The sequence below is a fragment of the Orbicella franksi genome, chromosome 1, assembly GCF_964199315.1.
Source record: "Orbicella franksi chromosome 1, jaOrbFran1.1, whole genome shotgun sequence".
NCBI lineage: Eukaryota > Metazoa > Cnidaria > Anthozoa > Scleractinia > Merulinidae > Orbicella > Orbicella franksi.
Genome location: NC_138145.1, coordinates 4,046,942 through 4,189,441, shown reverse-complemented (window position 1 = coordinate 4,189,441; position 142,500 = coordinate 4,046,942). Strand labels below are relative to the sequence as shown.

General features: G+C 38.6%; 11 protein-coding genes and 3 pseudogenes across 17 annotated transcripts in view; 9 read left to right on the top strand and 5 right to left on the bottom strand.

Moving 5' to 3' along the window:
• LOC145486253 (uncharacterized) overlaps window positions 1-80 on the bottom strand; it is a 3,803-nt gene extending 3,723 nt beyond the window's left edge. The window contains exon 1 of the mRNA XM_081464881.1: window positions 1-80. This exon is cut by the window's left edge and continues 316 nt beyond it. The gene's annotated coding sequence lies outside the window, so the exon portion shown is untranslated.
• A 4,278-nt stretch (window positions 81-4,358) lies between these two features.
• Window positions 4,359-12,208, top strand: LOC145486226 (uncharacterized). The gene is made up of 3 exons (XM_081464848.1): window positions 4,359-4,701; window positions 5,377-6,552; window positions 7,524-12,208. The coding sequence occupies exons 1-3, from the start codon at window positions 4,602-4,604 to the stop codon at window positions 8,042-8,044; spliced, it is 1,797 nt and encodes a 598-aa protein (XP_081320974.1). The 5' UTR covers window positions 4,359-4,601; the 3' UTR covers window positions 8,045-12,208.
• Window positions 12,209-12,296: 88 nt separating this feature from the next.
• LOC145486235 (uncharacterized) lies at window positions 12,297-18,221 on the bottom strand. Its single transcript, XM_081464860.1, has 2 exons — window positions 18,099-18,221; window positions 12,297-14,679 (listed from the first exon to the last, which is right to left on the bottom strand). The coding sequence occupies exons 1-2, from the start codon at window positions 18,124-18,126 to the stop codon at window positions 13,547-13,549; spliced, it is 1,161 nt and encodes a 386-aa protein (XP_081320986.1). The 5' UTR covers window positions 18,127-18,221; the 3' UTR covers window positions 12,297-13,546.
• A 50-nt stretch (window positions 18,222-18,271) lies between these two features.
• On the top strand, window positions 18,272-28,209 carry LOC145486217 (uncharacterized). The gene is made up of 3 exons (XM_081464836.1): window positions 18,272-18,392; window positions 23,013-24,200; window positions 25,462-28,209. Exons 1-3 carry the CDS (start codon window positions 18,353-18,355, stop codon window positions 26,031-26,033), a joined length of 1,800 nt encoding a protein of 599 aa, XP_081320962.1. The 5' UTR covers window positions 18,272-18,352; the 3' UTR covers window positions 26,034-28,209.
• Window positions 28,210-29,816: 1,607 nt separating this feature from the next.
• LOC145486263 (D-inositol 3-phosphate glycosyltransferase-like) lies at window positions 29,817-62,890 on the top strand. Of its 3 annotated transcripts, none has more exons than XM_081464903.1 (5): window positions 29,817-31,096; window positions 32,458-32,508; window positions 32,871-34,004; window positions 36,560-40,680; window positions 60,895-62,890. In XM_081464903.1, the coding sequence occupies exons 1-4, from the start codon at window positions 31,081-31,083 to the stop codon at window positions 37,054-37,056; spliced, it is 1,698 nt and encodes a 565-aa protein (XP_081321029.1). In that variant the 5' UTR covers window positions 29,817-31,080; the 3' UTR covers window positions 37,057-40,680; window positions 60,895-62,890. The 3 variants fall into 3 exon arrangements, with proteins under 3 accessions (XP_081321029.1, XP_081321020.1, XP_081321037.1); XM_081464894.1 differs by having other exon boundaries at window positions 36,560-39,105; window positions 59,334-62,888; XM_081464911.1 differs by lacking the exon at window positions 32,458-32,508 and having other exon boundaries at window positions 36,560-39,105; window positions 59,334-62,888.
• LOC145486288 (uncharacterized) lies at window positions 40,674-45,275 on the bottom strand. Its single transcript, XM_081464929.1, has 3 exons — window positions 44,877-45,275; window positions 43,003-43,483; window positions 40,674-41,872 (listed from the first exon to the last, which is right to left on the bottom strand). The coding sequence occupies exons 2-3, from the start codon at window positions 43,459-43,461 to the stop codon at window positions 41,000-41,002; spliced, it is 1,332 nt and encodes a 443-aa protein (XP_081321055.1). The 5' UTR covers window positions 43,462-43,483; window positions 44,877-45,275; the 3' UTR covers window positions 40,674-40,999.
• Window positions 46,285-93,593, top strand: LOC145486297 (uncharacterized). The gene is made up of 3 exons (XM_081464937.1): window positions 46,285-46,345; window positions 86,444-87,090; window positions 93,001-93,593. The coding sequence occupies exons 2-3, from the start codon at window positions 86,448-86,450 to the stop codon at window positions 93,423-93,425; spliced, it is 1,068 nt and encodes a 355-aa protein (XP_081321063.1). The 5' UTR covers window positions 46,285-46,345; window positions 86,444-86,447; the 3' UTR covers window positions 93,426-93,593.
• LOC145486278 (uncharacterized) lies at window positions 49,737-58,344 on the top strand. Its single transcript, XM_081464922.1, has 3 exons — window positions 49,737-50,394; window positions 54,122-54,316; window positions 57,190-58,344. Exons 1-3 carry the CDS (start codon window positions 49,752-49,754, stop codon window positions 57,684-57,686), a joined length of 1,335 nt encoding a protein of 444 aa, XP_081321048.1. The 5' UTR covers window positions 49,737-49,751; the 3' UTR covers window positions 57,687-58,344.
• On the bottom strand, window positions 63,291-77,045 carry LOC145486208 (uncharacterized). Its single transcript, XM_081464824.1, has 3 exons — window positions 76,081-77,045; window positions 71,867-72,347; window positions 63,291-64,213 (listed from the first exon to the last, which is right to left on the bottom strand). Exons 2-3 carry the CDS (start codon window positions 72,323-72,325, stop codon window positions 63,386-63,388), a joined length of 1,287 nt encoding a protein of 428 aa, XP_081320950.1. The 5' UTR covers window positions 72,326-72,347; window positions 76,081-77,045; the 3' UTR covers window positions 63,291-63,385.
• LOC145486192 (uncharacterized) lies at window positions 81,542-82,582 on the bottom strand (annotated as a pseudogene).
• LOC145460112 (uncharacterized) lies at window positions 83,146-84,652 on the top strand (annotated as a pseudogene).
• Window positions 93,594-98,208: 4,615 nt separating the features above from the next.
• LOC145482707 (uncharacterized) lies at window positions 98,209-100,500 on the top strand. The gene is made up of 2 exons (XM_081461350.1): window positions 98,209-98,447; window positions 99,053-100,500. Exons 1-2 carry the CDS (start codon window positions 98,381-98,383, stop codon window positions 99,286-99,288), a joined length of 303 nt encoding a protein of 100 aa, XP_081317476.1. The 5' UTR covers window positions 98,209-98,380; the 3' UTR covers window positions 99,289-100,500.
• A 33,206-nt stretch (window positions 100,501-133,706) lies between these two features.
• Window positions 133,707-134,834, top strand: LOC145482690 (integrase/recombinase xerD homolog; annotated as a pseudogene).
• Window positions 134,835-136,407: 1,573 nt separating this feature from the next.
• Window positions 136,408-142,500, top strand: part of LOC145486084 (uncharacterized) — a 13,999-nt gene continuing 7,906 nt past the window's right edge. For 2 of the 5 annotated variants that reach the window (XM_081464815.1, XM_081464796.1), the window contains exons 1-5: window positions 136,408-137,944; window positions 140,118-140,291; window positions 140,541-140,714; window positions 140,966-141,139; window positions 141,390-141,563. In XM_081464815.1, coding sequence (XP_081320941.1) covers window positions 137,212-137,944; window positions 140,118-140,291; window positions 140,541-140,714; window positions 140,966-141,139; window positions 141,390-141,563 — 1,429 coding nt within the window. In that variant the 5' untranslated portion in view covers window positions 136,408-137,211. The remainder of the gene's footprint in view (window positions 137,945-140,117; window positions 140,292-140,540; window positions 140,715-140,965; window positions 141,140-141,389; window positions 141,564-142,500) is intronic. The other 3 variants (XM_081464801.1, XM_081464809.1, XM_081464817.1) reach the window with 3 other exon arrangements.

The following is a 142,500-nucleotide window of genomic DNA, read 5'->3' as shown; positions in this document are numbered from 1 at the left end:
ACTCACCCGGACGATCACACTATACAAACTACTGATACTCCTGGGTTCAAACCATTTACTGTGTTGCGCACTATTGGAGGTAAAATGGTGTTTTTTGTTTCATTTGGCCTACGATGCAGGCAGTCTTATGTTTTATCAGTTTTAACAATATGTGTTGCAAGTAAAAATGGTTAAACATAAAAACGTTCTCTGGCTTAAAGTATATAAAAAACACAAGCTTTCGTCTGTCTTAATATTTTACCATGATTCATCCTGGCTGCGGCCCTTCTGTGTTTTCACATGTTAAAATATTATTTTGGATACATCTTTTCTCCTAAAATATAGTCGGGACCTTTCTTTGTCGATAAATCAACGCATAGATGTTCATTTTCTTCAAAATAATGACTTCAAGCCAAATTTGTGTGCCAAATCTGTGTTGTTTTATATATTACCGGACTGCCTACCGGACAAACATTGGAGAGTTGTAAGCGGTCCGGCCGACACACACTGTGTGGCTTTGGAACTGAGCCCGGATGAACGCGCCAGCTATCATCAGTCTACAATACGTAGACGCTCACGAGCAAGGAACAAAATACATGTATTGTACAGTTCAGACATCATGGATTGACCGTGAAGGCCTGGGAAAAAGAAGCACAGCCCTAGTATCGAACATATTTCAGGAGTCTGAGGCCCGGTTTAAACGTCACATTTTACATGCGCCGAATCAAATACTAATTTTAGTCGACTCGAATGAACAAGTTCGGCTGATTTGATTTAAACGTCGCATTTTTTTGCCGAATAAAATTGCTGAGCGCGAGCGACGTGTTCATTCCCAGCTGACACCGCTCCAAGTTTCCCACCTGAATGCGGCTGACAATGATAAGGAGCACATTTTGCGTTAAGATCATTCACACCTTTCAAGGCCATTCAAGCAAACAGAATGGGGCGATTTATAATGCAGATGGCAGTGCATTACCTCTTAAACTCTGATTGTTGTTTCACTCTCCTGATCAAATTCAAGTTCACAGATTTCGTTCTCCATCTTCTACATAGCTTTGCCGAGGAGGAGTAAGAACCACCGCACACACTACTAGCGGTTTTTTTCTTGAAGGCCGAAACTTAAGCTTAATTGGTTTTGCATAACTACATTACACGATCGGAGCGAAGCAAGAACCACACATGCTGGTGTCTTCAACAGCCTTCCTTCTACATGATACATGCTGCAACTGCCGCCAAAAATTCCCTTCAGCTTGTTGTGCGCATGCCGTGCAGCACAAAACTGTGGAGTTATGGGTAAAATATAATTTAACATAATTTATGAATTAGATTCGGCACACATAAAATGCGGCGTTTCAATCAACTGTCGAACCTCAGTAGTATATTCGACTGGATCAGTCGAATATTCGACTGAACTCGGGTTTAATTGAAATATGTCGCATTTAATTGATTTAAACGTCGCATTTTACATGCAGTTAATACAGCAATTAGATTTAATTTGCGACACTCTTTGCTAGCATGAAAACGAGGTTGTATATTAAAATGTTGTAAAATATCCTTATAATCGGTTACCACTTGTTTAAGAACATTAGAAATAATCATTCGGGTACTATATTTATTTCACAATGATTTAATAGTAATTATGATGTAATCACCTGACAATCACATCCCGAGATTTTTGTTTTCTCGCACATACTGAATACATAACAAGAATGTCATTGCAGAATGGAGCAAACTAAGAAAAGCACACACATCCCGTGTTTATATTTATATCGTAAACTGCAAGTCGTACTACGAAAATATAATTTATGACAAGCTCGAAAGAAATCAAATCACGGAGATGTGTCGGGGGGGGGGGGCGTCTGAGGTTACCAGCTATCAAGAAAACTTTGAAAACTGACTGGTAACACGGAATTGGAACACATTCTGTTCAGATCAGGTTAATGTTAATTATAGTTGCATTCTCCTGAACACTGACATAACCCTGTGCAAGAGAGATTAGCTTTGATACATTTGCATCCGCCAGCACATTGTTGTTTGCAACCACATTTAAGGAGTTCTAGACAGGCTTTGGCCGCTTCAGGAAGGGTCATCCAGACAGGTTTCCACGTGCCATCCATGTCACACCAACCCCATCCCTCGGGTGAAGGAACCATCTGAACGGCCTGCAGGCTTGTGTACCAGATGCTACTTTGGTAAACTGCTCTTAAAGCGTGCTGTAATAGCGAGTCCTACATAAGCAAAATTAGAATTCAGCTTTGCTACTTTTGTCCCTGTCGTTATACATTTATTACTATAGAAACACGGCATGAAATAAATAAGAACAGTAGAATAAGTCGAAAGCCTGAATTTCATTCCTTACAACTCAATTTACCTGTGGGTGGGGGGGGGGGGATGTTCTCTAGGGTCCTGTTCTTTTTGGTGAAAATTTCTTTGCGGGCGTCATTTACATTGATCACATTGCTGGCCTTGTCGTAGAGAACTACTGTAAATCGCCCAAGAAGTTTGAAGATGAATCATCCTTGTCCAGCTGGTAATAACGGTGATCTTGCAGGAACTTAAATGTCTCTGCCACGTCAGGGAATGACTTCCATGCGTCCCAGGCAGACTTCTTACCCTTGCCAAAGAAACAGGAGGTCTTGTCGCATCCAGTGAATGAATGAAACATAGGGAGTGCCCGAGACGTTTCAGGGCCAAGAAATGCGCAGGTGGCATTCACACTGATGTATTGGACATATTTCCCCATGCCCAAACCAATCCAGATGGCTGCACACGGATACAAAGCGATCGAGTCATGGAAAATCCCTATCATTATGACAAGAACATCCGTATCCACTGTGCGGACAAAAACCTGACTGCATCCTTTGTTCAGCGCGTGTTGAACATGTAAACCAATTCTTGTGTCGGCTTCCTCGTGGTCACATCTCTGTTTATCAGTAGAACCTCTGCTTGAGACTACAGATTCGTCTGAGGTGATGTTTACTTCCTTATTCTCGGGAAACTGGAAGTTTGAAACTCTGCTTGTCAGGAGGGCAAAGAGTTCTTTCTTTTTGGTATTGTCTTGAAGAAATGCTTTCCAGTTTGGAAGAATCTTGGTGTCACCCGTTATCTTTCTTTTCTGACCCTTACCTCCCTTCTCTCTTGTTGAATCCTTGACAATGTTCGCCTTATACGTATCCCAAACAATGTCCACTCGTTTACTTGATTGGAGACGATTCAGAATGAATGGGAAAAAGACGTTTTCAGTATAGCTATCAAAGGTGGAAACAGTTGTGGATGGAAGGGCGTGAACAACAGCTGCTCCACCAAAGATCTTCCAATCGTAGAGCGGAGGTGGATCCGGCTGCTTTGCACTGGCAGGCTTAACATATGTCAAGAGGTATAACTTCTCAGTCCCGAATCTTAGCTTTCCAAACTCGGAGAGATGGTGGGTAGGGCTGGTTTTCGTGCATAAAACATTCGTCTAGGTCTCCGCTTCGATGCTGGGTGGCAATGTACAAACGGCTGAAAAGGTTGCAATCGCTTCTCAGTGCACTTACTTGCTGCTTTGTCTTTGTTTTTGGCGTGGGCTTTTGTTATTTAAACAGCGGCAGAGAATTTTTCTTGATGGTATCATGAATCGATACAGTTCTATCTTCGATCACTGTCTTACAAAATTCTTGTACTGATTCTGGCCCACACTCAATTAAATAACTATCTACCCAAAGTAATTAAGAAACCAAGCATTCTTGTCAATATAAATAGAAAGTTGGCCTGTTAAAATTAATCCATTTCGCCGGCCATCTCAAGCTTAAATTGCATCGTCAGGTAATCAAATATTCTGTTTGTCTTACCTCGTGTTGCCTAAACGAAGTTAGCCCATGATTAAAGGTTGTTTACAGATCACACTCTCGACATAAAACCAAAACTGGTCCTCAACTGAATTCCTGGACTCGCGTTTCCCGTATTTGGCGCCTTTTGCATATTTTCCCGCGCTTGGCACCGGTTGTATATTATCCTTTGCATCAGAAGCATATGTTTGCATACGTGGCAGCGATTGTACATTTTTCCATTTCCTCAGTTTCTCATTCGCTTCATGAAAAACCAAAGTAAAACTATATTAAAAAAAAAAAAACCATTTCAAGCTCAACTGCATGCTATGAAGTCAGATCATTCAACATGAGCGAAAAAGCAAGAAACATGCTATTTTCACTTGACATAAACACGTTAAGGCTATCTAAACGAACCACACAACCTAATTTACAAGCTGTTGACGTATTTTGGTTTAATTTGGTGATCAAAAGCAAAAAAGCTATGGATTGATTTATCAGCCTCGTTTTCATGATAGTGAGGCTTATCGAGAATTGAATTGAAATGACGTGTCTCCCCCCCCCCTCCCCGCCCCGATCATCGAATCACGTGGCACCCAGGCTAAATTTGTTTCTTATACCAACAAGATTCTTTGTGCCAAATTTCATGCTTTCTTCCACTCTGTAACGATCTACCCTTAAAATCACCCTAAGCCACCGCACTACTCCTCCCAATCCCAATCTACGTCTGCTCGAGTATCGTCTTCCCCGCCGCCCCCATCCCTCCTTTGCCTTCCCCTCCTAGCGGCAGACGCACCGTGGGGGGCGAGGTTAAAAATGGCGGCGCGTTTTCCCGAAGATGGTGAAAGCGAAAGTTCAGGGAAACTTGGCCTCAAATCACAGTCAAGGGTAGGCGAAAATGAGAAAGACTCCAATGGTAAGTTATTGATTTGAACTCAAAACGCTATTTAGCTCAGATCTTCTCTTGAGCTCGGATTATAGTGTCTGAATTTTACTTACAATCAGCCTGGTGCTTACTTAGCTTATTTTGTTCGTTGCCCTGTGCTTTCGTTGAGTTACTGGTCATTCACTTCATAAATACTTTGCGGCAAATGCGAAAAACTACCAGTATAAAACAATATCAAGGAAGACTGAAGTATCGATAATAATCATATATTTTACACATCGAGTGCATGCGGAAGTGCGTACATTGTAGAGAGAAAGAACTTCATCGCTGCTTCGTAGTAACATTTTCTCGTTGTTTTTAGATTTAGATTCATTTTAGTCCTGGGTTATGATGTCAATGCATATGATAGTGCATTTATAAGTAATCTTACACACCAAGTATCCAAATAAGAGTTGTAAATGAGCCCTAAATGAGCATAATTTAAGGAGCAATTTGAGGTATGATACCCTTTAGGATGGCTGTCAAAATTGATCATTAAATATTCTTAACACCAACTTAGGCTCAGTTAGAAAAATGCCAGCTCTTCATGGCCAAGTTTGAAGTAAACACCAGGAGCAAGTTTATATCTAAAGGAAACATGACTCATATAATTGATAAACTGTAAAATACTCAACTTGATGTTAATGGATTTGCTGATCTTTTCAGGATCACTGTCACAGTGTTCAGCAATATTGAATGTTACACTGGCGTCTGATGCTGATGGCTGGAACAAGGCAGTGAACGGGCAGTTACTGACTAAACTTGCTGAGGACAGCAGAGTCAAACTGGTTGGATTTGTTCCTAAGTACACCACACAGCAGAAAGAACATGCAAGGAATTTGAACATTGAACTTGTTGATGCAAAAGAAATCTCTGGTTACTCACCAGTTGAACTTCTGGCTTATCCACCTGATGCTCTTGATATTGATATTCTCATAATACATGCTTATGGACGTGACCTTGGTCGACAAGCACAAATCATTCGAGAGACCAAGAAATGTAAGTGGGTTCATGTTGTTCACACAATTAGTGAAGAACTTGAGAAATTTCTAGAGAGATCAGCCTCAAGTATGGTTGTCCAAGAATCTGAACATGAACTTCAGACGACATTGTGTGAAAGAGCTGATCTTGTCATTGCAGTTGGTCCTAAAGTAGCAGAAGCTTACAAATCTGCCCTGCGTTTCTGTGGCAAAGATAAGAATGTGATTGACTTGACACCAGCAATCACTGAAGAATTTCTTGGTGTGCGTCAGATGAAAGGAGGTGCAGGTGAAAAGTTCCGTGTGTTGATCAGTGGATCAACTAAGTATTTCAAAGTCAAAGGATGTGATATTGCTGCAAAAGCTATCAAACTGGTGCAGGATACATCTTACCTTCTTCTGTTTGTTGGACAGCCAAAGGATAATGCAGCTCAGCTAAAGCAAGACTTACTCAAAGAGGGAATCAATTTGAATCAACTGACCATGAGAACCAGCTCTGGCGACACTGAATATTGGCGCAGGTTGCTTTGTGAAGTAGATCTTTTGATCAAGCCTTCAAGGACAGAAGGTTTTGGAATAAGTGGTCTCCGTGCCATTTCTGCTGACCTACCTGTTCTTGTCAGTGGAAATTGTGGACTTGGTATGGTCTTGAAGAAGTTACCCTCTGGTAAAGAACACGTTGTGGAGTCTGACGACCCTCAAGTCTGGGCTGACAAGATAAAGGAGGTCAGAGCCAAGGACCCTAAAGCACGCAAGTTGCAATCTGAAAAACTCAGATATGAGTACAGGAATCATTTCAGCTGGGAAACCCAGTGTGACCAATTGGTGGAGACAATGTTTAGAATGGTTCCAGCCAAATCTGGTATGTTTAAATCCATTTCATGTTTTATAATTATTGTAGTTATTTCTTATTAAATTTAACAAATTGAAGTCAGTTTTTTATACATCTGTCCTGTTAGTGATCATGAATTTTGTCATAACATTATCAAAGTAAACTATGGATCCAGGAGGCGATAGCCAAGTGGAGCTGCAGACTACTTTGACAATGTTATGATAAAATTCTTTGATAATAACTGGACAGATGCATGAAAAACTAACATTGATTTGGTTTTTACAATAACAAATTGTCAAATTGTTTGCTCTTACTACATCACATTAATTATAAATTCATGTGTCTGTCCATTTACTGACAATGAAAACTAGCCAATGAGCATACAATAATTTCTGCAGTTATTGTAAAAACTGTTCTTCTTCATTAATTTTTCTATCAGTGAATTTAGCACTGTTGTTGAATTGCATGAAACAAATTAATTTTAAAGAATCTTATCTGGTCTGAGGATAAAGTTACCACCCTGGACAAAGCCATTGAAACAGTTTTCTCAAATGAATGTTTTATTTGCACATGATACTATGATGTATCAAACCACATCCAAATTGCCCCCTCCCTCGCCCCCGTTCAATGTTGTGTTGGTCTGAAATCAGTGTACACATTCAATAATTCTTGTGTTACCCAAAACTTAATTGCTGGAGGGGACTGGGGGGATAACCACTGTTTTTTGATTTTGTACATGTAGTATTGCATGAAAATGTACATGTACTAACCAGGTTATTTGCGCATTGCAGTGGAGGAGTTAAACCTAAATGATTACATCACTAGCTAGACAAGCTAATGGGTGAATGAACGATTAGAAAAAAAGAATTCCTGCCGAGATTTAAAATTCACTTGTAGTGTTTACACCAGTCAGATGTACCACCAATCCCAGCTAATTGATCATCCATTTGAAACAGTCACGAAAGGTACATCTGTGAACAGCAATCTTTTTTGTGCTGTAGAGTACAGAAAGGAAGCTGTGGAGTTGGAATCTGACATTGATGAAGCTGAAAACAGAGTTCAGTCTATGAACCTAAATCCTGATAATGTGGATGGAAGATCTACTGGAAGACATCTTGAAGACCTCAAGACAGGTATTGAAGAAACTAGCTTGTATCCCATTGGAGGTGATGTGGTGGACCGGGGTGCAACACAAAACAGCAGGCAAGTGAACAGAAGGCTTTCAACTATGCTAGCAAAGTTACCGCTGAAATTGCATGCCCAATTGTGCATGATGTTGAATGTCAAGCGAGATTTGAAATTTGATGACTTCAGAATGCTGGCAGAGAAAGTTGGATTCGACAGAGATTTTATACGTGCCATTGAACAGGTGACAAATCCCACTGATGTCATCTTGCAAAACTGGTCTTCATCGAGTGAAGCAACAGTAGGAAACCTGATTGAATTGTTAAAGGGTGAGGATCTGGGGAGAATGGATGTGGTAGCAATTCTTGAAGACTGGGTCAATGGGAGTTCAGACTGAACATAAAGGGTCAGACTGAAATACCCTAGATGTAATAGCTACATGATCAGTGCATACAGTACCGATCGGAAGAAACCTAACAGGGTATGCTTGACCGAACGCTTTCTGTTTCCGTTCCACACTCATTCCCGTTCCCGTTCTGTATCCGTTCTGTTCCCGTTCTCATACCTGTTCTGTATCCATTCCGTTCCCGTTCACAAACGCATTTCCTGTTAGGTTTCTTCTGATCGGTACTGTACTTGTAAGTTTCACTGCTTGGTACTTGTACACTGGTATTATGATTGCAAAAGGTTGTCAAAGAAAAAGTGAAAATTCTAACATGATACAATCCTGACCATTGGTTTGCGATGAAATCATGAGCTATGTAGTACTTAGTTCTATTTTAGAGAGCAAGTATGTGCATGCCATGTCAAACAATATTCAATATTGATCATCTGTGCATGCACACTTATTCAGGCTTGTGATAATTCCACAAGCTCATATTGCTTATGGTAACCATAGCTACTTAGAGGCATTGGCCATACTTGCTATACCTGTCATCAATCGGACTGGCTATGAGCCTGAGTTTTTCATTGAGCAAATAGTCTTGAATAAGGCAAGTGTAGGTTTTTGTTGAGGGTCGAGGGTCAAGGGTAAAATGTCAAGGGTCAAGGGAAAAAATGTTGAGGGTCGGGGGTAAAATGTTAAGGCTCCAGGTAATGTATTTGATAAAGTTAATATTACTAATATTACTAATGGTTTTAATATTAAAAAAAACATAACAACATATAATGCTAAATTGTGCAGTTCCTCTCTTCAGCATTGTGTCTAGATACCAACACCTGGTAAATGTCTCCAAAACACTAGATACCCAGCCGGTAAGCGCAAGATGGACTACTTGTAGTCTAACATGTTGCCGATTAAATAGTGTGTGAATCTTCCTAGAGTGAAGAAATTGTCAAACTAAAAGGGGCAAATCATCTTTCAACTGTTCAGTAATTGCAAATTATTGTGTACCATCCCATGCTACAGAGCGATTAGTTATGTGATGTAACTGTACATATAAGCTGAAATATATTCTATGTCTAGAAACTGTAGATGTCGTTGGTAAGACTTCCATCACTTTCAAAAATCCTTTAAGTGGGTTGAGTTTGTGTTGGTTCTCTTCTCTGCTTTGACGGTTTTTCTCCGGGTTCTCCGGTTTTCCCCCCTCAGCAAAAACCAACATACAGCTGATTCCAGCTGGCTGTAAGCTGTGCTCCAAGGTCACACATGGACCGTATAGTGGCTGCCAGAGGCGCCAATGTATGTATGCTTTCGGTTCGACCTTGTTGAGCTGCGTCGTTGCTGTACTTTGCAACGGCAATTAGCTGCGACAATTATTATTATTATTATTATTATTAATTATTATTATTATTATTTCCCAACATACACAAGGCGAGAAAGAGCTGAAGAAAGGAACCACGAGAACTAGCATTATATATCTATTTAATACTAAAAACATTAAAAACATTATTTAGTAACATCAACTTTTTAAATATTGCTTGGACCCTCAACATTTTCCCCTCAACCCTCGACATTTTACCCTTGACCATCAAACCTCAACAAAAACCTGCACTCAAATGAGGCCTAGCAGAGTTAAGGAGTGCAAATACTCTGATGGATTAATGTCAAAAACCAAGGATTTATTATCTAAAGTTTCCTATTCAAGAGCATGGGTATACAGTAATGCTCTGTCAGCAAATAGATTTATGGTAGAACCAATCAGATTCCAAGATTTCCAATACAACGTACTGAGTGTTATCTAAATAATATTATACTGTGTAAATATGAGTTATTATCAAAATGTGCTTAATAGAGTAAGTGATGTGGGTGACCTTCGGCATGTAATGAATCAGCCTTAATTGGTGACAAGGAAAACCTTTGGCCAAATTTGAAATATAAAGTTTGTGTCCAAAATTTGCTATGGGGTGAGCTCAAGCCAACAATTAAAGTACAGCAACATGAAAAAGGAAGTTTTTTGCCAAAGAGACGGGTCATCCTGAGGATGCTTGTGGGTGTCGATCTGGCTTAAAGCGTGGATAGGTCGTAATATGTGAATGCAACGTTTAAGTTACTGGTATGTGTAAGTGTAAAGACTAAAATCAGATCCAGTGTGGGAAACAATCATGATTTGGATTGTAGAATGTCTTGTTTAAACAAAAGAACTACACTTAGTTGAAGCATCGCTTAATAAATTAGATAAAATATAGCTCTTTGTTCGCTGCATATACAATGCAAGATGGTGGCAAATTTGGTACACACATATCAGATTTCTGTAAGCTTGATAACTGAACAATTTGGACTTGTACATAAGATCAATTCAGGGACTGCATATTAAATTTTTTTTACCAGCTTTACATTTCGCACTGTTGTCTAACATTGTTCAAAGCAAGCTCAACCTCACAGTACCTTATGGACGAAACAGATGAATATCATTTGTACATGTTTGAGTGTACCTGATAAGCCACACATTTTATCCAGTGTTCTGTATTACTAGTTTCTTTATTTTTAATCAATAAATGGTGGTCATCCAAGTAGTTTAGCCTCATAGTTATTTTGGGTGACCTGCTGTGAAATGTATTATTAATTAATATTGTATAATTAATTGCTTTTAATTAGTTTTTTTACAGCACAAATAAACCTTGTTGTTGCTCTTGAACAACTAAGTCTAGACTAGCCCAGGTCTGCCCTTGAGACTTGTCAACTAAGACTGAGTCTGGTTATGAGAATCTGGAACAGGCTTTTAGGAAGCCTAACCCTTAAAAGAGTGGGTTTTATTTTTGTTTATTTCTTGTGGTAGAACCAATGGACAAAGGGTAACCAAAGGATACCTGCGTTACTTAATACTGTATGTTTAACTAGTAAGTTCAGTGGTGGTCCCCCACCCCCAGGAAATTCCAATCCCTTCTGTGGGGACAGTATGAATGTTTTCTGGAACTGCACATTGCAAAATTTAGTTGTGTTAATCTCAATTTATTCATTATTGATTTTGTTGATCTTATAATTATTATGCAATCATCACAATTTAACATTGCAAAATATAGCTGTGTTAATGTCATTGTCTTCAATTAATGCAAGCAGTAATAGGTTTGTTGTACCTCCCAACTTAACTGCATTTTCTGATTGTAGGAGAACATGTCATGTGTCATGGGTTAAAGCTCACTAACTCACTATGGAAGCAATAACTTGAACTTTCGACTCACACGTGATCAGGTCATACACCTTGAAACCGTGGCAAATTTGTGTGCCAGCTGGCATGAAGCAAATGTTTTGTGGTTTGTTCTAGTTTTGAGTTGGGAGGTATAGCAAACCACTGAATGACTGTTCCCACAGGAAACAGTGAGTTTCATTTCCCCAACACCCTCAATGAACAAACCAAAACTCACTGTTTCCCTTGGGGTCAGTCATTAAGTGCTTGGTAACTCCTAAGAGTATAACAGAGAGAATAATGGATAATACAAGGCACTGTAATAAGCAGCCAGTTAATGCAGATGTGTTAATTCTGACTTGTAGAAGTATAATTTTAAAAATAGATGGCACAGTAAATGCCTTGAGTATACAATTATAATTCTCACGAAAATTGGTACTCTAATAATAGAACTAGTTATAAACAAGTGGTTGGAAGTTCTTTTTATCAAGGTGCTCCACAATGGAAATTGTAAGCTTGAGCATATTTATTTCATTTAAAATTTTGTTGCTTAGTAACAAAGATCCAGATTAGAGAAAATCTCTTGTTCATAGTATTAGTCATTTTTCTCCTGTATTTTCAAAAGTTTGAATTGTAAGCTACGTAAAATTAAAGTAAAATAAGTTAATAGAAATGCTGCTGAATCATGTAAAATGTCGCTTTTTACAATAAATTCTTTATGTAAACCAGTATTACATGAAGTCCATCCCGGCTTGTAGTTTAATCTCCTCGGCAGTTATCAAGGGATGGAAACTCTTGGTAGTATTGAAATCTGAACATCCCTACCCAGCTGTCTGAGATGCACAGGGATATTTTGAAAACCTCTTTACATTTTAGTAGTCATGCAAAAAGTTTAAATTGGGTCAGGTTAGTCAGAAACAAAATCAAAGTGACTGCGATTGTACACAAAGTGTAAGCCAGTTCACTGTACACACCTCCCCTTCCCTTCCCCTTCCTCTACAAGGCTCAGAGTCTGTGCTCATTTGGTCAGCCCTCCCACTCTCAAACACTTCCTGGGCTCTGGGTCATAAGCAAATAACTCAATTAAACACAAAAAGTTTTATTGTCATGTAGCACTTCAATCTGCAAGCAGCTTTGCTCATGTAGTTCAGTCAACAGATTCAAGAAAAAATATTTCAATGTAAGAATAAACTAAATTTATTATTAAATTGACTAATGCTAGGAGGCATTCAGACAATCAGGACAAAAGGAAAATGAGTAAAGAGAGAAGTTGCTTTTGTCATGTCTATCAATATTTATTATCCCCATCCAAGAGTGATATCTGATTGGCTGATATAAATTGTTATCAGTTAAAGCAATGATTCATTCATACATAAAATCATACATAATGAGAATCAAGATGGCTTTTAGCCAAACTCTGAGAGATGCATTAACCTGAAAATAACTTGATGTTACTTATTCCCATTGAGCTACAAACATTCGACCTTAAATTTTCACTGACCACAAAAATGATATAATGGCTACTTACATCTACAGAGGGGCTGAAGGGAGGGCACAGCACTTAGTGAGTGTGCTAGCCTCTCCACCATGTCACATGAATCCTGGATCCAGCTTGGTTTCCTCCCTCCATAAAAACCCAACAATTCTAAGTTCGAAATCAATCAAGAATCCAATGTTCACAATACAGTGTGTTTTACAGTCAAAAAAATGTAACATATACTACATGTACCTTTGTTTAAAAAATTGGATTTTAAAAGATCAATCCTATTAAATTAAGATTCACAGACAAGAATAATAATAACTGTGCTGACTGGAAACGATTTCCTTTACTAAAAGCGACAAGTGAATTCCACAGGATGTGCCTTTGGTTTGTTTATGCAGACATTTCTGTAATACGTGTTCATTTCATCCCCAGTGGAGGTGGCATTATAAATTTGATTTAAAAATGTCACATGGATGCAGATGCAACTCTATTGAGATCCACATAGTGTCCTTTATAAGTTGTATTTCCACACAAATGTTCATGCACGCCAAACAACAACCACAGGTTGGCTCTCATCCATAGAACTATCTAGAACACATACAATACGGAATGTTGGGGACGGTCTAAGAAATATTATACTTCTCTCCAACTTATAGATATTCAAAGCATAGCTGCACTAATATTAATTTTCACAACATGGTACTTTTGAAATCTGCACATCTATCTCTCAAACCATGACAAGCACTACTTATGTAACATTTTTCAAAGAAAACACAGCAAAATAATAACAATGCTTTTTTGCTACTAAAGTCTGCTTTGATCACATGTTAATATACATGTACATCCCAAGTTATTTCGGAATCATAGTAAACATTTTGTCAACTAGCTTATCACACTGATCCTTCCAGTTAAATTGGCCATTGTATTCCTTTCTCAGTGCCACAGCTTCTAAACTGCGTGCTACAGGGTCCTTTGCTCTGACCTCCTTCATTTTGTCGGCCCAAACCTGAGGGTCATCAGATTCCACGACATAGTTTGCTCCAGAGGGCAGCTTCTTCAGGGCAACACCAAGACCAATGTTCCCACTGACAAGAACAGGAAGATCTGCAGAAATGGCACGGAGACCACTTATTCCAAAACCCTCTGTCCTGGATGGCTTAATGGCAAGGTCTGCCTCACAAAGCAGCTTGGTCCAATCTTCACTGCTCCCTGACACTTTCACAGTGAGTTGGTCAGGATCAATGCCCTCGCCAAGTAAGGCTTGGGTTATCTCTGCAGCATTTTCAGTAGGCTTCACAACAAACACGAGGTGGAAGGATGGCGTACTCAGTAACTTGATTGCTTTTGCGGCGATATCACATCCCTTGATTTTGAAATATTTCGATGATCCACTGATTAGCACACGAAATGTTTCTCCATCCACTGGTGGTGGCTGCACACCAATGAAGTTGTGAAAAATTCCAGGTGTTAGGTCAATGACGTCTTTCTGCTTTCCACTGGAGCGGAGAGCAGATTGGTAAGCTTCTGCCACTTTGGGTCCAATTGCAATCACAATATCAGCCTTCTGGCACAATGCCAGCTGCACTTCATGCTCAGACTCGTACTCAGCTGCAAATTTCACAAGTTCTTCACTTACAGTGTGCAGAACATGAAGCCATTTGCACTTCTTTGTCTCCTTGATAACTTGTGCTTGTCGCCCCACATCTCGGCCATAAGAGTGTATCATCAGGACATCAATGTTAAGACTGTCAGGTGGATATGCCAGCAGATCTGATGAAGAGTGACCAGGGAGTTCCTTTGCATCGACAAGCTCTATACCTAACTTCTTAGCATCTTCTCTCTGTTGTTGAGTGCTTTTTGGTACAAATCCACTCACTTTCACTCTTGAATTGCTGGCAAATTCAAGAAGCAACTGTCCATTCACAGCCTTGTCCCAGCCCTCATTACTTGAAGCCAAAGTGAGATTCAATTTCTGGCCATCTGCTGAGAATAAATTTGATGTGATTTAAGGAAAACAGATCAAACCCAGATAGAAAATTGTATATGTGCTGTCAATCCACTGTTTCACACAGTCAAGACTGCATGTATCTTGATAAGATTAATTTTTGACATGATTTGTAATGACCAATCAAACTTCATTCAATGGGGAAGATACATACTAGTTATGCAATGCTTCCAAGTGGTATACCATGCGATATCCCACAAGTCACCTGTATTTTCTTGGTGTAAACATGAGCCTTTAGGCAAGGGTGTATACCAAGAAAATATAAGTGATGAGTAAGATATTTTGTGGTATACCACAAGAGAGCATTTCATTCATCTATTTTATACCATGCCATAGAAAATACAGTGGCAAACACAATCAATGTAACATGTGTGGGGCATGATGGGAAGGTTGGATGTACATGTAATACTGTAGAATATACAATAGCTGCAGCATAAATTGCATTATAAAAGACTCAAGGACTCCACCACGGACTTCCAAAGATGATTGATCACAATGTTGCATCTTCAGCCTATCATCCATGTGGAAGGGATATTTTCCTGCTCTAGTTTTTGCAGTTAAATTTGGCAGAAGGTGTGATTTAGTCTTTTCAGTAGAAAAAGCAGGCATTTGGACTACAAACCTATCCACGGGAGACATTCATTTTGAATTCTACTAAAGAAGCTACATTTTGCCAGCGGAATAATCATCGCTTGGATCATGGATCATATGTTGTCCATTTTATATGTCAGCAATTCTGATTGGCCCATTTAGCAAAGAAAGCGACTGCATTGCACCACTGGGCAATTCTTTGAGATTGAACAATGGTGCCAGTCCCCGAACATCTAAGGAACACCTTGAACTTCGATTGTTTACGAAGGTTGTTGGAGGTTTTCAAGGTCTTTTCAAAGCCAAATCATCTTGAAACAACGAGTAGATGTAGCATTTTTCCAGGTAAAGCGTTTGACTAATGGTTTATTTTGTTAAAATTGTGTGATTTGTTGTGAATTATGCGACTGATTTTTCATGAATTGTGTGATCAAGGTGATTTGAGGTCGATTGTGCGAAATCCCACCATCGCGTAATACCAGAAGGCCTGTTAACACAGAGACGTCTGTCCTCTGTCTCATGCGAATGCCCCACTGACGGAGAGAAATCATAGCAGAAAGAAGAGACACCCTGGGAATGAGATCAACCCCTTCACTGGATAAAACCTTAAGGTTACACAATACCTTAAAGAGTACTACTTCTATTGAATTTTCCTTTTAAAACAAAAAAGAAAGGTTGCTATAAAATCTAACATTTCCCAAAAAAATGGAAGTAAAACCTTGAAATGCCAGAGAGTTATTCAGAAACTAGGTTTCTCAGTAAAAGTTAATAAAACAGTTAGATGCCACAATCCTAGCTCGTAGTGCATCGACTTTTTGCATGAAACAGCTTCATCCTGGAGTTCTTATTACAAGGGCCTCATTAGCATTTCTTTGTTTAGACACAATTTCGCAGTTTTGGTTTTCAAATCAATTATTTTGTTCTTCCATCCTTTCTATCACTCCTTATTGAGGTCATGAAATGTACTAAAAAAGAAGAGAAAAGTCCTTGGACAGCGAAAAAATCAAAGCCAGGACGAAAGAAGAAGAAGACAAAAGTGGAATTTCTCAAAGGAAAGAAGAAAACTTTGGCCGACAGTGAAAAGGGATTGTGTGTACTTGTACCCATAACTCTGACTTGCCCCTCTTATTTCTCTTGGTTTTCCCTATTTCTCACAAGGGGTCAAGACTGCTCTATAAACACACACTGAAGTTCAACAAGGAGAACATGACTATTACACCATTACTGCCTTCAAATTCCTGAGAAAATTACTCGCTGTGAACGCCAGAGGTACCATCATTTCATTGGCTGCAGGCAGCATATTCTGTTGATATACATCTGAGTAAAGGCATGACAATTGTTTACAACTCTTCAAATGGCAAAAACTCGCAATAGTTTTTTGCAAGAATATCATCTCTTTAAATGAATTAATGGAGTATGTAGAATTGGTAAATTTTCATGAAATTTGACCAGAACACATCAAGGAACAAAACAGACTTGAGGATTTTTTATATTGTGGATATTTCTCTTGTGACAGCCACAAACACAGCACAGTCGATAAATTTTTCAATACTGTAACTTTACGGGACAGTCTATAGAAAGATAACCAATAAGAATACGGAAAAACGCTGACATGGTTTGAAACATTGATCCTGCTGATTAACCCTTTAAACATTACTTCTTGCCTTTCATACCTGATTAATTTAGCCGAATGACAATAATGGTTGTTTTCCATTTCCAGGTTTCTTTCCTCTCAAGAAAGACACAGCCAAAACAGCAGATATTTTTTCTGAATTCTACAGTTCAAAGTCTTTCTATTGATAATAATAGTTTTGTGGTAGTTTATTTTCTTTAAAAACAATAAAGGACACCCGCAAAGGTATTGTGTAATCTTGGGGAATTTAAGAAATGGGGGGGAGGTTGGCCACCAATATCACATTGAGTACAAAGTTTGGGACATCAGTTAATATCCGGTAGTGGTGTCCTGATGGAAACGATTTGCAACTAAGTGTGTTTTAGGGGGGCGAGGGATAATTCAATTAATTAATTAATTTTTTATAAGCTTATGCTTAACATATATGTAGTTGAAAATAATGTCTTGCAACTGTAACACCTGGCACATGGAATCGGTTTTCATAGTATCCCCTACCCCTCTCCGAAGGAGTTGAATTCCTTGTACACTGTACACGCAAATCGAAATACATGTAGCCTGCGAACGCAGACATATTTCCAGCTGTCACTTGGTTCCGTTGAAAAATAACGTCTGCGAACCCGAGCCAGAAAACGATTTCTGTGACATAGGAATGCTAAGCCAATCACAGTTTAGCTCAAATAACCCCAGAACTACTGCACAAGGTATTCGCTGCGAGGAGCACTTGAGTTTCATTATATCATGGAATCTGATTGGCCAAGGAGAAGCAAAAGTCATTACAGCACAGAAATAGTTTCCTGGCTCTGGTTCGCAGACGTTATTTTTCGGCGGAATCAAGTGACAGCCGGAAATACGTCTGCGTTCGCAGGTTAAAATCGAAAGTGCTGACGAATCAAATTTCGCGGGACGCGCGTACAGCCCCATTACTCGCAAGTTCCTTTTTGAATTTTAATTCAAGCTTGTGGAAGGACAGTCGTAATATGAAATGTTTGGATTCATACAAATAAGAGAGATGATGATATCACTTTGCGCAAAGAACAAACATATCATTCAGAACAGAACATTTCGTAGCTACGGTTTGGGGAGCTACATGTATTAAATTCTCCGTCAATCGAACTAGGGTGCGTTTGCTGATAGAGAGCAAGTTCTACGACTAGAACGGAAATCATTTCATCTCACCTTTAACTCCTTGCTTGCCTGGTTCCATTTTATGTCGCTGGGTAATAGTTGACGTGAAAAGAGACGAAGAACTTGAAGTTTAATCTCTCATTAACGACGTGTGTGCAAACACTCCCGAGCGTCTAGAGCTTGTACCGTTAGGACACTGGCACTAGCCATGCCAATAACTTCCTTGTTTTCTCCGAAAGAATCCGGATGATTCCGGGGGTTGACGTACGTGCATGCAGACCTGAGATGGTGAGAGCGAGAGAGAAATGGAAAGCAAAAAAGAAAAGTTATTTGCAGGAGAGGAAGGTGAGTTTAATAAGTGGACAAATGTGTTCATCTAGCTTGTGCTTCTTCGTTCAATTTTTATATCTAAAGCGTGCATCATCATATCTCTGATGATTCGATCAGTTGGAAATCACGATCGATCTGAAACGGAAAGGTCACTCGTTTACTTTTCAGATCTGTTTACAGTATGATAAGTAATAGTGATAGTGATAGTAATAGTTTATTTAAAGTCGAAAACGTGGGAAGAGCATTATAACACGCTGAATTTGTATTAGACCCGGGTCGCACGAGAGCCAATTTTGTTTGTATAATAATTAACAATTGTTCACCGAAGTCGAGGTAAATATCCATCACTTTCACCGACACTGAGGTGAATAATTGTTTTAGTATATACCACACAAACTGAATAATTAGCGGACCAAAACGTTATTTTATTTGTGACAAGCGGTCGGAAATTTTAAAATCTCTCGTGCCAGCTGCTCAGAGGTGAATACATGAAGTACTTGCTAATCACCTCCGAGTTAACCAATCAGAGTGTGCGAAAAGCACTATTCACTTGTGTGTGGTATATACTAAAGTAATTTATTATACATTAAACTCACTATCTCTTTTCTGATTGGTCGAAAGCACACAGTGAATTTTTGAAATCAGTGTCTGTGACGTCATCTCTGCAGATTATAGAATAATCATGTCAAGGGCACTCAAGGTCACAGGTAATCATGTCAAGTTCGTGCAATTTGTGTTGCTTGCCATCAGTGAAGAAGCAAAAACATGACATCCATTTTTTTCGTTCAATGCATGATAAAACAATTATTAGATTCGGTCGGTGTGATATCCAGAATAAACAAGGTCTCGGTAGGGGTTATCAGCCTCAGCCTTCGGTTTCGGCTGATGACCCCGACCTTGACCTTGATTATTCTGGATATCACAAATACCTCATCCAATAATTGTTTATAATTGAGAAATATAGATCTTGTGATGTATATTTCAATCAGTAACATGTTGGCTCCAACACGTTGGTCTAATGCAACCACTGCCAAAATCTGGATCTTGCAAAAATTTTTCCAATTTTTTTCCTCGCCAAAAATTGGAAATACTTGAATTCACTCTACAACAAGTCACGGGGACAAGTCCCATTGTGTGTGCTGACCATATTAGTTATGATTATAAGGATGTGTTGTTTACAAATTTTCCTGTTACGTAAAAGGGCATTGAATTGAAATGGAGATTTTAGCTTGTTATCCATTCATAAGTTTTGTTTGAATTTTACTTAAGGTATTAATATTTCAGGTTTTAAGATCTGTAGCAATCAAATATACTGAACTTCAAGTTTAAAGCCATCTTTAGCTTTGGGTGCACTTGTACTGTAGTGTCCCGGGATAGTCAATCGATAAAATTGACAATCAATAATATTAATATTCGACACCAATCGATAAAACTTAGTCAATGATATCCAAAATCAATAAAAATCGATAACAGCGTTTACTGTGAGTAATCGATAATTATCGATTTTTCACTTAGCATTAAGCCATCCTCTTTTTTTCTCCATTTAGTGTCGCCCGACCAACCGGTATTTTTGGCATTTTCAAAAAAAGGTTATGACATAGTTAAACCTTTTTTCACTTTAAATAGTTCTTTTAATCTGAAAAATGCGCATAGTAATAGCATTACTAGAGAAAAACAGGGACAGAAACAGGAACATTTTTTACTGTATATTGTGCATTTTGTTAATCTGTGAGAATAAAGGTAAAGACAGCAAGAGCGGCACAGACTCCCCATGTGGCTTTTGTGGTCGTGTTGCATCATCGCCTTCAAATTATATTTTTGCTCTCACAAGCGTGTCTTTGAGGGATTTTCCCTTTTTCTAAGAGATGATCAGAGGTTTTGAAAATTTTGTTTTCAGCAAAGGCTGATTATGTATCAAACTCCAAATGTTTCATAAAGTATTTGTTTTAAATTTTTTACTAGTACAGGATGGTACATTGTGACAAATTAAAAGGCAATATCTGCTCATGGCCTTTTTTTTTTTGTTTTTGTGTGAGTGCTGATTGTCTAGAGGCAAAGTTGACCCCTGACAGGCCAGGGACCTTTCTATGATGTTTCCCTCTTGCTATGAGGCGTTGTTTGAATTTCGATAGGCTCTGACTTCAAATGTTTTTTTCGAGTAGTTAGTTCTAAGCAATCTTATTGCTTCGCCTTAAATGATGCCTGGTGCCGGTGGGTGGCACAAGGTGAAGTGTGTGAATTGGAAGGTCTCGGTCAGCTTGTTTTGATGTCCAAGATGGAATCTTTTGTGAATCTTTCCCCTTTACACACTGTAGTATCATGGAAATTAATTTGGTTCTTCGATATTTCGGCTGTGAATTTGATAGTAGGGTGGAAATAGTTAGCTTGTTTAATAAAGCAATCTACATCTTTTCTGTCGCAATCCCAAAGGGAGAACACGTCATCAATGTGATGTTTCCATTCTCTTGGCTTGGTATTGCTTTGTTGGATTAATTTCGTTTCAATTTCTGCATAAAAATATTTGGAAAATTAATAATTTGTTTGCTCCACAGCAATGATGCTGGGGTACCAGGCCTCCTATTCAGAGACTTCTTGTGATTCTTTTTTTTAGGTTTTTTCTTTTTCAATCTGACTGACCAACCCAATATCAGGACATGCATTTGACGCTAAACGGAAAAAAAAGGGGGGGATGGCCTTATCGATTTTATCAGTACAATCAAGTTTATCGATTCTAGCTTATCTCGCAATTTATCAAAACAAAACCAACAAAAGATATAAACAAACTGGCAAAACCACTAATAACTTCCTTAAACCGCCCATTGTTAATCAATAAAATCTGCCACAACTTTTCATAAGACTCATAAGAAATGATAGTTAACATAAATAATTATAAAAATTCAATATACACAGAATGGTAATGATATTTACTATCATCTCGTTCATACAGTGGAATCCCAATTTTTCGAACCTCCTAGGGAAACAAGAATTGGTTTGAAAAATCAGCAAATTCAAGAAATCACTGGGGTAAAATTAATGTCTGATTGAGTGGAGGAAAATGATATTTGGTCCTAAGAATTCATGAGCTTCAAAAAATCAAGTATTTGAAAAGTTGCAATTTCACTTTCCTCTCGTAAATGTACTTTCCCCCTTAAATGAGTGTCAACTCCTGGACTTGAATCTGTAGAACTAGCTGTGACTCCGAAATTTACTGATCGATCTTTATTTCATTTTAGTGTACGTCCACAAAATCCACCTTTAAAAAGTCCCAATCAAACAGGTCAACGAATACAGCTTCAATTTTAAAGCTTTTTAAACTAGCAAACAAATTAAGTCAATCAAATAAATGCGATGAAATCAATAAAATCTAACTTTGCAGGGCTGTGCTCTAAAGACGCCTGGGGGCTACTAGTCTCCTTCGCAGCCATTATTAGGGTCGTCACGCACTAGTGGGGAGGAGCGTTGCGTGATGACCCTAATAACGGCTGCGAAGGAGACTAGGGGGCTGCAGGCACCTAACTTTTGCCTTTGGGCAACTAGAAAATCTTAGTACTTTTTTCATATAAGTTTTAGTGCTGGGCACCCAGGATTTTATGGTTAGGAACCTTTGGGCTCCTCATAATTTGTCTTAGACCACAGCCTTGCTTTGAAACTTCGCCAGCGTGTGAGTATCGAGTTTTATCGATTGACCAACAACATCTATAACACTTAAATTGAGTTTATCAATTGATAACGATTTATTGAGTAGTTTTTTGATATCAAGTTTTATTGATTGACTACCCTGGGTTTATGTTCATGTGTTGGAATTTGGGGATCGAGAAATGCATTCTGCTTGAAGGTCTTGAGGTTGTTTTGCAAGTTTGGTGCATATTGGATTTGGGAAATTTGAAAGTTGGATCTGGATTTAAATTGTACATTTCTTGCATGGCCAAATGTGTACAATGGGACTCAGCTAATACAGTTCAGACAGCAAAGGGGCATGACAACATGCTTAAGTGTCCAGGTATTTTATTGGGACCAAGGTTATCTGAGAAAATATGAGTGTTTCATTGGGACAGGCAGTACTGTTCATGATGAGCGAGTGTCCGTTTTAAGCCCATCAAGATCCCATAAAAAAAGAGATTGATCGCTCACTTGGGAACAAGGGAGAAAATGCAAAGTTTTTAAGGGATCAAGGAAAAATGCTTGACTTGTATTTTCTCCTACCCCTGAGAGGCTCTCTTGTCATGATCAGTTACTGTTGGTACATGATATGGCCCATTTACCTGACTGTAAAACTCTGTGGACCCTTATACATACCTCCAAACACAAATTTCAAGGAATTCAACAGAGTTCCATGAAATTCTAAGAGTAAGGGGTAATATTTTATATGAGACCTACAATTAGCTTGGCTGAGGAAAGTGAATCAACATGTATATGTCTACATGGATGAATCCTGTACTTATCAGATGATTGTGCAGATATGCATTACACTTGAATTTATTTTTCCTAGTTATTTACAATAGTTACCTGAAATACATGTAAACTATGTTGTTTGAGAATTTTATTTACTTATTGTCTATATTTAATGTGTAGTATTTTTTAAGGATTAATTAACTCACAATATAATATTTATATATGTTTACATTATACTTTAAGGCTTTTCTTCAATGAAAGATGAACACAGATTGAACATAACACTGGCTACAAATGCTGAGGGTTGGAACACAACAGTGAATGGCCAACTAGTTATTGAACTTGCCAAGGATCCAAGAGTGAAGGTCAGTGGACTGGTGCCAAACAGCTCTCAAGAGCAGAAAGAACAAGCCAAACAGTTAAATATTGAGCTTGTCGATGCTAAAAAGCGAATTGGTTTTTCGCCAGAGGAGCTGTTGTCTTTTCCACCTGAAAGTCTTGATATTGATATTTTGATTATCCACTCTTATGGACGTGACCTCGGTAAGCAGGCACAGGTTGTTAAGGAGTCCAAGAAGTGCAAGTGGCTTCATGTTCTACACACAGTCAGTGAAGAACTGGAGAAGTACATGGACAAAGAAAGAGCTGGCCCATCATCAAGTGTAACAGACTCTGAACATCAGCTGCAACTAGAATTATGTAAAGAAGCGGACATTCTGATTGCAGTTGGTCCTAAAGTAGCTGATGCTTTCAAATGGGCACTGTGCCATTGTGGAAAGCATATGGATATCATTACTGTAACCCCTAGTGTTATCCAGGAATTAATTGATGTTCGCCCACATCATGAATCTGGAGAAGTATTCCGCATATTGATCAGTGGGACATATCCAGCCAAGTATTTCAAAGTGAAAGGATGTGACATTGCTGCTAAAGCAGTCTCATTGTTGCAAGACACTTCATACTCGCTCATGTTTATCGTCACACCCAGGGATGATGCACAAGACCTCCAAAACCGTCTCGTCAAGGAAGGTATCAAGTTAAACCAGTTCACTGTCCGACGTTTCCACAGTAGCACGGAAAACTGGAGAAAGCTACTGTGCGAAGTGAACCTTGTCATCATGCCCTCAAGAACTGAGGGCTTTGGAACAAGTAGTCTCCGTGCTATTTCAGCTGACCTGCCTGTTCTTGTCAGTGGGAATTCTGGGCTTGGCATGACACTGAAGAAGTTGCCCGCTGGAAAAAACCATGTTGTGGAGTCAGATGATCCCCAGGAGTGGGCTGACAGGATAGCACAGGTTAGAGCAATGGATGCCAGGAATCAGTCTGCAGAGGCAAAGCAGCTACGCTCAGAATACATGGAGCGATTCAGCTGGAAGGACCAATGTAGCAATCTTGTGGACAAAATGATGATGATGTTCCCAAACAAACAAGGTAAGTATTCTCGAGAGTGACAAATTGCTATAAGGTAATGGAAATTGTTGGTAACAACATGGATGGTGTTGAGCCCATGAACTAAATGAAAGAAAAGCCAAGCTGGTTAGGGTGAAGTTCTATAGAAGGTGACAAAAAGTGTTCTTGTTAAGTCTCCAAACAGTTGGCAGTTACTTGAAAGTTTGTTGGGGATCATCAGATGGTACTCAACACTCTTCCAGTTATCAGCTGGAGACCATTTCTAAGAGGTTAAAGTTAACTGAAATGTGCCAAAATTATCTGATAGCTAAGAAATTAAATGGCCCACATTATATTAACGGATGACTGAAAATCAACCCAGATACAGACCTTCTGTGAGAACAGACCCAAATGTGGTTGGGGGTGGGGGAGGCATAATACATGTTCTTAGGTACAATGCTGCTGTTCCTTGCACTCTGCACTGCTCTTTGAGTCTTTTATTATGTCAAGTGTCAACGTAATATTCAAGTTGGCACTAGATATATATTAAGTGAATATTTTATTATAGTGCAATACAGTTATTATTGGGAGACGCAGTGGCCTCATGGTTAGTGCGCACATCTCCAGATCGAACGGTCTGAGTTTGAGCCCTGGCCGGGGACATTATGTTGTGTACTTGGGCAAGATACTTTACTCTCACAGTGCCTCTCTCCACCCAGGTATATCAATGGATACCAACAAACTTAATGCTGGGGGTAACCCTGCACTGGACTAGCATCCCAACCAGGGGGGAGTTAATAAGCTCTGACTTGATAGTCCACTTGGTTCTTATATACAGCCTTTACTACTACTTTACAGTTATTACATAATAATTTATATTTTTATCATTTTTAACTATTTTTAATTATATTAAATGATAGAGTACATTGTGTATCAACTGAAAAGAAAACTTGGAAAAACTCAGAGATTTCATTGACATTTTCAGCAGGAGGGTGACTGGCTTTCACAGGCAGGCAAAATGTTTGAAGTGAACCTCTTCCAAAGAAAAACTTTCCTCTAGATGGCAAACCAGGAGGGAAAAATCATCCTCACAGAAAGCCAGTTTGCCCAGTGCCCACCCTTTAATGAAACCCCTGAACTTTGAAACTGATCACGAGTCCTATTTTTTCCCGAGTTTTCAGTTGATTCTATTTCTGTCATGCAATTATTTCTTATATTATTATTATTTAATATTTATATGATTTTACAGACATCTTGTAATAATGCTCACTGTTGGAACTTTTCATTTTCATCTGTTTTATAGAGGGCATTAAGAAATGCGTTGAGCACACTGAGGAAAGTGAACAAGGGAAGAACCTAGAGCCAAAAATCACAAGCTTTGAAACTGAGAGAGTGGTATATGAGGAAAATTTCAACTTCATCACACGAGGGACGAAAAAGTTAGGCCTTGCAGATATGAATCTCAGCAAAGCAGGAAAGAGTGAATTTGACCAGGTGGACAGTCCAAGAGTCCCACTAGCTTATGTTGCAGATAAGAGATCAAGTGTAGATCAGCTAAAAAGCAATCGGCCCTCAACCAAAGTCATAGACATTCCTTATGCTATTCTAGGTAAGGTTTGCTTAAAACTAAATGCAAAAGATTCTATGTTTTATAAAGATTATCGTTTGCTTGGAGAAATGATGGGATATAGTAAAGATGTGACACGAGATTTGGAACGCAAAGATAATCCTACTGATGCACTGCTTCAACTGTGGTCCATAAAGCCTGAGGCAACTGTGCAAAATCTCATTGCATTACTGAGAGACAGTGATCTTGAGCGAGTGGATGTTGCAACAATTCTGGAGGACTGGGTAGAAAGGAAGGGTTCAAAATGAGCAAACAAAAACACTAGTATTTGAGGAATACACCCTACAACCAGGTTCTCTTCACTGAATGCAAGTTGTTAATGTTTGTTAACTTCCTATGCCAGAAAAAGGCCCTGTTCAATCCTTGTGGCCCATCTGGCCAATGCTTATTTTTGGTTTCGTAGCACAGAACAACAGGAACATTTCTATCTCCGGGTACTCCGGTTTCCCCCTCTCCTCAAAAACCAACATTTCTAAATTCCAATTCGATCTGGATTAGTGCCGGGCACTATATCATGAGCCTCTGGCTCGGGTGATCGCGCAAGCACTCCCTGTGTTTGACATTAAATTTGTATTTACATTTTGCATTTATTTACCTGCGAACCTCCAAGAGTGACAAATCTGGCTTCATGTGCGGCCATTTTTTGCTTGTCTAATGCAAGAACGCACAATGACATGAAGGCAAGGCAGTGTTAATCGTGGATTTTTTATATTCAAATAAACTTTTAGAACAGTCATATAATTTTCTCCTGTCTATATTTTTTGTGGAAAAGCAGAAGACTCCCAGCCAAACCAGGAGACCAAAACCAATCAGGCTGAAGAGGCTACAATATGGCCATCAGCTTTCTCGTTTTTCCATAGTTTTCGAGGAACATTTAGAAACAAATAAATATAAATTAAATTCCTAAGAAGACTAAAAGGAAGACATTAAAAGTGTGTAGACATTAAATATTAATCTCAAAATTGTTGAAAAACTGATGCGAACATATGCAATTGTAAATTTCAAGCGACCACTCAGTCCATCCAATCTGTCTTAAGCTAGAAGTTTAAATACTAGAGGTCATACCGTGTAGAGACATTGGAAATTTCAGTTAGAATTCTACTAAAACAATTACATTATGAGCTTGAGATTTCTATGAGGAATAAAGTTTAGTTCTGGCCTCATCAACTATCACCTCATAGAAATCATGAGCTATAACTATTATTAATTATAAGTCATAAGAAAATTGCTGTAACAGCTATGACTATAAAATAATGTAAAATTATTGAATAATTATTGAATCAAGTGGAAATGCATGGCAGAAAAAAAAACATAAAAAGGTAGTAGGTGTATAAAATAATTAGACTTATCACAAGTCGACCTCATTAGTTTCTGGGTAGAATAGCCACGGAGCGGAGCGACATAAAGCACGCGAACTTGACATGATTACCCTTAGAAATCATGCACCGCGGTCATATATGACATAACTACCCGTGACCTTGAGTGTCCTTGACATGATTATTGTATAATCTGCAGCTAGATGACGTCACAGGTGCTGATTTCGAAAATGCAATGTACGCTTTCGGCCAATCAGAAAAGAGATAGTGAGTTCAATGGACAATAATTTTAGTTAACAAGTGCGGATCAGTGGTATACACAGGATTTTAGATTTGGTTAGACGGAAGTTTTCAGTACGTAGCACGTTTTTTGTAAATGTCTCAATAGATTTTGAGCTGATTGTGTTAATCCCTTTATTTACTTTATTCATAGTTAGGAATTTTGTAAATTTTAATAATATATTTTTTTTATTTATTGTTTATTTATTGTTTATAGTTGTAATTTAAGTTTCTCAGCCACGACTGTAGAGTGTTTCCATCGATAAATAAAATTATTATTATCATTGTTAGAGTATTACTACAGAGCATTGTTTGTAGCAGGTGTAAAACATACTGTTTAATATCTCATTATTCTTCTAAGAAGCCGTTATTAGGGTTGTCACGTGACAGTGCAAATATACTGCTACAATAGAATCCCGATTTTTCGAATCTCCAAGGGAAACGGAAATTGGTTCGATAAATCGGAGAGTTCGAGAAATCGGGGGTAAAAATACAGTGTTCGACTGAGGAGAGGGAACGGCTTTTGGTTCGAGTTATCGGGAGGCTCGAAAAACTGAGGGTTCGGGAAATTGGGATTCCACTGTATTTCATCTACTCAGGAATGCCTCTATATTTCTCCGCGGTATATTGTACCATCTCTGTATCCCTTTATAGACTTAGTAGGCTAAAAGGGTCCTATTTCTTTTAGAACATTCTGCGACGTAAAAAAAGAGAACATCTTGTTTACATTGATCATCAAAATGTAAACTCTCTTTGCTCGTGCCATCATAACGTCAACAGCTTGTGCTTGTAAAAGTTCTGTGTTTCTATAGAGTTTTAGGAAAGATTTAGCGTTCTATCACGAATGCAGATCTCTGATTGGCTACAGTATGCTACTCACTACTCTGTTGTTAATAGTGAGTGGCCTAGCTGTACCTGTGCGCTGAGGCTGCTGCTTTGCGTATTCGAAGTGTCTAACTGAAGAGAGTTTATATTAAAGTTTTGAACGACCACTAGATATACACCAAAACAATTAGATTACTCGCTGTTGATTTCTATGCGTGATAGTCGGCTTGGGCTGCGCCCTCGTCAACTATCACGCGGTAGAAATCTCGAGCTCATATATAAGCTTAGTCTAATTGTTAAATAGTAACACGTTTTTAAACTAATCAGTGGGCGTATTTTGGGGGGGCTATTTTCTAAAACTCGGTAGAAACACAGTACATTTTGGCTTCCTTCCGCGCTCGACGTCCGTGATTTAGCTGAGTTAGTGGCACATGATACACCAGCGAAAATAATTAGCAGCTGATGTAAAGAAGATCACTGCACGAAGAGCAAAAGGAGATAAAGAAGAATCTACTCACATCGAGAAAACCCACAGTTTTGACAGTTACGACGAGACGGCCAAAAATACTACCATTTTTGCGTGTAAAAACACACACCAACCAGGTAGCCCCTTGTAATTTCTGTGACATATAGCATAGCTGTAACCTACAGCTGTAACTTGTTCCGGGATCCATTATGTTTGTAGGAGGAAAAAATAATCTTGCATTATAATACCACAGGTCGCCCAAGCTCATGTATGTTTGCGTCATTATCACTTTACGAGACATACAGTGTACATTTTTGGATAAGGGTAGTTAATATTAGTCATGCACGACCGTCAATGTAAGAGATCGTATGGAAAATATTCCTGTTGCTGTTAAGTGTACAAGATTGGCAATAACATTTTGGTTAAAAAAAGTGGTTTTGGTAGCTCTTAGCGTGTTAAGCCTCAAAACTCCACAAAGGCAGCTTTTGCAGGACCTTTTAGGGCACTGAGCAGAAAAACTTATGAGAGGAGAAATGTGTTGTTTTAGTGGTGAACAAAAATTTAAGCCACGTCCACAAAACAGGATCTTGGTACCATTTAAGGGGGTCTTAAACCTTAAAATTATTATTTTTATATAAAACAACTCTGTCGGACAGTTTTGTTTGTAGCCTGACTTCATAAATGAGCTTTTCCAGGTCACATACCACAAAACTAAATGGACAACTAGCCCCTAAGTGTTAAAATGTGGTGTTCAGCATTCACACAATAACGTCATAATGAATGATTCGTGAAGCATGAAATTAGGTTCATCCTGTCCATAAGCAAGTTGTCCAGGGAGCAAACCTCAGAAAACCGGCAGTGTTTTTAGGGTTTTTTCCTCTTGAAATGGCAAAAAGTTTCCTAATGTTAACTAATATTAACTAATATTAACTATATTAACTTAATAACAAGGAAGCGTTTTGGAAATTGTAAATTTTAGAGGTTTACAACCTAGATAGTTGTATCCTTTACCAATCGTGAAAATTGGACAACATTCGGTTGAAACCCAACGGAGAAATCCTATACGAGATATCGGTGATCCGTCTATTTGGTCATTTTGGCCTCCGAGAGCCCAAATTAGCCCTGTGATCAAGGGTGGGGGGCGGGAAGGGGAATACCCCAATACACATACACTGGTCATAGAAATGTTAACCAAGTATAAGCACAGGTGTCCCAAACTCACGGATTCGAGGAATCGATCAAATATTAAAGATTTATGTACGCGTATCGAGTGAGATGTGACTGCCTTAAGGTCATTCCCCAGTATTGCATTGCGCATCCTTACTGCGCGTAATTTATGGCGGCATTAGCGCGCGCTCGTGCACGCGCATATTGAAAACTTGACGGATTTGACTTGATATTGAGCTCTGTCAGTTGAAAAATGGCTCTAGCTCACCAACGAGCACGGGCACCCCAATTTTTATCCCAGTCATTGTGATCAACTAATCATAAGCTTTGCGTGAAAAAAGACTGATCTAATTTCTGATGCTGAAAATTGAATAAATAAGAAAGTAGCAGATACACTGTGGTCTTTTCTACTTTGCAGTCGATAACCACGTCAAGAAATTTGGTTTAAATTTTTAATCGAGGATTTAGCTTCTGTCTGAATCAAACTTAAAATGTTTATTTGTGTCCGACACAATGTATTGACTGTAGTTTAATGCGTATTCTTATGAGTCTGGGCTCACAAAGATTTTACAATTACTGGGAATGCGTTCTTGAAATAAGCATTAAATAATGCCAAAATGGGACATTTTTGATGCCTCACCGCTCCTTAATGAGCATTGGCACCCCCCTTTTTTATTTCAAAATTGAAGTTATCATATGACAAATATTCAGTGGACAAAGTTTGAACAAAAATCTATTGCAACTTTTATTTCAGAGGAATTACCTTAAGTGCGCGGTGTTATGAATAAAACAGCTATGTAATCATAAAGATTTGAGATTTTGCTACGGCTTTCCGGGTGCGAAAACTTTTCGGGAGCTTCGAGAAACGGACCCCAGGACTCTACCCGTACCCCAGGAATTGAAGGAAAAGGCAAAAATCCCAAGGAATGGGGCTGAGTTTTGGTTTCTTCTTTCTTACAGCCGACCGAGTCCACCCAAGGCGAACCTTGCGTTCAATCACCAGCCGCTGTTTGGGAAAGGAGCCCGCGCTCCTACCCTGGACGCAGACCAGACACGAGAGAGCGGCGGAAATCGAGCCTATGAACCGGTTCCTAAATTGCTGGTCATGAAGCGACCAGAGCTATTAAACAGAGAGCGTGTTCACAGGTTAACTTTCTTTCAGATGACGATGCTCTTTGCTGCAGTTTACAAGGGATGTGAAATTGTTGTTTCATACGTGGGTTGAATAGATCACAACTTCGCATGGCGACAGTCAGAGGTGAGTAAGCTTAAACAGCGAAACCAGCCAACAGAAGGCGGGTTTGATGCTCGGAAACAAGATAAGCTTATGTTAAAGAAGTTTAACTGTTTTGAAAAATGCAAGCAGCTTGTAATTTGATGTGGAAACCTCTCCAGAGTTTTTCACGTTAAAAATGGCTGCCATTTGATACCTGAGTTTGGATTCGAATTCGATTTGTTCTAGTTCGACTACGAGCCCAAATTTCCTACTTAAGAATTAGATTACGAGCACGAGATTTCTATCGCGTGATAGTTGACGAGGGCACAGCCCGAGTTAACTAAACTATCACGCATAGAAATCTTGAGCTCAATCTAATTGTTTTGGTATAAATCTACTATTCGCTCAAAACTTTACCTACATGTAAATCTTCTTTACAGACACTTTGAAAACGCCAAGAAGCAGCCGTCATTTTGTTAACAAGGGCACACTGCTATGCTATCTCACTATCTCTGGTTTTAACTGATTCTTTCTTGCTACTCTTAGTGCTTAATAAGCTGTTGCTTGTCATGTTGTCACAAACTCATGGTTATGATCAGTTCCTTTAATTCTTTAAATTTTGCAGAAGTGTCGGACTGCCGGTCATTTGTAAACCTTGACCAGTAGTCGACCTTAATACAAATCGAAGTGACGACAACGCAACGGTCTCTGAACCCAACATAAACTCAGTGTTTGAATATTGAGAAGCTCATTGATACAGAGATGATGTCTGCTATATTTCAAATCTGTAGCTCTAATACTCAAGCTGCGAACAGTGGAAAAAAATCATTTGTTGAATTACAGAGCATTTATGGGAACGCTATGACAGAGAAAGTATGGGCACATTCACATAACTGTGAATTTCTCGGCTAATTACCAGTCATATAGGAATACTTTTCACCAAACATCAGAAGAAGAGGTGTAAAACCAGAGCTATACAAATTATTTGATTATCTAATTTTATTTATTGTATATCTTGTTGGTATAATTATTTAAATCAATAATTATTCTAGGGCATTCAATTTAAATGGAGCCCTGATACAACATAAATTTGACAACATAAATTTGAATCAGAGAACATTTGAAAATACATTTGATGATGAATATTAAAAGAATAAAACCACAAAGTTTCGAAGTCATCTTGACTCCATTATCAAGTAGAGGTGTTAGCTGTAGTTACGAGATTAAATACAAATAAAGTTGATAGAGTACAGTAGAATAATAAGAGTTTCGTTGTCATTGGTGTTTGACATGACAGTGCATGCGGTATATGTTTAAATAAATACTTTTGCACGTATTGAGTCTGACTGCTTGTTTAACTTCGGTTTCTGTTCACGAACTGGAACCTCAATGTACATGTGTAGGATGTTGGCCTAACAGTCACTGTGTTGGACTTGAGCATTCCAGGACTAAAGGTATGCTGCCTTCAGAGTCGTGGAGTTGGGTTCTTAGACAGGGAACTTTAATTTCTTTTTCAGTGACTCTTAAAGAAGTATGAATGGGTACCCTGCATTGGGCTAGCATGCCATGCAGCAGTTGTGACAATACGCTCCTCGTCTTACTTCGGAAACCAAATATTAGTGTGAGCACTGATAAGCCATCTGGCTCTGGTCTCTGATTCCTAGAAATTATTGAAATAGTTTGAACATTTTGTCTTAATGAGATATTACAGTAGCTGACAAAGGTATACTTAAGGAGTACACTTCAAAATTAGAATGATTTAAAGTATAATGTAGTATGTGTAATTTTCTGCATATTTTATCTATGAATGTTGCAGGTTCAAAGTCAAGAAATGAAACCAAATTGAACATAACTCTGGCCTCAGATGATGAGGGTTGGAACAGAACTGTGAATGGGCAACTAGTAATTGAATTAGGCAGGAATACCAGATTGAACGTGACAGGATTTGTACCTAAAAACACCCATCAACAGAGAGAACATGCCAGGAGTTTAAATATTGAGCTTGTTGATGCAAAGGATCACACAGGATTTTCCTCATCAGAGCTGCTCTCTTTCCCCCCTGAGAGTCTTGAAATTGACATTCTATTGATTCATGCTCATGGGCAAGACCTTGGGCGGCAGGCGCAAAGTATAAAGGAAGCCAAGAAATGTAAGTGGGTGCAGGTTGTACACACAGACAGTCATTGGGAAGAACTTTATGAAGGACAACCTAGACTTCAGACATTGTGTGAAAAGGCTGATTTTATAATTACAGTTGGTCCAAAAGTTGCAGACACTTGCAAACGTGCTCTGCGCTCCTCTGAAAAGCATGTCTTTGACTTAACACCGGGTGTTTTTGAAGACCTAAGTGGTGTTCGTCAGTTGTATGGAGATTTGAGTACATTTCATGTTTTGTTGAGTGGCTCATCAAAATATTTTAAACTCAAAGGATGTGACATTGCCGCTAAAGCAATAAAGTTACTAAATACACCATCAGCATCTTATCACCTTACAGTTAATGTGAAGCCCTGCGACAATCCAGAAGAGGTAAGAAAGGCCTTACTCGGTGAGGGCCTTGACTCTCGTCAACTCACTGTAAGAGTGTCTGATAGCCATGACGATTGGCGCAAAATGCTCTGTGAAGCAGATCTTGCTATTAAGCCATCAAGAAATGAAGGTTTTGGAATCAGTGGTCTTCTTGCTATTTCAGCAAACTTACCTGTTCTCATAAGTGAATACAGCGGACTTGGTATTGTCCTTAAGAATATACCACTTGGAAATAGCAGTGTTGTGGCTTCTGATGACCCTAAGGTGTGGGCTGACAGGATAAAGCAGATCAGAGCAAAGACCTCAGAAATCCGCCATGCAGAAGCTGTGAAACTGAGAGAAGCATACATGCAGCGGTTCAATTGGAAGGATCAGTGTGACAAACTGGTGGAGGAATTGTTCAGGATAATCCCACAAGAGTGTGGTATGTACATGTTCTGAGTTCAATGTGTAAGACCTGATGGTAAGGTTGTCAATACCAACTGTAATATTGTAGGTGGTGTCAGGAATTTCACATGTCGATAGATATATTTTGGCAGTGTAGACTGTTCACAGCCCTCTGTTTTTATTCAATCATTGAACGTGCAGATAGAATCACAAGAGATCTGGACGCCAGTGCAAAACAGAAGACTTGACTGGGTAGGGGTGGGGACTGACATATATAGAGAGACTGTAGACATCTTTGCAAAAAGTGAATTCCCCGTTTCTCCAGAAACAAAAAATTCCCATTGGTTGAAAGGCAACAATAGTGTCATCACCTTGACAATGGCTGATCATGATTGGGTCCAGACTGTTGTTGCGGCTTGCAACAATAATTATTGTCATCACTGACACATGCCATGATTTGTATTGAAGCGGTTATTTTTAAAATAGAATACTGTTAATAGAAATTTCAACATTTCTTCGCTCAAAGGTGAACAGAAAGAGGCTGCTGTTCATCTTCTTCAGTCAAAAGACATTGTTGCAATTTTGCTGACCAGCTTGAAGAAAGTCTGATGTATCAACTCTGCGCAACAGCAAAAGAAATGCAAATGGTGTGAATATTGTTGTTCTCATTGTTTTGCCACTCAAAAGCATCATGAAAGATCAAATAGAATAGATGGAAGAGCTTAGGATTCCTTACATCGTTTTTGTCAACTAAGGACAACTGCTTCTGTTGATTGGAGAAGCGAAATACAAGCTTGTTTTCGGAAAACAGCTGAAGAGATTTTGTATGCAACATTTTAAAACATGTTATAGAACAGAGATTCTCTGCTCATTGTAGTTGATGAGTGCCACACCATGTAACATCTTTGGAATAAATTTCCCGCAGATATGTAAGATGTCTGGCCAAGATCCCCAAGCGAATAGCAAAAGAATAAGTGCATATTCTACAAAAATCGGAAGGACCACTTGATTTTGGCTTTCTCCTCCTTTTAGCTGTTTTTTTTTTTGGGGGGGGGGGGGGGAGATGAAGAAGTTGTCAGAGATGACATGCTCACCAGAATGCACGTACGTGTCATTGTTGGTTAACTGGTACTTGTAATCGATTAAACAAGCAATTTACCGCCAAAATTTAATTGGTCAAGAGGCAGAGCTGTCAGTAACAAGGCGATAACAGGGGAAGTAGCCTAAGAAGTCCACTTTTTTCCAAAGATGTCTACAGTCTCTCTATTCTTCTCGCTCACTTCGCTTGCTAACCTCACCCCCAACCTCCATCTTGCACTATTGATAGATTAATTTCACTCTGACTTTCACAACTTCTGTAACTTGGATTCCTTAAATTAAGTTTTCCCAAAAAACTTGACTTGCCATTTGGGCAAGCAAAGGATATAATCCAGTAGTCTGACTGATAAATTGACCAGCCCTAGGCTATCAGACACAACTCTCTTTGCACGCTTGTGTACCTGTGTTCCTACAACCGATTTCAAATTTTTCAAGGAACATGCATTGGGTATTTTTTATTCATCCCTAAAATGAACAGCAAGCTGAACATATGTAATTAATGTTGCATCACAGGGTTTAGGAGAAAACAAGAGGGTAGGGGTCTCAACTTTGTGCTCTATGCAAGGTTAAGTACGTGTATTTTATGTGACTGATATGGCTTTAAATTAAATAGATCAAATAAACAAGTCTTCAGTTTAGTTTTATTAAATTGATTTTTTTTTTTTAGTTTATTAATTAGGATTTTATTAAAAGTTTAGTTTTTTTTTCAAATTGGGATAAAATTGTGTCTCAGAGTGTTTCATAGTTCTTAAATGGTGTTAGGAGATGATTAGGTTTTGAAAATTAATATAATTTTGTGTTTTTTTTGTGGGGGAGGTAGGGAGAAGGATGTCCCCAGACCACCCTACACAAAAGCTGCCATGCAGCCCCTCTGCATACAAGTTATGGTATATACCATTTAACTTGCATTTAAAAGCAAGCAGTAGGTCTGGGTAATTTGGATGCTTCATCTTCAAAAAATAGCAGCCTCATATCATTTCTGGTATCCATGCATTTCTACGTAGATGTATATATTTGCACAGCGGGGTGGCCTTAATTGTCAATGTGTTGGAGATCTAACAGCCTGACTTCAGGACTTGCTGTGGTCACTGTATAATGTACTTTGACAAGATAGTTCACTCTCATAACGCTTCTCTCTATGCACTTCTCTCCATACATTACCTAAAATTTGTTTATCATTAATATAATGTGTCCCAGCATATTGTCATAGATTGTTGGGTCAACCTGGCAAGTTGCTGGCAAGTATAAACCTGTGATAGACTAGTGTCCCATTCAGGGATAGTCCTGGCCTCAGCTCTACTTGTCACAGGAATCAGACAAAGTACTGGACTTACAAGAAACCATGCTCAAAAGTTTTGTACATGTATGCCATTACTGGATAAATTAAATGTTTGGTGGGTTAGCCCCTTGTACAAGAAAATGTAAAACTAAACTTGTAATTTTATTTAATTCAGATTGGGTAGTTTTAATCTTCATTTTTGTTCTCTTTTCAAGGGGACTCAGGGGGACATGATGTTACCTCTAAGTCTTGTGCACAAACTCTAAACTATGAAGAGGCTGTAGAAAACATCCAGAGTAGAATGAAAGATGCAAGCTTATCAGAAGGAAATTCCACCAGCGAGAGCAGAGAAAAGATGGCAGATGATATGGTGGATGCAGGAGGGAATCAGAATGGCAGTCAGGTAAATGCTCGGCTTTCAACTAGCATTAAAGGAATACCGCTGAGTGTGCATGGAAGAATCTGCATGATGTTGAATGTCAAAAGAGATGTGAAATTTGATGACTTCAGGATGCTCGCAGAGAAGGTTGGACTAGACAAAGATGAGACAAACTTTATAGGGCAGTTGAAAAACCCTACAGATGAAATTCTGAAAATATGGTCAAAGAAACTTGAGGCTACAGTTGGGAAACTGATTGAGATCTTGAAGGGGAAGGATCTTGAGAGAATGGATGTAGTTAAGGTTCTTGAAGACTGGGTTAATGAAAAATAACCAAGTGAACTAGACCTAAATGTGTTTATTTTTTAGCTTTCGAACGCATGGGTATATGTAAATTTTTACAGGACACACACAAAAAATATGTGTTCTGTAGACTCTAGCTGCAGCAATTATTTACAAATTACAAAGCCATAACCATGCTTTGTTTTTACAAATGGGTGTTTAAAAAAAGACTTGAAGCATGGTGAAACTATTTTTTTGTTTTATGATATAGAGATCTATACAGGCGAAGATTTAGTTGAAATTAAAAAAAAAGAAAGAAAAATACAGCTTCTCCACGTAGGACGATAACAAGACTGTGCTTCATGTACAGTTAATGTTTTGTAGTGTAGCTAACACCATTTATGCTGACGTTTGGCTAACATCCATCCAGTGAAAATGACAATACTTGTGAATACAGTTAACAGGCTTGTATGAGAACCTACATTTTTATAGCTCAGTCTGAATAGGCTCCTATACATCTGTTGTTTAATGGGAAATCATGCTGTTTAGGTCCTTATTTTATTCAGGGTTTTTTTTAGCCTGTTCCATGCTCTCGGTCAGTGGGGACGATAGAAAAAGCGGGCAGGCGACGAGCAGGGTCTGGTAGAGAAAAAGGAGAGGTCCTACCCTCTCCTTTTCTCTCCCGGATCTCACTCGTCGTTAATCCCGCTCGTCGCCCACCCTCTTTTTCGATCGTCCCCACTGACCAAGAGCGTGGAACAGGCTGGGGTTTTTTAAACCCCTGAATAAAAACTGTTTGTGGGTTTTTGAAATAAGTGTATTCTAGTTCGCTTTGTGTATTCTAAGTGTTTATTATATGACTTGCGTTTGTAGCCGATATGACGCGCGCTCTGATTGGCTACTACTAGGGCATTATTCTCCCGTAATGCCCACGGGCTGATTACGGGCCTACAAAAACCAAGCAAAAAGCCATATAATAAACTACTTATTAACCTCGAATGTTCGGTCTTTACGGGAAAATCTCATACCTCAGCATTGCCGTATTGACCTCGCTATCGTTCAGTCAATACAGCAAGGTCTCGGTCTGAGATTTTCCCGTAAGGACCTTACTCTCGGTTAATAAATAGTTGATATTACACTGTAAGTGTGTTCTACTTGATGAGGTCATTTTGAAATAGAGGATCCTATTGAAAATTAAGTATTGGAATTTGTATAATCCAACAATAGACAGGCAACTCTATAAAGCGTGCTCCAATTGTTAAAGGTTGAATAACGCTTTCCACCTGATAAGTTGCTGTCCAGTAGATAAAGTAGGTTGTTTTGCCAACACTTATCGACTGGATAGTGATTTAACCGGTGGATATATAGCACTATCTACTCTTTGAACAACTGGGGTCGGGTATGTGCAGTGTTTTATTAGTCGTAAAGTGCATTCTACTCAGACAATGGAGTTATGATTGATCTGCGATGCAATGATTAATTGCACTTCAAGTATATGACCTTTCATTTATTCACTTGTGTTACTCATACAATGTCTGCTTTTTGAGTGAACTAAATTGACCTGATTTTACAAAGAAAAACCTATTTAATTTTAAATTTTATGCTGAATGGGTTTTTATATAATGGGGGTCTGTTTCGTGTAATAAGGGAGCAGAGTCAACTAGATATGCTGCTACCTAGATATATAATTTTTAATCCACTTTAATTTTCACTTCACTTTAGAACTCAAGGAGTATCTATCAGATATGTAAAATACCTCAGCAGTTGGTCTTAAAACTCCAGGTGTTAGCTTTTTTAAAATAATCCAAGAGGCTCCATTAGAAGTGTCTGAGTATCTCACATCCCGTTAATGTTTGGCCTAAATATCGCGTATCTTGTCAATTCCAAATGAAAAAATTCCGAAGATTAAAGATTTTCCTCCTGAATTTCCCGTTTTACGTGATCTAAATATCCCATATTCCATTTATTCTTCTGGTCACTGTGAAACGCAGACTGCGGACGGGGCGTAGACGGTTAAATTATATATCGTGATGTTTCAATTATCGAGTGCTAACCTTAAGCAGGGTTACTCAGGTCTGTCGGAGTTAAGTCTGCACTCTGGTTAGCCTGGATATTACTCAGGTTAACCTGAACATCACTCAGGTTAGCCTGAATAACGCTCCTGTTAGCCTGTTTACGGTTGGCTCAATGATGGAAATGGTATCATGATTCTAGGGATTCAGTTGAAAAGTGTGCAGTCTGCATTTTACCCTCAGTCTCCATTTCACCCCAGGTTGGCTGTCTGCAGTCCGCAGTCTGCGTTTGACACTGACCGGTAAGTTTCCCTTAAATATCCTGTATGCCATTAATTTTCTACCTAGATATCTCTAGCCTCAGTTAAGCATGAAGTGTAGGTGCCTGGGTGTATTTTGTATTCCTAAGTTGTGCTCCGAGAGAACAACTGTTGTAACAGATGTTTAATGCAATTAAAATGACAGATTTCAAGTCCGTAAGCTTGTTTTTACTTCTGCAGCAGCTAATTTACCTTCCAAAATAATTGCGCGTTCCTTTGTGGATAGACCGACATTCATTTTTTGAGCGTAGTAATCGAGTGGCGTTTTCTAGCCATTAAAGCGGTCTTAGCGCGAAGTGTTGCCCTTCTTAGCCAATCATGCTCCAATTTGGGGAGTCCAAAAATGAAAATAGACGGTTGGTTTATAACGTTGGTGTTCCCATGTTCTGAGCGACTTGACCAGACTAAAACCCAAAAGCAAATGTTCGATTGTAGTTGATGGCGTCACTGCTGCAGCAGTTGGGATGGTCTTGGCGTTTTTATACATTGCCTTAGGATTCATGTGCACAAGGTGAATTTCTGTTTATTTTGCAAAAATGTCTGTGAACAAATCCATTTACCACGTGCGCGCACTTGTGTATTTTACTCCTACCAAATTTTGTTAGCCATCATCCTTCCACAGAGCAGGACAAACTTTTTTGCGTGTCAAAATTGGCAGATCTGTCAATTAATTTGCTACTTACAGGAAGCGTTCAATTTCTAGTGAAAGATGTTCAATGTCAAAAGGAGACTTTGTGGTTTTGCAAAAAAACTTGTTGATGTTTAGTGGAAAAGACTAAACATTTGTTGTGATTTTTTGGAGAGCCCAACAGATTCTGTTCGCCTATTGCGATGGGCCCCTACCCTCCCTTTCCACAAGGTAACGGATTAGCAACCCCATGGCGAGGATTGAATCGTTTTCTGTGGCGGTTTTGTACCCACGTGATTGTAACGGCTTACGTGTTTTGCGCTATTCTACATCGTAGTGTTTTCGCACCCAGAGGAAGAAATGTTTAACATTGACCCACCAAATAAGTCGACCTGTATCGTTTCCCAACAATTTGAATGAGGGATTTACATACAAAGGTGCGATTAAAGTTATTTTTATTAGGTTTTTAAGTGCTCTTAGCTTACATGTAGTACCTTGACTCCGATTCATGGAGACGCGTTTACCAAAGGGTTAGCTCAGTCGCAGTAGCATTAGTAGTAAACTCTATTTAAGCTGGGATTGAAGAGTAGCACGTACGTGCTAGTATCTCCGAGAAAACCAAAGGATATAAAAAAAAAAGAAAATATAAGCATGTTATCTACTATAATATATAATTATCTATTATATTCAAGTACCGGTCGCTGGGCCACGTGAGGTTATCTGCCATCGCACCAGTATCCCATTCAGGGATGCTGCTATTGAAATCCAGGTTAAACTGTTGCCTTGTGAGCCAGTTGAGCTCCCAGATCCATGTTACTACTATCTTATTGTGATACCGAATAAAAATGTTTGAGACATTGTCAATAGTAAAGAAACAAAATAACGCACAAACTCGAGAGAAAGTTGCGGAAAATTCAACAGTATATTTCTCCCAAGCCGCAGACTACAATTAACACTTTGTTCTATTTTTTTCAGTGTTTTCATCAAGCGATGTAGACGGGAATGGGAATAGATCCTTTGATCATTTACGTAACTCAAGTTAGAGGGGTATTTTCCTCTCCCGTTACCTGGGTTGCCTTGTCGGATTTGTCTGCTTTATCCCCTTCTCTAATTTTAGCCAGCATCCAGGACACAAATGCAGTAGTAACGTATAAAAGGGTTGTCTTTACTGCATCATTTGCAGTTTCTCTTCCAAAAAATGACTGTCCTGCTAATAGCATTACAGCAACAAGTGAAAATATGGAACGCAAACTTGCTCCGCAAACAGCTAGGTTACGTTTACAGCTCGACTGGGGATCGTAAAAAGAAATATATTGGTAGACTACAAAGACAATGGCAGCAATAACAACGCAAATTACAAGTAGAACAGTAAAAACCCATAACGGGTTAACCATAATTCCGATTACAAGCCAGCAAAAATAATACAAAGTCAGGTTGGTCCACAGAAAAATAACAACTTTTCCCAGAAGTTCATTTTGTGGCAAGAACCGAAAGTATTTCTTTCTTAAAGCTGGTCCCATTACTACGCCTTCAACAGTTATTAACAATACGATTACGTAAGTATCAGAAGGAGCGTTCCCTTGCGCTGAACATACAATGATCGCAATTAGAAGTGCAATCTCTACGGCTAATAAAAAGTATGAAGTATATTTCACAGCCTTACATAAATTTTGATTTTTCTCTCTGTGTTGTGTTTTATCATTTCTAGCCATGTCAAAGCCTATAAAAATAATTAAGGCTGTCAGTGGGCCAAACAGGGCTGTAAAAGTAAACGAGCACCATAAGATTGCTCTGATGTAAGCGCTGCGTCCTGTAGCAGATATGTCTGGCTCATGACCCTGTATTACACACTCAGCTGTGTTCAGCGTTGGATCCTCTATTTTTGGACTCACGGCCAGATCTTGAAGCTGTCAAAAAACCAAAGCTCTAAAAATTAATGTCCGTTAAATCTTTGAAAGAAATTCGACAGAGTGGAGAAGGAACTCTAATCTGACAATTTCGCGGTGACCTGTCATTGGGGGGGGGGGGGGGGGGGGTCTCCTGTGAACAGAAGCCAGACTCTTTCTGGCTATGTATTTACAGAAGAACTCCGTAATACGGTCACTAACGGACCATAAAAAAATTTGGCCCTATTAACGGGGTGGCTGTATTAACGGTGTAGGGTCACATCTCATGACTGGGTCCAAAGCGACGTCTTAACAAATTTATCATAACTGCAGATCTAATTAAAATAACTATTCTTTGATAAGACTCTTTCTGGCTATGTGTGTACAGTAGAACCCCGTTAATACGGTCACCAACGGGCCATAAAAATTTGGCCGTATTAACGGGGTGGGGTCAAATCTCATGACTGGGTCCAATTTGAGTGACATCTTAACAAATATATCATAATTGCAAATCTAAGCAACAACTATTCCTTTATAAGCATCCGGAATGCAGATATAATTTTAAAAAATGACATTTCAATCAGTACGGACAATATGGGTACAATGTTAAAGATGGAAAGACGAACATACACTCGGGGTCACTCGTGATCAGTCGTGATCATTCATGATCATTCGTGGTCATTCGTGGTCACTCGTGGTCATTCGTGGTCATTCGTGGTCACTCGTGAGTACTTTTAGACCCTTTACCAAATTGACGTCAGCTTTTTTATGATAAATTGCGTCATAACATTGTCAAAGTGGCTGTGTGACCACGAGCCGCAAAGATAAGTGAATTTTATTCAAAATGACGCGAGCATCGTCAATAGCTTTTCTCGCCTTTTGATTGGCTACTTAAAAAAGTCCATAAAATCTCATTGGTTAAAAAGTTGACAGTTTGACAGCTGAAAGTTGAACTTGAAAGCTTGCATAAATTGAAATTTTGTCCGTCTGTACTCTTATTGATGATAAAAATACGCCAATCAGCGCGCGAGAAATTAGACAGTTATTGTAAAAATCGTTATCGAAGGGCGCAGTAATGATTTGACCGTAAAAGACTTGAAAATAATTATAACTTCAAGTAGAGATATAAATTAACGGTACTTATAGCTTACCTCAGCCAGTACTCTGTCGATCATTATAAAGCGGTCATCTTCAGAGACATTAGAACAGAACGGTGCAATTGTGATATTTAATTCTCGCTTTCGAGATGTGACTAGGATCGAACCAAGAGACAATAACTCAAGAACCTCGGCAGGGAAAGCAGCGTATAGACACGACATGCTCCATGTGTACGGAACTGGTGAGGATTTTCCCGTTTGGTTGAATGTATGCAAATTGACATGAACAAGAACAGATGAAGGCTTCCTTGCAGGGTACAGAGCTAGAGCAATGTTGAAGTAGTTCTTCGGCGATGCCAAGGCACTGTAGACATCTGCGTAGGTTTCAATACAAGCGGTATAATTTACGCATTCTTTGAGCACATTGGCTTTGGTGTGCTGAGCAAAATTCGTCACCATGACTTGGATCAGCAAAAGCAGAAAGAAGAACTTCTGTAAAGTGGCCAGGAACATTATGGAGGTCTTCACCACAGTTCTGTTTTAAGAAAGCAGATAAAGATTTCGTCTCTTGCTGTTGAATTATTAACTTTACCTTCAGCTTGGCAACATATGCGTCCAGGGTGAGAGCTACTCCTTTATATTGGCTATATAGGTATGTGTGGTCCCAAAGGGTATGGTTTTTCGGTCATTTTGGTCATAGATAGGGTGTCGATTTTGGCTATTTTGGTCATCAATAGGGTATTGTTTTGGCACTCCTAGTCTTGAACTCGGTATGTTTTTTAGAAGAAGCTACTTTTTAGAGTCATAAATAGGGTAGGGAAAATCGCAGATTTTGGTCATAAATAGAGTCATAAATAAGGGTTTTGGGAAGCGATCCGCATACCCCCACCCAATTATTTTTCTGGGGGTACCCCCACGTCGGGCACATGTGTAACATACTACATGTAATTTCAAGCAAAAATAAATGATTTTTTTTTGGTGGGGGGGGGGGGGGGGGGACTTAAGAGAGAAAAAGGGTGTTCAAAAGAAACAAGATAGAACTAGTCTAGTGTGGCCCGGGTAGAGTGACGTCAATTTTTCAGTCATGACTCGATGAGGTAGAGCTTGGGCTCGCAGATGTTCTTTGAGTTCATCAAGCAAATTTCTTGCCCGACGTGCGCGACGAACGTTCCCGAAGGAGGAAATATTGCGTGACGAGCCCTAAATTGAGAGCGTCTGCATGGGAGGCTACTACGCAAACAATATGTAAAGAACTTCCGGAAAGATGTCATTATCAAAGTTCAGCCGCGTGAAAAAATTCACTCGCTCAAGAGAGCGCGACAGTTTCATAAATAATACGACTTGAAACTCAATACATGTACATGCAACCTCGTAACAGAGGGGCACGGCGATTTTCTAAAAGGAAATTCAATTTCCTTGACTCTTAAATTGTTCTCGGTAGTTTTAAGCATAACTACAACGACTTGTTATGGCTGCTGCTTTACTTGTACGTTTTCATTAAAATTGCGCGACTCAGAAGGTTGCCATGATGTGTTGTATTGCCAAGGTGCAATTTACCTTGCTTGTTACTCTCAGAACGATCAACATTTCAGAGCGTTGGTGTCAGACAAACGCATTCGACGACGAACAGCCGTTTTGAGTCACTGACTGCAATCGGTAGTCAAATAATTCCCTCTTTGGTGCGTAGTAAAGAAAGTTTATCAACAACGTCAAGTAATCAATGCTAAAACGAGAGTTTTTCAACTTAAAACAGGGACTGAAAGAACATCAACTCCCGGTTTTCGCCCGGGATTTCGCCCGCGGCTCAAAAACGTCCTTACTTTACTGCGCTGCCGTGAACTGAAACGCAACGGAAGTAATTCTTGTGTCTGCTTATACAGACCCTCTCTTTGAAACCCGAAAACTGTGAATTAAAAACAATCTCTTACCTGACTATAAATACCTAAATCAAAGGGGAATGTAGCTGTATGTGATTGCGGGGGCAGAATTCGACACAACGGAAGCTACCGTATGGAGTCGGCCTCACAGGCATCCCAAAGTTCAGTAAAGCACAGGTAGCCCATAAATGAACCTGTGGTTCCTAGGGCCTACGGGGTGCTTACCATTTGGCAAAAATATTCGCAAATTTCGGTTGTAAGTCAAATGGAACAGTAATTTTGCGGAAAATCCGTTCGGAAATTGTAGACTACTTCCAGAGATAGTCCTCTTTTTCCGTTCGGAACGGAAGGGCGGAAATTTTCTTACCATTTGCTAAATTTTCCAGTTTCCAGTCTCCCGTCAGTCGAAAACAATTACGGGAAATCTTGTTGCAAATGGTAAGCGCCATCTCGCTTACCATTCATTTCTTCGTCACGTGATAGAGTTTTTATTTACAGCTTCCGGCTACTGTTGCAGATCACGCATCTCATTTATTAGTGCTGTTTAGGCTCGATTTCCGCCGCTTTCTCGAGTCCGGTCTACGTTCCTCCCCAAGAAGAGACGGCTGGACGCGTGAGCGGCAAAGCATGTCTGTGACGTAAATTCATAATTTAATTCTTGCGGCGCTTCAGGTGGTCGGAAATGTCATCTGATGACAATCATAGGCAGGCCCAGATGACGCCTACGGCTCGTAAAATTTGTTGCGTTTTCGCCACTTCTTTTAATTTTGGCCCTCCAACCTATTCTGTTTCACATTATTGTTGCGGAAGGGCATTACATACTGTGTTCCATAGCAGAGGTATTTAGAAGAAAAAGTAGAGCAGAGCTGTTTGACTATGGTGTAGCAACTGTCATGTCAAAGGTCACACATACGTCGTATGGTGTGCATGGTGTTGACACCATGTTTATGTTTTGCTAGTTCGGTTTGCTTTGGCTCATTTAAAAATTTAATTTTGCTTGGCTTTGCCAGAGACTGTAGTCGCTTCCCGTCAAGAAGACTACCGTACACATCAATTTGACTGAGTGTTTTGTTTCTTGAAATCGATGTTTGCGTTTATCCCTCTCTTTGTTGACTTTTTCGTTATCTGACATTCTGGCACCACATGATTCAAATATAGATTCTAACGCATAAAAGTCTATTGACTATTTTGCGTGTTGTATATGCCACTATGGTTTAGATCAGGCAAGATTTTATCAGTTGACGGTATTTGGTTTAATGTCCCACTAATGCGATCGCACTTCATACCGCACAACTTCTTTGCTACTGCGAGAAAGCTAATTTATGCAGCCTGCTCGATTCAGGCAGGCAGATTTCTTATTGGTTGAAATTAACAATGCCAAGTCCACGAGTCCTCCAGCCGTGAGTTCGGGGAAGGAGCGCGGGCTCCTTTCCCGAACAGCGGCTGGTAATCGAGCTTAAGTGCTGTTTGGAGTTTTCGGAATTTGAGTACTAGCAACTGTTGTTTAAGACAATTCAGAGGTTTGTATTGATGCTAGTGGTGTAAGTTTTCAATAATTATTTACGGTTGTTATGGTTCTCGGACGCACCAGCCGCTGTTTAGGAACTTGGAGCCCGCGCTAGTAGCGCGGACAGATCAGAGTGGCTTTCTTAGTATTATTTCTTTGAGTGCACCCTAAAAGATACTTTGACAGCTTCAAATAATGGCGTTTCATCATGAACACCCTAAGTAAATCAGAATCCTTTAGCTGATTAGTCTGCAGTTCCCTCTCGGTAGCTGGGGAGAAAACAGGGCGAGCGACCGTGAACCTGCAGGAACCGATTTACACTGGTCTGTATTAAAGCGAGACGATGAGTATCGCTGTCCTGTTTATATGGGTGTTTCACTCATGCTTGCTTGCGGTTAGCTTTCATTTGGTGGAAAGGACAGCGTTTAATATTGTATTTAGACCCTTTCCAACAAATAATTTTAATTTAGCTAACCGCAAGCAAACATGAATGAAACTAACAAGAAAACAGTGCATTTAACTGTTCAGGAAAATACCCCTGGCATAGTCAACTGAACCAATCGAAATGAAAGTTTCAGATGATGTATATACATTTTACTAAGATCTGAGTTACCATGGCAACATAATGATGTCATATCCCATTTTACATTATACTGAATACCTTATCATTAAGGGAGAACCTTGGAAATACGACATTGATCAGAAACTTTGACCTGACAAAGCTGTCTTGAGGAATATGGCAACATGGTTTCAAAAACTCTTAGAGCGTTTTGAGAAAACTGCAGGTGAAGTTTCGAGGTGTCAAAATATATCAAAGACAAGTGTTTTTAAGTGTTACTTAAAACATTGCCCAAAATTATTGACTAATGGTACTTTGGTCTTAAATGAATCTTACAACCTTTAATTACCTTAAGTGAAAGAAATCTCAGAGAAATTAACTCTGAATGATTGTGTTGTTCCAGAGAATGTCCATACCCCTCCCACAGAAAGTTTTTTAGCTTGAACCCCCCCCCCCCCACCCCTCTGGAAATTCCATTTTTGTGTCATACTTTCCATTAAAAAATTGGGCTTTTGAAACCCCCGTCACCCTTGGAATTTCCAATAACCTTCCTTGGGGTGGGTAAGGATATTTTCTGGAAATGCACATTTTCAGAAACATTGGTTTGAATATCAACTGGTTTCGGTTGTTACTTTCATGCTTTTTCAATAAACAAACTGATCCTACAATTATAAGCTTGGTCAGGAATTAATGAAACACGTGTTACTGCTATCTGATGAGATCAATCAACGTTCAATGCAATCACTGAGTTTCAAATTTATTGAAAAATACTAAGACTGCTAATTTTCAGCTGCAACTCAGGAAAATGTCGTGTCTTATTTTCTCGCTTGTGTTCTCTTGTCCTCGTTATGATTTTCTATATTTTCTTGAATTACAATGCCATTCTTCATTTCTGAATATCATGAATTCATAAAGTATTTGATTTGCTTTTTGACAATTTTCCAGGAGCCTGCTAAAATCTGGGGCTCGAACCCGGACCCGCTCGCTCCGGAATCAAGCGCACTAACCATGAGGCCACCATGCCTCCACACTGGCCGGGGACATTGTGTTGTGTTCTTGGGCAAGGCACTTAACTCTCACAGTGCCTCTCTCCACCCTGGAGTATAAATGGGTACAGGTGAATTGTTGGGGAAACCTAACAAATTGCAGGGGAGTGACCTGCGATGGACTAGCATCCTGTCCAGGGGGAGTAGAAATACTCCTAGCCGCTTTATGCTACAGAAACTGAGATAAGCTCTGGCAGCTATGAGCCAGTCAGCTCCAAGACCTCACTTATGCTAAAATCTGCCAAGCTAGCATTACAATTACAGTGAATTATTTATTCACACTTTCACTCATCTTGTGCTAACCCGGCCATGCTGAGGGTAGGCAGTAAGCACAAGCAGAAAAATTGCTGTGCTTAACTTAAAGAGGACAAAGAGGGCATCCAGTAGAGTGATTTTCTGCTTATCAAAATGCTTACTGCTTTAACCTCAGTATGGTCACATCACTGCTATCTGATTACAACTCAGTTCTTGGTAAAATGTACATATACTTCATTTGAAACTTCCATTCTTTAGTACACCAGTACATGTAATGTTTGATTTTCTTTTGATTTGACTTTGTGATTCTGCTCTTGGTAAAATGTACTTCATCTGAAACTTCCATTCTTTAGTATACCAGTAATGTTTGATTTTCTTTTTAATTGATTTTTGTGATCGATCTGCTCTTAAGTGGCTCAAAGTAAAATTAAAGAATCTGATCAAGGCTACCTTTAGGGATTGCACTGTGTAAAAAAAAAAATTGAGTAAGACATGGCTTATTGGAAAAAAATAGCTATATGCTTGTCCAAAAGGGACAAAATATCAAGATTTATGTATTTAACAGGGAACATAATCTGATGTTAGTCTGGCCTGTAGAGCTATTTTTTAACTTGAAATTGGTAAAGGTAATGATTAACTCTGTTGCAGGATATGTAATGCTGACATTTTCAGCATTAGCCCTTTTCAACCCTTTTCTAGAGCTTCAAAGCTCTTCGCTCTGACAAAGGGCTCATGCTCAAAACATCAATTTGGCATACTCATTACAGTCTAGTGAAGTCACCTTTATGAACTTTAATAAACAGGTAAGTGTTTCACTTGCTTACTGATGCAGCCCTGCAGTTTCTTTAGAAAAGAACAACTTTGTTCATTAGCCTGATCTGTGACCAATGTGAGTTATTTCATCACCCACCAAAGATAAGATCTATTACTCAGACAATTAGTTAGAGATGAAATTTAATATGGTTATGTACAAACATTATGATAAATCATTTCCTCTTCAGACTATAATTTGATACATCTTGTTTCTAATACAACGGGAGAAGTTTTGATAATTAAGTTGGCTGAAGGAGACAAGAAAAGATGGTTAGGTGATGAACTGAATCAAATTGGATCATGTGTACTAAAGGAATCTGCGGTCAAGTGTCCATCGATACTCTTGATCGATACCCTTAATCGACATGTCAATTGATACTTAATCGCATCTCGATTGATACTCGGTCGACACTCGATCAACACTTGAGTCTTGCTCAACAGCTGGTCGATAGCTGGCCAAGTGTCCAACTCATAATTATTGCATCAATTGAAAATTAGTCAACTCCCAACCAACTGTCGACCGAGATGTCGATCGAGTGTCGATGGAGTGTCAATGGAGTGTCATTTGAGTGTTGATTGGGTGTTGATCGAGTGTCAATTGAGGGTATCAAGCAAGGGTATCGATCGACACTCGAACACGGATGTCTTTAGTACACATGGTCTGACAAATTTATGAAGTAAAAATGAAAAAATAAAAATGTTATCTGACAAATTTATGATACCTCTTTAATTCCAATTGCAGCTGAATGAGTCGGATTTTTAGAGCCCTGCTTGCATCACATAGGGAAGATGAAGAATGGAAAGCTATCTGTCAAATAAAAGAGGATGGTAACAAAATTGTTGGCCTTGGATGTTTGGTTTATGACCCACAGATAAATAACGCTGAGCTGAGCAAGTACTGTATCATTTCAAGTAGCAAAGTCATTCTACATGAGAATTTACCTGAATATCATATCCTCTTTGAAAGGGTATCAAACTCTGAAAATCCACGTGATATTCTACTGAATGACATTATCAAGAAAGATTTCATTCTTGGTTCTGGGTTGGTCTTGATATTCATCGATGGGGCCACATCCCCACAAGTTCATCATCGTGGAGGTATTTTGCAAAGAGAATGCAGTGTTTTGAAACATGTCCCTGAGATATCCTCGCCTCATGAAGGAAGGGAAAAGTTCTATTTTATTGGAAGACATCGCCACAAATATGATGAAACAAGTGGTATTGATTCTCCTGAGAAAGTAGGATCTGTTGATAATGGTTGTGTTCTTTTTGAAAGAGATCCAGAGAGTAAGAAGTTAAATGTAGTTGGCGTAATCAATTGCTTTAATAGTGGACGGGAGGATATTTCTCCTCTTTGGCTGACATCATCAAGTTTAGAAGAAATCATAGGTGAGTTCTTAGTTGTAGAATGCATGATGACACAAGGAAATTACTAGAGATGATTTACATTTCCAGGCTTTACGGTGTAGTTGTTTTCTAATGATTAGTCTTCAATGTGATTGAGATAAACTTTTGTGAATAGTCCCACACAGGTTCTTTGTAGATGTCAATTCTATATTCAGGTATAACTTGCTGAAACACCCTTAATTTAAGCCTTTACTGCTAAATTGTAACCAAAAATATCCACATAGACCCCAATTTTTTTATTTTTTATTTTGATTAGTGGGATAAGATGCAACAGTTACTTTTGACAAAGTTTAAAAACATTCTGTTCATGGGGTCCAGATTTAAGGGGGCTCTAAAGCTAAAAGTTAATTAAAAGCTAAAATAAAGGGTGTTTTAGCAAGTCATACTGTTGTTATGGTATGAGATGTGTTCACCAATGATAGCAAAGTGTTGACCAAGAATCAAATGATGACATTAGAGCAATGAAATGAAAATATGAGAGCGGTTAAAAGTCTTGGAAAGTGCTGGAAACTTATTTTAAGCCACCTTGACCTGTGTACATATGCCTGTTCTTCTCAAGAAATGCATAATCAGGAAATGCACGATGGTGTTCCTTGCATTGATCAATTATCCAGTAATGCATTAAAACAATTTCAAAGTCACTACATCTTACAGGGGCGGGGGGACATTAGGGGGTTCTGAACAGCACAATATTGTAAAAAATTTCGGCAAAAGCTGCAATACTTCAATACCGAATTGAAACTATTTTTTACCATATCAGAGCTAACCGTCATTGGGAATGTCCAGTCGGAAACTTGAAAAGGCTTGGAAAATGTTGGAGGACTTCAGGGTAATGATTTCCAATTTCGTCCAAAATGCTAAAAAAGTGCAATCCCGCAGGTTCATAGAGTATCGCAATTTAGCGCATAATTTCGAAATTAGAATTATCAAAATATGCAAGAAAAATTGTACAATACAGCTGTAATAACACAAACCCCAATGTCCCCCTCTTAACATGACCCACGGAGACAACAATAATTTGACAGAAAATTGCTCTCTACATGTGATCTTTGCATGAGACAGTTAATGGCCTTTGCTAAGTTCGTAGATAAAAAAGAATTCACCCGCCACAGAATAATAATTTTGTGGCCATAAATTCTCCATTGATTTGACTTTTAAACTTTACAAACTTTTAAACTTTTACAACCATTTCACTTTATCAAACTGCGAACGATGATGAACCAATCAGATCGTATTCCACACATTCCTGGAAAATTGTGAATGTGGCCTGCTTCAACACCATTATAAACGGTTAAACACAGGCATCCCTTGATCTCTCTGGTTTTTCTTTAAGGAGAGTGGGTGAATGAGCCAATCAGCATGCAAGAAATCAGACAGTTATTGTAAAAAATCAAAGGGGCTGGGTGATGCAAATTTAGGCAATTTTAGCAGTGACCAGTGGGTCATAGCATTTACCGAGAAGTGAAATTTTAAAATAATGACTTTAACTACGGTAAAAGAACTAAAAAGAAGCACAAAAGAGCGAAAAAGAGCATGGATGGGCAAAATTGGAGAAGATTAACACAGATTGCATTTGGGTAAACTTGAAAAACATCATGCAACCATTCATTTTTCAAGCTTATCTCAGTCTGGATGAAAGTGCTTTGACTGCCCAGCAGTTCTTGACTGCTTTCTGCTAACCAAATTGGTATCTTCTCTGTGATATCATTAATATTAATAGTCTTCGTCATCTAATAGAGAACAGTTCATTTTCCAGACACCAGGGTCTTAATGATATAATTTGGTAGAATCATTTAACAAGCTCCAGAGAAATTACAGCATTATCTGTTTTTATGGTTAGAATGCATCTGTTGTAGTTTTAGTTAGATCACATAAGGTATTTGAAATCAGCCAGTAATCCAAATGTCAAAAAATCGTTGGAAAATTTTGGCTCCATGTAAAACTTTTTTTTCGAGGTTCTTTCAAGACTCTCCACATATCAACAAGATCAAGCTCTTCTTGTAGATTATTAATTGAGGTTGCAACAGGTTTTCTCGGATTTTTCATCAAAGTTATTTTTTCACAGTGTCGTAAGTAGGTTAACAATATTCCTGTCTTTGTTGGGAGCATAAATATTGATCAAAACATACATTTCACATGTATCTTTATCTCTGCTTTTAGTATATTGACATACTGTTCCAAGGGGTCTAGAATTTTGGAATGGATTGTACAATCAACACCCTTGTTAACAAGGATTGCCACCCCACATGAATTGGAGCTGCCATGGGTCATAATAAACCCACTTCCCCATTCATTTTTCCAACACGTTTCTGAGTCTTTTTGAGTGAGTTTTTTGGGAAAAAAAAAATATATGTTTTCTGTTTTTGACACCAAGTAAATTTTGTTTTCCTTTTCTTGAAGTTGCCATTTGGGTAAATTTGAAAAACATCAACCCATCATTTTTCAAGCTTATCTCCATTAGATAAAAGCTTCTTAACAGTTAGGAGTCATCCTTGTTTATTCGGCTTATCTGTGACTGTGATTTTGCCAATAAAAGACTGTTGCTCTGTCAGTTTGAAGTTTAGAGCTTGTAATTAATGAAAATAAACAGAATTACCTGGTATAGTATACACTGACCTGTATCTAGCCCTTTTAAAGTTGAAAACTAATTGCTTTGCAGCAAATATCTTGGAGGTTGAACACATATATCTAAATGGAATTGAATGTGTAACTGACATAGTCATGACACTTGCTCTCTTCTTCCCTCTGAAATAGAAATCTTCATAGCTAGCAAACATTGCTTGATAGTATTAACGTGAAACAAACTAAGATAGTTTGTGGGTTGCACTCATATCGATAACCAAGAGAAACAAAGACTGATGGGTCTTCACCAATTAAATAATTATACAGTCTTACAGCAAGTCAGTTAAAGATAAAGGAAGAGGCAGCGTGGCCGAGTGGGTTGAAGCCCCTGACTTGAAATTCAAAGGTCGCAGTTCAAGTCGTGCTCTAACCACTATTAGTAGGATTCTACTAGTATACTAATGCAAATGCTGTAATCTGATTGGCTGAGCCATTGAACACTATCAGCCATTAGTGTGCAGTGGCTGGAGGTTGTCTAGGAAATGACAACGTTTTTTTTTTTTGTTTTATTTTCCTATTAATCTTTTTCACACAGCCCCATAAACTATATCAGCTATAAAATCTACTGTGTTTAGATAAAAGATGTTGTTGTTGTTGTTGTTGTTGTTGTTGTTGTTGGGACAGAACCCTAACCTTGGGAGCATTGTGAAATCAACAGTTTGCTCCATCATATGAGTCAAATGAGCATCTCTGTGGTCATGAAATCTACATTTAACTGTCTCTTAAGTGAAAAAAGCGTCTTTAAGATCGCCTGTTGACCTGAAATCCACATTTTATTTCCGTCTTTTGAAGTGAAGACAAGATTATTGCTTTCAAAACTTGAAGTGAGACAAAGGTTTTTTGCTTTGTTGTGGAGCAGATACTTGTTTTGAGCTTTTTTTCTGGCAATTCAGAGTGAAAAAAGCAAAGTATAACCTAAAATTTGACACAAGGCTGAGATGCATACAGCCCTTCAAATAGGCCATTACATAACTTTAAACTGTCCTCTGATTTTTAAAACCTAACTAGATAATTGCAGCAATACATGTTGATGCTAACAGAATAATTGTTTGCTTAGATTATGAATGCCTTAATTCTTACTTTGCAGAAGAAGACAGGAAGAAGGAGGAGGAAGATAGGAAAAGGAAAGAAGAACAAGACAGGAAGAAAGAGGAGGAAGACAGGAAAAGGAAAGAAGAGCAAGACAGGAAGAAAGAGGAGGAAGATAGGAAGAGGAAAGAAGAACAAGACAGGAAGAAAGAGGAAGATAGAAAGAAGGAGCAGGAGACAGATGGGCCCCCAGGTAAGTCTTTTGGTCTAAAGTAATTACAAATTCTCTTCAACATTTGTCAGAGTATGCTCTAGCCCTTGTTCTTTTTTAATTCGCAAACTCATATATTTATCAAGGTTAATCAAAGTAGTATAGCGTGCCCCCAAGAGTGCTTAGTGCACCACTTAATTCAAGGTGGCTGCCAATAAAACTTCAAGAAAAAGGTAGAAAACGTGTGAAGTACTATTAAAAGGTTAACCTGCAGAAGTATTCTGGGAAGTGGTATTAGGAAAGAGGCTAAATAGCCTCTAGGGAGAGGATAAAAAGCCTCACAGCAGAAGTCAAATAACCTTGCAGAAGAGACAAAACAAAGATGACTACATGCTTTTTTGTGTGCAAATCTCAAGTTGGATCAAGACGAATTAAATTAATTATAAATTATCTAAATTCTTAAACATTTGTTAAAGAATACTCCCGTTCTTGTTTAATTTGCTAACTCATTTTTCATCAAGGTTAAGCAAAGTTGTATAGCATGTCCCAAAAGGTGCCAAGTGTACCATCTCAACCTGATTTGCCAAAAATGGCATCTAATAAAACATTGGAAAAAAAGTTAGAATTTATGTGTGAAGCACTAATAAAAGGTTCATCATTCAAAAATTTTCACAAGTATTCTGGGAAGTGGGATTGGAGAAGAGGCTGAATAGCCCCTTGGGAGAGGATAAATAGTCTCACAGCAGAGGCTAATTAGCCTTGCAGATCAATCAGAAGAGACAGAACAACTGAATGACTACACACTTTTTTGTTGGCAAATTTCAAGTTGGAGCTATTCATACATATTTTAGGAGTCTACCATTTAGCTTAAAGATTATTTCTATTACACTGTACTCCTATCACTAGATTCAAATTTTTCAAGAAATATTGGGTAGTTTTATACTGATCCCTAAAATGAAGGGCAAGCTGAACCCAAGTGTTGTGTCACAGGGTTTGGAAAAAACAAGAGGGTAGGGTTCTCAACTTTTTGCACTATGTAAGGTTAAGTACGTGTATTATATAGGACTGATATGGCTTTAAATTAAATAGAACAAATAATCAAGTCTTTACTTTAGTTTTGTTAAATTTAGTTTTTCTAGTTTTATTAAATTTTATTTAAGTTTAATTCTATTTATGTCTTCTTCCCTTGTTTCCGAAATTATAACTATGAAGCTGTACCTATGTCAAATTTTCTAGGTCAACAGTCGAGCTTTGTTTGCTAGAGCGCTTAAAGAAATCAAAACCAGACAAGTCGTTGTTGGGATAAATTTTGGCCACGCAGAATGGCCGATTTATTGATTAAAACTAATATGAAATACAATATAACGAATTATTATTTGTTAAGCTCTTGCAAAGGTGAGGGCACAAGAAAAAAGGCCACAAGCCTCCAGAATGGAGGCCCGCCCCACCCGAAGACTGTTGACCTGAAAAGAGACCGGTGTTTAAGTGAGAAACATGCCACGTCTTATACCGATCGCTGAAAGCGAGGCTGAGTTATTTTTCAGTGAAACCCGTGACTATTACCAATGAATTCGCCATTGTTATCAAAGTCATAAGATTGTCTTGTGATGGTCTTGTGATTATTGCTTGATCAAGTTTGTACTTGGTGATCCCGTCCCCATTTAGTTCGACCCTTCAGGACTCCCAGCCTTTCCTCATTATCTTAAACTCCTGGTTGAAAATTAACACTGTGTTTACAGTAATGCCAGGAGTGTGGGTAGAAGCCATAAATACTTTTATTTGGTGGCAAAATAATTTTTTTTTTCAATTGGTATGAAATTGTGTTTTAGAGTGTTTTATTAATAAAAAAAAAAAAAAGAAGCCTAAGCCGTGTATTACACTGTGATAAAACACGACACACTCGCCTGCGGCTCATGTTTTCTACATTTCTCGATTGTTCTCAAATGTCTGGAGTGTTTTATCACAGTGTAAACATGGCTTAGGCTTCTTCATTTGCTTTATGATATAGAGGTAATGTGGCGAAAAACAATAAAACACGCTTTTTCTTTGTTTTATACTGTGATAAAACATGGGGTTTTGACCAATCAGAGCATGCACAGGGTCCTATCTATATTATAAAGTTCCTTAAATGGTGTTGGGATGCCCTTAGACCACCTTACACAAAAGCTGCCTTTCAACCCTCTGCATACAGGTTACAATATAGCATTGAAAAGCATGTAGTAGGTCTGGGTAATTTGGATGCTTCATCTTCAAAAACTAGCAGCCTCATATCATTTCTGGTATTCATGCAATTTAATTTAGATGTATATATTTGCATGGTGAGTGGCCTTAATTGTCAATGTGTTCAAGATCTAACAGCCTGACTTCAACACCTGCCTGTGGTCTCTGTATAGTGTACTTTGACAAGATAGTTCACTCTCATAACACTTCTCTTCATGCAGTAGTATACATTACTTACAATGTGTTATGAATCATTATATTAATTTAAATTGTCCCAGCATACTGTCACAGATTGTTGGGGTAACCTGGCAAGATGCTGGCAAGTATAAACCTGTGATAGATTGGTGTCCCATTCAGGGATAGTCCTGGCCTCTACTTGTGACAGGAATCGGACAAAGTGTTGGGACGTACAAGAAACTACATGTACGCTCAAAAGTTATGTGTAAATCCACCAGCCCTAGGCTATCAGACACAACTTTCCCAGCGCACTGTTGTACATGTGCTCCTACAACTAATTTCAAATTTTTCAAGGAATATGCGTATTTTTATTGATCCCTAAAATGAAGGATGCAATTTTTGCATAAATCAAATGTTTGGTGGGTTAGCCCTATGTACAAGAAAATGTAAACTAAACTTGTGATCTTATTTAATTCAAATTGGGTAGTTTTAATCTTCATTTTTGTTCTCTTTTCAAGGGTACTTAGGGGGACATGATGTTACCTCTAAGTCTTGTGCACAAACCCTAAACTATGAAGAGGCTGTAGAAACCATCCAGAGTAGAATGCAAGATGCAAGTTTATCAGAGGGAACTTCTACCAGGGAGAGCAGAGGAAAGATGACAGATGATATGGTGGATGCAGGAGTGAAGCAGAATGCGGGCAGTCAGGTAAATGCTCGGCTTTCAACCAGTGTTCGAGAGTTACCATACCTTGTGCTCAGTCGAATCTGCTTGATGCTGAATGTCAAAAGAGTGACTTATGATGACTTTCGGATGCTCGCAGAGAAGGTTGGTCTTGACAAAATTCAGACAAACTTTATAGCGCAGAGGGAAAACCCTACTGAGGAAATTCTGAAAACGTGGTCAAAGCAACTTGAGGCTACAGTTGGGAAACTGATTGAAATCTTGAAGGAGAAGGATCTTGAGAGAATGGATGTAGTTAAAGTTCTTGAAGACTGGGTTAATGAAAAATAACCAAGTGAACTAAGCCTAAATGTATTCATTTTTTAGCTTTCGAACACATAGGTACATGTATATGTAAATTTGTACAGGACACAGACAAAAGATGTGTTCTGTAGACTGTAGCAGCAATTATTTACAAATTACAAAGCCATAACTATGCTTTGTTCTTACAAATGAGTGTTTAAAAAAAGACTTGAAGAATGATGATAGTATTTTTTTGTTTTACGATATAGAGATCTATACAAGCAAAGATTTAGTTGAAAATTTAAAAAAAAACAGCTTTTGCACGTAGGATGACAAGACTGTGTTTCATGTACAGTTAATGTTTTATAGTGTACCTAACACCATTCATGCTGACTTTTAGCTCACATCCATCCAGTGAAAATGACAATTCTTGTGAATACAGTTAACAGGCGTGTATGAGAACCTACATTTTCATAGTTCAGCCCGAACTGGTTGTTATACATCTGTTGTTTAGTGGGAAATCAGGCTGTTCAGTTGCAGGCCTGTCACAACATTTTAATTTTTATATTCCAGTTCGTTTTGTGTATTCTAAGTCTGTTTTAAGTGTATATTTAAAAGTGTATTCTACTTCGTGAGGTCATTTTAAAATACAGGATCCTAATACAAAAATAAGTTTTGGAATTTGTATAATCCGACAATAGACAGGCAACTCTATAAAGCATGCTCCAATTGTTAAAGGTTGAATAACGCTTTCCACCTGATAAGTTGCTACCCAGTAGATAAAGTAGTTTGTTTTGCCAACACTTATCCGCTGGATAGTGATTTATCCGGTGGATATGTAGCACTCTCTACTCTTTGAACAACTGGGGCCGGGTATGTGCAGTGTTGTATTAGTCGTAAAGTTCTTTCTACTCAGACAATTGAGTTATGATTGATCTGCGATGCAATGATCAATCATATCTTCATATCTTTCTCCGATGTTCAAATATATGATCTTTCATTTATTCACTTGTACTACTCATACAATTTCTACTTTTGGAATTAACTAAATTGACCGGATTTTACAAAGAAAAACCTATTTAATTTTAAATTTTATGCTGAATGGGTTTTTATATAATGAGGGGCTAATTTCCAAATTTCATCTGCTAGGTTCTTAATCTGCTAGGTTCCTATACACTGGTGTTTCGTGTAATACAGAGAGCAGAGTCAACTAGATATGCTGCTACCTAGATATAATTTAATTTTTACTCCACTTTAATTTTCACTTCACTTTAGAACTCAAGGAGTATCTATCAGATATGTAAAATACCTAAGCAGTTGGTCTTAAAACTCCAGGTGTTAGCTTTTTTAAAACAATTCAAGAGGCTCCATTAGAAGTGTCTGAGTATCTCACATCCCATTAATGTTTGGCGTAACTATCGCGTATCTTGTCAATTCCAAGTGAAAAAATTCAGAACACTAAAGATTTTCCTCCTCAATTTCCCGTTTTACGTAATCTAAATATCCCATATTCCATTTATTTTTTTGGTCACTGTGAAACGCAGACTGCGGACCGCGGGTAGACGTTTAAAGTTTATATCGTGATGTTTCAATTATCGAGTGCTAACCTTAAGCAAGGTTATTCAGGTCTGTCGGAGTTACGTCTGCACTCTGGGTAGCCTGGATATTACTCAGGTTATCCTGAACATCGCTCAGGTTAGCCTGAATAACGCTCCGGTTAGCCTGTTTACGGTTAGCGGAGCTAAATGATGGAAATGGTATCATGATTCTAGGGATTCAGTTAAAAAGTCTGCAGTCTGCATTTTACCCTCAGTCTCCATTTCACCCCAGGTCGGCCGTCTGCAGTCCGCAGTCTGCACTTGACACTGACCGTTAATTTTCCCTTAAATATCCTGTATGCCGTTAATTTTCTACCTAGCTATCCCTAGCCTCAGGTGCCTGCGTGTATTTTGTATTCCTAAGTTGTGCTCCGAGAGGACAACTGTTGTAACAAATGTTTAATGCAATTAAAATGACAGATTTCAAGTCGGTAAGCTTGTTTTTACTTCTGCAGCAGTTAATTTACCTTCCAAAATAATTACGCGTTCCTTTGTGGATAGACCGACATTCATTTTTTGAGCTCAGTAATCTAGTGGCGTTTTCTAGCCCATTAAAGCGGTCTTAGCGCGAAGTATTGCCCTTCTTAGCCAATCATGCTACCATTTGGGGAGTCCAGAAATTAAATTAGACGGTTTGTTTATAACGTTGGTGTTCCCATGTTCTGAGCGACTTGACCAGACTGGTAACACACTAATCGGCTTGTTTTTTCCTCTTTTCTTCAACAGCATAAAACAATCTTAAAACGCTAAAGCAAATGTTCGATTGTAGTCGATGGCGTCACTGCTGCAGCAGTTGGGATGGTCTTAGCGTTTTTATACATTGTCTTAGGATTCATGTGCACAAGGTGAATTTCTGTTTATTTTGCAAAAATGTCTGTCGACAAATTCATTTAACACGTGCGCGCACTTGTGTATTTTACTCCTACCAAATTTTGTTAGCCATCATCCTTCCACAGAGCAGGACAAACTTTTTGGCGTGTCAAAATTGACAGATCTGTCAATTAATTTGCTACTTACAGGAGGCGTTCAATTTCTAGTGAAAGATGTTCACTGTGAAAAGGAGACTTTGTGGTTTGCAAAAGATTTGCTGATGTTTAGTGGAAAAGACTAAACATTTGTTGTGATTTTTGGGAGAGCCCAACAGATTCTGTTGCTTATTGCGGATGGGCCCCTACTCTCGATTTCCATAAGGTAACGGCTTAGCAACCCCATGGCGAGGATTGAATCGTTTTCTGTGGCGGTTTTGTACCCACGTGATGGTAACGGCTTACGTGTTTGCGCTATTTTACATCGTAGTGTTTTCGCACCCTGAGGAAGAAATGTTTAACATTGACCCGCCAAATAAGTCGACGTGTATCGTTTCCCAACAATTTGAATGAAGATTTACATACAAAGGTGCGATTAAAGTTATTTTTATTAGGTTTTTGAGTGCTCTTAGCTTACATGTAGTACCTTGACTCCGATTCATGGAGAGGCGGTTGCAAAAGGGTTAGCTCAGTCGCAGTAGCAGTAGTAATAAACTATTTAAGCTGGGATTGAAGAGTAGCACGTATGTGCTAGTATCTCCGAGAAAAACAAAGGATACAAAAAAAAATATTAGCATGTTATTTACTATAATATATATAAATATCCAACTACCGGTCGCTGGGCCACGTGAGGTTATCTGCCATCGCACTGGTATATATCCCACTCAGGGATGCTGCTATTGAAATCCAGGTTAAACTGCTGCCTTGTGAGCCAGTTGAGCTCTGAGATCCATGTTACTACCATCTTATTGTGATACCGAATAAAAAATGTCTGAGACATTGTCAATAGTAAAGAAACAAAATGACGCACAAACTCGAGAGAAAGTTGCGGAAAACTCAAAAGTTTATTTCTCCCAAGCTGCAGACTACAATTTACACTCTTCCTATTTTTTTTCAGTGTTTTGATCAAGCGATGTAGACGGGAATGGGAATAGATCATTTGATCATTTACGTAACTTCAGCTTTATCCCTTTCCTTAATTTTAGCCAACATCCAGGTCACAAATGCAGTAGTAACGTATAAAAGGGTTGTCTTTACTGCATCATTTGCAGTTTCTCTTCCAAAAAATGACTGTCCAGCTAATAGCATTACAGCAACAAGTGAAAATATGGAACACAAACCTGCTCCGCAAACAGCTAGGTTACGTTTACAGCTCGACTGGGGATCGTAAAAAGAAATAAATTGGTAGACTACAAAGACAGTGGCAGCAATAACAACGCAAATTACAAGTAGAACAGTAAAACCCCATAACGGGTTAACCATAATTCCGATTACAAGCCAGCAAAAATAATACAAAGTCAGGTTGGTCCACAGAAAGATACCAACTTTTCCCAGAGTTTCATTTTCTGGCAAGAAACGAAAGTATTTTTTTCCTACAGCTAGTCCCATTACTAAGCCTTCAACAGTTATTAACAATACGATTACGTAAGTATCAGGAGGAGCGTTCCCTTGCACTGAACATACACTGATCGCAATTAGAAGTCCAATCTCTACGGCTAATAAAATGTATGAAGTACATTTCATAGCCTTACCTAAATTTTGTTTTTTTTCTTTGTGTTGTGTTTCATCTTTTTTAGCTATGTCAAAGCCCACAAAAAAAATTAAGGCTGTCAGTGGGCCAAACAGGGCTGTAAAAGTAAACGAGCACCATAAGATTGCTCTGATGTAAGCGCTGCGTCCTGTAGCAGATATGTCTGGCTCATGACCCTGTATTAGGCACTCAGCTGTGTTCAGCGTTGGATCCTCTAGTCTTGGACTCACGGCCAGATCTTGAAGCTGTCAAAAACACATAGCACTAAATAAATGTCCGTTAAAACTATGAAATGAAATAACTGCGCTCGACAGAATGAAAAAAGCATTCTAATTTCGTGGTTACATGTCATCTGTTGGGGGTCCTGTGAACGCAAGCCAGACTCTTTCGGGCTATGTATGTACAGTAGTCACCAACGGGTCATGAAACTTTGGCCGTATTAATGGGGTGCCGGTCAAATCTCATGACTGGTCTAATTTGAGCGACGTCTTAAGAATGGCTGACTGTTAGGATCGAGAGACGCCGGTCAACGACCCATTTGGCAAATCGCTCATATTTTGCCCAAAGATACCCTTAGGTGACCTAATTCTAAAAATCATATTATAAGGTTCCAGCGAATTTTTATTTTTCAGAAATTCGCGAAAATTTGAAAGCGCGGTCAAAGTGCGGTTTTTCGTGTAATAAAATGACCGAAATAAGGTGCGAGGACGAAGCGCTGCTAAAGTCTTAAAATAAATTAAATTGACTTCAAACTTCCCACAAATGTGGAACAACCACTCTAATTTATTCCTCGTTTTAAACTAATCTCAGATATGTTGATATAGTGGTTTTCCAAACCATTTTAAAAACACCTATGAAGCGTGTGAAAAATAACGGCAAAATATAGGTCATGTTTAACAGCATAAAAATGCACCTGGTACCTCACTTTCCGATTATTTTACTTTACAGCCTTAAAATATCATTATTAGACATATACCATGCCAAGTTTCATGTTCGAACTCGTAGTATTTCCCTTTGAGAAAAACGAAAATCTATGTCAATGTGTTGGGCGCAAATGACACAACAATTATACACAAACAAGAGACAAATCAATTTCAATAGCGAAAGTAAAAGGCTATCATTAATCAATTCAATCAATTAAGCAATTCACTGCTATCAGTAGAAATATAATGTCCTCATAATGTCCAATACATAAAAACTGTTTTTAGACGTGTTTTAGACATGTTATTTACTATAATATATATAAATATCCAACTACCGGTCGCTGGGCCACGTGAGGTTATCTGCCATCGCACTGGTATATATCCCACTCAGGGATGCTGCTATTGAAATCCAGGTTAAACTGCTGCCTTGTGAGCCAGTTGAGCTCTGAGATCCATGTTACTACCATCTTATTGTGATACCGCATAAAAAATGTCTGAGACATTGTCAATAGTAAAGAAACAAAATGACGCACAAACTCGAGAGAAAGTTGCGGAAAACTCAAAAGTTTATTTCTCCCAAGCTGCAGACTACAATTTACACTCTTCCTATTTTTTTTCAGTGTTTTGATCAAGCGATGTAGACGGGAATGGGAATAGATCATTTGATCATTTACGTAACTTCAGCTTTATCCCTTTCCTTAATTTTAGCCAACATCCAGGTCACAAATGCAGTAGTAACGTATAAAAGGGTTGTCTTTACTGCATCATTTGCAGTTTCTCTTCCAAAAAATGACTGTCCAGCTAATAGCATTACAGCAACAAGTGAAAATATGGAACACAAACCTGCTCCGCAAACAGCTAGGTTACGTTTACAGCTCGACTGGGGATCGTAAAAAGAAATAAATTGGTAGACTACAAAGACAGTGGCAGCAATAACAACGCAAATTACAAGTAGAACAGTAAAACCCCATAACGGGTTAACCATAATTCCGATTACAAGCCAGCAAAAATAATACAAAGTCAGGTTGGTCCACAGAAAGATACCAACTTTTCCCAGAGTTTCATTTTCTGGCAAGAAACGAAAGTATTTTTTTCCTACAGCTAGTCCCATTACTAAGCCTTCAACAGTTATTAACAATACGATTACGTAAGTATCAGGAGGAGCGTTCCCTTGCACTGAACATACACTGATCGCAATTAGAAGTCCAATCTCTACGGCTAATAAAATGTATGAAGTACATTTCATAGCCTTACCTAAATTTTGTTTTTTTTCTTTGTGTTGTGTTTCATCTTTTTTAGCTATGTCAAAGCCCACAAAAAAAATTAAGGCTGTCAGTGGGCCAAACAGGGCTGTAAAAGTAAACGAGCACCATAAGATTGCTCTGATGTAAGCGCTGCGTCCTGTAGCAGATATGTCTGGCTCATGACCCTGTATTAGGCACTCAGCTGTGTTCAGCGTTGGATCCTCTAGTCTTGGACTCACGGCCAGATCTTGAAGCTGTCAAAAACACATAGCACTAAATAAATGTCCGTTAAAACTATGAAATGAAATAACTGCGCTCGACAGAATGAAAAAAGCATTCTAATTTCGTGGTTACATGTCATCTGTTGGGGGTCCTGTGAACGCAAGCCAGACTCTTTCGGGCTATGTATGTACAGTAGTCACCAACGGGTCATGAAACTTTGGCCGTATTAATGGGGTGCCGGTCAAATCTCATGACTGGTCTAATTTGAGCGACGTCTTAAGAATGGCTGACTGTTAGGATCGAGAGACGCCGGTCAACGACCCATTTGGCAAATCGCTCATATTTTGCCCAAAGATACCCTTAGGTGACCTAATTCTAAAAATCATATTATAAGGTTCCAGCGAATTTTTATTTTTCAGAAATTCGCGAAAATTTGAAAGCGCGGTCAAAGTGCGGTTTTTCGTGTAATAAAATGACCGAAATAAGGTGCGAGGACGAAGCGCTGCTAAAGTCTTAAAATAAATTAAATTGACTTCAAACTTCCCACAAATGTGGAACAACCACTCTAATTTATTCCTCGTTTTAAACTAATCTCAGATATGTTGATATAGTGGTTTTCCAAACCATTTTAAAAACACCTATGAAGCGTGTGAAAAATAACGGCAAAATATAGGTCATGTTTAACAGCATAAAAATGCACCTGGTACCTCACTTTCCGATTATTTTACTTTACAGCCTTAAAATATCATTATTAGACATATACCATGCCAAGTTTCATGTTCGAACTCGTAGTATTTCCCTTTGAGAAAAACGAAAATCTATGTCAATGTGTTGGGCGCAAATGACACAACAATTATACACAAACAAGAGACAAATCAATTTCAATAGCGAAAGTAAAAGGCTATCATTAATCAATTCAATCAATTAAGCAATTCACTGCTATCAGTAGAAATATAATGTCCTCATAATGTCCAATACATAAAAACTGTTTTTAGACGTTTTCGATCTTTGTTTAATTTCCTGTCCGCCGTCATGTCTAGTTTGTCATCGCGTGTATTTCCTCAATGTCAACAACACTGTGAATGGTTCTCATAACAAACGCACAGAGGTTTCCTGGAACCTCGATGTTTTCGATTCACCAAAACGCTTTAAGTTCGTTAACACAAAATAATGGGTCAACTTGGAATGCTGTTTAGCATTAAGGACGTTAAAGGACTGTAAATTAATCGAGTTGAAATATCTTGAAGCAAATCAAAATCGCGCTCTTGTTCTAATTGCTAAACAGCCGATCTCCGTTCAAGTTCAAGAAGTCGAGAGGTTAATTCGGCAATGTATCACCGGTACAACAACAAAATCAAACCGAGGTCATCAAAAGTGTAAGTTTAAAAGTGTAGTGGAAGTTCGAAGTAAATTTCGCCTATATGAATTGGAAACAAGAAGTGAAACGGTCTGACCCGAAACAAATAAACGAAATATTAATACGACTAATTTAATCGGAAAATGTTGCAGAAAACATACCTAAAAGCCGTCGATTCCCCTCAATACCACTCCACATTGCCTTAAAGAGGCCAAGCTTTCTGCTGTAAGAATCAGGGGCCTCATGAATCTGTTTTTATTATATCGGCAACCATGCTGCGTGGCTGATATTCGAGACTCAGTAAAACTTGTCACACAACCGTACGAGCAGCCCAGTCACGCTTTCACTGCTTTCGCGAAAATGTTCAACATTTCGCAATTACAAGTTTAAAGTAGTGACAGTAGATTGAAATGCGCTTTTTAAAGCTGTCCTATCCAGGAACAATTATTTCTTGTTCTTGAATGGCTTTTAGTTATAGCTACAGTCGGGGAGGGGGGGGGGGGGAGGTACTCCCGGAAATTTCGAATATCTGTATGCCGTGGAAGATTAAGTGGTCTCTAGCTCTTAACGCCAACACGGAAACACCACATGATTCTCGAAGTATCACAGGGATCACTAAGCAAAATAATTTTGAGTTTAGCTCCGCTGAGTCAGATACCTGTTGGCGCGCATATTGCATTGACCGTGGACAGGTGGAAAAACAGTTAAACCGGAAAAGCCTGTTGCACATTGTAATTCAGCGTTGTCCAACACGCAATCGGTCTGGTTGTAATGCTAATCGTATTTGATAGAATCTCAAGTTTTCTTTCGACACATACTCACGTACTGGGGTGGTGACATACCACTAGATGAGCGTGACCGGGAGCCACGAGTCAAGTCAGTCAACTCGCAAAGCTCAACCGAGAAGAGTGATAGTGAACCACTGGTGGAAGGACTGCAGATTGTCCCTACGCCTTACCCTAATAGGCCTCTGTGTTATTCTAATGAACTGATGCTGTTACAATGATACTATTTAGCTTTATGAACATGCTAATGGTAAAGGTTTTCTTTTGCAATATAAAAAAATCATTAAGTAGTTCTTTGTGAAAAACTATTTTAAGGAAAGTAAGCTGTTCGCGAGATCTATGTTTTCAGATGTTCTAGAGTGATTAGTTTGTTAGGGCTCTGTTGCGCTGCGCTTGCGCGCAGTGTCGGAAAAAGTACGTTAGATCATCTGTTTCTAAGTTGAAAAAGGCAAATTAATCGCTGCAGCGAATTTGGAAAGGGTGACGATTCCAACCTCGTTCCCAGAGTCTCTCATCTTACCACCCTCTTGTTCCCAAATTCGCTGGGAACGAGGTTGAGACGATTCGGCCGTTAGTTTTTCCTCTAAAGGATCTCCCTCCTCTACTCCCACTCCCTCTCTACAAAAATTTGACGATCCTCCCCCCCCCCGGCAAGAGATGTTTGCTCAATACCGAAGAAGTCAAACATCGACAGTTCCTAAGAATACTTCCGGCAAGTGCAGTTGTTAGTAAAATACTTCACAAGCGCTGAGTATGGAGCTATTCCGCGCACGAATGGGAGAGGTATATCTAATCCCATGTCTTCGCACCCGCACCGTAGCATAGGCAGTTTCAGGTTCTTTAGGCCACCCTCCATCGCCAAGGCACAGGGGTCTTGCTGGTCGTATACCAAAGGATGCTGGAGCTGAACTATTTCTACAACTTCCTTTACCTGACTAAAATTGCCCTCCTCTTCAGATACCTGAACATGCATCTCATCAGGATCACTTTGGCGCAGAGCGTCACTTTGTGAGACAAAAACTAGCACCTGAAAAAGACGAATATTATAAGGGTCCCGGGCTCTGCGCATCTCTCGCGCCACCATTTCGGCGTCAAGCTTTCGGCCTGTCGTTTGACCAACGCGGGATTTTGCCATGAGATACGATTGCTGTTTGTCATTGACTGCCGTGAGAGCCCAACCCCCTTTTAAAGCAACAAGGACTTTTTGGTGACGTACTGTGGCTTTGAGTTAAGCGCCAACGCTTGCTCCAAGCAGGGTTTGTAGCACATTTTGGCTAAGTCCATAAGGGAATGTCTCTCCAGAGACTAAGTACATTTCTCCAGTGACAAGTGCCTCTCTAAAGTAGACAGCCTATGAAAGATACGAATGCAGCTGCCTTGAAGGCATTAATACACCCTGTCGTGCATGGTTACTATCCATGGAAACATCAGCAGACGCTTCCTCGGTCACACCCGTTGATACTGGCACTGATGTTAAGGTCGCAGTGTTCGTACCTCTTTACAAAATGACCTGAAGTCTCCTTCAGAGAACGAGGCTTCCAGCAGAAATAAACAAAGAGCGATGTCTGACTAAATTGCAAAAGAAACCCCTGTCCATTAGCATGTTCATAAAGCTAAATAGTATCATTGTAACAGCATCAGTTCATTAGAATAACACAGAGGCCTATTAGGGTAAGGCGTAGGGACAATCTGCAGTCCTTCCACCAGTGGTTCACTATCACTCTTCTCGGTTGAGCTTTGCGAGTTGACTGACTTGACTCGTGGCTCCCGGTCACGCTCATCTAGTGGTATGTCACCACCCCAGTACGTGAGTATGTGTCGAAAGAAAACTTGAGATTCTATCAAATACGATTAGCATTACAACCAGACCGATTGCGTGTTGGACAACGCTGAATTACAATGTGCAACAGGCTTTTCCGGTTTAACTGTTTTTCCACCTGTCCACGGTCAATGCAATATGCGCGCCAACAGGTATCTGACTCAGCGGAGCTAAACTCAAAATTATTTTGCTTAGTGATCCCTGTGATACTTCGAGAATCATGTGGTGTTTCAGTGTTGGCGTTAAGAGCTAGAGACCACTTAATCTTCCACGGCATACAGATATTCGAAATTTCCGGGAGTACCCCCCCCCCCCTCCCCGACTGTAGCTACAACTAAAAGCCATTCAAGAACAAGAAATAATTGCTCCTGGATAGGACAGCTTTAAAAAGCGCATTTCAATCTACTGTCACTACTTTAAACTTGTAATTGCGAAATGTTGAACATTTTCGCGAAAGCAGTGAAAGCGTGACTGGGCTGCTCGTACGGTTGTGTGACAAGTTTTACTGAGTCTCGAATATCAGCCACGCAGCATGGTTGCCGATATAATAAAAACAGATTCATGCGGCCCCTGATTCTTACGGCAGAAAGCTTGGCCTCTTTAAGGTAATGTGGAGTGGTATTGAGGGGAATCGACGGCTTTTAGGTATGTTTTCTGCAACATTTTCGGATTAAATTAGTCGTATTAATATTTCGTTTATTTGTTTCGGGTCAGACCGTTTCACTTCTTGTTTCCAATTTATATTGGCGAAATTTACTTCGAACTTGCCACTACACTTTTAAACTTACACTTTTGATGACCTCGGTTTGATTTTGTTGTTGTACCGGTGATACATTGCCGAATTAACCTCTCGACTTCTTGAACTTGAACGGAGATCGGCTGTTTAGCGATTAGAATAAGGGCGCGATTTTGATTTGCCTCAAGATATTTCAACTCGATTAATTTACAGTCCTTTAACGTCCTTAATGCTAAACAGCATTCCAAGTTGACCCATTATTGTGTCTTAACGAACTTAAAGCGTTTTGGTGAATCGAAAACATCGAGGTTCCAGGAAACCTCTGCGCGTTTGTTATGAGAACCATTCGCAGTGTTGTTTACATTAAGAAATACACGCGATGACAAACTAGACATGACGGCGGACAGTAAATTAAGCAAAGTTAACGCGCTATGTTTTGATCGAAAACGTCTAAAAACAGTTTTTATGTATTGGACATTATGAGGACATTATGTTTCTACTGATAGCAGTGAATTGCTTAATTGATTGAATTGATTGATTAATGATAGCCTTTTACTTTCGCTTTTGAAATTGATTTGTCTATTGTTCGTGTATAATTGTTGTGTTATTTGCGCCCAACACATAGACATAGATTTTCGTTTTTCTCAAAGGGAAATCCTGCGAGTTCGAGCATGAAACTTGGCATAGTATATGTTTAATAATGATATTTTAAGGCTGTAAAGTAAAATAATCGGAAAGTGAGGTACCAGGTGCATTTTTATGCTGTTAAACATGACCAATATTTTGCCGTTATTTTGCACACGCTTCATAGGTGTTTTTAAAATGGTTTGGAAAACCACTATATCAACATATCTGAGATTAGTTTAAAACGAGGAATAAATTAGAGTGGTTGTTCCACATTTGTGGGAAGTTTGAAGTCAATTTAATTTATTTTAAGACTTTAGCAGCGCTTCGTCCTCGCACCTTATTTCGGTCATTTTATTACACGAAAAACCGCACTTTGACCGCGCTTTCAAATTTTCGCGAATTTCTGAAAAATAAAAATTCGCTGGAACCTTATAATATGATTTTTAGAATTAGGTCACCTAAGGGTATCTTTGGGCAAAATATGAGCGATTTGCCAAATGGGTCGTTGACCGGCGTTTCTCGATCCTAACAGTCAGCCATTCTTAACAAATATATAATAATTGCAGTTCCACACAACTGTTCTTTTTAAGCTTACTGTAACTCTTCAATGGCCGATTATGTCCAAAATTAGTTTTTACACCAAATCCAAGACTTTTATTTTATATCAATTTTCCCCCAAAATAAAATATTAAAAACTTAAAAAGCGAACAAGTGACCCACAAAAATGTAAATTAAAAAACAAGTGAAAGAACCACAAACTGTGATAAGCCAACCGCAATTGTCAATCGCTGGCTCAAAACGAAGTAATCGGTAAATAAACAATGGCCACCATTTGGCCGAAAATTTGCTAGGATATTTGTCCGCGGACATTATCTGTTCCGAGAAGCGAGCAGTTCAGGCCAAGAACGAAAAACTGTGAGCTTCAAGGAACAGGCAACGTCCAAGGAGAAATATCGGAGCAAATTTTTAAAGTCAAATGGAGGCTATCGTGTTTATTATCCGCAACAAGCAGGATTTGAAAACTGGAGAATATCGCTCGTATATTCTCCAGTTTTAGCTGGGCATAGTCAGTCATGTGTCGCGTTTAGACCAATCGCGTGCGAGCGAAAATATTTGATGGATTATAATCTCGAAAATTCTCGTATCTCTCGGTTTTTTTGTTTCATTAACCTTTTTGACAATAAAGTTGACAGTTACTTGTGATAATACATTGTTCGTGGCTAGTCTTACGCAGTTCGTTTCTTCCCGGTCAAGGGACTCATGAGAGACCTTTCTGCTTGACAAACTCGTTGGGCATCGCACCCAAAGTCCCGTTCTCTAACAAAATGATGACAGCAATCTCGCCTTATATCGCATAAGGATTCCCGACCGCACAAATTCACGAGTGAAAATTGACAATAAAGTTGACAGTTACTTGCGATAATACATTGTTCGTGGCTAGTCTTACGCAGCTCGTTTCGAAACGAGCTGCGTAAGACTAGCCACGAACAATGTATTAATCTTTTTGCTCGATTAATGGTAACCTGATCTTCGATTAATCGAATTCCTGATCCAATTCTCCTATGAAAGTTTCCATTCTCGACCTGTGATTAAATTTTCAAATCTCGCATTCTTGTATAATCGTTTCCATTTCTCGTAGAGTGATTTGCTAACCTCAGACACCGATTAATGAGACTCGATGGGTGATTTTGAACTAAGTTAATTAAATCCACTTTTGTCACGTTTGGCTTGATTGACACAAGCCAAAAACGTAGTCGTTAGTTTTGAACTTCAGCACTTCAGAGTTCACGTGCTATCAAAGAGTGCACTTATGGTTTGACCGTAAAAGACTTTAAAATGATTACAACTTCAAGTAGAGATATACACTCTTTTTTTTTTATAAGAATATGTTTCATAGATATATCGAGGCTGAAATTTTCGAAATTTTAAGAATATTTTAAGAATAAACCTGAGGCTGTGATTTTGAAAAGAATATAATTTTTTGCGTTGAAAATTTGCAAATATAATACAATTATATGTTTTTAATTAACCCGTATAAAATTCTTCCTTTCTCTAAACGGCAAAACTAGCCAAAAACAACAAAAACGACTCCAGCCGTACGTATGTTTAATGCTAATAACATTTTTGCAAGAAGTTATTTGTGTGATATCAGGCTTCAATGCCTGCAGCGTGGCTCCAAAATTACTTTAACGCCATCCAAACACCAAATACATTCGAAAACAGAAATGTTATACTTTATGATATAAATATATTTACAAGAATATTTTCAGTCTAAAATTGGCAGAAAAATAAAAGAATATTCAACCTCGGCTTGAAAAACGATATTCTTATAAAAAGGAGTGTAATTACTTATCAGCTTACCTCAGCCAGTGCTCTGTCGATGACTATTTGGCGTTCTTCTTCAGATACTTTACAACAGAACGGCTCAATGGTAATATTTAATTTTCGCTTGCGAGGTGTGATTATAATCGAGCCAAGAGACAATAACTCAAGAACCTTGGCAGGGAAAGCAGCATATAGACATGACATGCTCCATGTGTATGGAACTGGTGAAGATTTTCCCGTTTGATTGAATGTATGCAAATTGACATGAACAAGAACAGATGAAGGCTTCCTTGCAGGGTACAGAGCCAGAGCAATGTTGAAGTAGTTCTTCGGCGATGCCAAAGCACTGTAGACATCTGCGTAGGTTTCAATACAGGTGGTATAGTTCACACATTCTTTGAGCACATTGGCTTTGGTGTGCTGAGCAAAATTCGTCACAATGACTTGGATCAGCAAAAGCGGAGAGAAGAACTTCTGTAAAGTGGCCAGGAACATTATGGAGGTCTCTGCAACGGTTCTGTTTTAAAGAAAGTAAATTGAGATTTCGTCTCTTCCTCTTGAATTAAGACCTCTACTTTCAGTTTGACAACACATGCAGAATGTTTAAGGCTCCATTTAATCCACTATTCTTTAGCGTACAGCCTAGTACAAGCCACCAGAATGTAACTCTAACCTAGTCTAGTTAATCATCAATAGTAATCAAGTACATATTGTAACATCCTCCCTTTTAACAAAAATGAAAAATGATAAAGTGCCAATGTCATTTGAATTCGGAATCAGTGGGTCCATAAGACAAATCTATCAGTAAGTGACTTCAAGATAAGATGATCAATAAACTATGACACTAATCACTATGACAATGGCAAGGAGAAATGTAAAGTCATGAGTTAAGTCATAAACGTAGTCCTTGAGGTATGTTGGGCTCTTTCTGACTCGTTCCGACCTCCGACACTGTTCCGGGGCGGTCACCAATCCAGGGTGTGACTGATGGGCGATATTGCTCTGGTAGGGGGTAATCGTTGTAGTTCTAGTCGCGTCCTCGCCTGCGCTTGTTATATTCGGTTCTGGTTCTGTGATGATCGGTTCAGCCGGCGGTTCAGACGTTTTTTGCAGATGCTACCAATTTGTGCGCGGGAGACTGCTCCATCGTCCGTCTCAACGGCGTACGACCGCTCGTCAAGCCATGCAGTAATTTGGGCTTTGCGACTTATCGCCAAGCTTGAATGGCTTCATTCTCACGACGTCACCTTCAGAGAGGCTGGGTAGGTTCTTTGCTAACCTGTTGTAGTGTTTGGCCTGGGCACGTTGGCGTTGTCGCAGCTCTTTCTTCTCACTTTCCAGGTTTATGGTCCTGGGCATTAGTAGGCCCTGAGTTGTAGGAAGGTGTGTGTTGGTTCTTCAAATTCCTTTTGAAGACCAGCCCATCTTGTACGGTCAGCTCGTCGCTCATGCTGAAGTAGGGGTGCGTCAATGCCGGCGCATCTTTCTTGTCTTCAGGCCATCCTAAGAGAATATTCTTTGATAACTCTCTCAGAGACTGGTCCTTCCGCGTTTTTGGTCTTATTCTGTCTAAACGCTGTTCAAATATGGCCAGATAACGGACCATGCTGACTGATTCTAAGTCGTCTACTTCTTTGCCTTTGTAGGGCAGGTAAACCCGTGGTAACATTTCGGCCAAGTGCATGTTCTTGCCATGCTCATAGTAAGAAGAAATCATATTTTTGGAGGCGTCGAGCTGCTCAAGCGCGTGGTTTCAGCGGAATCGCTTCCAGTGGCATGTGGTCACTTTCGATGTGCATATTTCGACCATATGTGTACTGGTTGAAACGTTCAAGGGCGAAGACCATCGCCGACATCTCCTTCTCTATTTGATCGTACCGGGTTTCCGTATCGGTGAGGGCACGACTCGCGTACTGTATGGGCTTATCGTTCTGAAGTATCGCTGCGCCAAGGCCACTAATGATCTGGCTCGCGTCACATTGCATGGTGAGGTCCTGTGAAGGGTCATAGTAACACACAACAGGTGCCTCTGTTATTAGCCGCTGCACATTTGCGAATGCCTGGTCTTGTTCACAGGATATCCTTCCGAGTCAGGCGACGAATCGGGCGCATGACTTCAGGCAGCTTTGGAAGGAACTTGGAGAGATAATTGACAAATTCGTTGACGCGCTGAATGCCCTCGACGTTTTGTGGCTTAGGCATCTTCGTGATTGCCTCTACTTTAGCCAGATCGGGTTTCAAGCCCTTGTTCGTCAGAAGATGTCCCATGAAATTTACTTCGCTCATCCTCAGCTTCATCTTGACTGGGTTAAGGACAATGCCGCGATCCTTGCACCTTTGAAGGAGATCTTGTAGACTCCTGTCATGGTTTGCGGTTGCTTCTTCATCGGTCTCTCCAGTGTCACAGGCGAGGATGTCGTCCGCGGTGCACAGAACACCAGATAGGTTTTTTGGCGCGTGAGTCAGGCGCTTCTGGGATATCTCGGATGAGGTGGAGAGACCGAAGGGCAAACGAATCCATCTGTACCTTCCATAGGGGGTTGGAAAAGTCGCGAGTACGTTCGGTTCAGGGGCGAGGACACAGTGCAAGTATCCCAACTTGAGGTGAACTGTCAACAATACTCTTGCTTTTGAAAGTTCCTGGAGCATGTCCTCTAGTACATGGAGCTCATACCTTTCTCTCTTCAGGGGGCCTCTTCAGGGCGGTGTTAAGCGGCCTAGGATTGATAGAGATTCCCAGCACTCCGGATTTCTTCACAGCCACAGCAAGACTACCAACCCATGGAGTGGGCTCATTGATTAGAGCAATGACCTCCAACTGCTGTGGTCTATCCAACTCTTCCTTTAGTTTACTTTTGAGTGACACTGGGACACTAACTCCCTTTAAAACACTTCTTGGTAGCTTGCTACTATATCATGTGGTTCAGGTGGTTCTGTGATCTTGAAGTTTTGTGTGTTGATAGTAATTTGAGCCATCTGTTGAACCGCTTTTGGTTTTACTAGTGGCGTCAGTTGTCTGTCGACGACAAGGAATTCCATAGAGAATTTTTCTCTTTGGATTGTGGAGAATAAATCGATAGGAACCCAGTGGCTTTTGTGCTGTTTCATTCCACATTTCAAGCGTCTTCGTGGTGGGCGCGATCTTCGTGTCAGCTACAAACTTGACGGCAATGACATTCACCGAGGGGCCGCTGTCTACTTGAAACTTTACTGCTTTCCTGTCAACAACAATTCCAGCGTAGATTACTTTTGGGTAAATGTTCTTGCGTGACGGCGTGTATCATTTATGCTTGTAATGTACTCTACTCATCCCTCAGGCTGTAAACGTTTCTAGTCGGTGCTGTGCAGGTTGTTCTGAAATGATTTCTGCCACCGAACTTTGTACATTTTAAATGAAGAAGCCTTCTCAAGTCTAATTACTCAGAAAATAAATTTTCTAAGTTCCCCAACGGAGTCGAACCCATGACCTTCCAGAATACCTTTTTGGACGCTCTAACCTCTGAGCTATGGAGGACTCATGGCGAGTACGGTCGTAAACTAGATTCTTATATTTTTCTCCCCACGCTGGGCACTTTCCTTTTTCGAAAGGATGTACTTTGCCACAGAATTTGCATGTTTTCAGTTTCCCCGCGCGGCGTGTTCTTTGACTTCTCGTAGCGGCGGATTGATGGCGGATGTTTATCTTTCTTAGTTCTGGGCGCCAGAGATCCTTTTCAATTGCAAATTCGTCGTTTCAGATCTCTTGCAAAGATCGATACACTTCGACAGAGTAAGATTCCGTTTTTGTAGAAGCCATTTGCGTACGCAGGGATCTTGGACGCCGAGAACGATCCTGTCACGAATGATCGAATCACGCATGCAGTCACAAAAATTAGATGTTTTCGCCAGTGTGCGAAGGACGGTGACATACACATCAATGCTTTCGTTTTCCTGTTGATTTCTGGAGTTGAAAGTGTACCTTTCGAAGGTTTCGTTCAGCTCTGCTATGGGGAATTCCTCGAAATTTTGTATTGTCTTCGTCAGGTCATTTTTGTCGTCTGGACTGCCGAGTTGAAAGCGGTTGTAGATCTTCAACGCATCGACACCGATCCAGTAGAGAAACAATACGACTCCCGGTTTTCGCCCGTGGCTCAAAAACGTCCTAACTTTACTGTACTGCCGTGAAAACGCAACAGAGGTAATTCTTGTATCTGCTTATACAGACCCTCTCTTTGACACCCGAAAACTGTGAATTAAAAACAATCTCTTACCTGACTATAAATGCCTAAATCAAGGGGGAAATGTTGCTGTATGTGATTGCGGTACCAGGAATTCGACACAACGGAAGCCACAGACGGAGTCGGCCTCACAGCCATCCCAAAGTTCAGTGAAGCACAGGTGGCCCATAAATGATGTGCGTTCTTGTGAAAAAAATCTACTTTTAAATTCAAAACAAACGAGATGACACCTAAATCACTTCCTTGGTTTGTCTTTCTGGCTCGTAAAGGTGATTTATCCTGATTTGAACCCAACGATAAACCCTTCACTGTGAAGCTAAGTGAGGCCTACTGGGTCCAATGTTTTTGCGAGTACACAGAAAGTTATGTACGGGGAGGTTCCCCCGAAGTCCAACCACTCATCCTTTGGGTGTCAAAATTGTGGTCGTATTTAAAAAAAAAGGGGTTTGTCGGGTTCTTCACAAATGACCGGCAAAGCGATTTCTTCGGGCCAAAAACGAGGTGGTGGTAGGGTGAGTTCCTATTGTATCTCTGCTTGAAAATGGCATCGGGTGAGTTTATCCGGGTGGGGTCTGGTGAGGAAAGATTAGAGGAATAAAATTAAGACTGAAACAGAGTTCTTGTACTCAAGCTGCCAAAAGTAAATAAGCTTACCTAACATCAAGGTAAAGGATATTGCTTTTCACTGTTGTGGGGCCGGAGAGATGAATGCTTGAGTTTATTCGCGACATCGATGTTATGCAACATGGGTCAGATCTCGAGTGACTGAAGCTAACCGGCCAGCGGGTGCGAGAAATATTGCGTTAACATGTGACGTTATCATTTTCCAAAATAAAAAATTACCGATCCTTTTGAAGTTCTAGTTTCATCACATGTAAGACCCTCTAATAACTTGACGTTTTGCAACGTTTAAGCCCTACAGGGTTCCTCATTTTGTAATAGAGCACGTTTGAATTTCTAAGTCTATGCGTTGCCTCATGAATGGAGGCCCGACAAAGCTCTCGAATAGGTCAAAAGATGAGTTATTGCCCAAGTTTTTGCTAAATTAACAGTTCTTGCTCAAGAATTAATTTTACTGATTTTTAAGTATTAATTTTAATTTGTCAGAGCTCTAGAGTCATAACTTTCCGTTTCGATGGCACAACTCAAGATGAAGATGTTTCTGTTGTGCGCCTCGGAAGGGCACCAACATGGCGTCCCCATACAAAGCTCGAATGAATAACCGCACAGACCTAGATCTTGGCGAGGTTGTTTATATATCAATCATCCTTCATATCCCAGCTTCTTGACCTAATTTGTTGACTGGTTACGATTTTTACTGAAATTTCAGCCCAGAAAAATTGCGTCTAGGGGAAAAACTTAATATTTTTTTAGTATAACACCACCTGTGATTTTTCTCACGCTGATTTTGACCTTAACGAGTATAGAGGTGGTATTTCTACTGGCTGGCTTATACTGTTTATACAGGCGGTGTTTATGATCTCTTTGTAGCAGTGCATTTCGCTACTTTTAATCTGTCTTCCTGTTGAATAAAATGTCGGATTCAAAGCAGGAGTCCATAAATTGCTCAAACAGGAAGAAGACTGACTAATCAGTGCAAACTGGTGAAGCACAATAATCAGCGGTAAGCTTCCGTCGATCTCGTCTCTTTCACTAGCAGAATAGGCCATTTCCGAGTGGCTTTTGCGCGCCTCCGTGTCAAAACGAGTCCTCGTGTGAAATCCTTTATATGAAAATCTGCTTCCCCGACAGGTTTTTTTTTTTCATGGAAATTAAACTCACTTTCCATGAAAGGTTTTAGACGACGAATCGTTTTGAAACAGAGGCACAGAGTAACTCTAAAATGGCCTTACCCGTATATTCGTATTCTAGGTATTGACCTGGAACTAACTCACAAGGGAGGCTAATGCGGTGAAATATAACCGGTCGTGACGAGCGTTGGCCTTTGTTCCACTTCTCACGTCAATACCTTTGAACAAAATTGGCATCGCTTATACTCAAGTTCTGCAGGAGGAAAAGATCTTTTCAGTGATACCCAGATTAGAGTGATTGGGTCAATCGAGCCTGAAATACGCACGAAAATGCTTAAAATTAGTATGAAAATCTGGGAGCCGGTCAACAACTGCAGCAAAAAGATAAGAAAAGGCGAAAAAGGAAAGGGGAAAAAAAATTCAAAATTTTAATTTGTGCGCATAATATCCCCGAGCAAACAATGTGTGTGTGTTTTTCCCAAAATGCGCCAGTTGTCAACGGGTTTTCATTTGCATTTGAAAGAATTCCCACATTAGCCTCATTTGCAAACCAGTTCCTGTCCAATTACTGAGAATACAAGTGTTTTCTTCATCACATGATAGAGTTTGATTTACAAAACTAAGAGTTAATCCCAACCCACCACTGTTGCCGAACACTTTCTTTCTCATCCTCATCACTGTTACACTGACATGCATGTAATCCCTCTCGAACTTATCCACTCCTCACGTGATTCAATCAGAAAAGCCATAGAGTCCTCTTTAATAGATTTAGCGGTGTCATTGAAACCCCACGGTATGAATAGACGTTATCAATCGTAACCTAAGTAAACCCGTTTTATCTTACTCTATTTAGTTTGTTTTGTTCGTCATTTCCGCCACTCCTTTTAGTTTCGACATACGTGTTACGACAGCTACCACCATATAATATTGTAATTTCATTTTTATAATTTAGTATCATCTAAACCTGAAGAAGGCTGATCTGTTCAGCCGAAATATAGTTTTAAATACACCAGGTTGTGTCAGCCTTGCAATAGTCTTGGACTTGTCATCGTTTTACTTTTCAAGTTTGGCTGATTAGATCTCCTGTGAGATTCAACGTTCAATCAAGCAGGATCTTCGTTCACGGCTTTGCAGTTTGTTTAGTTTGATTTACAGCTTCTGGCTACTTTCGCGGATTCTGCATTTAGCGCTGTCTGGAGTTTTCGAAATTTGAAGCAACTGGCAACTCGAAGGTTGTACTGATGTTAGTGTAAGTTTTTAATAATTATTTTTGGTTGTTATCGTTTTGGAGATCGAGCCTAAAAACGGAAAGACGATTACTTTTTTAGTATTATTTCCTTGAGTACGCCCTAAAAGATACTTTGACGCTTAAAATAATGGCGTTTCATCATGAACACCCCAAGTAAATCAGAATCCTTCAGCTTATTAGTCTGCAGTTCCCTCTCGGTAGTTGGGGAGAAAACAGGGCGAGCGACCGAGAGCCTGGAACAGGTTATCAGTAAGCAAGACGTTGAGTATCCATGCCCGATTTATATGGGAGCCCTCCCGGAGGGTTTCACTCATGTTTGGTTGCGGTTAGCATTCATTTGTTGGAAAGGACAGCGTTTAATATTGTATCTGGCCTTTCCAAAAAATAATTTAATTACGCTAATCGCAAGTAAACATGAATGGAACTAACTACCATAAGCATTTAGCGTTCAGGAAAATACCCCTGGCACCGACATAATCAATTGAACCCAATCAAACTGAAAGTTTCAAAAGTTTCAGATGATGTACATACATTTTACCAAAATCTGAGTTACCATCGCAACTTAATGATGTCATACCCCATTTTACATGAGACTGAATACGACAATGATTGACAAATATGGAAACATGTTTTCAAAAACTTTGAGAGCGTTTCGAGAAAATTGCAGGTGACGTTTCGAGGTATCAAAATATATCAAAAACAAAAGTATTTTAAAATGATACTGAAAACATTGCCCACTATACTTGACTGAATGACCTAAGTGAATCTTAAAACCTCTAATTACCTTGAATGAAATCCGACTGATTTTCAGAAACATTGGTTTGAATATCAACTGATTCGGGGTGTTATTTTCTTGCTTTTTAAATTAAAAAACTGTCCCTACAATTATAAACTTGGTAGGAAATAAATAAAACACGTGTTACTGCTAATTTCTCATGAGATCAATCAATATTCAATGCAATCACTGAGCAAGGGCGTAGCTAGAGGGGGGTTCCTTGGGTGCACGTGACCCCCCCTTTTGTGAGCCTTTTTTGGGCAAACAACCTACAACAGGTGGCGAGAACGCCATGAAGTCGACATGGCAATCTGGTGAGTACCCTCACTTTGACACAGTGTGACCTCCCTTTGAAAAATCCTGCCTACGCCCCTGCTGAGTTTCAAATTTATTGAAAATATTAAGACAGCTAATTTTCAGCTGGTCTCCTCCACAGCCGTGTTTTGGGATGTCACGTAACGCTTCCCCCAAAGAAACTGCTGCTCACATCCGAACCACATTCTTTTCCTTTTGTGTTTGTGGTTTGTTTGCGCTCTGTTGAACAGACCAATCACATAATAGCAAAGTGTGAATGACGTAAGCTTTAGCGCGAAAAGGTCTGCGGCGCGAGGGATTTCTGGCTTTTCTTTAACGCCGCACGTCGCCAAAAGTAGGCGTTGTTCGCAGGCTACGATCATGACGGACTGAAAAAATGTCATTGAAAGCCCTAAGTACAAGTGCTTCGTGTGCTCATCGCTATGTTCAGCTAATGAGAGAACATATATTTTCTGGAAATGTCGTATTGTAAGCGTCAATCAAAGGCTAAAGGCTTCCTACAGATTGTAATCAGGATGAAAGAGCGGCATTCAGAGCTCGCTGTCAACAAATCGAGCGAAGCTACTTGATTTCCTGGTTCCTTTATTAAGTTGAAATAGATATCGTCCTTCTCAACAATAATTTTTTGAGTTGAAAGCTTCTATTAAGAGTCTTCAGCTACATAGAAAGCTCGTTCAAGCGTCGCCGGTATTTTTCGGCGTCCCTAAACAAAAGCCGGAAATCTGTATGTTCATTTGTGACATCTCCCAAAACGGGATAAAAAGATAAAAAACATTCTCTGATTGGACAAGTTTCAAAGGGCGAATTTGGTGCGAAAACGTTCTTGAAAATGGAACGGAAGCGGTGATTGGCTAATTTCGTGAAAGGAATGTTGTTCGGATGTGAGCAGCCGTTTCTTTGGGGGAGTGTTGCGTGACATTCCAAAAAACGGCTGCGGAGGAGACTAATTTTCAGCCTAAACTCAGGAAAATTTTGCGTCTATTTTCACGCTTGTGGTTTCTTGTCCTCATTATGATTTTCCACATTTTCTTGAATCACAATGCCATTCAGTGAGGGTTTTTTAAAACATTTGACGATAAAAATAAACGGTAAAAGTTAACGACGTTTCGACCGCTCTTCGGTCATTATCAAGCAAGATGTAAGAAGTAAAATTTGCATAGATATATATAGCTACAAAGAGGTAAGAATGTGTGAAAATTATTAATGAAGTAAAAATATGTAAAAGGTATGTAAAAGAATTAACAGAGTAGTGCTTAAAACAATAAAAAACATATAAGATTATTTAAAACTTTCGCACGAATAGAGTCAGATTGTACATTGAGACTTGGTCTCAGTTCGTGAATAAAAAACATTTCGAAAATAAGACAGTCAAACTTGGTTGTACATTTCTTTAAAATCCAAAAGTTATTAGTAAGATCTTTAGGGGCAAAGAATGTTCCTCGCGAAAATGTTTTCCAATTGATGACGATGGGTTTTTGTACTGTGCTCATCGACGCGTTGGTGCAAGTGCCGGCGCGTAAAACCAACATAACCTGCATCGCACAGGTCACATTTAAAATGGTACACAAGGGACTGTTGGTTAACGACTGGCGGCTTGACTTCACGTGATTTCAGGTCTCGCTCAATCTTGTGGCTGATGAAAACAGGTTGGATGGTGGTGTTTGTTTTCGTGCTAAGATCTTTCAGTTGCGTGCGAAGAAAATCAGCTGAAGCTTGGTCTTTGAATGGTAGGACAATCCGAACGGGCTCTGGACTGTTGTTGTCAGTCGGTGAAGGAACAGGTTGCTCAGAAACTTTGATGGCAATGAAGCGTGTTATGGTTGAATTAATTAAGTCATCTGGGTATTCAAGACGGGAGAACAACAACTTGAGACGATCGCATTCTTCGGAGAAGTAGGTCCAGTTAGAAGAAAGTCGAAACGCACAATCCAGCATAGTTTTTAGTAGGCCGCGTTTATAACGATCGTCAACATGACTCTTGTAGTGTAACAAGAGACCAGAGTTTGTGGGCTTCACATAAACCTTTGTCTCAACGTGGTTGGATTTGTTGAGCAATTGCGTTCCAAGGAAAGGAAGCATGCGGTCATTTTCTATCTCCATTGTGAACTTAATAGAGGAGTGGCAATCGTTCAGAGTCTCCAGGAAGTTTTGGCTGATGCTTGGTTAGGCATGATGGTCAGTGTGTCGTCGACATACCTTCTGTAGTAGCTGGGCATCTTTCCTTCACGATCCAGGGTTTCCTCAATGCTACACATAAAGACATTGGCGAGCAGGGGTCCAAGCGGGGAGCCCATGGCGACACCGTCGGTCTGTTCATAAAGTTGACCGTTAAACAGGAAAAGTTGATCTTTTGTTGCCCCTTCTAGGAGATGGATTAGGTCCTGTTTGCTGAGATTAAGGTGGTACGTTTGATTAAACCAGTCATTAGCAAATGCTTTGTCAGCAAGGATGTGTATTGTTTCTTCAAGGGGTACATTGGTGAACAATGAGGAAACATCATAGGAGACCAAAACGTCACCGTCTTTGAGTGTCAATGAATGGACTTCGTTCACAAATTCGAAGGTATCGGTTATCGTGTAATGATTAATAGCAAGCGGTTTAAGCCTGTCATCTAACCATTTCGCCAGCGCATAATTGTAAGTCTGTGTAGCTGACAAGATAGGTCGCATAGCTAGCTTTTCCTTGTGTGTTTTGGGTAAACCGTAAAGGTGAGCTAACCTTGAACCAGACGGACAGAGTCTGCAATCTCAGTAGGGAGAATTCGACGAACAAGTGAATCTAAGTCCTTCTCCTTTTGTAGGAGAGGGTGATAGTGCTTGGGTGGTCTTCTTCTGCTTTTTGGTCTCATCGGGTCGACCGGTTGGTGTAACATCAAATTCTTGGCAAAGACGAAGGAATTCGATGGAACCATTACAGTTAATCTGCTTTTTGCTGCACTGTTAATCTGTTAATCTGCTTTTTGCTGCATTGTGATAACTAAACCTGACAAAGGATCTGGTGTTGCTGTTATGGACAAGGACGAATACTTGCGCTTACTAGCTGAAGCTTCCATAAACGATCTCACCAAATTTAGATCGGTCGACCCGATGAGACCAAAAAGCAGAGGAGGACCAACCAAGCACTATCACCCTCTCCTACAAAAGGAGAAGGACTTAGATTCACTTGTTCGTCGAATTCTCCCTACTGAGATTGCAGACTCTGTCCGTCTGGTTCAAGGTTAGCTCACCTTTACGGTTTACCCAAAACACACAAGGAAAAGCTAGCTATGCGACCTATCTTGTCAGCTACACAGACTTACAATTATGCGCTGGCGAAATGGTTAGATGACAGGCTTAAACCGCTTGCTATTAATCATTACACGATAACCGATACCTTCGAATTTGTGAACGAAGTCCATTCATTGACACTCAAAGACGGTGACGTTTTGGTCTCCTATGATGTTTCCTCATTGTTCACCAATGTACCCCTTGAAGAAACAATACACATCCTTGCTGACAAAGCATTTGCTAATGACTGGTTTAATCAAACGTACCACCTTAATCTCAGCAAACAGGACCTAATCCATCTCCTAGAAGGGGCAACAAAAGATCAACTTTTCCTGTTTAACGGTCAACTTTATGAACAGACCGACGGTGTCGCCATGGGCTCCCCGCTTGGACCCCTGCTCGCCAATGTCTTTATGTGTAGCATTGAGGAAACCCTGGATCGTGAAGGAAAGATGCCCAGCTACTACAGAAGGTATGTCGACGACACACTGACCATCATGCCTAACCAAGCATCAGCCAAAACTTCCTGGAGACTCTGAACGATTGCCACTCCTCTATTAAGTTCACAATGGAGATAGAAAATGACCGCATGCTTCCTTTCCTTGGAACGCAATTGCTCAACAAATCCAACCACGTTGAGACAAAGGTTTATGTGAAGCCCACAAACTCTGGTCTCTTGTTACACTACAAGAGTCATGTTGACGATCGTTATAAACGCGGCCTACTAAAAACTATGCTGGATTGTGCGTTTCGACTTTCTTCTAACTGGACCTACTTCTCCGAAGAATGCGATCGTCTCAAGTTGTTGTTCTCCCGTCTTGAATACCCAGATGACTTAATTAATTCAACCATAACACGCTTCATTGCCATCAAAGTTTCTGAGCAACCTGTTCCTTCACCGACTGACAACAACAGTCCAGAGCCCGTTCGGATTGTCCTACCATTCAAAGACCAAGCTTCAGCTGATTTTCTTCGCACGCAACTGAAAGATCTTAGCACGAAAACAAACACCACCATCCAACCTGTTTTCATCAGCCACAAGATTGAGCGAGACCTGAAATCACGTGAAGTCAAGCCGCCAGTCGTTAACCAACAGTCCCTTGTGTACCATTTTAAATGTGACCTGTGCGATGCAGGTTATGTTGGTTTTACGCGCCGGCACTTGCACCAACGCGTCGATGAGCACAGTACAAAAACCCATCGTCATCAATTGGAAAACATTTTCGCGAGGAACATTCTTTGCCCCTAAAGATCTTACTAATAACTTTTGGATTTTAAAGAAATGTACAACCAAGTTTGACTGTCTCATTTTCGAAATGTTTTTTATTCACGAACTGAGACCAAGTCTCAATGTACAATCTGACTCTATTCGTGCGAAAGTTTTAAATAATCTTATATGTTTTTTATTGTTTTAAGCACTACTCTGTTAATTCTTTTACATACCTTTTACATATTTTTACTTCATTAATAATTTTCACACATTCTTACCTCTTTGTAGCTATATATATCTATGCAAATTTTACTTCTTACATCTTGCTTGATAATGACCGAAGAGCGGTCGAAACGTTGCAAACTTTTACCGTTTATTTTTATTGTCACAATGTCATTCCACATTAATTTTCTGAATATCATGAATTCGTAAAGCATGTGATTCCCGAATGTGATTGCTTTTCGACGATTTTCCGGGAGCATGCTAAAATCTGCCAATCTAGCATTCCAATAACAAAAATTATTAATTATTTATTCACACTTTCACTAATCTTGTGCTAACCCAGCCATGCTGAGGGTAGGCAGTGAGCACAAGCGGGAAAATAGCTGTGCTTAACTCAAAGAGGATCAAAAAGGGCATCCAGTAGTCAAGAGTGATTTACTGCTTATCAAAATGCTTACTGTTTACTCTCAGAATCGTCGTGTTACTGCTATCTGATAGCGACTTAGTTCTTGGTAAAATGTACCTTATCTGAAACTTTCATTCTTTGGTTTACTCCAGCAATGTTTGATTTTCTTTTTGATTGATTGTTATGATCTTAAGGGGCTCAAAGTTGAGAGGGATTGTCACTAATTAAAGAATCTGATCAAGGCTGTCTTTAGGGATTGCACCGTATAAAACAATTGAGTAAGACAGGGCTTATCGGAAAAAAGCTATGCTTGTCCAAAAGGGACAAAACGTCAAGATTTATTTATTTAATAGGGAACATAATCTGATCTTAGCCTGGCCTGTAGAACTATTTTTTAACTTGAAATTGGTAAAGGTAATTGGTAAAGCTGACATTTTCAGCATTAGCCCTTTTCTACCCTTTTCTAGAGCTTCAAAGCTCTTCGCTCTGACAAAGGGCTTATGCTCAAAACATCAATTTGGCATACTCATTACAGTCTAGTGAAGTCACCTTTATGAGCTTTAATAAACAGCTAAGTGTTTCACTTGCCTACTGATGCAGCCCTGCAGTTTCTTTAGAAAAAAACAACTTTGTTCATTAACCTGATCTGGACCAATGTGAGTTATTACATCAGCCACCAAAGATAAGGTCTATACTCAGACTATTAGTTGGTGATGAAATTTAATATGATTATGTACAAACATTATGATAATTCATTTCCTCTGGCTGTAATTTGTTACATCTTGTTTCTAATACAAAGGGAGAAGTTTGGATAATTTAGCTGGCTGAAGAAGACAAAAAATGGAAAAGATGGTTAAGTGAATGAGCTGAATAAAATTGGATCATGTGTACTAAAGGAACCCGGTCGACTGTCGATAGATACTGCTCTCCATCGATATCCTTGATCGACATGTCAATCGATACTCGACGCATCTCGATCGACACTTGATCGACAGTTGATCAACAGTCGGTCGATAGTCGGCCGAGTGTCGACCGAGAAGTCGTTTGAGTATCGATTGAGCGTCGATCGATTGTCAATCGAAAGTATCGATCGAGGGTATCGATCGACACTCGACCGCGGATTTTAGTACACATGATCCGACAAATTCATGATGTAAAAATGTAAAAAAAAAATTATGATGCCACTTTAATTCCAATTGCAGCTGAATGAGTCAGATTTTTGGATCCCTGCTTGCATCCCATAGGGAAGATGAAGGATGGAAAGCCATCTGTCAAATAAAACAAAAGGATGGTAAAACTGTTGGCTGTGGATGTTTGGTTTATGACCCACAGATCAAAAACCCTGAGCTGAGCAAGTACTGTATCATTTCACGTAGCAAAGTCATTCTACATGAGAATTTACCTGAATATCATATCATCTTTGAAAGGGTATCAAACTCTGAAAATCCACGTGATATTCTACTGAGTGACATTATCAAGAAAGATATCATTCTTGGTTCTGGGTTGGTCTTGATATTCATCGATGGGGCCACATCCCCACAACTTCATCATCGTGGAGGTATTTTGCAAAGAGAATGCAGTGTTTTAAAACGTCTCCCTGAGATATCCTCACCTCATAAAGGAATAGAAAAGTTCTTTTATATTGGACGAGAACACCACAAGTATGATGAAACAAGCGGGATTGATTCCCCTGAGAAAGCAGGATCAGTTGCTAATGGTTGCGTTCTTTTTGAAAGAGATCCAGAGAGTAAGAAGTTAAATGTAGTTGGAGTAATCAATTGCTTTAATAGTGGACAGGAGGATATTTCTCCTCTTTGGCTGACATCATCAAGCTTAGAAAAAATCATAGGTGAGTTCTTAGCTGTAGAATGCATAATGATACAAAGAAATTAACTAAAGATGATTTGCAATTCCGGGCTTTACAGTGTAGTTGTTTTTAATGATTGAGGTAAAATTTTGTGAACAGTCCCATACAGGTTCTTTGTAGATGCGAATTCTATATTCAGGTATGACTTGATAAAACACCCTTAATTTAAGCCGTTACTGCTAATAACTAAAACTGCGCACAGAGACCCCAGTTTTTTATTATTGAATTTTGATTAGTGAAATAAGATGCAACTTTTGACAAAGTTTAAAAACTAAAATTATGTTCATGGGGTCCAGAGCCACCTGAAATTGTCGAAAATTTAAGGAGGCTTAAAGCTAAAAGTTAATAGATCTTAACACGGTTTTTGACGCCATCTTGACGGGTAGGTAAAGCGGTCAGAAATTACAATGTTTGTATGGAAATTCGATGGCAAATAACTTTTCCTAAAATTGAAGTTTACACAGTTTGTGAAGCAAAACGTTAAGATACTAGGCTGAATATTGTATTCACCAAGTTTGAAGGATGTAGCGTGACTAGAAGATGCTCAGTTAATTTTTCTAATTTTCCATGCATTTTTCTGGACGTCCGTCTACCCAGCCAAATTTTACAGACAAATGTATGGAAAATTAGGAAAATTAACTAAGCGTCTTCTAGCCAAGGTACATCCTCCAAACTTGGTGATTACAATAATGTGCCTAGTATCTGAACGTTTCGATTGGTCAAAAACCCATGTTTTATCAGAGTATAAAACATAGAAAAAGCCTGTTTTATTGTTTTTCGCCGTATTACCTCTATATCACAAAGCAAATGAAGAAGCCTTAGCCGTGTATTACACTGTGGAAAAACACTCCGGACATTTGAGAACACTCGAGAAATGTAGAAAACACTTGCCTGCGGCTCGTGTTTCAACATTTCCCTCGTGTTCTCAAATGCCCGTCGTGTTTTATCACAGTGTAATACACGGCTTAGGCGTATTTATTTGAAAAATATATCATTCTGGGAAAAAAATATATCATTCTGGTACTCTCGTCTCATTCGCGCTTGCCCTTTTGGGAATAATTATTATCTTTTCTTTCCTTCTTTTTTTTGGTTTTTGTTCATTACTAAATTCTCAATAAAGTTTATTAAAAAAAAAAAAACACAATACAGAAGCCAGAAGTGAAATGTTACAATACGCTTGAAAATTGTATTTTACCGTTAAGTCTCCCGACACTTTTGTCACTCGTTGTAGCTTGCTATTTCAGTGATCTGACTTGCACAGTGTCCCATATTAAATCCCTTAAATGCCAAATATATAAAACTAGTGAGATGAAATTGATTTCCAAATTGCCCGTTTTGCAGATCCTATGCATGCAGATCAGAGGAATCATTGTTAATAATTATCACCAAGTAAACCTGCCAACCTTTTTTAAATCAAATCTGTATGATTTTTGTATCCATTTTACCCAAATTTCAGGAAAAATTTGATGACTTACTAACATTACGGAAGATGTCTCAAGGACTTCCAAACATTGCCTAAGATCCCCGAAATAGCTGAATGTAGCTTTGTGAAGTGCCAAATCTTGGCACCATCTTCTTGTTATCTAGGACTGAAACATGACATTTAACGCCATTCACTGGACTCTTTTGGGTGGAAATTTAACTCAATTTTCACGTTAGTGGTTACTGAACATTCAAGTAGTCTAGAAGTGTGAGTCATGCATGTGAAATTGTCCTGTATGCGTGTCATCGGCATTTTCAATCTGCAGGCATATGACATTCATAATGTGTGAGTTGGCAGGTATAAACATGTACAGGTCTAGTTTTAATGTATATTTGAGCAAATGTTTGTATCAGGAGATTTAAAGCTGTGGTTTGTTGTATTACACAGAACAAACACCTGACATAGGTGTTGTGAATGATAATCAAAATTCAAACGAGGAGACGACAAATGAACCAGGTTCAGGTGATGGTGGAACTATAAGTGGAGGCAGTGCACAACCAAGAATTTCTAGCCACTTCAAAAGTAGGTTAAAGTGATCTCCATATATACTCAAGATAAGAATTTAATGTAATTAATTATTCCAATTATTTCTATGTACAGTTAGTAATATATGTGGGCCATTTGAGCCATTTGACTGCCATCACCAAGGGTTACTTGGTATTCTATGTATATTCTATATATTATTATATCATATTATATTATATTTTATGTCATGTCATGTCATGTCATGTCATGTCACGTCATGTTCTGTTCTGTTCTGTTCTGTTCTGTTATGTTATGTTATGTTATGTTATGTTATGTTATGTTACGTTATGTTATGTTATGTTATGTTATGTTATGTTATGTGTTACTTGGTATTCGCCATTCCCCCTGCTTGTTTGTCTAAGGGATATCATTAATGTGACAGGTTAGATCCATTGTGTTACCTGTAAGAGCCTCAGTTGTCATGGGACTACAAATTTGAGACTTAAGTATGATAAGTAAACAATATCTTGAAGTATATATGAAATAATTCATATTTGAAATGCGGTTGTAGATGAAAGTGAAGAATGATCATCGCAGTAAATTTTTCCAATTTAAGCAATTGGAAAGAAGACGCCTGAATCATTCTTCACTTTCATCTACAACCGCAGTTCAAATATGAATTATTTCATATATACTTCACATCATTTCACTCGTCGCGGGAAGATATGAACTCAATTAATTGACCTCGCTCCCAATGTGTGGCTTCATAGCACAGTTGGTAAAGCATCGCACCGGTATCGCGAAGGTCACGGGTTCGAATCCCGTTAAAGCCCTGATTTTTCATTCTTCACTTTTAAGCAATCTCTTGATAAAAAAAACCTATATTTTTCCAAATTAATTTGTTACTGGTATATAGAATAAAGTTAAGCACCTTATATTGACAAGCCTTACCATAAGCCTCAGAACACATGCAATATGCGGCGGAAGAAACGCTAGCTTTTTCTAACTGATCCTCGTTTAAGTTAAAATAGCGTGTCGGAACTAAAGAATTATTAGAAAATTGAGCTTTTTTACTTAATAACATTGCATAATAGTCTTTTGACTTTTTCATTAAAATATCAAAAACACTGTTTTCAATAATCAAAGAGGGTGGCATTGTCAAAAAGGTGAGATTATTTATTTTGCATTTTGAAATTAAGTGGGACAGTATAGCATGTCTGAGACCGGCCCATACTTAAATGTTTGCTTTTTTCATTTTTTTTTTGTAATAATATTATAGGACTCTGTCATATTTAAATCAAATCGAAGAAGTTACATGCCTTATACCGGATTCGAAAAATGTTTCGTAGAATATTGGTTTATTATCTATATACGAATGTCCTTGTTATTCCATATTATATTGTGCCACGGTTTCTCTGTTGTAAACTCGTCTCGAAAATTCGCCTACCATTGAAGCAGCTTGGTATAAAAATTGAGAAGAGGTTGTGGGATCCTTTATATTATAATCGAAAGGAACTGAAGGCTTCGTTTTACCTGAAAAGGCCGCCAAAACTTTTCAGTACGTATCATGTAAGTAATTTTTCCATGTGCTGTCATGTACGCTGAAAATGTTCCTTAGCCAGGCTAGTCTTAAGGATTTAACCATTGTTTCTAGATCCATTATTTTCAGTCCACTCTTTTGATAATTGTTTATTACTGACAAACGTGTAACTTTGTCTACGCCTTTCCATAAAAATTTAAAAATCAATCGGTTCACTTCTTAGATAACTCCCTTGGAAGTAATTAATTATGACGATACATAAACAAACTTTCGGATAATCAGAGATTTTATTGTTGTTACCCTCCCCTAGAGAAAGAGACCTCTTGCAGACCAAATATTTACAAGTTTCTTAACGCTGTCCAGGTTTTTTATGAAGTTTTTTTTCGTGTAGTAATTTTTGATTGTCAGAGTAATAAACCCTTGGTGCTTTAATTGGTTCGTTTTGCCATTAAATACCAATTAAGGGTTTTGTCTTATTTTCTCTGAAAGATCCAATCCACATTCCTTCAGTTTTGTTCGGATTAATTTCTTAAAATCATCAAGCAGCCTGAAAAGAGTTTGAGCTGAGTTAATGTTCGAGAGGACTACCGTCGTGTCGTCTGCGTATCGTGGCATAAATATTGATCAAAACATACATTTTATCGTTAAAATCTCTGCTCTTAGTATGACATAACTTCCCAAGGGGTCTGGAATTTTGGAATGGACTGCGCAATCAACACCCTTTTTAACAAAGATTGCCACTCCACATGAATTGGAGCTGCCATATGAGCCATAATTATCTCACTTCCCCGTTCATTTTTCCAACACGTTTCTGAGGTTTTTTTTTGAGTGAGTTTTTCTGAAAGAATATTAAGTCTGCTTTCTGTTTACGACAGCAAGTAAATATCTTTTCCCTTTTCTTAAAGTTGCCATTTGGGGTAAACTTGAAAAACATCAAGCCTTCTTTTTTCACGCCAATCTCAATTTGGATGGAAGTGTCCTTAACAGTCAGGAATCATCCTTGTTTATTGTGATTTTGCCAATAAAAGACTGTAGTTGCTCTGTCAATTTGAAGTTTAGAGCTTGTAATTAATGAAAAAAAACAGAACTAACTGGTAAACTTATACAGTGACCTGTAGCTGGCCCTTTTAAAGTTAAAAAATAATTGATTTTCAACAACTATTTTAGAGGCTAAATGCATATGTCCAAATAGAAGGGAATGTGCAACTGACATAGTCATAACACTTGTTCTCTTTTTCCCTCTGAAATGGAAATCTTCATAGCTAGCAAACATTGCTTGATAGTATTAAACGTGAAACACACTAAGATAGTTCGTGGGTTGAAGTCATATCAATAATCAAGAGAAACAAAGACTGATTGGTCTACACCAGTTAAATAATTGTACAGTCTTACAGCAAGTCAAGTAAAGTTCTCAAACTCATTAATGATTCATCAATTTTAAACAAAGGAAATCATGACCGTGACGGTGTTTGAATATCTGATCTCAATTAGCATAGATTTTTACGATTTTATTTCTCCGTTTTCTCCTACATTTTAGTTTCGATTGAGACGATATATCAAATACTCAAGGCAGTGTTTGACCACATTTCCATACCCCTCGATGTTCGTCAAAAATGCTCCGCTACGCGTCGTATTTTCAATTCTCTTCTCGGTGTTGGGGTTGTGGTCAAACACTGTCTTTCCTGTTTGATATATTACATAAAGGCAGAGGCAGCGTGGTTGAGTGGATTGGGACGTCTGACTTGAAATTCGAAGGTCGCATTTCAAGTCATGCTCTAACCACTAACAGCTTCTTCATGAGTTTAGCTCCTCGGCAACGTTTGTAAATAGTCAACTAGTTTGTTTCCCGCCAGCTGGGGCTTTTGACATTGTTATGTTTAATTTGAATTATTTAAAATGTAGTTGTTCGTTTCCACTAGCCTGAGCGAGGGTGAATAAAGGTAATTCATACTTGTTTACTTATTTAATCATTTTTAATTACTGAAATCAAATTGTGTACATACAGATTGTGTACGCTGTATGTAAGTGTTGACTGGTTGGCAAACACCATTACACTGGGCTAGAAATCAAGTACCGTCCATTCATCCAGATTTTCTTCTTGGGCAAGTTTACTTTTCATTCTCACTTGCCCAGAGGGCAAGGGCTCAGGGCAAAAAAGGACTTTAGTAAACTAAGACTTGCCCAGGGAAAGAAAAATATGAAGAACTGCTTGTCCCGAGGGCAACCTGGAATTTAACCTTTTTAGAGTAAGAATAAACATAAACACATGATCAAATAGGTCGTGACATAACTTAAAATTGTCCTCTGATTTTTGAAGCGTAATTACATACCTGCAGCAGTACATGTGATGCTAATAGAATAATTGTTTGCTCAGATTATGAATGTCTTAACTCTTACTCTGCAGAGGAAGAGAGGAAGAAGGAGGAGGAAGATATGAAGAAGAAGAAGGAAGAGCAAAATGGGGAAAAGGAGGAGGAAGAGAGGACAAAAATGAAACTGCAAGACTGGAAGAAGGAGGAGGAAGATAGAAAGAGGAAAGAAGAACAAGACAAGAAGAAGGAGGAGGAAGATAGAAAGAGGAAAGAAGAACAAGACAAGAAGAAGGAGGAGGAAGATAGAAAGAGGAAAGAAGAGCAAGACAGGAAGAAAGAGGAGGAAGATAGGAAGAGGAAAGAGGAGCAAGACCAGAAGAAGGAAGAGGAAGACAGGAAGAGGAAAGAGGAGCAAGACAAGAAGAAGGAGGAGGAAGATAGAAAGAGGAAAGAAGAGCAAGACAAGAAGAAGGAGGAGGAAAGAGGAGCAAGACAAGAAGAAGGAGGAGGAAGATAGAAAGAGGAAAGAAGAGCAAGACAAGAAGAAAGAGGAGGAAGATAGGAAGAGGAAAGAGGAGCAAGACCAGAAGAAGGAAGAGGAAGACAGGAAGAGGAAAGAGGAGCAAGACAAGAAGAAGGAGGAGGAAGATAGAAAGAGGAAAGAAGAGCAAGACAAGAAGAAGGAGGAGGAAGATAGGAAGTGGAAAGAAGAGCAAGACAAGAAGAAGGAGGAGAAAGATAGGAAGAGGAAAGAAGAGCACAACAGGAGGAAGGAGGAGGAAGATAGAAAGAGGAAAGAAAAGCAAGTCAAGAAGAAGGAGGAGGAAGATTGGAAGAGGAACGAAGAGCAAGACTGGTAGAAGGAGGAACAAGAGACAGATCGTTTCCCAAATTTCCTCGTTCCTTCAGTGTCTTGTAGAAGTTATTAAATATTTATAAGAGATACTTACATAAAGAAAGAGAAGCAAAAAAGAATGAATGTTAATTGATGTATACTTCTCTTTATCACTGTAAGTATCTTTAGAACACATTTAATATTTATAAAAGATACTTGCAGTAAGAAATAGAGGAATATACAGTAAGTATATATATTCATGTGCCCGTTGCATCCATACACTCCACCATTCCCTTCCTTATAGGTATTGGGGTAGATGATACGCTAGCTGAGCTCTGGAAGTTAGCGGCAATGTTAATTTCAAATATGAAACTGACATGATGGATTGAGCGGAATTAACGGGAACATGAATAGGAAAACATGACTTAAATCGGTTAATGCGGTCCCTAAGGACTAACAACGGTCTAAATGGCCAGAATAGGGTGGTCAGAATGCGGCATGAATTCGTGACTATTCCAGCAGTGAAGCTAGTATTCTGTCTGTAATCCATGCATGAATGGATATAGGCAGCTGTAAGTCTACAGATATAGGAGTCAACATTATTAAAAATTAAAAGGAATTTTTGATTTATCATCTAAAACATCAAGATGATTGTATTTCTATTTATGCCTTCAAAACATTTCAAGCGTAAATTATCGTAAAAGTGACAGGAAAGTATAAAATGTAATTTATTTTCAACTTCATTCAAATGGCAGAAAGGACAAATTCTAAGACTTCCTGAAGTTTAGGGAAATGTATGTCTGCCAGTTTCAATCCGCAATCGATGATTCCCGAGACAAAATTTATTTACCCCTTTTTTTATGAGAGGGATTCTTTACTGTATTCAAAAAATCAGCTTTATGACAATCAGTCTTGAACATTGAGTAAAAAATCAACTTCTTGTTATGTTCTATCAAGTTTAATTGATGTTGAGTCATTTCTTTGTTGAGAGTTAATCGAACTTGAGAAATGTATTCAGAATAATGTATTTAGATTTGATATTTTAAAGAGGTCGGTAACTTTTAGCATAATGCGTTTTTTGTTTTTGTCAGCTAGGTCTTTTGATATTTGTAAACATTGTTTAACAATGCTGTCCTCTGGTTGGTTTTCTAGGTGTATCCAAAATTTAATAACAATCATGTCAGTTATTTCTCTTAGAGGCAACCGACCAAGTTCATTTCTACAGGCTGCATTTGAACATTGTTTATCAACATCTAGAACTTGTTAAAAGAAATATAGCTGTGTTTTTTCAATTGTCTTTCTCCCACGAGTTATAATCATCTTTTTCTTAAATGCTCCAAACCTCAGAGCCATACATAAGAATTGGAAGATATAAGGAACAAAATATTTTGTTCATAAAATCGCCTGGCAATTTAAGAAAATCAAGGTAACGTGTAACTATCGGTAATTTCAACTTTATCTTTATTGATGTAGAAAAGATGTTTAGCGAGGGTCGAGTTTCTATGTTTCTTTTGGAAAATAACAGCTTTTTGCATTAATTTTCATGATCCAGTCATGACAAAATTGAGAGAGTGTGTACAATGCATCTTGTAGCCCTGTAACTGAGTGTGTTGCCGCCGCATGGCCGCATTTAATTCTTTTGTTATTTTTTTTGTCGTTGGTATGCCCATTCTATCCGTCATCATCCCATTCTTTTCTTTATCTCGCTCTCTTCTCACCGTTTTCATCGCTATCATCGCCTTCATCGTTTTCACATTTTAAATTGTGCAGTTCGTGGTTTCGATTAAAGCATACTAGTATAGCGTATTGGACTTTTGACTACCTTATTACATGAAATATTCGCGACACGTTAATTTCGCGAATTTCGCCATTTAAAAAAAGTCGCGAAATTTAAGTGACGCGAAAAATAAGTGTCGCGAACATAACATGACGCGAAAATTAAGTGACTCACATTATGTTACTGTTGACATATAGTTCCACCGTTGTGTTTTTGTTAATTTCGACGTTATTGCACCTTTGATAACGTCGGTTTAATAAATTCAAGGTCATGTTGAAGTAACATTGCCATGGAAATAAATACGTGTTACTCAAAAACGTGAAGTTAAAGTGATTCAAAATACAAAAGTTTCGCAAATCGCGGAATTTAAGTGTCGCGAAATATGCGCACCGCAAAATCGCGAAATAAACGTGTCGCGAAAATTTCATGTAATAAGGGCAATATTCATTGAAACGTAGCTAAACGTTATGGATCAAATCGAGGGCATTAGAAGCCAGCAGGAACAAACTGGATTGGAAAGCGACAGTTCGGAATCTGCGGACGCTGCCCTCGCAACCGGTGTAACAACGCGAAGGCAGCGCACCAAAAAGGGAAAGCCTACATCGCTCACCTTCGATGGAAAGACTGTCAAACTGTCGATAAAATAATGCAACGGCAATCATTTCCTCGGCGACTACCAAAGAAAACGTGGACGTCGTGGAAAGAAATCTGACTGCATTTCGCGTTACCGTGGAAGAATTAACGAGATGTGTCGCTGCACTGTTGGATGACCTCGAGGGTGAAGGTGACCAGCTAAACGTAGCTAAAATTCGGTATGCCGACAAGAGTAAGCAATCAAGCGATTTTATCGAAAAACTGTTCGCTGGATTTCCTCTGCGAAAGAGGTCATCGAGCAGAATTTGAAGGTTAGATCTCAAGCCATTTCAAGACTTACGGGAGCATCGCATCGTTCACACACATCAATCCTCAATCACTTTGAGGAGAGCGAAAGAAAAGGCAAAAGCAGCAACAATTAGCAGTTGCTCAAGTTCTTGAACGTGTCTTCGCAGAAATCGAGATTGGTGTCAAGGAAGATTTTTAGGAGCCTTGTGTATTCCAGGATTTTCCCTCTCTGGGCAGTCTTTTCCGCCTATGTCCAGCATTTACACCGTTCCCAGCGCAACGTCGAACACTGTAACGAACGTGAACTTCACTGCGACAGGCGCGGATCCATACCGGTTTCCACCGTTTTACGGAAATCGGTCGGAATTTTCATAATAATAATAATAATAATAATAATAATAATAATAAAATCAATAGATTTGTATACATTTTTAATAAAAGTAAACTGCAAGTTGAATCTGGAAAATGGTTTTGACATCTATTTTTTATTTATCCTTTTTTGCCAATTACCGGAAATAGACAAGGGTCATAGACACGTTCTGGCGGCAAAATTTTACAGCCGGGAAATCACTAGTCTCCCGACGGCGGTCACGCCATCCCACATCATCGCCGCGGGCGTCTAGACCAAAATTAGAATTTCCCGGGCGATTTGTGCAATTCTGCTGCTCGGTTAGCCTGTATGATCATTCAACGTCTTTGGACAACGACTTCAACAAGAGTGTGGAATACATAACGACGTTAAGATGTCACAAACTACTGACTACTTCAGGAAAAAAGGTTAGTTCGGGTCTTTGTTAATAATGGTTGAGAGTGGACAAATTAATTTTACTGAAAAGTTATTTTCGTTCGGTATGTACACGCCTGGCTGACGTGATACCCAGACGTGTTTGTCTGGGCTGAAATTTGTCCCCTTTCTGATACTTGAACAAATGATTTATCTTTGTAGTTGAAACTCGTTCTAGCAATGGCTTTGAGGCGACTGAAAACATATTAACGAAGTACGATGTTACAGACGAGATTGACAGGACTTGCCTTGCTGCACATTCATTACAACATGGACATTGACTTTGACGAAATAATTCGCAGATTTGCAAGGCTTCATCCAAGGAGAATGTAACTGGCAAATATATTGTCTGAGTGACTCAAAAAGCCAGGAAAGGGTACTTTAGGTAGTTAAAATTGAAAAAATTTCCCGGACCCCCTAGGAGCTTGCGCCTTCGGCGCTCGTTTTACACTAATCGGTCAACATTTTTCCTAGATCCCCGCCTGACAAGGGTTACGAGGCAAAAGTCCTTCGATAAAGTAAAAGAAAAACGGAATCTGATAATAAAAGGAAAGTTTAGTTTGTGATTATTCGATCAGGTCTCTTCCTGTTTTTGGATCCGGCGTAAAAATATTTCGATCTGTTTTGTGATTAAATATATATTTCGACTATACAGAAAAAATTGGAACCTCAGCTTCCGGCTTTGATTCAGTATAAGTTGACCTGGTTTATTGACAACTAGAACTGTAAGAAAACATCGTAAGATAATTTCCCTCGTCAGACGTTTACCATCCGCATATTTGTCATTCGCAATTTTCCATCCGCAATGTTTCACCCTCATTTTTCCATTTTTCCATGCGCACTTTTCCATCCTCATTTTTCCATGCGCATTTTTCCATCCTCATTTTTCCATGTGCCTTTTTCCATCCGCATTTTCTCATCCGCCATCCGTCATCCGCCATCTGCCAGACCCCTGAGTGACGATCAAAATCGCCGGTACTCAAAGTCCAGCGGTCAATCTACAAAATTCAAAATAGCGGACGAGTACTGGGTAGAAATTTCTGTATGGGTAATATTTAGAGTTTTTTGTTATAAAACTACCTTCATGCTAGCCATGTTTAGGAGATATGTTAACAAGACTGGCAGAGCACTTTACTTCTGTCGATATGAACACAGTTCTCCTGTAAGATCATCTCTGAAAAGGGGGGAAACGGAATGGAGGTGAATTTGAGTCAGCTTGAAGACAACCCTAACCTTGATGAGTTTTCTACGAGGTTAAGTGGTAAGTTCACGTTCTGTAAAAGAACAAAACTTGTAATAAATTTAAGACACACGGCATTCCGTAGAGCCATGTTGTGCCAGCCATTCTCTTTAATCTCATGCTGCTATGATTCTTTGTCACATAACAAATTAAAAATAAATATTTTTTTTAGGTGTCACGGTATTTAGCACTGCTGTGCTAATTAGAGATACTATATATGAAGAAGGAAATATTGTTAATAATACTGTTCAAAAAGTTTTTAAAAACCATGCTGGTTGGATGCTGACCAGTGAGCTATTGACAGGACACGGAGGGGCGGATTTGAACCTGAGACCTCCAGATAACAAATTCGGCACCCTAACCACTGAGCCATGTCACCTTCTTCATGTGTAACTATCAATTATTTAACAATCAAATTCACTGGTTTGTAAAGTAGCTCTGAAGACTCTCTGAAGATCCATTGATTTCAAGTCTACTACACCTGCTGGTCTATACAAAAGTGGGATGGCCTGGCAGGATGGGAGATGGGTGACATGAAGAAATGCAAAGTTAGGTGTTTAGTTTTTAATGTTATTTTACCGTGGCAATATTAACTTGGATTATATTGCACACTGCATGTCATTTAGATAGTATTCTACACTGGAAAAGGGTTACAAAAAAATCAGTGTGGATGAAAGTACCAACTGCTCAGAGTAACCTGATACCTGTGGCATTTAATCATGGCTTCAGTTACCATCATGCTGTTGGTGACTATGCCATGCTGTTAAAATGGCTTCCAGGGAGGCAAAGTAAAGTACCACCTTATGCTACACACCAAGTTGGAGTTTCAGGTAACTTTAATCAATATTGCTTTTATCATTGAGAACATTGTGGGTTTAGCAAGTAGTCTGTCCATTCATGTTTTTTCTTTTTTTGTTCACTCATGCCCATTATGTCGGCTGGCATGTAGGGCAGCAACAACAATGGCGACAGATTGGGGACAAAACCGATCGTTAAATTTCGTGTCGTAGCTTCTTAATCCCATGGAAAATTGCTCTTCGCGTCGTGGTGTTCCACTCTTCGTGTCCAGAGGGCTGGAAGTCCTTCCCATAATGCAGCGCATCAAAGTTTGTGCGAGTTTTAAAAATGTAAACATAACATTTTTTGTAGTCGGGGTCGCTCGCCGGTTTTCTCTTGACTGCTACAGTGTACATGGTTATAATTCGTTGTTGTGTACTCAAGATTTTGCCTACCACTTGTTCATGTTAAAAGGACAATGTAAGGTAAGATTTTAATGTTTGTTTATGTTTCTTCCAATCTTTTATCTTTGTCGGAAAAGTTCCCAATTTCTGCGCTTCGGCACGCGCACCGAGTCGAGTGTCTTTTCACTGGGTTCCTTTCGCCAAGTAGAAAAATGAAGAAGAAATCACGCGAGCGTAAATATACTTTGGTGCTTGTTGCATGAGTTTTGAAGTTAGCTTTGGCATATAATATGCGGAAATCCAACTACACTTTCTTTAATGAAATGGGAAATGCTATTTAAGGTGTTATTATGTTAAACATTACTGTGGTTTTTCCTATTTTTGTCCGCCGGTATAATATTTCACTCACTCCCGCAAGATGGCCACCTTCCCTGAAAAGTGACATGAAAACAATGACTTGCAGCCGAAATCAAGTTGGAGTTATATGGCAACAACTAATAAGAATCAATTCTCCGATGCTTGATGTCCCTCAAATGTCAATGAACTTATAGTAACTTCAAGTCTATAAGCCCAAATTAAAGCGCTCAATTTCTGATCTACTGATTATATTTGCTGCAATTGTTGCAAACATTGAATGCATGGCCATATCACGCGATCACGAAAACACTCTCTCCGTAGACCATAATTCTAAAGGGAGAAAGGTCATATGAGACCACTTGTAAAATGTGTCTTCCATCAGAAATTTTCTGAATATGTGCAATTTTTGAAAGCGCAACATGTATATACGTAACAACCAGTAATCACAGATTATACTCCAAGGATAGATCGAATTTCTGCAGTTGTTGTAAAAAACGTTTTCGAAACCTGTCTCAAAACATATATTTCAATTTGTATTTTTCTATAGACGTTTGTGCGGCCGTTGACAACTTACGCTGAAAAATCAACTTTTTAATTCGACGGCTTTCCAACAGAATTTTAGTGTATGCAATCTCTCTTGGTTTCCACAGTTACTAACTGGTGCATCCGTCATTACTGATTTGCGTACCAATATTTTTGCCAAACCAGTCATTTGGTATTAATTCATTTCAACTGAGATCAATGAAGGGACCAAATACACTTTATTTTAGTAGATTTTAATGTCTCTCAGTAATGGTAATTGCCTGAGAATTGTAAGTGTTTCCCGCTAAAGTTGTGAAAATACTGACAACACGAATTCACAGGCAGGGTTGCCAAAGGGGTTGTCTGGAAAACCCGAGTAGCGAATAGTCGCAAATATCGAATGGTGCGAATAATACGAATAGTCTCGAATAGTGCGAATAGTGGCGAACAGTCGCGAATTGCGGCGAATAGTGGCGAATAGTGGACAAATAGTGGCAAATAGTGGCCAAAGTGGGGGAATTTGGTACCCAATTTTCCCGCTAAAAAGCATAGATGCTTATCAGTACAAAGGTGTTTCTAACCGTAATTTCTTCTGTTTTCACCGCTGCAAAAACGTAAATACGTCTTTATTAGGTTATCCTTGTGTTTTCTGTTTTCTTAATGTCGGCCCTAGCCTAAGTCCTGAGAAGAAAAGGTAATAAATTCACTGAAATTCTCATGCTTGTTTGGATAATTAATTAACGCAAGATGCAGCTTAGATGTTGTTGTTTTTATAACCGGTTATCAGAGCAGCTCGTTTGTGTCATTTCAGTTGATAAACTAATCACGGAGCACTTACCTCACATTCGTATTTTATTGTTGTTTTTTTTTTTTTTCACGTGATCAGTTTCAACGAACCCAGATCAGTGCTGAACTAAAGCGGTGACTGTTGACGACTGTTCGCCACTATTCGCTTTTCGAGGTTTTTAAAACACCCTGTTAAAGGTCAGGAAATGGTCAGGAAAAAGACATTTTCCCAATGAAAAAGGATTTGTTAAAAACTTGTCAGTCACTGAATGGGTGGAAAGGAGGACTGCCCCCTGAGGGCAAGCTAGAAACCGTTACTATGTCTGTTGTTTATTTGGTTTGAGAAATTTTATTTTTATCAAGGGAAAGTCAGAGAAAAGCATTGTACTGGACCTCTAGTTTTGTCTCTAACTCAAATTCTTGCATTGTGGGTAACAAATCATGTTTGGAATTCAAGCCAGAATTGATGTTAAATACATTTATCAGAATTATTTTTGATATGTTTATATTTTTTGCTTTTACACAATTTTACGGTCCCAGTGTTGTCACCGAATAGTCCGAGCACGCCTTCCGTGCCTATCTTGGTAAACACCTGACACCTTTGGTTTTCAGGGCTTGGCTCTGTAAAATGCTGACATAACTGAGAATAAGACACGTTGTGCATTTAAAACGCGGCGACGAATTTCAAGCTCCCGAAGGCACATGTCCAGTCTTTCCTTAGGGTTCTAAGTGATATCACAAAGGACTTCAAGAGTCAACTTCTTGAAAACTATTCAACGAATTTCATTTGAAATACCTGTACTTTTTTAGAAGAAAATAACAGGCGACTGAATGCGTGCTTTATTCGATATTTTTCTATTGATATCATTGTATGCTCTATTGTTTGACGCACAGAAATCTCAGTGAAATATTCTGATGCAGCAAACACTTTTCTAGTGGGTGGAATGAATTTTAATCGTGTATGTAAGGAAGTCTCAAAGGACGTCCCGTTCATTTTAGTGTCAGAATGCGTCGTGTGTTGTGAAAGTGAACCAGCATCTTCGTCGATGTGCTCCCCTTCGCAGATAAGTATACGCTTTCGTTTTTTCATTTCATGACCTTGTTCGCTTTTCGCCTCGTTTCGCTACGCTTGCCCTTTTCCGCAGTTTAGTGGTTTAGTATAACCAGTTCGCTGAGCAATTTTTTACGTCCACACAGTGAAGAAATTGTTGAATACTGGGAGGGTGTGAAACTTTCGGAATAAAGAATTACCAAGCTCGTTTAGACAGGCACATTGGAATAGCAGGTTTGAAAGGTTGTTACTGAATACCACATTTCAGAAATACTAGCTCTCTTGTTCGTCGTATTTGTAACTGTTTTATGTTGTCCACGGCGGGTCTGAACTACAGATCACACTCCACAGGTCAGAGTACAGAGTCACTGTGCTACAGATAAATAAACAGCACCAAGATTCAGCCTCCTAGCCCTAATTAGCCTTAGCACTCTGCGAAAATGTTGTTTTAGATCGAGGGGAAACTTTTGGCATAGTTATTCATTAGTGAAGTAAGGATTTCTACTCTTGACCTGTGGAATGTTACCTGTGTTTTAGACCCGGCTTGTTATCCATTGCTCCGATGGCCTGATTTGCTAAGGGTATGAAGATCTGACTGACTTAATATCAACAGTTTTAAAGTTACGTCAATAATATTCCCTGAGAATTTAAATTCTTTTCTCATGGAGGAACAATTTGTTTCCATACAGTCGCTGAACTTACTGCTCGTGAATGTTTTAATTGGAGTTTAATTTAGTCGGTTTTACTTTGGAGCGACTTTGTTGAGATGTCATACAGCCATCCTTGTCCTTTACCACACGATTGATTTCTGATACATTTTCGGGTAAGTACTATCAAAATATTTGGTTAGAATTTCAGACATAAAGGCAGATTTGAGTTATAATTGCATTGTGGCTTTTGTTCATTTATCCTCATGTTTTCATAATTGTTCACATTTTCGTGAAATCAGAAATTACTTGGCGAGAAAATAATCCTAAGAGAACATTAAGAAATTTGTTAATGCAGGCGATATTGTCCGATGTTATATGGCCGGTTTCTAACTACCAAACTGATTGACCGACTGATAAGACCTCAAACTCAAAGGTGATATATTTTTGACAGTTTCCTCTCTCCTTCTGGCATTACACGAACAGAGAGGAACCCAAAGGAAATGTAACTATTATGAGCAGCCGTGTTCAGCTTTGAAGCTCCGTTCCGGCCTTATCAGTCTCCTCATGCTGCGATCAACTCCAATTCAGGTAAATTCTAGGTTTTACTTTATCTTTATCTTTAGTATGATCTGACCTTGTTGCAAAGTCTGATTTAAAAAATTCTGACTGAAATAGTTATCACGATAAATTTATTGTCATGGTTCAGTTTGACCCTTGCTACAATTTTATGATTTTTTTGTTCTAGTGTATGGTAATTTAAATTAAAATGTAACAGAAATCTTTTTGGATTGCAGGTTGTAGTTCTTGGGCTCTAGCGCAACCTGGTAATTGACTACAGGAAATGACTGATTTCAGATAAGTACATCGTAGTTTGGTCATTTGTTCTGGTAAACGATTTAATTCAGAGCAAGATTGATCGGAATACAATATACCTTATTACATGAAATTTTCGCGACACGTTAATTTCGCGAATTTCGCGATTTAAAAAGAATCGCGAAATTTAAGTGACGCGAAAATTAAATGTCGCGAAATTAACATGACGCGAAAATTTAGTGACTCACATTATGTCAATAATTAAAAGAGCGACTTTATTACCATTACACACGTTTATAACAATCATTTTGAACTATTCTGTGGTAATGTTCTGGTCCTCTTCATCACTACTGCTTTGCGTCTCCGCTCCAGGTAGCACTTCTTTTGTACAATCCTCAAACTGTCCTTGTAGTGCTGTTCCACCAGTTGTTTAAATTTCGATTGCTTCAACGTTCTTGGTAGATGCCTCCATTCTTACTGTCACCTCTGGAAAAGAAGTGCTACCGCCTGTTGATCCGTATCAAGACATTTACGCAAACAATTAAACAGCATCAGTCAGGAAACTAAAAGGGAACATTTTCTCTTTGGAGTCTGCAGAAAGGAATATTTAATGTACATGGATAATGGGTCAATTGACCACTAAAAACGTGACTTGAATTCAAGCATGAACTACAAACCGTGCCTTGTAGACACTGTGAGAACATCTTTCTTGTTACTGTTTACATAATCAGTTACGTTTCTGTTTATTTGGACATTGTTGATTAAGTTGTTTGATCAAATTCAGGGACATGTTAAATAACATTGATAAAGAAATAAAGTGTGTCTCACTCAAAAACGCGAAATTAAAGTGAGTCAAAATGAAAACTTTTCACAAAATCGGGAAATTAAGGTGTCGCGAAATATGCGAACCTCAAAATCGCGAAATTAACGTGTCGCGAAAATTTCATGTAATAAGGTACCACAAGAATCCCAGACCTAACACGATTGTACGCAGTAAATTTTCTAAGCGAAAAGAAAGCCAATCACCACTATAAAATGCATTTCTCTAGTCTCTTGATTTCAGACTAGTGAATACAATGTAATATGCCTGAAAATAGCAACATTGTACAACTACAAGACTGTACTATTGAATAAAAGGAGACTTACTTCATTTATTGACATTTGCTCTCTTTTTTCCAAGGTTGAACACAGAGTGCACGTGCATTGAAAGAAAACGCAGCCATTTTGGATTGTAGTGTTTTACCCTTCGCTTCGATGCAAGCAGACGACATCTGAAAGATTTTATAGTCAGATAAGCTCGTTGTCATTTTCTTAACTCTTCTGTCTTATACCATTTACAGTATCAGTCCAAGAAAGAAAATAACTAATTTTCTTTTATCATGTTGAGTACATCCTGAGGGAAATAACCAAATGAACTGTCTTCATGTAGCAAAAAAATAAAAATTTTATACCGCTTTGTGCGTTCAAACGCTGCCTGAATAGCATTTATGCTTTAAATGTCTCTGTGAACCGCTAGCTCTGTATTGTTTTGACCAAATTCCTAAGCCCAACGCAATTTTTAAAAGTCAGTATATCAAAGCTTCCTCTATTCTTTTTCATGCAGGTTTTAAAAAAGATATGCTGAGAGAAAACAAGTCCATTTTGTACGACAGTGCGTGGCTCTAATCTTCTTTGGTACAAAGTAAGTATTGCAAACATCTTGGTTCAGATAGACCAGATATTATCTTCGCAGTTTTCTATTCATTAACTGAGAAATGTTGTCTAAATGTAACACCAAAAACTCAGCAGTAACGTTCATAAAATATTTTTTGCCGGTGTTCGAAATTTATCTGCAACTTGCCTCACTTGGTTTCTGGAAAATTTGTGAAACGAAGGACTGAAAATTTGCCAATGTAAGAAAAGCAACTTCGTTAGCTCTTGGACTCACTGGTTTCAATCAGTAGTTCACTGCTTGCTAATAGCTGGAGACGCTTTTTCTCTACAATAAGTCCAGCACCTCAAATTTTCCTTTTTTTTCGGTTTCAGTCCAAAGTTAATAAAATCTCCTTCCATGTCAGTACATTTCAAAGTATCTTGCAGAGAAAATCTTTAACTATTTTTGTGTCCTCGGCAGAACCAGGAAGTTTGTTTGAGATTTGCCAGCCAACAAAAATTTAGTGTTTTCTCAAATAATTTTACCATACAGTATTGATACGTACTTTAAGAAGTCACTGCAGAATTGTCTCTTATTAAATTTATAGACAAGTCTCGAATTTGTTGATGAAAAAAATAGTTCGTTTTATGTTTAATCTCCCTTTTTGCCAGGTGAACTCGGATATTGAGGAGAAAGCGTGGCCATTTTGGATTGCAGTGTGTAATTCTTGAACGCTGGTGCATTATGATATATTGGAAAAATCTTAATTCAGATAAGTTCACCCTTTCCTTATTTTACTTGAATTTGTCGTCGACCACTTTAATAACTGTGTCATTCCAAGTATCCTGTAGACGAATCTAATCGGGAGTAGTGAAAGATGAAATTTTGATCCTGTTGTGAGCGTGGGACAAAGAATTGAACACCTCAATCCGTGACGGGATTCGAACCCATAAACTCTTAGACATTGCTTAGGTACCGGTTGGGCAATGAGGAATTGTTCTGATGTCCGAACGAATTCTTAAAAGTAACACGATTGCGAGAGATTTGTTCATCAATTTCAATAAAGTAATGCTTTAGAAAAACACTGTAAATGTGTATTTAGGGGCAAATGTTCGAAATTAACACAACTGGAGATCCGATAATCGTTGAAAAGTTATTTAATTTGTTGTTTTTTGCTCTTTTTATCACCAGGTTGAATGCAAACATCGTTTCAGTAGAAAGTGTAGCCATGCTGGATCAAAGTGTGTAAGCTCTCGAAGCCTGGCTCAAGTTGACAGCCATTGAAAACACCTTTTTTCAGGTAAGTCTTTTTCTTCTCTGTTTACCATTGAACGGTTTCAGTCCAAAGAGTGATCACAGTCTGACCATATAAATGCCTTCCTGACCCTTGTTATAAGTATCTCAGTTGGACAGAAAATATTGGAATCAGGGTATATTGTAACTAGTAAGAAGAATTTTACTTGAAGATTGGAGACTTGTCCAGTGACATAACGGAATCAAAGTTAACAGAATAAAACAACATGCTGGTGTTAATTATTATAACTTTCGTAAGAACATTGTGAAAACAGTAAGTGTTAAGTGATACAATCAATATCAACCAGCTATTTTGTTGATGTTTCCTTTCTTTCTAGGTTAAATGCCCTTTCAAAGAAATATGTAGTCATTTTGGATTGCAGTCGGTGCTGGCTCTTGAACCCTGGCCTGGAAATATCTTACTTCAGATAAGTCGTTTTCTTGTTTCTCTAGTCGTTTACCGTTAACGGATTCAGTCCAAGAGTGATCAAAATATAATCTCATCGTACCTCGCTGCGTTGTCAAGTTTGTTACAAAGGCAATGTTACCAAATTCATAAACTAAGAACAAAAGAAATCAATTGGCAAGATTAATATTTTGAGTTTGAGACTGAAGTGAAAGGTTGAACATCGCAATTTATTATTTTAAAGGACAACTTGAAACGGCCGAATATTCTCCGCAATGCGAAATTCAAGTGCTTTTTCCTGACATTTTGAATTCAAATTTAACAGCATAAAAACGTGCTGGTGGTACTAGTAATTGGTACAAATTTATTTTGATATAAACATTGTGAAAAACAAAGATTCTAAAGTAGCATTTCAGCTTACTCTCGGCTTGGCTTTGCGAACGAAGATTTAAGGAAGTGATCCACTTGTGCTGCAGACAGAGAACCATGTACGACAATTTACGAGAACAATTCCAATTTAATAATACAATGATAATTTGCAGTGCGAACAATGCTTTCCTTATACGAGGCCGCAAATGAACTTTAAAGGCGATTCATTTAGAGAAGGAATTGCTCAAAATCAAATGTGTTTTAAAATAGTATTGTCAGGCATTCAAGAACGAACAGCAACTTAATTTATAACGACTGATAGAGCTCATGACTTTATCGGCATGACAATTCTAATTGCGCTTTGGTAAACACGATCATTTTTTGGTCATCAATGTTCGAAGCTTGACCAAAATCTATATAAAGATGCGCTACTTTTTCGTCTGTATAACTGATATAAGTACAATGTTAAACATGGAGGTGAATGAAAAAATATCATCGCCTGAGGCAAATTAGTGTCTAGCTACACCATTTGATATGGAAAATTAACGTTTAGAACAGAGAAAACAGAATTAATTTTTCAGGTGGCTGAAAATATTTACGAGCGTTGTTTGGTTTCGATACGTACTTGCATGTGTCCGGGCACAAGTGAGCTCAAGCCTTGAGAGAAATGTCATGTGTTCGATGTAGCGATGTTTCACTGACATGGATTTCAAAGTGTAGTTTGAGTATTTTCTTTTTCTCAAGAAAACCAGTTTGTTGCATGTGAATAAAGTTTTTGTGTCAGTATTCAAACAAACAACAAACAAATAACATTCCAGTTAGAATAAATATGTGACGCTAGCCTCGCAGGGTAGCTGAAATGATAAATTGAAGTAATGGTCGATACATTTTAAAACAAACAGCAAAAAAAAAAATGGACGCTGAGAAAAATAGATAAATAAAACAAGTACACAGGTCAAAAGGTGTCAAAACTGCTGTTTACACATATGAAATGTAATAATGAAATGGAAAATGGATAAAATAGAATCGAAAACTTTAGAAAGCTTTGAATTTACATAGTATGTTAATTGCTGCACGCGCAGTTTCCCGCTTCCTTGGAATGTCGTTTTCCGTAAAAAATAAACAATCTTCAATCTGAGCAGGAGCCATAACCGGGGACGGAGACCGTAAGTCTCGGGATCTGCGCGCACCTAATGATATGGGGCACTTTTGCTATTTTTAGAACAAATTGCCCCACGCTGACGACATACATCCGCGCCCATCCACGCACATGTCGTGGGTTCTCGCGTGGATGTTGTCTAAAGAATAAAGTTTATGTGAGAAATCTCTCTACTCTGGTATCGAGGTAATTTGTGAATTTTTCAAACAGTGCTTAATCATAACCAAAACCTGTTTTTGATAGTTTCTTATTATTTCTGCTCGTTTGGCAAGTTTGCAAAAGTTTTTGGAAGGAAAGTCTGACGCGTACAAGTAGCTCCAGGGCGTGCACTTTGAAGTCCGAGTCGGTGTTTTCAGTTGTAGCTAGTTGTCAACAAATCTTGACAAAGATTTCTTTCGTTATCTTTTGTGCTGAGATTCTGCAAAAATTTTCACCAACGCCACAAGGCTACTATTATGTGTGTTTCTTCAACGTAGTGAAATTTTACACAGCTGCGAAAATAAAATAGACAAGGAGTTTTGATAACTCAGCCAACAAAATCGAAATCGTTATTCGAGTTGATTGAAGAAAGCGTCATCGTAACTTTGCTGACTATTCCTGCTGTATTCAAATATTTTCAGCTAAGCAGTTTAACATGTTCTCAAACATTTATCAACCTTGAACATGTTTAAAAACTAGAGATATTATTGCGGAAGTCCAATTTGTCATATTTACTGACTGTACAAAACACGTATCGGCGGGCGCTCTTATTCATTGACAACAGACAATTCATTGAATTTTTACACAAACAAAGCCTAACCGTATCTACAGACGTAAACTTATTGGGCCTTGATGAAATATCAAGCGTTACTTACAATTCAGGCGTAATGCAAACTCGCAATTTTTTACTACTTTTCGGTGGCGATAGATTCTGGCGAAATCCCCGCAAGCGTGCGGCAAGAGGAGGGAAACTTTGAAGTCCTAAAACGCTACAATATCCAAATTTTTCTAACTAGTTTTCTGATGTGTTGAAGAAAAGCTGTTAATCTTCAGCATATGTGAAATTTAGAGTGGAGTAATGTGGAACTCTTGTAAAAGAAGCAGCGGAACACAACTTGGTCTGAGTGATATAAAACGGGACATACCTAAATTCGACACTGCCTTACTTCAGTCGAACTGGAGCAGCTTACGACGAAAATACTTAAGCAAAATTCCAACAGACATAAACGTATTGAGTTGTGGGCCAAAATCATAAAACATGTCGGGAATTTCGGATGCCATTCCCCCACGCTACAACCGCAAAAATCCTCGCAGCATGTACGTGTGCTTCCCGCACACGACGGCGCAATTTGTTCTAAAAATAGAAAAATTGTCCCGTATCATAGGGACAACCCAATACTAGAAATGGTGCGTGCTTACGGTTTCTGTCCCCGATTACGGCTCCTGATCTAAGCTCATTTTAGCAACTCAGTGTATAATTTTCACATCGATTCGACATAGGGAAGATTAGTACAAAGTTATTGCATTAGAAAACGTTATTATCAGAAGTTAGAAACTAGTCTCACTTAGTGCAGGAACCGTGATTTTACAAGAAGTATTTACAAGCAGTATTACTGAGGAAAGGTTTCAAGACAACTATCATTAAGGTTTAATTTTTGCTTTGGAACTTTTGAACAAACCTTTTGAATTTTAATCATATTCGTCTATCCTTTTCATCTTTTATATGGAGTTCTTAAAAAATGACACAAATTTTAGAACATGCAAAGGGTGAAGGTTAACTGAGAGTGCCTCTTTCCATGTTCATCAAATTATAAATGCGGTATAGTAATAAAACATATATGCAGTGTGTGGTGATTAATCATCTAGGAATGTCAATTTTCGTGCAATAACTTGTCAGGTAAAAATGATATCGTGCTTTTGAAAAGGACCTCCATCTTGGATTTCAAAATTTTGCAAATATGTCAAAAAGTTTGAAAATGCTAAAAATATGGCGATTAAATTTTTTTTAAATTAAGACTTTGTAAAAACCAAAAAAATCTCTAAAACATAGACTTGAGCTTAGAAAAGTGCACGAAAATTCATAAAACATCTTTGAGTGTGCTTGTTTACCACAGGAACGTCAAGAAAAGTAATGAACTAATTGACACAACAAAACGTTCCCTGATTGTTTTAACAAGGAGTTATCAAGTTTAGTTATTCATATTGACCTGCGTCAGTTTCCATTGTTTTCACTTTATCAAGATACTGGAAAGAGCATTGACCTAAATCTTGTTTCGAGACACATTGGCAATAATTAAAGTGAGATAAGAGAGTACTTAAACGCAATACATTTAAACATAGTTAATAGAGGAAAATGGTTATGAATCATGGCAAATTTCTTTGTTGTATGTTTTTGTTGGCTATTTGGGGCGGGGGGGGGGGGGGGGAGGTTGACCCTGCACAAAATCTGGAAGAACACAAAAAGTGGTTATGTGTGCTCATACAACTAACCAATAGAAACATTGCGATTTCGTAATTCATGCACAGTATAGGAGCATAAAACAAAAAGATGTGCAGGATCAAAGACCCTCCAACATAACTCTTAGCCTGTCTGTTTGCTTTTTTGATATTTGCTGGGATTCTTAACCATTCCCTCTATTAACTATGATTTGAACAAATACAACTGTCTTAAGGATATGCTTGAAATTGTATCGATGACCTATAAGAAACTGGAACCGAGAATCAAACACGTAACCATGAGGAAATTTAGTCGTGGACATGTTTACAGGACGTTAATAATTTGCAGCAGAAAATTATTTCACATCATTGCTGATAAAGGCTGTATTTTTACCCCGCATTTGTAGGTCTATTTCTTAGCTGGTCGGTAATAGCAGGTCGAGTTTTGATGCTGTTTCCGAAGCAATATTTGTTTTTCAACTCCTTGGCAGGCAAATATACTATGGTTTCTGATAGTTTCTGATAGTCATTTCTATCCTACTGGTTCAGATCGAGGCAGAGCGTGTTGTTGATCATAAGTAAGGAAACAAGGTCATGTCAACATGCCAGCAGAAGTAAATAGTTGCTGCAAAGTTAAAGTTTTTATTTTGAAAATTAAATTTACAATTTAACTTTAAAATTTCTAGGTCCAAAAATGTTTTCTAACAAAATAATTCACAAAATCAATCAGTCTTCGTAACGATTTCATGAAAACGTTTTATTGTGATCACTCTTGATCATTATGTAAGAATTAATAACCAACAGTTATTGTGCTTGACAACGGTGCAGTAATCTGTTTATCATTAGTACAAATCTACCGGATTATACTAATGCAATACTGCATTCTGATTGGCTAAGGTATATCTTTTACGATCAGCCATTACTATTCAGTGGTTGAAGATTGTCTGCAAAATAGGGACATTTTTTCCCGTCTCACCGATGTTTCGGAAGAGGATTTAGAAATATTGAATGGATAATCAAATTCTCCAGAAGGCTGAAACAAGGCCATTTGCTGTCACAGCACTCGAAATTTTACAAAAAAAAAATGATAATCGCTCGGACAAAGCTGAAAGATGGACTCAAAAGACAGTTCATTCTGCGCTCGATAACACTTTGGTGACGTTTTAAAGTGTAGAGATTTAATTGGCAATCATTTAGTAAGAGTTCTATATTTAAACAACTTGTTTATTTTGCTTAGTATTTGTTTATTTTTTTCTGAAGCCAAAAGCTAGCGTTACCTTGTGAACATTTCATTATATATGTAAGCACCGTAAGTTTTATTTGGAAAGAAAATATAGAACAAGTAGAAGAGTATCGCAGCAGCACCCTCACTCCGACAGTTCATCGCATAATAATACATGTTGGTTCTGCGTGACACATTCTGATGAACTGTTAATATTTGATTCGATCAACAGGTAGCCTGAGGAATAGTAAAGAAAGTGAACAATGATACACCACAGCGAACAACTGGCTAAAAGACAAATGCAGAAATACTTTCAAATAAACTCTCTTTGAGCTTGGAAATAAACTTTAAGAAAAGCACCTGTACTCCGTTTATCGTAAATCTGTCGATCCTCATAGTTAGTTACGATGAAATATTTGATTCACAAATGAACCGGACGTGAATATATATAATATCAAGTCTGTATGAGGGAAGAATAAAAAGATAGAGATTTTCGCAAATAACGAAAGTAAACTTAGCTTATGTAAGGAAGGTGCAAAGAGCCAATTAAAGACTAGACTCCAATAAGTTCTTACACCTTCCTGTTATAAAATATTATTTAGAAAATAACTAGAAAAAAATATGCCGCAGAACCAGAAAGGTGAATGCGGCTAAACCTGTGTCGTTGTTCTTTACTTTGCATTTAAATTCAGTTTAATCCAATGAACATTGCTCATTCCCAAAGCAGAGGGCAATGCCAGAAAAAAATCGTCAGATAATCAAAAAATCGTTAGATACCCCTACACGAGCCATTGTGCACAGTAGTTTGTCTTCGGCCAAAAATTCCCCACCATCTTACAGGGGAAGATTGTTCGAAGAGTCTTAATTCCTGTCCCCCAAAACCCCCACTCCCCTGAATGAAACAATCGCGAAGGAGGATTAAATCTCGTCCATAATCCTTTACTTTCCTAGAGAGAATATTTGGACAGGAAGTTTAACTCTCATCTATAATCCTCCACTCGTCCTTTAAAGTTCAAAAAGGGGTTGTAATATGATTTAGACTTCCTCCCAAAGTACTTTTCTCTGAGAGGGTTAAAGGTTAAGAAGTAGCGGTAAGACTAAACTACACTGTGGGCATAAATAAGCAGTCTAGTCTTACCGGCATTTCCTAAACCTTGACCATCTTAGAGAAAATTACTTTGGGAGGAAGTTTTACTCAAAATGTAACCACTTTTGACTTTTAACGACAGATTAAGAGATGATGGTTAAGACTTACACTTCCCTCCAAACTCCTTCCTAGGAAAGTAGAGGATTATGGAAGAAATTTATTCGTCACGTGCAATTGTTTCATTCAGGGGAGTGGAGGTTTCAGGAACAGAAATTAATGCTCTTCTAACAATATTCCCAGGTAAGATAGCGGGCAATTTTGGCCAAAAGAGAAACCACTGTGCCCAAAACATCGTGTAGGGGTATCTCTCAATGACTATTTTCTTGACGCATTGTACTCCGCTTTCGAAATAAAAAATGTCCCTTGGATTCAACTAAATTTAAATGCAAAGTAATTCTCCTCCCAAGCAAGGTAGAGGATAATCACTGTTAATAATTAAAACATTTGCACCTTGTTTATTACGATTTCTCGAGTCATTAACTAAATTGAATATATGAATAAATTAACCATGGAAAGAGTCATCTTGCTCCCTACTACCTCCTCTGGGGAGGAGGAAGGAGGGAAAAAGAGTCATCTTGCTCCCTACTACCTCCTCTGGGGAGGAGGAAGGAGGGAAAAAGAGTCATCTTGCTCCCTACTACCTCCTCTGGGGAGGAGGAAGGAGGGAAAAAGAGTCATCTTGCTCCCTACTACCTCCTCTGGGGAGGAGGAAGGAGGGAAAAAGAGTCATCTTGCTCCCTACTACCTCCTCTGGGGAGGAGGAAGGAGGGAAAAAGAGTCATCTTGCTCCCTACTACCTCCTCTGGGGAGGAGGAAGGAGGGAAAAAGAGTCATCTTGCTCCCTACTACCTCCTCTGGGGAGGAGGAAGGAGGGAAAAAGAGTCATCTTGCTCCCTACTACCTCCTCTGGGGAGGAGGAAGGAGGGAAAAAGAGTCATCTTGGTCAAGTATGAGCCACCAGCACGTAATATGTCGGAACACGTCTCAATAGTTTGGCCAAGCGCGTGCAACATGTTACGCACAACAATGTTGTGATGTTTTGGGTTGACACGTTGCGATCATTGGGGGGGGGGGGGGTGTTAGATTTTTATTTATTAACATACTTAGTTTAAGTATTTAAGTAATGGACAAGGACACAAGATTTGGCCGCAAATTTAGTTTGCGGCTTGTTTATATATCTGTTTTCGTTATCTAATGATCAAATGCTGTAGGTTTCAAGAGCTCTTTGTTGTGAGTCCTTTAATTAGCCCTTACACCTTCCTAACACTAGGAAAGGCTTTGCGAAATTTCACTAAAGTATTTTACTTTGATTCACATTGTTTCAGAGAAGAAAATGCCGATGAAAGCTACCTTGCAAGTCTTGTTTATTGATTAGCTTTCAAAAATTCAGTACTGTTTTTCCAAAAAGGCACTGAACTCTTTTCGAAGACTTGCTCACCTCCTTTTTTGAACACTTTATATTAATGTGGTTGAATTTAATATTGATAAGCGCTGCAGCCCATTTTCTTAACGGATCCGTCTAATCTCTGTGAACCTGTTGACAAGAATTATTGTTATTGATCAGTTAGAAGGCAAGTGTAAGTGCGATGTGCACTGAGAAGTTATATGCTAATTTACTAACCGTACTGGTTTAACAAGAATATGAGCGTAAAAATTTCAAATCTCTATGTCAAGTTTTTTCTTTCTTTAATTTCTTTTCATATACAGAAGCTATTCATATCTTTTGGGTTTGATAGGTTGCCATCAATATTTGGGTGCTACTTTATCACAAAATCCGTTAACCAGGATTCTATTATCATTCCATAGAAAGTCAAGTTAACAACGTGTTATGCTAAAATGAACAAGAACTGTTGATCTACTTCAGCTACCCTAAAAAACAGCAAGGAACACACATGGTATCCATGGATACACTGACTAAACTTATACTAGAAAATTCGGCAATGTTGTCAGATTTGATATCAAGACAATATCCTATTTAGTTGCTTTATTTCTTTATTCTCAGCGCTTGACTTTTTTAGAATGTTTTAAGACAGCTAGGAGAAATTGTATGTTGATTTCTAGTTCTTGAGAATTGAAAAGTTCATTCAGTTCTACCTTGCCGCTATTTTCTACGTGACGAGCACATTGCTCTTCCACTGTCAATTTTAAACCTTTATTATCCGTAAGACAAAGCGTTTAACTTGACTCATTTACTATGTTATAAAGTGCCCATGAAATGATCTTTCGAGCTAAATCAAGCCATTCTTTAAGTGAACCTCAAATTACTGTTTATTTGTGTAACTGGAGTGCGAAGAAACATATTTTAAACTCAAATTGGTAGAAAAAGCTCTATTTCGTTTTGAAGACTGATGGCAAAATCAGATTTGTAAACTATCTCGCTTGTCAGTTTCCCACTGTCGACATATTAAACAGAGTGCATTTATTTTCTCATTGAACTTGTCGTGTATAGTAAGTCATTTTATACAGAGAACGGGTTTTTGGGGGAATTTGATGCCTCGCCGACACCTCTCCCAAGACCGTAGCTCGGAACGCTCCAAACATGCATGGAGTTACCACTTTTTATCGGTACTAACTGGAATATTTAATATCCGTTCACGACAAACGGATATATTTTATTATTCTAGGCTATATTCCTTCCAGGAATCTTAAAGGTACTGAATAATTTTAAAATGCCTTAAGCTATCCCGCAGCATTTCTAACAGAGTGTTGCCAAATTATTTCTGGTTACAATAAAATAATGGAAAATCGAAAACTAATCATCATTATGGAATAATATAACTACTTCTTTCTTACTTTTGCAACAAAGTGGGCAGCACTATTGAACGTTGGAAATGGATAATTATAACTTAACTCATGTGTCTACGTATTGAACATCTTACTTTTTAATTGTCATCGTACACAAAAATATTAGAAAAAAGCAGAAATCGAGAGTGAAATTTGCCTTCCATCGCAAAAGCGGTTTTGCACGAGAACTCGTTTTCAAACGGAAGGACAAGGTAAACTCGGAAATGGCCTATTCACTGCTCCATCAAGACAATGATCCAAAGTTGATGACTTCCGTTTTTCTCATCATCTTGTTGAAATTAATATTATTGTAATTAACTGAAATTAATTGAAATTCTCATCATCTGCAGAGGGGAGAAATGAGCTGTCCATCACTATTTCTTGGAAATAATAGAGTTCATTTCTATAATCGACATAACACAGTTCAGTGATGAACGACTTTTTAACTTGAATTTGTTATCGCTTTCTAGGAACAATACGTGAAAACTGGAGCGGAGCGAATGCTGGAAAATCACATCTCCTTTTGCACCGAAATCGCAAAGATATCTTTCTCTTGAATTTATAATCAATCCTCCTCTGAATTACAGTTCAACAGTTTCTCACTTTTTCTTCTACAAATCACCAGTTAAGAACTTCACAACCTTATCTTTTTTTGTACAGGACGCTTAAAGCAAAATTACTGTTTTTCCTTATCATTTTTCATGTGACTGTACCATGCGAGGAATTAAATTCGCACTCCTGGTATTACTTTGGAATTTTTTTCCTATTTTGTCGTTGAACATCTTAGTCGTCATTTAGTTTTTAAAAAAAAAATATATACTAAGTCGAGCTGCCACAAATTGCAGCCGCTTCATTTAATGCTCTAAAAAACGACTGTATAGAGATGAAATCCACACAATATGCTACAAGAACAGTCCTTACAACCTGTCTGTGGGTAATTTTCGTAATGGTTATTTCGGGAGCATTGATTTCCCTTCTTGAACATTTACTGCAATTTTGGTGTCAAGATTGAATTTAAACAAAGTTTTCAAACACGTAAATCCAAATCTTTTCTCTGATCTTTTCCAATAAGAACGCCGCAAAGAGCTTGTAAATTGTACATTTCTTCTACCTAGCCTCCTCTTTAACAATGCATAGAGTCAGCTTTCGTCACGACACACGACTAAAAACAATCTGCTGCTAGTGTTTTGTGCCGCTATTTCAGCCCACAATGCGAGCGATTTGACAAAATAAATCTTACGTTTGATATTTTTTTCACTTAAAAGTATGAAACATATAATACTTAGTTGCTACATTCTTTCTCGTATATTTTTATATGCGAAAGATGGAAATTTGGCAACAAGTATTGTAAATTTTGACATCAAGACAATATCTCATAGTTGATGTATTATTTATTCTCATCACCTGACTCTTTGGCAATGTCTTAATTCAGTCAAGAGATTTAATTGCTGATCCACTGCCAATTTATAACTTTATTATCCGTTGGCTCATTTGCAATTTTTAAAGCGGTGCCCTTGAAATGAGCTTTCGAGCCGAGTCAAGTCACTTTTTTGTGCAAGTGATGTACGAAGAGTCAGTTTTTAACTCTAAATTGGCAAGCCGAAAGCCGTCTATTTATTTCCCTTCGGGCTGGTATATACGTAGCCAAACAGTTTTGTAAACTCTCTCGCCTGTCACAATTTCCCTTTGTCAAACATAACCATAGCACATTTATTTTTTAGTCAGGTGATGCAGTGAACAACCGGGTTTGGTTTAGAATTGATGTATCAGTTCTAGCTGGAAATTATCCACTCACGAAAATCAGAAACAATTATTGTCTGATGTCACCAAAGAAAAATAAATAACACAGGAAAATTGCGTTAACTACTCTCGGAATTACGCTGAAAGAGATGGAGAAACAAATAAATTGCAAGCAGTTATCCCACAAAGGTAATATGATTATAAATTTGAATTTACGGAAATGTCTTACGAAACACCGCCCTACGCTTCCAGTTACCCGGTGTTCTAACTTTCCTGACATTAGGGAGCTCAAGCAAACCACGACGGCAACGACAACGAAAACTTTTGGATGGAAGGGCAGTCTCAGTCACGTAGAAATTTATTAATCTAAATATTGTGTTGATAATGATTGCTTATTTTTTTTCCAATCTTCTTACATTGCGTAGCACAGTAAAGGCAAGCGCCAATGTGACTTTCACTATTGTTTTCCTATAAAGCAAAAATTGGAAAAGCCAAGTAAATGGGTCAAGCTAAAGAGAGAATTTAGCCTCGATGACAAGCAAGTTTCAGAGGCATTTCTTCTGCCAGTGAGGGCTCCTAATGAACCGTATCTACGCTCCTTTCGGTACAAAGTGTTGAATTCTGTCCTGTTTACTAATGACCGCCTGTGTAAAATAGGATACCTTTCTAATCCCAACTGCATCTGTAATCAGCTAACGGAAACAATATCCCATATTTTGTTCGGTCGTTCTTTTTCATATTCTTTTTGCCATGAGGCTACTGAAAACGTTTTGAGTACAATCAAGAGTTGCAGAAGCCTCTGGCTTACATATTTGCAATGTTATTGTTGGGTCTTTTGAGGAGGAGAAGGATCCATTTAATTATATAGTAATTGTAGGAAAATCTTTCATGTGGACTTGTCGATGTAGAGAAACATTACCTTCCTTGAGCCACTTCATAAGAATTTAGGTAATTAAATATGAAACTGAAAAACACCAAACAAAAGATTTAGTGAGTAGAACAATGGCTGTGCACGGGCGTTTTAAATCTTTGTGCATTTTGTAGCCGTAACGCGAAATGAACAGGTTCTGTGTATTTTGAAGAGCGTAGGTCGGGATAGCAAATTTTTTGTATTTCTTTTTGGAATGGATCGCTGGCATTACATATTTAGTTTGAGCAAGTTTTAAGTACTGACTGGCGTACGGAGCAGATATCCAGATTGTTACGAGATTAGAAATATCATTTCTCTTTCTAGGAGTCGTCCCTGGCGTAGGTATTGTCGTTGTTTAAGTTAACTATTTCATTTCTTATCTACAACTCAAAATTCATTCTTTCATGTATGAAAAACAGAGGTTTTCGCATGCAGTTTCTAATGAAATTGAAAACAAAGTAATGTGTTTAAAACCAGTCAAGAAGTATGATCTTTTGAGTCGATTTCAATAAACGACAGAAATTCCATTTATTAATGATATAAACTGCGTTTTTTTTAATATCGATGTATTAACACAGTTTCAATTTTCGTTCTATGATAAGTTACAATAATTCATGATGTATTCTTGAAAATTAATATTTTCTAAATATTTTAGTACAAAGTTCCGTCCGAAAGATAATACGGCCTGTCAACAATGCTCCTTTCCCCATTGGAATGTCATTCAAAACGTTTTTTCACATGAAACACCCAAATAAGTACAATTTTGTTTTGTTAAATTTTTAAATGAACTTCAGTTTTCGGCTAACATTGTATCACGGAAATTGATGAGCTCCTGAATGAGAGCAACTTCATTCTTAGGAAGAGAACACATCGCCGCAAATTGCGAAAAAATCGTTTCCTCCGCGAAATTTAACCTGTAGACCTAAATTAAGCCATAGCAATGTTTTTTGAAACTTTTAAATTCGCTCTTTCTGATCTATCTACGAATCTGTGAAAGATTTAATCCTCCAAAGAAGGCATTGTACAGATTTTGAAGGGCCAATGTCCAAATATATTCTGAAATCCCCGATCGACGGTCCCTATTTTGGCTGTTTTTCATTCTTTTTGGCGGGTGGCGTGGCGGGAGAGGGTCAGTTGCAGTATTCATAAAAGTATCCTGACGTGCTTTCATAAGCATGACGTTACGGAAAAAAAAATACTCAGGGCTCCATAGATGTAAACATTATGCAAGTAAAAAACAAGTTGTGAACTAATTTCAAAGGCACTTCAATAAGCTTGTATACTGTGGTATTGGTAGAAGTCATATTGCCAAATCCTGTGTTAAAAAAGTCCAGTGACGGTATGAAAGTTGTCTCATGGTCTCCTCTTACAATTGCTCACCAAGTTCATTCAATAATCCCCCTCCAAGTAATTAAGAGGGAATCCACAAGACGTTCGAGTAACAAGTGGAAAAAAAACTTTGTACCGAGATTATTCACATCGTGTAGCAAACTTCTGTGCGACGGTTTCAAATATCTTCTCAAAGGAGATTATTTCTACCAACACCAAATGTCTAAAACAGATTTTGAAGCTCATATGAAACACTTGAAATTACTGGTGAAATGAAGCTGATGATGACATGTTACCTTTGTTTGCACAACTTCTCTGAACTTTGAAATTTATTTTCTAACGTTTCCATGGGAAATTGTTTTCGGTGTTATTTCAGGCAACTATTTATATCTCAAGCTTTTAGAAAATGCAAAAAGGACTGTAATATACTTACAAATATTCTGGAAGAAGGTTTTTGTCCAATAAAAACTGAAATTGGTCAATTTTCTCTCGGATTTTGTCTTAATTATTACTGTAGAACTAGTTAATGATTACATCTGAATAAGGAGACTTTATTCTATGCTCAATTCAATGGAACGTTTTCACGTGACGTCATCAAGTTTTAAAATCCAAACCTAAAGAGCCACCAGAGTTTCTATCCTCATCAGGCATAAGAGGTGCGAAAAGTATATATCTTCAAAACATTTCAGCGGAATAACGTCCTTTGTTTGGAAACAAATGCATTTTGAATTTTAGAGTTCTGGCAGTGCGGGACATAAAGCTACGATCGCGTTTGTCGAAAAATATATACTTATCTCATGATTGTTAGCCCTTCGTAAAATAAAAAAGTAGTAGTAAAGTGTTAATTTAAAGGTTTGTGCAGTGCAGGCAAACAGTGGCCTAGATAACCAAGTAAGCTCCAGATTATCACACTATTTTCCGGCCGCCATATTGGCGAATCTTTGCTGACGCCTTTGCTGACATTTTTCCTCATTAACATACCACTTTGCACGGAGAAGGTATCACGCTAGACACGAATTAACCACAACAATTTAAAGAGCTTGTGAAACTTAGTAACTGGTGAGGCTTTTGGCTCTTTGGGTGTAATATTCGAGGAGAAACTGACTTTCAAAAACTGCAAAATTTCTCGGTGGCAGAAGCACTAATGAGCTTATACATTCTTTGTAAAATTTTGAGTTTTTAAACCCGCGTCGCTCAAAAAGTATTCAATACATCGAGTTCAAATTCCTTGACACAGTTCATCGTGCTATGCCCTTTCAATATTCAGGACTAATGTTTTGGTAGATCCATCAAAAACTGTATCACTTATGGAGCAAACATTGTAAACAAAGATTCGCTTATTGGTGTACCACGGAGGTACACCAATATGGCGGCACCATACTGGGCTCCTGTAAATTTGTGCAAAACATTTAGGCGAATATCTGAAGTTTGGGATAGCGCATAGACCCAAAACCTGTAGAGGTGCCTTCTTTATTTATCTTCTATAAGATCGCATTTTCTTGTTTGTTTGTTTTTTTTATTGCATGACAGTAAGAACGATCTATTGTAGTCCGGATATCTGATTAGCCGTGCCCAAGATTTTTTCAAGATTCAATACTTTCTTTACTCGACAAAAACAAAACAAAAAACAACCTTTCCAAAAATTTTTCAAGATTCAAAATCCTTCTTTACTCGACAGAAACACAAACAAAACAGAAGAAGCCCTTTTTAGAGCGATCTTACTTTAAATTTTAAAAGTAATTTAATACGGTTGTACTCAAACAGCACTCTTACAGGTAGTTTGCGATGTATGAGAAGTGACGAACTGGAAGATTAAAACCTTTCAATTAAGATACTTCACTTTATATTCTCGAGAATACTGCTCAAATGTGAAGGATGTATACATGCAAAACAACAATTCGATGTATCATTCATCTCAGGCTTAATGGGAAAACTAGTGAGCATTCACGAGTTGATTTTATTGACAAGGCGCGGTCATGTCTTAATTACTACCCCTTCCTCTTCATTTAAGTTTTCCTCGAAAAGAAACCACCATTGTTTTCAATTAAGCAAAATATTTTTTTCTCTTATCTACATTTCCGCAACGTTTGCTTATGGTCTTCATCAACACCTTGAAAAAAATATGAATTACAAGAAATGATATTCGAGAGTTTCAGGTTGACCTTCAGCATAACGAACCGAGTGGTAACTTTTAAAACATCCCATGCTCAAAATGTATATTCTCATTACTGGTTTTCTCATATTGTTTTTAATGTTAACTCTGAGAATTTAGTTTTTCAAAGTGGTAACTATTAAGTACATCCCATGCTCAAAATGTGTATTCTCGTTACTGATATTCTCATATTGTTGTCAATATTAATTCTAAGAATATGGTTCTTCATCAAGACAATATCTTCTAGTTGAATCAGTTTCTGAGATTTTAATAACTCTTACTCTGAAACTGTTAAAAGTTAACGAGAGTAGAAATAATGTACTTATCTGAGATTTGATGTTTCCAATAGTCAACTTGTGCCAGAGTCCAACAGTACATTGCGATCCAAGATGGCTGCCCTTTCTGTCAACAGTGATATATCAGCCGCCTGGAGCGAGAGAGACAGAAAAAAGAATATTTAATCAACACTACCTTGTCAACTAATAAATTTACAGCAGTGTTAGATACAGTTGATAACTATGTAAATTTTCAGAAAACAGTAGTGTTTTGATGTGTTTTCGAATTTTAGCATTTTCTTCAAAAATGAAATAGAATTCCCATGGAATCCAAGATGGGTTGTATTGTTCGCGCTTCTAAGAATCAAGGATAATGCTTTCTAACTTGGTTATAATATAAGCTAGCAATGAAAATTGGATTTAATGATTATTAAAGAATCTTTGTTATGACTATTTACGTCGTGGTATTCTCCTCTTCACCTAAACGTTTTCAGACGCTCAATTCCAAGAACGTAAAATGAAAAGTGCAAGATGTTCCTACACATAATAACTCCACCCTCCACGTGAAAATGATCTGAGCCAACAAAAGTTCGACCCAAAGTCCTTCCAAACAAACGGTAGTCTCATTATAATAATCATTATCGAACATAATACAGTGCAAGTGTATTGTACTGATATAAATTATGGCATTTTGTGGACAACAAGACAACCGTACGCTTATATGCAGCAATGGTACGAAACTTGAAAATCTATCAATTTTACAATCAGAATCACGATTTTTAACACTCTTGGAGTGTAAAGATAGGAAAACCATTATCTACTTATCTGAGCTGAGATGTTTTTCCAATATTCGTCGATCGTGTGCCAGAAGTGAAGCTCTGCACACTGCCAACCAAAATTCAGTTAACGTTGATGAAATTCAGGTAATTAAGGTTGATGAATAAATCCAGTAACTCGTGAACCGTCCTTTAACACGTCTTTAATATGGTCATCCTGGAGATAGCAGAGCAAACGGCAGCAACTTTAGTTATTTAATCACTTAGGTTTACTTATGATTATTTCATGGACAGATAACTTGCTCACCCCAAAAACTTGTTCGCATGTTGTGGTCAGAAAGTTGAACCATAATAAATGGCTGTCACAAATTAAAACAATCGATTTTAAACAACTCTTCGTCTTTTATGTATTTCTATTCAACCTGGTAGCGTAAAAATGAGTTGATAATGAAGGACAGCCGCCATTTAAGATAAAAGACTTGCTGTAAGGTTGATAACGAGATTTACTTACTTTTTTAATTAATCCTCTTCGTTCTCTGTGGGACACAAGGCAGCCACAATCCATCTACATTTATATCTATTTTGTACGATATGTTGTTCCTCCTTGAGCTCATGACAGGCGTCAGGTGGCTTTTGGCCAACCAGGATTGCTGTTGCCAGTTGGTGTCTATCTCTAGGCAACCTTGGGAAGTGTGTGGTCAATCCATCGGATTCATCTACGTTTGATTTCCATGACAACATTCTGGCAATAAGTTTTTCTGTCAACGGATCAGAGATAAAGAGCAATATTCACTGCTTGCAGACATTGACGTCAATTGTTTTGAATTTAATTTTTGTACAACCAAACAACTCTTTGTTTCAAAAGCCAATTGCTCTCATGTTGGCGAACAAATAACAATATAGGTAGCCTAACGAGCTTGCAAATCTTTTCCTGCGCTGAGAATTTTGTTATTTTTTGCTCATTTTCCTCATTGAACTACGCCTATAGGCTCGTCAGTTAGCTTCGGCTCAGATAAAATTTTTCTTTTTTTAGAATTAATAAACGAATTTGCCAGTGTAGTCAATAAGTTAGAAGTTCTTAGATTCTTGCCATGGATTTCAAAAAAGTTTTTTTTTAAAACAGAAAAACACGATCGCAGGACGATAAACTGAAGCATTCTACGAATGGATCATGCAAAAAAAGAAAAAAAAAACAGTAAAACTTTAGTGCCACCAAATCGTAAGATCTTAGACTCGGTACTCTACTTCCTGTACTTGTAAGATAAATGAAAAATGTTTTTACTTAATAGTACGAAATAAATAATACGTGTCACTTTTGTCTGTGGGTTAATTTTAAGCAAAAATACGTCCAAACACGAGACTCGTCCATTAAAACTACGAAGCATTCAGCACCAAGGCATACAAAATTACCAGCGACATGTACTCATTTTGAAATAGATCACATTCTTTATTAAATTGCAAACCGGTTCTAATGTTACGTCTGAATGCCCCTAAACTGGACTTAGCTGTAAAACGTGAAAGGATTATATTAAATGAAATCTAGCGACAACTGTGATGCACTTATCTGAACTTCAACGGAGTTGTTGTCAACATGAAACTTGCCAGGAGTCCATAGCTGGTCGTGCTACACTTTATTTGAATTGGTGAATGACGCCTGTAACTCCAATTCAATTCCTTTGGATACAACTTTGCTGCCTCTGGTCAATTCTTGTGAAAAAACAGGAAAGTCATGGTTAAGTTTTTCGCGTGTTAACTCAAGCAAAACTGACTTGATTGAGTATTAGTATCAGTTAACGGACGTCTATCGGCCTTGCACTTAACAAAACTCCCTCAAAATGTGGAATAACACTTTTAAACGACTACAAACAAAGTGGTGCACTGCAGTGGGAACGAACTGAAGATTAGTTATAGGTTTTGATATAACTACATAACTGTTCTCTTCGTATCAGAGCAAAGGCGGTTGGAATTTTCTGTTTTTATAACAGTTAAAGAGTGTACATGGTGGCGCTCCGAGGTGACGAAACAAATTGCGAATGACAAAGTCAAACGGCAAACCAAGCAGATTATCAAGCTGTAAACAAACATTTTATTAAAAATAATCATTCAGTTACTCACAAGAGAAATGTTTACTATTCGGTTTTTCAACTTCGCCTAAATACAGTCTTTGGTGTCAAGGAAAAACACATGCACCTCGAAGCTTTCACAGCATTGAGGAAAGTTTTATTACACCATTAAATGATCAAATTGAAAGGCGAGGGAAACAGCTAGGACACGTAACTAGCTAGAGAAAATGTGGACTTACCTGAAGGAAGCACATCGACTAAGATGCCTTCGCCCTTGCCTTCAATTCAACGGCGATAAATAAAGAAAATATGGACTTGCCTGAAGGGAGCACAGCGACTAAGATGTCTTCGCCCTTGCCTTCAATGCAACGGCGACCGACGCTAAAATGGGAGTGTCATTCTACACTTCTTTATATATACCCACATTAAAATTCATTACAGCCACGAGAAATATGCTTTGAACAAAAGAAATGCATCCCACGTTAAGGTTGTGTGCTTTGAATTGTGAAAAATAAGCAACTTGGGAGAAAAACACGTACCTGAAAGGAATTTTGATCCGAATATCCTATGTTTGTAGTTAATAGGCCAATTTTGATACATTAAAATTCTAACTTGGCTCCGCGAGGCTTAACGGAATAATAAAAAAAGAAGTTAATTATTCATCCCTTCGACCTGAGGCGGTCTCTTTTGTTTTATTCCCCTAAGCCTTGGAGCCAAGTAAGAGATTTAATAAATCGAAATTGGCCTCTTTTTTTTTTTTTTTTTTTTATTATTATTATTATTAATTATCTATTTTTTACAGCACGCATACTTACATTATTAATTACAAAAAACTACGTATAAAACTACAACAATACAGCTACTTACGCTAATTACAACTTGCTCTAATTACAATGCTTGACGAAAACAACAGTATTATTTAAACCGCTTACGTTACACTACTTTTTAATCGCGGACAATTACTACAAACTTTTACTACGGTTACTAGAACTAGTGAGAACTGAAAAAAAAAAAAAAAATGACAAAAAAGCGACAATTTACAGTATATTTAGCTATATTTACAGTTTAAATTGCACCTTTGCTCTGCTAGTTTCTATTTCTATTTTGTTTTTAAGGATAGCCAAGAAAGCGTCTAAGAAATAATCTTCCTCATTTTTTGAAGCGGTGTAAATATAATATTTTGCAATTATTGTACAGAGGTTTAAACCGAGACACAGAGGCACGGTGTCTGTGATGCCGTAAAGTATTTGTGCTTCAGAGAGCGTGATTACAGTATTGTTTTTTCTGTACCACCAATCAGTAAACTCTGTCCAAAACAGCTGGACGTTGGGGCAAGTTACGAAGAGATGTGTAATTGTTTGCTTTTCAGCACATAAATGACAGCGGTCGTGCTCTTTAATACCGAATTTATGTAATGCAGCATTGGTGGGTAAAATATGGTGTACAATCTTGAACTGAAACATCGAGAGTTAGATATCTTTAGTGGCCTTGAAAGGCATCATGTACGTTTGATAAATTTGCTGGTCGTTCATATTAGCTCTTTTCAGTCTTTTTTCGGCGGTGGCAGAAACGAACTTCTTTTCAACAAGGTAGTTAGTAGCAAGTTTGCAAGAGAGCTTCTCAAGGGGAATTCTATCCATGTTTGTAGGTTCCTTCGAATGCGGCTGTAATTTGCCTTTCAAAGTTTTAATCCAGTTAGATGGAATTGCTTGGCATAAACCGTAATAGGTTAGAAAGTTAGTTTTAAGGGCAAAGTGAGAGCAGAAATCTCGGTAAGATGTAAATGTGTCACCGTTGAAGATATCTCTAATTTTTTCTACACCCGCTTCATGCCATTCTTTGTAGTACACTGAGTAGTTACCAATCCTGATGAATCTATTGTTCCAAAGAATTTCATCAAGTATTTCCTCTTCTGAGGACGGAGTAAACAAATTGATTGACTGCCAAGCCAACAAGGCTTTCTCGTAAAATTTGAGAGGAATTCTTACATTGAGATTTTTGAGATCAAAATTGCACTTAAGGAGAAATTTGCCACCACATTTTTCTAACATGGTAACAGGGATATGCGTCCAGCTCGCGGAAGGGTAACCGTTATCAAGTCTTCGGATCCAGGTCGCTTTGAGAGCGTTGTTTATTGCATCAAAATCAGGCATTCCAAGACCTCCTTTTGCTCTCGGTCCAATCATTGTGGTTTGCTTTATCTTTGGGGTTTTCTTGCGCCATACGAATTGGGATATAACTTTATTAACATTTTGGATGAAATTAGATGTAACAGGGAGGACAGCGGTGTTATAAATAAGTTTGGAAAGGGCTAGTGCTTTTAGGATGACAATACGGCCATGTAGAGTTAAGTTCCTAGGGTACCACAGGTTAAGTAGGGAAGTCATTGAAGACAATTTCTGTTCAAAGTTCTTTTGAAAGGCAGCCTCTTCATCATAGGAGAAGTGTATACCGAGCGCAAGTATGGGATCTTTTGGCCATGTTATGTCTAGAGGTTCCTCCAAGTTGTTTTTGTTTGCGCCCAGCCACATGCCCTCTGTTTTACTTTTGTTTACTTCGAGACCTGAGCAGTTTTGAAAGGCATTGAGCAGTTGGAATAAATTTTGGGCAGATATACTATCGGAAACAAAAACAGTGGTATCGTCTGCGTATTGTGAAATTTTGAATTCTTTTCCGTAAATATTGATTCCTTGGATACCTGCATTAGACCTTATTGCGTTAGCAAGAATTTCGGCGCAGAGCACAAACAGGGAGCCAGAAAGTGGGCACCCTTGGCGAACACCTCTTTGTAGATTAAAGAAAGCGGAGGCGTAACCATTATTTGTTACACAGCTTGAACAGTCAGCGTAAAAGGTTCGAATCCACTGTTGTAACTGAGGGCCGAAATTTAAAGCCTCCAAGGTCTTAAAAAGGAAGTTCCAGTCAACGGTGTCGAAGGCTTATTTAAAGTCAATAAAAATCGCCATGCCGGGAATGTTTTCCAGCTCAGTTATCTTCATGATGTCATTGATGAGTCTAATATTCTGTCCTATGTAGCGGGCCTTGACATAGCCAGTTTGGTCTTCATTTATTAATTTGGGAAGGACTTTAGCGATTCTGTGAGCTATTGATTTTGTTGCTATTTTATAATATAACGAAATTGGCCTCTAACTGTCGAAAATCTCACAGACAAGAACGCCGCGGTGAAGCGTCGTAAAACGTACTTTTGGTCCAGCTAAGTAATTACAGTTGCGTCATAATTCAACTTTAATAATGACGAAATTTATGCGCGCGCAAATTATGACGCATACTCAGTTTTCTTACCTCTTTTTCACGTCTTTGGAAAATGTCTTTGGAAGAAAAACTTTTCTCTGACAATGAATAAGCTTACGCAATCGCATGAAAATCTAACCGTCGATACAACCAACATTTTTCATTTTGACGGTAAAAATTCCTGCGGACGAAGTTCGCTGGAAAGAACGTGCTGCACTACGGTTTTTTAATTTAGCGCTTCTATATCTAGAATTCAGTTTCTTTGTAGAATTTAAATCTTGCCATTTGTTCGGTTTCTTTTTAACATTTTCTTTAGTTCTCATAATTTCTTGTGATTTTTTTTTACGGAAATAGCCAAATTTAAGCTTATTTAAAGGAGCTCAGTCACGGTTTGCGCATATTGAAAAGTTTAGCCTCAATTTTTCAAATTCATCGTTTGCAATCCGTGTTAATCTTCTCCATCCTTAGCCATCCTTGTTCCTTTATGGTTTATCATTATGTCTTTGGTGTTTTTCTATCTTATTAAACTGTTATTTTTCAGGTTTCCTGTACCTTCCGTATCTGAAGGTTTATCCCGTCCATTTGACGCGTGAACCAGCTTTTTCACTGCAAAAGTACACAAAGGAAAGGTTAACAAAGATTGCCAGAGATAAAGTTCGATAGACTGTAAACAAGCAGGCGCGGATCCATACCGGTTTCCACCGTTTTACGGAAATCGGTCGGAATTTTCATAATAAAAAAAAATCAATAGATATGTGTATATTTTTAATAAAAGTAAACTGCGAGTTGAATCTCGAAAATAGTTTTGACATTTATTTTTTATTTATTCTTTTTTGCCAATTACCGGAAATAGACAAGGGTCATAGACACATTCTGGCGGCAAAATTTTAAAGCCGGGAAATCACTAATCTCCCGACGGCGGTCACGCCATCACATCATCACCGCGGGCGTCTAGACCAAAATTAGATTTTCCCGGGCGATTTGTGCAATTCTGCTGCTCGGTTAGCCTGTATGATCATTCAACGTCTTTGGACAACGACTTCAACAAGAGTGTGGAATACATAACAACGTCAAGATGTCACAAATTACTGACTACTTCAGGAAATAAACGGCACGCAATGCATGCAGAAGCGATGACGTTTAAAAATTGTCCTTAGAAGATTGGAACACGAGCAGACAAACTGATTCTTAAACTTTTAGGTTAGAAATTTTAGGGGTTTACATTTAGGGTAGTCCATTGGTGGTTCATTCAAGTAGTTCATTTACCAGGTCCATCTTGTTAATTCATGTGTTAGGGGTCAGTTAAATGTACCAACCCAAATAAAAAGCACTCCGCTGAAAAGTTCCTCTCTGTGAAATCAACACCTTATTATCTTTAAAGATATTTGGCAAAGCTAATTACCTCACCGGAAATTAATTCGTTGTTTTAACCATACTTGTCCAAGAGAAAATCATTTTTTCTTGACTTGTCATATCGCGTGTGCGACCCGCTTGTCTATCTAAAATTGTATGTATCGAAGATATGTTATTATGAGTTTGCCCGTGAGCGCAAATTTATCCGACACTGTATAAACCAAAATCTACCCCCAAATCTTCGTTTAAAAGCTGAAATTAAAAGCACCCCGCTGATCCTACAAACAGCAAAGGAGAGCTGCAAAGTACAAGTTTCTCTCTCTGAAATCGACACCTTATTATCTTTAAAGGTATTTGGCAACGCTAATTACCTCACAGAAAATTAATTTGTTGTTAACCGTATACTTGTCATCAATGAACATTCGTATTGTCTTTATCCTGACAAAACGATTATCGATTGTTTAATCACCACCACTCTTTGTTGACAGAAAATATAAAACAGCACATTTCCAAAACTTCATAAAAAACTGAAAACTGCAAATGAATCGTACTCTGACTTCATTATCACTACTGTAAACTGTATATTTCAGCGCTCATACAATGCTCATTCAATTCACTTCAAGACTGGCAAAAGTACAACTGCGCTACCAATCCGTAAATTTTATGTAGACCCTTCAGCTATCGCGTGTGCGACTTGCTTGTCTATCTAAATTTGTATGTATGGAAGATATGTTCTTATTACGAGTTGAACCCGCTACTCGTTCCAAGAATACGGCTAATGGGTTTAATGTTCAAAACAATCAGTTTATTATTGATTTTTGAAATGACTAATGAGTTCAGTATTCATTGCATTCTTGAAACGATTAGCAGGTTCAATATTCAAATAATCAATTCATTGAGGGGTACGCTTCACTTAGTTTGACTGTAAATTGTACAGTTCGTGGCTTCGATTAAAGCATACTAGTGTGGCGTGTTGGATGGTTGACTTCAATAGAGTGGGATATGAGTATTAGATCATCTGTATATAATAGACAATTAAAGAATATCAAAATATCTGCGGTACGTAGTTTAGCAGATATTTGTTTTCTGCACGGTCTGTATTTGGTATTCTTATTGTGTTATACAATTAGGTGTTTCAGTTACGCAATACGCGTTAACTGCGTGTCGTATATATAGCTGTTGTCAGTTAGTAATCTTCCTTCGGGTCTGCTAACGCCACACGCTACTCCACTGTCCTTTTATTTTTATGTTGTGGATTTTATTTTCATGCTGTTGTGTGTTTCCCTTTTTTCAGTGTGGAGATTTCGGTCCTTTGAGTTTGACATGCACGAAACCTGCGAACACTTCAAAGAGTAACGCTCGCCGTGATTGACTAGATGGCGGTTCGTTGACCACTGATAATGCTGATACTCAGCAAGTTGAGTGCGATTTTTTACATTTGTTATCTTCCTGTAACGACGAATTTAGTGTTAAAGGCGTCAAAGGTCGCTTGAAGTCCTCGCTTAACTTCTGGGTTGAAACATTAGATGCTGCAGATTTTGTCCTTGACATGATTAGGCGTGGTTACAGGTTACCATTTGCCCAGTATCCCTCACAGTGCTTTCTAAAGAGCAACAGATCTGCGCTTCAACATCCAGAATTTGTGGCCGAAGCAATTGCCGAGCTTCTTAGTAATGGTTGTATTGTTGAGCATGTCGTTCCTCCGTTCTGTGTGAATCCTTTAACAGTCGCGAAAGGAAAGAAGTTGCGTCTCGTTATTGATCTTAGGCACGTTAACAATTGTTTAGTTAAACCCAGATTCAAATACGAAGACTTGCGCTCGCTATCCCAAGTTCTGGATGAAGGACACTGGTTTTTCACGTGGGACCTTAAGTCCGGCTACCATCATGTTGATATTTGTCTTGATCACCAAAAGTATCTCGGTTTTGCCTGGCCTTTTTCCGGCGTTGTTAGATATTTTACCTTTGCAGTTCTTCCTTTCGGCCTCAGTAGTGCCTGCTTTTGTTTCATTAAGTTGATGCGCCCGTTAGTTAGACGCTGGCGTTCTATGAGGCACACCAGTTTCATTTATCTAGACGACGGTTTCGGTAGTCAACCAGATAAGTGTTCCGCCACGGCAGCAAGCTTAATTCAGCGCAAAGAGCTTTCTTCATCTGGTCTTCTTTGTAACGAGGAAAAGTCGCACTGGACCCCAATGCAAATTGGCGAGTGGCTCGGTTTCGTGATCGATTCTATTTCATTGTCATTCCGAATTCCAGAGAAGAAAGTTTCCAAACTTAAGGGCCTGTTGGATTCTGCGATTCAGGCGGGGTACTCTTCATTCCGTTAGTTAGCGAGAATCGCTGGTACTATCATTTCAGTTGCTTTGGCAGTCGGCCCGATTTCTCGTCTTTTGACCAGGCAGTTGTACTTCGCCATTGAAACCAGGTCAGCATGGGACAACACCATTCATTTTTATCCCAGTCTTCTACTTGAGCTCAAATTTTGGTACTGCAACATCGATTGCTTCAACGGTTATTCTATAAGGCCACCATTAGCGACCCATACCGTTGTGTTTTCCGATGCAAGTGATGTAGCTTTCGGCGGTTTTTCAGCTTCTCTAGACAGCACCGTTGTCAGCGACATATAGGAACCCGAGAATATCAGCCAAAGTTCCACGTTCCGCGAACTGAAAGCTATTTATTTCGTGTTGCTTTCCTACGTTGCTCAATTGAAACACAAGAGAGTTAAAATCTTTACTGATAATCAGGGCGCCGCCAGAATTGTTGCTATCGGAAGCTCCAAAATTAATCTCCAGGCTCTGGCTATGGAAATTTTTAATCTCTGTCTTGTTAACAGCATCGTTCTGGAAGCGCAATGGATCCCAAGGTCGCTTAATGAAAGGGCAGATCTTCTCAGCAGATTTGTTGACAAAGATGACTGGTCCGTCAATCCTTCCGTATTTCGAGTGATTGACGCCAAATGGGGCCCTCACACAATCGATCGGTTTGCGTCGCATTACAACGCCCAGGTTCCAAGGTTCAATTCTAAATTTGCCTCCCCCGGCTGCAGCGGCGTTGACGCCTTGGCCCAGGATTGGCGAGACGAGAACAATTGGGTCTGCCCTCCCGTGAGAGCTCTCTCGTCGTGCTCTGGTTACGGTACTTTGATCGTCCCACAGTGGCCTTCGGCCTATTTTAGGCTCCTTTTGCATGACAGCTCTTCCCAGTTCAAGTCTTTTGTTAAGGGAGTGTTTGAGCTTCCTTGTATAGAAGACCTCTTGTTGGAAGGTCCCGGCCAGAGACAAATTTACAAGGCGCGTCCCTCGGTCTTCAGTGGTTGCCCGAGATTCAGAATGTTAGCCTTACGGGTAGATTTTAGGTGAGCTTTTGTCATCCTTGTTTACCATGCACGTCTCTTTTCTTTCAGCTCTACTCCTCAGCTTGTCATTGCTGATCTTTTAGTTTAGCCTCGTTGCGGACGTTTTGCCTGATTTGGCAGTGTCATTTTGGTCAGTAGTTTGACCCCCGTTTGTTTTGCACCTTTTGCCTGATTTGGCATCGTCGTTTTGACCGTACGTGTTTTGGGCTAAATTGTTTTTATGCCGCGTTTCCTATTTTATTGTGTTTTGCCTGATTTGGCAGTATCTCTTGGGCCGTTTTGATGGTTTTGATGGCTTCTTATTTCTGTTTGTATTGTGTATCTCCTTTTTTATGTTATTCTACCTTTACTTTTTGTTCACTCTTATTTTATTTTATTTTATTTCTTGAAGACGTTCTGCAATCGGGGATTTGGCGTGATGCAAATTCTCTGGTCGATCCATCGTTGCGTAGGCTTGTCCCAAACCTTCTCCATTTACAGTTGGAGTCCAGGGCTCCTTCCACCGTGCAGAAATACAGATCTGGCTGGCTGAAGTGGCGTCAATAGGCAGCTTCTAAGATTGGCGTTTAAGTTATTCCAGCAAGGCCTCTGCATGTCGCGCTCTTTATTAGCGAGCTTACTGTAATTTCAGTTAGTAATAATACGGTGATATCTTCTATAGAGTCAGTTCTTTACGGCATTAAGTGGGGTCATAGTCTGGCCGGGATAGTAGAATGCCCTACTAGTCACCCCCTTGTTAAGTCATCCTTAGAGGGTGCGAGAAGAAAACTTGCACGTCCCGTTCAGCCCAAAGAACCCTTATCCGTCGACACAGTTTGTAGGATCGCTGATCATTATATTTCTAATAGTTCTCTCGCTGTTATTCGTTTTCTTTTCATTCTCTTGGTTGGCTTCGCTGGGTTTTACCGTATGGACGAAATTCGTAATTTGTCTGTTAAAGATGTCTCTATTTGCAGTGAATGCATGTCAGTTTTCATTCCGAAACGCAAGAATGATCAGTATAGGGAGGGGCATACATCCCTCCTAGCAAGGTCTCATAAGGCTACTTGCCCGGTTTCTATTACCGAGATGTTACTCAAGCTTCTTCCTTCATCTAGTGAGTCATCTTCACCCCTCGTTAGACAAATTGTTAAATCTAAGTCTAAGAAGTATTGTCATGCTACTAAAGGCGTTTCATACACGACGCTTAGAGAGGAATTTAGGAAATACGTTAAACCATTTGTAGATGACATTGCTAGTTACGGCACTCATAGTATCAAGTCTGGCGCCGCTTCAAATCCTGCGTGTAGGAGTATTTCTGCTGATCTGCTGGACATGCACCCCGGCTGGAAATGTACCATTTCAAAGAACAGATACATTAAGCACACTGTTAATGATCGCTTAAAAGTTGCTCGATCTATTGCTCTTTAGTTTCGGATTTCGTTTGTTTACGATAAGTTATTTAATTAGTAGTCTCGGCGGGGGACTAAAGTCGTGCCTGGCCCGCCCCAGATTTCCTATCCGTTTTTCCCACAGGGTTTTTTAGGGTAGGTTGTTTCTGGCCCCCCTGGCACGGCTTTCTCTAGTTTACATTTTCAATTTCTCTTTTTGTAGACGTTATTAGTATGTGCTTTAATAAAGTGCCGTTATGGCGTTACTCTCAGGCCATAATCCAATATTCTCCATGAACTGCTGTTTTGCTGTATGTCGTTCTATAGATTAGGTGAGTGCAGAAGAACCATTTGGTAATACTATAGGATCTGTGTCTTGTTCATCAAGAGGAAAAGGGATTTCATTTAAAATAAAGATTGAAAAGCGTAGGAGACAGAATGCAGCCTTGTCTGACACCATTTCCATAGTCAAAAAATTTGCTCCTTTGATCACCATGTTTGACGGAGCATTTTGTTTTTGAATAAAGAGTTTCGAACAGGTCATAAAATTTTCCTCCAATTTTGTATTTGAGCAATTTGTAGAGTACACCGTCGTGCCATGTTGAATCAAAAGCCTTTTTAAAGTCCACGAAACGGTATAAAGCTTACCTTTGGTTGTATGAGTGACGAATTTGTCAATCAAAGCTCGGAGGGTGAAGATGTGATCAGTTGTGCGATGATTAGGAATGAAGCCAATTTGCGCATGGTGTAAAATATGTTGATCGTGTACTTAATTTTTCAGTCTCTTATTGAGTACAGCGGAAAAGAGTTTCCTTGCAACTGTTAATGCAGATTCCCCTATAATTTTTAGGGATCTGGTTTGTCTCCTGTTTTGCACCAGCTACTGGGGAAGAAACCGCCAGTGAGAATAAGGTTAAAGAGTTTGCAAGCTGAAGTTTTTAATGAGGCGGACCCATTTTAAGTACTTCGTTTCGTATTCTGTCGGGACCAGGGCCTTTCTCAGACTTTTGTAGTTTTATTGTGGTTTGAATTCAATTTCATGTAAAGAAAAAGGGTCGTCTAAATAGTTATTTGTTTTTTTTTTTATAACAGATATATGGGATGAAGACAAGGAAGAGGGCTTTGGTTCCTAGTGTAAGTTCTTTAAAATGATTATAAAGTTTATCGATGAGCACTTCAAACTCAATGGAGTTATAACTCTGACCATTTCCGTTTATTGATTTCAGATAACTCCAAATTTTTTGATTCCTTTTGTGTTTCACTAGGTTATAGATTTCTGAGTTAAGTAGTTTAGTTTTATTAAATTTAATGAGCTTTTTTAAAAATTTACCGTCTTTATGGTATTTTTGTCTTAGATTTTCATCGTAAGGGTTGTTACGCTTTTTGTTAGATAACTCAGTTACAGTCCTTCTCAAAAACAAACAGTCTTTATCAAACCATTTTTTAGAACGTTGTTTTTTGAGTGTTTTTCGGGCAATTCAGTAGTTTGAAAGAACGCAGTGATCACTCGGCCAAAAATGGCCTCATTAATTCATTAAATAAATCAAATTTTGCCCCCACATGAGACTGGAGCTAGCATATAACATTGTACAGCCCGCTAAAATTTAACGCTGTTTGCTTTTGTTCCTAAAATGTTTCGTGATTTATCGATAAGTGTTCGAAACTTTTATAGCAAGTAAGAGTTTAAAACTTTCTTTTACTTTAAATTGTGTTAACGACTAACAACGATTTCAAACTGATTGGTTTTGCTTTCGACGTGCGTTAGAAATTTGAAGCCGTTCCGCGTAAATAGAAATCGTTCCCTGGCCGTTCAGACACACAGTAGAGATATAATAAATATCTGAACCTCGTCTTCTCGGTCCGTACTGTAAGTTACGGATCCTCGTTTTTTCCCCTTCGATTTGTGGTCTTCGCGCTTGGACCACAAATCGAAGTGGAAAAAACTCGGTCCGTAACCTAAAGTACGAACCTCGAGCTCGGTTAGTAAGAGGTATATATAAGACGCAGTAAGCCCATTGCTTAGCGCGTCGAACTCCGCCCTTTTAGAGTTCTATATGTCACTTTTCGCTGAACGTTCGCTAAAAAGTAAAAGGAAAAAGAAGAAAAAAAGATCAGAACACTCCTCGCATCATGAGCTTGGGCCACCTGAGTAAGTAAGGTTAACATGTCAGAACGCTGGCCGGTAACACACTTCGACCAAAACTTTAACTGTCATACTGTTCATGTACCTATATCTTCTTTATCTTCAACGAACAAATACGGAATATCGTTTGTTGTCAAGTGGTGTGGTCTGTCGTTCTCCACTTTGAGATTTGCGCAAGACGTGTCAATTGACCCTAAGCCTCGCTTTCATGCAACTTCCGGTAATACCTTGAATAGGTATATCTGGGGACGAGGCGTTGTAGCAGTGTTTGAATATGAGTACGAGTGTGGCCAGGGGGGTATTTGAAGGACAAACACTCAAGAAAGAAGTGGAAAGAAATGAGAGAAAAGGCGAAAGCGGAATCTGCCGGATTCAGAAACGTATAGGAAATCATGGTTATCAAACAGTCGGTTCTGGAAGCCTGATCAAACACCAAATTGATCCAAAGTGGAAGAGTGAGTACTTTATCGTGACAACTAAGGAAGTCTTCGAAGGGGACTTCGATGTCAAGAACTACCGCGTGGACTTTGTAAAATCAGGATCAAAGTTGAAGACAATTAAACTGCATGGCGCTGTTGTTGATGACGAGATTTTGCCGTATCCTTCTGGACTGGCTTTGATTCTGCTGGACCCGAATTCCTCTTTGTTCCGTCATGGTTTGTTTGGGAAGAACACATGCAGCATTTTGACGTATCGCCCTTTTGAAGTTGAGTCATTCAACAATGTAAATACCAGAGACGATACATTTGCCAATGGTTTGTGTTGTTATATGGTAGCTGATTATGCAAGTTCAACTTCATTTGGCGTGAAACTGCACGAACTCACTCGAGATTCTCACGGACAGTATGTTGTTCGTAACTTACGAGGCCATGACGTTCCTCCTGGAGCTGCCATTTTACGAAAGGTTGCCACAAAGTGGAATGCGGTTGGAGTATTTTCTTCCACTTCAGATACTTCCCTACCTATTTGGTTGTCAAAGGAAAACTTGGATGCAAATTTTCGTCCAGGTGAATAAGTTCAAGTGCACTGTGTAAACTTAACTGTTGGTCTGGGCCGGGTTGTTCGAAAGCCGGTTAACGCTTGTTAACGCTAACCCAGGATTAAAATTTAACCGAAGTAACAATTTTTGTTCTACACTGCTTATGTTTTGTGTAGTTTGAGAGTACTCAAGCTCAAAACTGAAGGACAAACAATATAAACAGAAAACCTCACCGAAAAGTTGCAAAACTGAAATCAGAATTCTTGCTAATCCTGGGTTAGCTTAATCGGGCTTTGAACAACCGGGCCCTGTAGTTCAGGGCTGATGACATTTTGTGGGGGGTTAAGCACATATGATGCTGTAATGATTCCAGTTAGCTTCCAGTGGCAGATCAAGGGAAGGAGCCTGACCCTCCCTTTCCCCTGATTTTGGGAGAAAAAGGAAGAAATCACAGAAGGAACAAAACCTGGCAAGGCAAGCAAAACAAAACTGCCCCTCCCCCTCTTAGCTCAAGGTCTGGATCTGCCACTGGCTTCCTCTCATTTAATTAGGGTACTAAACAGAGTCATGACTGTACATAACACCTTTGTATTTCATTAATTAATTAATTAATTAATTAATTAATTAATTAATTAATGTCTCCGATCCAGTTTAATGCAGTTTGACATAGTTTTTATTTCTTAGCACCACATAAACCCAGGTGACATTAATGGGGCAAATCGGTCAGTGTGAAACACAGACTACGGACTGTAGACAGCAGTCTGCAGATCAGGGGGTAAAATGAAGACTGCAGACGACAGTCTGTATAGACCTGTGTAGCAAAATAATAAGAACTTCAGAAAACTGTACCACAATGTGCATTGATCATTGCTTTTGCAAGTTTGGCAGCTCTTAAAAGAGACGTTTTTGTTCATATTAAACATCCATTAAACCTTCTTCGTTACAAAAGCTTTTAATCGGTTTAATGTTGCCTTTCTTAAGTAGCTGAACGTCACTCGATAGGGAATCTCCATTCCGCCACAAAGTTGTTTACGGTGTCGCCGATGGCCGCCAACCGTTTCTTCACTACTAAACCTGCCTGGTTACTAAGCTACAAATGAACGAACCGAAACATTCATGTTGTTGTATGTAAATTCTACTGAGAAATGGACAGGAATGAAAAATACTGGATTAAAAATACCAGAGACAGATTTATGTCTAAATCGGATTTTCATACTATCTCAGCACTAAAATTATAGGTAAGAGTTTTAGTATTCTCTGTTTTAGTGAGTTAATACACGGGTTGACACGTTCAAGAAACTTGAAGAAACAATGCATGTATGTGTAAGACATCTTTCTCAAGACTCCACTTTTGATTTATTTTAATTTCTTTCCAAATTTCTTTTTCCAAAATTTAAGTTGCCAAACTCGGGGTGTGGCTTATCTGCGAGTGTGGCTTATACGCCAGTGTTTACGGTAATTGACTAGAGCCACTTTTAAAGTCCTTTAACAATTTCTTACTGGAATAGCTACATGTAGGTCTTTATCTGTTAGTTTACTTCAGTTTGTTTTATTTCCAATTTGCAGTTAGTCAGTCAACCACAGTGAAACCTTGATTTAACCAACTTCTATATTACAAAGTCCTCTGGATAACAAACAATATTCTTCAGGGCACCCAAAGTTACAGTAAAATACATGGAACAAGACCTCAATCTAACGACCGTTGATATAACAAAATCCTTTTATAGCAAACACAGTCCAGAAGACCAAACATATATAATGTAAACTGGTATAACGAAGAAATGTCAACACATAACAGAAAAAGACAGAGGCAATCCTCATTGGAAGAATTATTTTATTAAGCGTTAAAATCTGGTTCCACTGTAAACTGTATATAGTTTGGGTGTGATAAAAATATTATAATTTTTATCAGTTGTGCATATGGAACCAAAGGTAGGAAAAAAGGTAAGAAAAAATATTCTTAACTATTTCATGAAATTTTGCATCTAACATTAATTATCTGATACCCCCGGCCTCCCACTTATACGTTGTGTAGGTGCTGTGATATTGTGCAGTCTTTTTAATGAAGAAATGTCAACACATGACAGAAAAAGACAGAGGCAATCCTCATTGGAAGAATTATTTTATTACGCATTAAAATCTGGTTCCACTGTAAACTGTATATAGTTTGGGTGTGATTAAAATACTATAATTTTTATTAGGAGAAGCCTTAGTTACTATCAGTGAACAAGTTGATTCATTTGTGCATACAGAGCCAAGCATCACAGCAGAGCCCTTAGAAACACCTCCAAACAACTCTAATGGAACCCAAAATAGAAGCAGGAACATTTCTAGAGTCTCGGACCAATCCAGAAATGGGCAGCATGTTGACGAAGGTAAGAAAAGTATTCTTAACTATTTCATTTGCATCTAACATTAATTATCTGATAACAGCAGCCCCCCGATTATATGTTGTGTAGGTGCTGTGATTTGTGCAGTCTTTTTAATGAAGAAATGTCAACACATGACAGAAAAAGAGAGAGGCAATCCTCATAGGAAGAATTATTTTATTGAGCATTAAAATCTGGTTCCACTGTAAACTGTATATAGTTTGGGTGTGATTAAAATATTATAATTCTTATTAGGGGAAGCCTTAGTTACTATCAGTGAACAAGTTGATTCAGTTGTGCATACGGAGCCAAGCATCACAACAGAGTCCTTAGAAACACCTCCAAACAACTCTAATGGAACCCAAAATAGAAACGGGAACATTTCTAGAGTCTCAGACCAGTCCAGAAATGGGCAGCATGTTGACGAAGGTAAGAAAAAAATATTCTTAACTATTTCATTTGCATCTAACATTAACTATCTCATATCCCCAGCCTCCCACTTATATGTTGTGTAGGTGCTGTGATTTGTGCAGTCTTTTTAACGAAGAAATGTCAACACATGACAGAAAAAGACAGAGGCAATGCTCACTCGAAGAATTATTCTATTAAGCATTAAAATCTGGTTCCACTGTAAACTATATATAGTTTGGGTGTGATTAAAATATTATGATTTTTATTAGGGGAAGCCTTAGTTACTATCAGTGAACAAGTTGATTCAGTTGTGCATACGGAGCCAAACATCACAGCAGAGCCCTTAGAAACGCCTCCAAACAACTCTAATGGAACCCAAAATAGAAGCGGGAACGTTTCTAGAGTCTCAGACCAGTCCAGAAATGGGCAGCATGTTGACGAAGGTAAGAAAAAGTGTTCTTAACTATTTCATTTGCATCTAACATTAATTATCTGATACCCGCGACCTCCCGATTATATGTTGTGTAGGTGCTGTGATTCGTGCAGTCTTTTTAACGAAGAAATGTCAACACATGACAGAAAAAGACAGAGGCAATGCTCACTTGAAGAATTATTTTATTAAGCATTAAAATCTGGTTCCACTGTAAACTGTATATAGTTTGGGTGTGATTAAAATACTATAATTTTTATTAGGGGAAGCCTTGGTTACTATCAATGAACAAGTTGATTCAGTTGTGCATACAGAAGCAAGCATCACAACAGAGCCCTTGGAAACACCTCCAAACAACTCTAATGGAACCCAAAATAGAAGCGGGAACATTTCTAGAGTCTCAGACCAGTCCAGAAATGGGCAGCATGTTGACGAAGGTAAGAAAAAGTATTCTTAACTATTTCATTTCCATCTAACGTTAATTATCTGATACCCCCGGCCTCCTGATTATATGTTGTGTAGGTGCTGTGATTTGTGCAGTCTTTTTAACAAATCGAATGTGGTTTAGTGTTGTCTGTACTCTTATTGACAATGGTATGCATCATCACAGTGGTCAAAATGTTGTGGACTCACTTGGCTGCGTCTTGTGAATTTTGACCACTGTGATGACGCATAATTATCGTTGTTGAGAAGAGTACAGACAATGTTAAACCACATTCGATTTGTTCTTTACCACGATATCAACATCCAAGAAAATGTTTTTTTCAGAGCGTGACCAAGAGTGTGACACATTGACATGAGCAGTGTTGCCCGGACTCTTATCGACAATTCCAAATTAGCTAATTGGATTGTGAGATTAGTAGCAATTTTGGTAAAGACAGAAATAGAAAAATAAGCGTTGTTGGGGGAGTGGGAACACCGGAAGAGGGGAGGGAAATGTTTCGAAGATGCTTGCATTTTACTGCAAAGTGTCTCAACACTTTTGTCACTCATTGTAGCTTGGTTTTACAGTTGTCTGACTTGCACAGTGTGGCATATTAAATCCCTTAAATGCCAAATATATAAAGCTTACCTACCGCTAGTTATGATGAAATTGATTTCCAAGTTGCCCAGTTTGCAGATCTTATGCATGCTGATCAGAGGAATCATTAATTTAAAGACATTTCATCCACCAGATATACCTGCCAACTTTCCTTAAGTCAAATGTGTGTGATTTTTGTATCCATATTACCCAAATTTCTGAAACATTTTGATAATTTTATAATATTACTGAAGAGGTCCCAAGGACTTCCAAGCATTGCCTGAGATTCCTGAAGTAGTTGAATGCAGCTGTGTGAAGCAAGACATTTAGTGCCATTCACTGGACGATTTTGG

What these genes read in the sequence shown, in the direction of transcription:
- LOC145486235 (XM_081464860.1), bottom strand. Translation starts at nt 18,126, where the DNA reads ATGGAACCAGGCAAGCAAGGAGTTAAAG. An exon ending in AGGCAAGCAAGGAGTTAAAG is followed by an intron (nt 14,680 to 18,098) that starts GTGAGATGAAAT and finishes ATTTATTCTCAG; the next exon opens with CAGATGGCCAGAAATTGAAT.
- LOC145486288 (XM_081464929.1), bottom strand. Translation starts at nt 43,461, where the DNA reads ATGTTCCTGGCCACTTTACAGAAGTTCTTCTTTCTGCTTTTGCTGATC. An exon ending in TCGACAGAGTACTGGCTGAG is followed by an intron (nt 41,873 to 43,002) that starts GTAAGCTATAAG and finishes GTTTTTTGACAG; the next exon opens with CTTCAAGATCTGGCCGTGAG.
- LOC145486263 (XM_081464903.1), top strand. An exon ending in TGAGCATTCCAGGACTAAAG is followed by an intron (nt 32,509 to 32,870) that starts GTATGCTGCCTT and finishes TGAATGTTGCAG; the next exon opens with GTTCAAAGTCAAGAAATGAA. An exon ending in GATAATCCCACAAGAGTGTG is followed by an intron (nt 34,005 to 36,559) that starts GTATGTACATGT and finishes TCTCTTTTCAAG; the next exon opens with GGGACTCAGGGGGACATGAT.
- LOC145486278 (XM_081464922.1), top strand. Translation starts at nt 49,752, where the DNA reads ATGAGTCGGATTTTTAGAGCCCTGCTTGCATCACATAGGGAAGATGAA. An exon ending in AAGTTTAGAAGAAATCATAG is followed by an intron (nt 50,395 to 54,121) that starts GTGAGTTCTTAG and finishes CTTACTTTGCAG; the next exon opens with AAGAAGACAGGAAGAAGGAG. An exon ending in GGAGACAGATGGGCCCCCAG is followed by an intron (nt 54,317 to 57,189) that starts GTAAGTCTTTTG and finishes TCTCTTTTCAAG; the next exon opens with GGTACTTAGGGGGACATGAT.
- LOC145486208 (XM_081464824.1), bottom strand. Translation starts at nt 72,325, where the DNA reads ATGTTCCTGGCCACTTTACAGAAGTTCTTCTCTCCGCTTTTGCTGATC. An exon ending in TCGACAGAGCACTGGCTGAG is followed by an intron (nt 64,214 to 71,866) that starts GTAAGCTGATAA and finishes TGTTTTTGACAG; the next exon opens with CTTCAAGATCTGGCCGTGAG.
- LOC145486297 (XM_081464937.1), top strand. Translation starts at nt 86,448, where the DNA reads ATGAGTCAGATTTTTGGATCCCTGCTTGCATCCCATAGGGAAGATGAA. An exon ending in AAGCTTAGAAAAAATCATAG is followed by an intron (nt 87,091 to 93,000) that starts GTGAGTTCTTAG and finishes CTTACTCTGCAG; the next exon opens with AGGAAGAGAGGAAGAAGGAG.
- LOC145486226 (XM_081464848.1), top strand. Translation starts at nt 4,602, where the DNA reads ATGGCGGCGCGTTTTCCCGAAGATGGTGAAAGCGAAAGTTCAGGGAAA. An exon ending in AAATGAGAAAGACTCCAATG is followed by an intron (nt 4,702 to 5,376) that starts GTAAGTTATTGA and finishes TGATCTTTTCAG; the next exon opens with GATCACTGTCACAGTGTTCA. An exon ending in AATGGTTCCAGCCAAATCTG is followed by an intron (nt 6,553 to 7,523) that starts GTATGTTTAAAT and finishes TTTGTGCTGTAG; the next exon opens with AGTACAGAAAGGAAGCTGTG.
- LOC145486217 (XM_081464836.1), top strand. Translation starts at nt 18,353, where the DNA reads ATGGAAAGCAAAAAAGAAAAGTTATTTGCAGGAGAGGAAG. An exon ending in GTTATTTGCAGGAGAGGAAG is followed by an intron (nt 18,393 to 23,012) that starts GTGAGTTTAATA and finishes TTATACTTTAAG; the next exon opens with GCTTTTCTTCAATGAAAGAT. An exon ending in GATGTTCCCAAACAAACAAG is followed by an intron (nt 24,201 to 25,461) that starts GTAAGTATTCTC and finishes TCTGTTTTATAG; the next exon opens with AGGGCATTAAGAAATGCGTT.
- LOC145482707 (XM_081461350.1), top strand. Translation starts at nt 98,381, where the DNA reads ATGGAGGTGAATTTGAGTCAGCTTGAAGACAACCCTAACCTTGATGAG. An exon ending in GTTTTCTACGAGGTTAAGTG is followed by an intron (nt 98,448 to 99,052) that starts GTAAGTTCACGT and finishes CATGTCATTTAG; the next exon opens with ATAGTATTCTACACTGGAAA.